The sequence below is a fragment of the Martes martes genome, assembly GCF_963455335.1.
Source record: "Martes martes genome assembly, chromosome: 4".
NCBI classification, from domain to species: Eukaryota; Metazoa; Chordata; class Mammalia; order Carnivora; family Mustelidae; genus Martes; species Martes martes.
Genome location: NC_137891.1, coordinates 182,724,508 through 182,862,470, shown reverse-complemented (window position 1 = coordinate 182,862,470; position 137,963 = coordinate 182,724,508). Strand labels below are relative to the sequence as shown.

Below are 137,963 nucleotides of genomic sequence, written 5' to 3'. Positions count from 1 at the left end.
GGCTCCCCCCCTCACTGCAGCTTACATGGAGGCTTGGGTCAACATAGGGGCTTGTTGCCATTCGTAAATGCTGCGATTTACTGGGACAGGGAAGGGACTGTCCCTGGGAGGCCAGCAGACAGGCTATCCACCACTGTCCCTTCCTAGGGTTTCCTCTGACAAGTCACTTCCTGACATCCTCTCTAAACACCCTCCTCTCTGTGTTGCGGGTGGAGGGTACTGGCTTAGAAGGGGACCCCAGGGGCGCCTGAACGGCTCAGTTGGTTAAGCGTCTGCCTTCAGTTCAGGTCACAATCCTGGAGTCCTGCGATTGAGCCCCGCGTCGGGCTCCCTGCTCAGCGGAGAGCCTGCTTCTCTCTCTGCCTGCTGCTCCCCCTGCTTGTGCTCGCGTGCTCGCTCGCTCGCTCGCTCTCTCACTCTTGCGATATCTCAAATAAACAAACAAAATCTTCAAAAAGAAAAAAAGGATGAGGAGGCCCAGTACGTTCCGGGCCCTCCCCTGTGCCGGCCTCTGGACAGAACACAAGGCCGGGGCCCCGGGCTCTGAAGACACAGGGGCTTTATACCTTACTCCTGAAGAGGGGCTTGGCCCCAGGCCCACAGTACTCGTTGTAGATGAGCTTGAAGAGGAAGAGGTGGAAAAGGGTGATGAGGGAGGCCACGCTGAACCAGAAGAGGAAGGGCAGCCCGGGGTCCTGCTGGGCCATGTGCTCATCGTGGGCCAAGATGGCCTTGAGGTGCAGCGTGTGGCGCAGGTCCTGCAGGTGTGTGAGGTCGGTGGAGATGTACAGCAGCGGCGTGATGGGCTGCGTCACCATGACCGGGAAGATGTGGCCCTGCGGCGCCGAGGTCAGCTCCACGGGCTCCTCCAGGCAGCCCGCCTCGCACGCGTAGACCTTGACGGGCTGGCCACGCGACTCCACGGACACGTGCAGGTACGGCTTGCCCTCGGGGTCCGCGAGCACGGCCAGGTCGATGTGGTCGTTCTTGTAGCGGATGCCGTGCAGGGCGTAGCTATTGTGCAGCACGTCGGGGTCGGCCTGGAACTGCAGGTGGTTCTCCGTGAACTGCAGGCCTCCGAAGCTGAGCACCATGCCCTGCAGGATGCCGGGGGCGCCCACCCTCACCAGCCCCTTGCAGCCGCGCTTCTGCAAGGTCAGCCTCCACAGATCGGAGAGCTGCAGGATCTGCGGGACGGAGGCCAGGCGGCTTGGCCACAGGTTCCCGGCGTGCATGGTGGCGTGGCCGCTGAAGCAGTGGTCTTCGTAGTTGAGCGTCGACTCCATCTGGTCGCGCTCCCGGTGGCTCAGGCCGGGGCTGAGCAGGGGGGCCGGGGAGCAGGAGAGCATGTAGTACAGCGTCAGGTTCACGGTCAGGCCTGACGGGGTGTGGGTGTCCGTGATCTTCTTCATTTCCACACCTGTAATGCCACGAAGGGTGCATGGTTAAGGAGGAATGGTGTGGCCAGGAGGCCAAGGTCATGACATGAAGCGCAGCAAGAGAAGGAAGCTTTGGCCTCGAGGAGGCACCTAGCAGCTCCAGTCTCCCCCAAGGAGGAGACAAAGTCATTCAGTTAGACCCTGTGGGCCTGAAAACTAAAATCCTGTTCAAAGTGGGGCCTCCTGCCAGCGCCCAGAAGAACACAGATGGGGCCAGGACGTGGCCAAAGTCAAGCCCTCTGCCTCCAGAACAGTCATCAGCGCCCTGGCCGTCTCAGCCTGTGACTCGCCAACATCTCATTCTCCAGCCCTGTGGCTTTAAATAACAGCTGAACACCCGAACTCCCAAATCTATATGAATTCTAGACTCAAACAGCTAGCTGCCCTTTGGGTATCTCCACCCGGATGCCTGACAGGCATTTTGAACCCGACGTGGTTCCAGCCCCAAGCCAATCCTCCACCAGACTATCTCCGGACACTTGCTCAAGCCTTCCCCACAAATTTAGGAGTCACTCTCAAATTCTCACGCCCCACGCCCAGTCCATGCAAAGTCCTGCCGGCGTCACCTCCAACAAAAGTTATCAGAAGCCGCCCACTTCTGTCTCCAGAGGGGCCACAGCTCTGGTCCCAGCCACCCTCCTCTTCCACCGGGGCTCCTGCAAAATCTTCACGTGGGGTCTCCATGTCCCACTTTCATTCCCTTACAGTCTGCACAGAGCAGCCAGAGGCAGCTTTAAAAATGCACAGCTGGTGGTGTGTCTGCTTGTTTCCCATCCCACCCGGAATCAAATTCACCATCCTCACCAAGGTCTGCAAGGCCCTTCAGGACCTGGCGATCCCTACCCTCGCCTGTAACCTGCCGGCCGCACTGGCCTCAACCACACCTGCTCCTGCCCGAGGGCCTCTGACGTGCTGGCTCCCTCCGCATCATCACTCGGCTGCTTTCTTGCTATTCAGGTCTGAGCTAAGTGCTAGGAACCTCGGAGAGGTGTCCCCGGCAACCGAAGCTAACCCCACTCTTCACCTCACTGCGTCACCCTTCAATGCCTACTTTTAACTTTACCGAACTTTTTATTCCAAAAAGTTCCCTTCCTTACTCATTCAGAATTTCACTTTTCTAGTATCATCTTCCTTCCATCCAGAATCTGAGCAAGCACCAGGAGAACAGGAACTTTGTTCTATTCACTTCTATACCCCTCATATGGGGAGAACAGTCCCTGGCAAGATCCAATCAATTCTTGCTGAGTGGATTAAACACACGTTGAGCAAGTAAGCAAGGTAAGAATGGAGACAACAAGCACCCTGGAACCCAACATCTCTCTCTCATCTACAATAGGATTTCCTTTACTGCAAAAGTCAACAAGGGAAAGAAGTTTTCAGTTGACTTGCCCATTCCAACCTGCTGGAGAATACGTTCCATTCCCTCCCAGTGGAAAGGTGCAGCCACTCTGGCCAAGGCACACTTCAGCCGAGTGGGAGTCCTGCCTTGGGGGCGCCTGGGGCACGTGACTCTTGATCTCAGGTTGTGAGTTCAAGCCCCACATTAGGCACAGAGTTCACTTAAAAACAAAGAAAAAAGCCCACACCTGTCACCAGCCAGATTGTGGGAAACCGAGGAAAGAATCTGGGGACAGCCAGGCCTCTCTCTGCCTGTTGATTTATCCTTTAAAAACTGACCCCCCACATCCATTCTCCTTATCAGTGCTCATCTACAAGAACAAGGAACAGTAAGAACCTGTCTTTCACACTCATTCTTTCATTAGAATCTCACATTAGACCATCCCACTACTCCCCTTCAGTGCCCCTTCATACACTTTAGCGGAGTATCTCCACGGTGGCCCCTGTACTCCCTGGTGTAAGGTGTGGACTGTGGACCAGGAACTGGCCAGGCCTCACCTGGGCTGAAGAGCTGAGCCCAGAGGTGCTGGTGGTCCTGAAGGAGCTCAGCAGCCGGCATCTCCAAGAGCTCCAGCATTTCCTTTCGGGCCAAATCCTGGAGTACCTTGAGCTCCTTGGATGCTTTGCTTTTGAGCACCTGGGGGCTAATGGGGCCTGAAACATGCACCACCCACAACACTGTCTCGTCCAGCTGTGTCTTCGGAGCCACTTGGAGCCGGTTCACTAGCTTCTTGGCCGCCACCACCACCAGGTGCACCAGCCCCGTGGGAAAAGGCGGGGACCGGCCTGAGTAGAGGAGGAACTGATGATCTCCCACCTTCTCCAGGGTACTGGTGAAGGCTCTGGGGGCCGGGCCGGCAGTGGGCCCCACAGTCTGCAGCGCGGCCACCCGCTCCGTGGGATTGTTGAGCTGGATACGCTGCAGATAGACGTGGGGTCGGCCCCGGTGCGCCAGAAAGTCCTCTTGCAGAAGCACGCAGTCGCGGCCGGATCCTGTGACCAGGCCGGAGGCCGAGGCGGGCCCGGGGGCGGCGGCCGCAGGGCCAGGACCCGAGGTCCCAAGCTGCAGGCAACGCACTCGGCGCAGCAGCCCTTCACGTAGCAGCAGCACGGACTCTCCCGCTTCGGAGAGCGCACTGAGCGGGCGCAGCTGCACGAAGGGCACGAAGTCCGGCGCCACGGCGGGCTCTCGTTCTCCAGGAGTCACCCACAGCCGGTTGGCGGCCACGTCCAGTGCCAGGAAGCCGTTGGCCACCAGGGCCGGCACTCCAGGGCCCAGCGGAACAGCCTCGCCGCGCTCCCGCAGGCCGCGCCAGGAGCGGGTGGCCGCCTCCAGGCAGGCAGAGGGCTCAGCGGCGCCCGACTCGCCGCGGGACCAGGGCAGTAGGTGCAGGCCGCCCGCGGCCCGCCGCGCCCCGGAGCCGGCGAACCACAGAAGCAGCAGCAGGAGGCCGAGCAGGCAGAGTAGGCGGCGGGCCCAGCTGCTCGACAGGAGTCCCGGCAGCCCCTTAAGCCGCTGCTGCAGCCACATCGGGCCGCCAGGCGCGGCGCGGGGGCGGCCGCCGGGCCCGCCGCCCAGCCCACCGGCCCGGCCGCCCGCGCCTCACTCCCCGGCCCGGACCGCGGCGCCCACCCCGGCCCCTGCCGTAGCCGCCGCCGCAGCAGACACCGCTGCTTCCTCCTCCTTCTCTGTTTCCCCCGGCCGTCAAACAACGCCGGCCGTCAAGCGCCGCCGGGTCTTTTGCGACACGCAGGAAAGGAGGGGGCGGAGGGAAGAGGCAGGGGCGGGCCAGAGAGAAGGGGGCGGAGCCACGGCCAGGACACTGCGGGAGCCACCGGGGGTGGACGGTAGTATCCCGAACAGATAAAGCGCAGTCCCAGAGAGGGCTGGGGGGGATTGGAAGCATCCAACTCACTTGCAGAAAAAAAAAGATACTGAGCCAGCCAAACTGAACACGTGTTGGGCCCAGTTTGCTACTGATGGATTCAACAGCCCTAAGAGTGAAAAAAAATAAAAAGGAGACTTTTCTGTAAAAATGACGATCCTCCCTGCAAAAAAATATAGAGAAGAAAGGAGGAAAGGAAGGAAGGAACGGACGAACGAAGCAAGTCTGGAAAGAAAGAAAGAAAGAGGAAAGTAACCATTGTAAACTAGACTTTTTAGGAAATAGTTTGTTGACAACTCTTCCAGACCTGTCTGGCTGCATGTTCAGCATGTAGACACATGAATCCCGCCCAGGACTGTCCATTTCTCTACCACACCAAGTCGTCTTTTTGATGTCACCCTGAGTTTTAATTCATGAAATGACATGAGACATTAAAGTCTCATTATTTGAAAATGCCTTTAAATTGTGAATCATCGGTGCAAAAGAGAAATTTTGTTTTGTTTCTGGGGAAAAAATTCAATACGAGCACAGGGGCGGACAATGGAGCGATTGTTTCCACTTTGGATTCAGGACATTCCAAAACCAGACAGTGCTTTTCAGTTGTTGAAAATTAAACAGTCATTCGAGGTGGCTTCCTGTGGGCTGTGAGCAGACACTGATACGTTTACCGAGCTGGACTGCCAGCGTCCTTTGAGAAGGTACCTGTCCAGGTGATCTTTTTTTTTTTTTTCCAAGGTTATTATCAAAGCATAAACACAATTTTTAATAGTTTATTTTTTTAGTAATCTCTATACCCAATATGGGACATAAACTCACTAGCCTGACATCAAGAGTCACATGCTCTTACCACAGAGCCATCCAGGTACCCCCATAAACTTAATTCCCACCTGGTTCACAAACCCTACAGAATATGTTCATGGAGGTGCAGGGATCCATGACCTACCGTTAGAAAGACAGGCTCCATCCAACGACCCCTTGGGAAGGCAGAAGTCCTTGGGTGGCACAGTGTGGTGAGAACAAGGGACCAGGCTTGATTCTAACTATGAAATGGGGATGATGAGAGAATGTGCCTCTCGTGTTTCTGAGGAATAAATAAGTTCGTGCAGGCTAGGAATGCAAGGTGCATGACACATAGTGAATGTTCAGTAAATGTCAACCTACATAATTATATTTGCTATTACAATCAACTGTGTAATAGACATATACCTTGGCCTACTTACTTGAATGTTCCAGGGGGAGCAATTCCTAGAAACAGATTGCAGGGTTGAAAGGAAGCATCATTATGCGCTCTTCACTCCCTTGCCACCCTCCCTTCCACCCCAGGAGGGAATCACAGCCCAGAGTCAACAACAGAACCACAACAAAGGACGCCTGGGTGGCTCAGTCAGTTAAGCGGCTGCCTTCGGCTCAGGTCATGATCGGAGAGTCCTGGGATGGATTCCTGCATCCGGCTCCCCGCTCCATGGAGAGCCCGCTTCTCCCTCTCCCTCTGCCTCTGCCTGCCCTTCTGCCTACTTGTATTCTCTCTCTGTCAAATAACTAAATAAAATCTTAAAAAAAAAAAGGGGGGGGGTTAAAAAAAAAAAAGAACCACAACAAAGCCAGGGGCCAAGAGTATGGAGGACCCTGGCATCAGGCTTTCTGGGTTTTGAATCTTGGCCTTACCCCTTGCTAGCAGGTCAGCTGACTTCCCTGGGCCTCAGTTTCTCCATCCATAAAGTGGGGATTATAAAACAGAGTAGGATTACTCTCAGAGCTCAGTGACACGGGCATGTGATACATTTAGCATACTGCCTGGCTGAAAATATCCATTCACCATTTTTACCTATTAAGAGCGCTAAGGAGGGGAAGGGTGATGTCTTCCCCTCTCCGGACCCCAGTTACTCTGTTCCTCTCCCTAGAAGCAACCGCCGTTATTTTCCACTCACAGAAATTGTAGCATATAATATACACCTGTATCTCTCTATTTTCACTTAATAGTGAACAGCTTGGAAACCCCATCCTTATTGCTATTAAAGGGGCTAAGTGCCAGTGGGACTGGCTGACGGATGTGAATGGGGAGGAAGAGGCCGAGGGCCGACTGGCAGCGGCTGTGGCAGAGGCCAGCACCCTTCCCTGGCTCAGGCTCAGCAAAGGAAATGAATAAAAGAAGGAAAGTGAGAAAACCACCCCCACCCCTTGGCACCAGACAACTGCCTTCCGGGCCAGCAGTCCTCTCTGCACCTTCCCGGGGAAACCAGAGTCCTGCGCCTTTAACGGTGCACAACACGTGCAGCACGTACCAGCAGTAACATCTGGGCAGCAGCCATGGCTGGTTAAGGAGACAGACTCTCGTTCTGGATGAAATTTGGACCAGGTTCAAGTTCTAGGGATCTGGCAAAGGGAACAGAAAAAAGATACGGAAGGAATTGAGGGCAGGCTTTGCCACGGTGAGTCCTTTCTCCAGGGAAAGCCAGCAGCCTCCTGGATTGATTGCCTCTCCCGAGTTACACCGACTCTGGGCACGACCATGGGAACCCCACGACCCAGGGATTTTTTCTGTCCACAGGACCTGACCATAGAGGTTCTCCTTGGATCCCAGCAAATGGGGAGCTCGAGCGGGTTCTAAAGCTGCCTCCCTTACCGTGTCCCGCATCAACTGTGTGATGTCGAGCAGGTTGGTTCCCCTCTCTGGACCTCAGTTTCCTTATTTCACAGATAGGGGCAACACTGCCCAACTCACAGGGCCGCAGTGAACACAGAATGAGAAAGAGCTTTGAAAATTGAGCCAGCCAACATACAGGCTCATTCTCCGCCCCTCTGCTCATCCCTCCATTTCCTTCTGGAAGGATCTGGAATTTCAGTCTGCACCCTCCTGAATTCAAAAACATCCGGTGGATTCTGGCACCAATCCTGTCCCCAGCTGCAGAAACTCCCCACCCTGGGTCCCAGTTGGGAGACAGAAGACCTAGATTGCTCTCACGCCTCTTCACTTTACTTGCCTTATGACCTTGAGCTTGCTGCTGAGTCCGTCAACCATCCGTACAGAGTAAATCTCTGTACAATGAGATGATCGCCAACGTTCCCAGGGATTCTACCTATCTTCTAAAAATAACATATGTTGGTTTTGTTTGGATTGTACAAATAGGATATATGATTTGCAAAAAAAAGTTGTAAAAACACTGAAAAATATAAGTAGGAAAATCAAACTACCAGGAAATAATATGTGCAATATATAATTATAGATATATATACAATCCGACGATCTGCAAATAATCACTGCAAACATTTGCCTGTCATTTGCTTCTAGCACTGTCTCTATTATATCCACAAGAGGATATTCTTTTTTTTTTTTTTAAGATTTTATTTATTTATTTGACAGACAGAGATCACAAGTAGGCAGAGAGGCAGGCAGGGGGGGGGGGGAAGCAGGCTCCCCGCAGAGCAGAGAGCCCGATGTGGGGCTCGATCCCAGGACCCTGGGATCATGACCTGAGCTGAAGGCAGAGGCTTTAACCCACTGAGCCCCCCAGGCGTCCCAAGAGGATATTCTTTTGAGTGGGGTCATAGTGTATGTCCTCTTTTTGCACTTAGCAAATGGTAGAGGATTTCGCTTGCTGAAACAGTATGATTTCTCGGTTCCCCAGAACCTAGGCATGGCCCACTCTGCTTTGTTCAGTAGCACCCATGACGTGTCCCCTCCCTTCACCCTTTGCCCCACCCAGGGGTTGGGGGATGGGAGCCCCTGCCCATCCAGAGTTGCACCCACCAAACTAATGTCCTGGAAGGAGGATCTCAGATTTGTCCGAGCGCCTTTTCCATGGAAGGGAGGATGCCTTTCTCTTCCCAGAGTTGGATGCCCCTGGCTGACATCTGCTCTGGGAGCCCTTGTTCTAAGAAACCCTTAAAGTGTTTGATGAGCTTTGAAGACTCGCGTTGGTGAAAAGCCACTAACCTACCTTCCGTCCTTCCTTCCTTGCTTTCATTCATTCATTTCACTTAACAGGGCGACCTCAAGAGCAAGATCTTCCTTGGCTCGGAGGTTCTGTTTGCCACCCAGGAACCTAACGGCGGATTAAGTGACTTCCTTTTTTGGTAGATGGTGATGCACTTTTCTGCATTTCCAGCAGCCAGGAGGATCTCGCCAGGGACGTGGATGCCTCTGAACTCCCCGACATTCTCTCCCACGCCACCCCCCATCCCCAACTCCCGCCCACCACTTCCAGCGCTGGAGAAGCCCCGGGAGAAGGGCGGGGCGGAGGACCGGCCGGCGGAAGGACCCGGGAGCCTCCCCAGCCCGGAGCGGCCGGGGTTCGGGCGAGTCTGCGGGAAAACCCTTCCCCCGGGCGAGCGGGTGGCGGCGGCGGCGGCGGGGGGCGGAGGGAGAGGAGGGCGGTGCGACACCGCCCCCGGGGCGGGCCCCGTGCGTGGCAGCCGGACCGCCGACCCCGTCGCGAAAGTTCCAGCCTGCGAGCGCCGCCGGGCCGGCCGGACGTCCCCAGACCCCGGCCATGCGGCTGCTGCTGCTCCTGGCCCCGCTGGCCTCGCTGCTCCTGGCCGAAGCGAAGGGCGACGCCAAGCCGGAGGGTGAGGGCGCGGGCCTGGTCGGGGCCCGGGGGCCGGGGGCCTGGGGGGTGGGGGTGGGGGTGGGGGCTGGTCTGGGGGCTGCCGGTCCGCACGGGAGGCCTGGGCTTCCGAGGGGATCCGGGTTCCGGTCCCTTGGCCACTGACTCGCTGGCCACTTGGACGACTCACTTCCCTGTTGGGGCTGCGGCTCCCGCGTCTTGCGGCCGGGAGGGGAGGGGCGCGGAGAGGGTCAAATGGTTAGAGCTCTCAGTAGTAATGACAGTGGCTACTGTGTATGGGCCAGGCAGCCGTGAAGGGTGATCTCCACCTTCCGTGTGCTCTGCTTTCATCCCCCTTTTCCAGCTGGGCAAACGAAGGCTCCAGAGTCCGTTCACTGGCCCAAGATCACACAACGTGGGGGCCTTGGAACCAGGATTGACACTTGGCGGTGTCTGGTTCCCTGGGAACCACTAGGCATCCCGGCCATGGGGGTGGGGAGTGGCATGGGGGACCCCATGGCAGAGGCCTGTACACTTCTGTCTGGGGCCCCTGTGGTCTGCATTACCCCTGCCGGGTGGGTCTTACTCCCTCCAAGTGGCACAGCAGGAAAAGGCTCAGACAGGTGCAACTGCCTAGGATTGTTGGGTCTTGGAATGGTCGGTTCGGGATCTGCGGGGCCTGGCATCTCATGTTCCCTCCCCATCCCCAAAGCAGATTGGATTTCAGAGTGCGCCCCACCGTTCTGAGTGGGTGCCCCTGTCCACCCCACCCCTCCCCCAGTCACCTCCAGGGTCGCCTGTTGAACCTCTGAGAGGAGCTGGAGGGGGCAGGGTGGTGTTGTGTTAGACCCTCACCAGGGAGGGGGTGGGAACTGCCATTTCTGAGTACGTTCTTTGTGCCAGGTTGTGCCCAAGGCCACGCATCTCCCAGTGGTAAAGCCCGTGGTGACCAGTTTCCATGAAGCTTGGTGTTCTAGCCTGCAAACTGGGGGAAGTGGTACCCGAGTCCTAGTGCTCTAGCAGGGATTGCATGGGATGAGGCCTGCTGGTGAGGGTTCAGCTCTATGCCTGGCCTATACAGCCCTTTTTTTTAATTGGACCCAGCACTGCCTGCTTTCCTGGAGTATCCCAGCAGGGTAGTGAATCAGGTAAAAAAAAAAAATCCAGTGAGGCAGGTGCTGAGCACAGCACTGGGCTGGTGGTGTGTGCAAAAGGCCTGTGGCCTGGGTTTAATCACTGGTCAGGAGACAGGAGCCCTAGAATAGCCTTTGTATCCCGGGCCTCTCTTTGCCTTGCTTCTGCCGATGTGCTCTCCGTCCACCCCCAGACTATTCCAAGAGAGAAAACTCTTGGAGAAAACTCCCCAGCGAAGCCCCCAGAGTTGAGTCGGAGGGACCAAATCAGTGACAGGGCTTCAGGTGCCCTGACCCCAGCAGCAGGTGATGGGAGGGGACAGAGTTCACATAAGGTAGCCGCCGCTGAGAGTACAGGATCCCGTGTGTCGTTGAGATGGTCTAGGTAGAGCACCGGGCAGATACTAAGTAGATAGTAGATTGATGGGCAATCAAGCCACTGTCAAGTTGAGGCCCTTTGCTTCTCCTACTCCATTCAGACCCTTTTGATAAGGAAGGAATCATTAGCCCCATTTTGCAGATAGCAAGGCTGAGGCAGGTTAAATACCTGGTCTCCGGTTGCTGTAGGTGTTTGGCGGTAGAGTCGTTCACTGGGACTCCGACCCGCTGCTCGTGACCCCTGTTGCCTGGAGATGCTGTCTGGAGGAATCTGTTCAACTTCAGCCTGCTGGCTAGGACAGAGTGGGAGGGTAGTTTGTCCTGCAGGCCCACTGACAGGGGTCCGGAGGCGGGGACGCTCCAGCAGCCGCCAGAGAGGTCAGCTCCTCCGTCCCCTGGTTGGGCCGGGATGCCCAGTCAGTACCAGGGGGCTGGGATGGGGCAGCTGCTGAGGAGTGTGGGCTGATGCCTCTTGGGGAGGAGTGGGGCAGGTTCGGGAATGGTGCTGCTGGCGGCTTGTCCACCCCGTACCCGGACACACGTGGATTTGGCACATGGAGAGAAAGACGGAGTTTTCACTTTAGGGAGCTCCCAATTTTAGGGGAGGACTCAGAGCTCCTCTCCTCAGTAGATGCCCAGTCTTATGGGGGAGATACAATCCTTCTCTTCCAGAATGCCCTGCACTTGGGAAAGGGGACATTGACCTATGTGGGGTGGGGGGGGTGTCCCCAGCCGACTGTGGGGGACAGTAAAAGGCTGTCAGCAAAGCAACATCCAAACAAGCAAATTTTCATCGAGTTGGGAGCAGAAGAGAGTCCAGATGCCCCCTAGTCCTTTCTCCCTTTTGTAGAGGCTTCTAGCTGATGACTGTTCCCTGCCTGCCCTGCGGGCCTGGGTTTGGCCATAGAGAGGGAAGGACCAGCTGGAGCCTGGTGGCTGCTGTTCTGAGACTCCAGGAGGTCAATAGGGCGTGGGCAGGCGTTGTGGGTCATACTGTTCCACGCAGAGAATGGAAAAGTCCCAGGAGTCAGGCAGGCCCAGCTGTGTGTGTGTGTGTGTGTGTGTGTGTGTGTGTGTGTGTGTGTGTTGGCAGGGAGTGTCGGAGGAGACCTCAGGGGACGGACACGAGTGGGGCGCCAGAGCCAGGAGAATCACACTTGGCTCCTGGGCACTGGGAATCCCCATCTCCTGACATTCTGCCACACCTGCTTTATGGCTTCCATTCAAGGCTGGGGTGAGCCCGGAGGATGGGGGAGGAGCTTCATTCATTCCCGGAGGATGGGGGAGGAGCTTCATTCATTCCCGTGCCCCGGAGAGCAGACCCAGCTTCCCGATGGTGCCCGGAGAGCCTTCCTCTGCCTTGCGTGGGCTGGTCCCTCTTGGGGAGGAGGGAGCATCCGCTGTAGCAAAGTGACCCAGGCCTGGGTTCTCAGCCTCATCTCTGGACCCCAGAGAGGTGTCTTCCTAAAGCCCACCCCCTCCCCAGGGCCCTAGGCACAGCCTCTCCCCATCATTCTTGCCCTCTGGAAGGAAGACAGCTTTTCTGGGTCTGGGACCCCGAGGGCAGCAGCTGGCCTTCTCTCCAGGAGGGTCCCTATGACAGGAACCTGTGTGGCCCCCATGGGCAGGTCCTGTGCCAAGCGCTTCACGGACATGAGCTCTTTCAGTCCTCAGGAAGGTCTCTGGAGGAAGGTACTGGGGTTGCTAGGATCCCGTTTTACAGATGAGGAGACAGGCTCAGAGAGGCTGCGTTACTCACCCAGCAATCTGTCGGCGACTCTGCCCTGCTCCCTCCTGCTCATCTCTGCTGATCCTGGAGCACAGCCTGTCTGTCCGGGGAAGCAGGCCTGGAGCCCTGGGTGTCAGGCCTCACGCAGACCCGGGCTTCAGCCCCAGGCGGGCCTGCCGGACCAGCCAGAATGCAGGGGGGCCGGGCCTGGTGCTTGGAACCGGACCCTCCTCAGTGTCGCCCCGTGGTGTGCCCTGTGCTGTGGGTGGGTGCCCGCCACGGGATGGGAGCTGAGTGTCCGGCCACGCTGGGGATGCCTGAGCGAGGGCGGCTGGACATGCTGGATTCGGTCTGCAGCATTCCAGAGTGTCGGCCAGGAAAACGGTGAGGCCGGGAACACGGGCCTTTGGAATTCTAGCTCATTCGCTTCTCACTTCAAGCCTCTGTGACCTCTGGCAGGATATTTAGTCTCTCTGTGCCTCAGTTTCCTCACAGGCACAAGGGGAAATAGAAGTGCCGCCTGCCACATGGGATGTTGATGGTTAAGGTGATAGTGAATGCAACACACTTCGTGTAGCGCGTGGTGTCTCCTAAGGGCTCAGCCGATGGCTGTGCTTTCTAGAATCACCTTCCCAACATGCTCCCTAAGGCCAGACAGCGCACACCAGACATCCAGACTCACACTCAGTCCCAGTCACAGGGTGGGGGCGGGAGGCCAAGGAGATGAAGACGTGAGTCTGGCCCAGCAAAGGGAGAAGGGGCAGGTCTGTACTGGTGTCTCATGTGCTGGGCACGCCGATGCCGCACCAGATAAGGGGAGGAGATGATGGAGGAAGGACTTCGGCTTCTTTTTTTGTTTTCAAGATTTTATTTATTTATTTGACAGAGCGAGAGAGATCACCAGTAGGCAGAGAGGCAGGCAGAGAGAGAGGGGGAAGCAGGCTCCCCGCTGAGCAGAGAGCCCGATGCGGGACTCGATCCCAGGACCCTGAGACTGTGACCTGAGCTGAAGGCACAGGTTTAACCCACTGAGCCACCCAGGCACCCCTCTTTTTTAATAATATTTTTTACCATGCTATGTTAGTCAGCACCCAGTACATCATTCATTAGTTTTGATGCAGTGTTCCATGATTCATCGTTTGTGGATAACACCCAGTGCTCCGTGCAATTCCTGCCCTCCTTAATGCCCATCACCGGGCTCACCCCCCGCCCAAAACCCTCAGTTTGTTTTCCAGAGTCCATAGTCTCATAGTTCGTCTTCCGCTCTGATTTCCCCCCCTTCATTTTTCCCTTCCTGCTCCTAATGTCCTCCATGCTATTCCTTATGTTCCACAAATAAGTGAAACCATGTGATAATTGTGTTTCTCTGACTTATTTCACTCATCATAATCTCCTCCAGTCCCATCCGTGTTGATGCAAATGTTGAGTATTCCTCCTTTCTGGTGGCTAAGTAATATTCCATTGTGTATACGGACCACGTCTTTATCCATTCGTCTGTTGAAGGGCATCTCAGCTCTTTCCACAGTTTGGCTATCATGGACATTGCTGCTATGAACATTGGGGTGCATATGGCCCTTCTTTTCACTACATCTGTATCTTTGGAGTAAATACCCAGTAGTGCAATTGCCAGGTCATAGGGTAGCTTTATTTTTAACTTCTTGAGGAACATCCACACTGTTTTCCAAAGAAACAGTCAACAAAACAAAGAGACAACCTATGGAATGGAAGAAGATATTTGCAAATGACACTGCAAAGGGCTGATACCCAAGATCTATAAAGAATTTCTCAAACTCAACCCTCGAAAAACAAATAATCAAGTCAGAAAATGGGCAGAAGACGTGAACAGACACTTCTCCAGAGAAGACATACAAATGGCTAACAGACACGTGAAAAAATGTTCTACATCATTAGCCGTCAGGGAAATTCAAATCAAAACCACACTGGGGTACCGCCTTACACCAGTTAGGGTGGCAAAAATTGACAAGACAAGAAATAGCCGATGTTGGAGAGGATGTGGAGAGAGGGGAACCCTCTTACACTGCTGGTGGGAGGACTAAGGCCTCTTCAGGAGGAGGAGTGAGCTGTGCGGGCAGGACAAGAGAATGGAGCAAAGGCTGCATTCAGTGAGGCAGCTTTCGTGGGGGGTGGGCGGTGCTGAGATGTGATGCCAGGATTTGGGGGAGGGACCGTCCTGGAGTTCTCTTGCTGTGACTTACCCCCAGGCCCAGAGTCAGGACCAGGCGATGGGCTGGATCAGAGGTTTTCGAATGTGGCTGACCTTGGAAATCACCCAGGAGATGTAGGATAAATCTGGATTTCTGGACCCATCTCAGCCCTCTGGTCCTGGGGCCCAGGAGTCTGGAGTTCACAGCACCCCTTGTGATGCTGTGCAGGCAGGCTTGGGACCTCTGAACTGGGTGACCTGGTCGCGTCCTCGGCCAGGGAGGCAGGCACTAGATTTGTGAAGGTTCTGGGGGGACGCATGGCAGCATCCAGGAAAACAGACGAGGCAGACTGAGTTGTTGGGTTGGAGGGGGCTGTCCGGCACGGCCTGGGGCTCTCTCCACCACCACAATGAGGGTTTCTACAGACAGCTGGAGAGACAGAGAGCTGGTCACTGGCCTAGGCCTAGGCAGTGTATGCAGGGGCTAAGGTGGACTCTGGGTCCAGGCTTCTGTGTCCACATCCTGGTGTTGCCACTCCCTGGCTCCCTTGGGCAAGCTACTCACTATTTCTGAGCCTTGGTTTCTAACTGTAGAGGAGGGGGTTAGGACCAGTAAAGGGCTTAGAACCATGCCGAAGGTGTTCGGTAAAGGTTAGCCATCTGGTACCACGATTTGGTAGAGGGAACTCAGCAAAGGAGCCTCAAGACGTCCACCCCATCCCCTCTGCCCTCCCCCTGCAGCCTGACTGCGGGAGCCCCGATCCAGCACCTTACACAGACACACACGCTGGCTTTTTCCATCCATGAAATGTGACACTTTTCCTGTCCCCAGCAGCCCCTGCCAAGGACAGGAGGGCCTCAGAGCTGGCAACTCGCCTCTCCTCACTTAACCATCCAGGCCAGAATTGGGGGAGACTTTCCTCCAGTGGGAGCAGCACCCCGCTCTCCTGGTCCCCGCGGTCAGCTGGTGAGGCCTCCCCCCTGCACACCTGCCTAGTGAATCCTCCCCAGATCCTTGGGCCCACTTCCAGTGGGTTCCTGCCCAAACTGCTGGGCCGCCCCCTGCTCTGGGGCCAGCAGCCTGCCCAGCTCTGCCAGCTCCGCCAGCTCCGCCCAGCAGGACCCCTTTGTTCTTTCAGCCCGGGCTCCTCTTGCTTTCACAGAGCCCGGGTGCACAAGAAGGCCTTACTGCCCGTGTTTGCCTGGCCACCTGCTGGGTCTGTTCACCCCGAAGAGCATTATGTCCTGGACCTCAGGGAAACAGTAATGAGTGCTACAGAGGAGGGGTGGGGGGGGTGGGGTCCTGTCTCTAAGGGCAGGAGAGGTTGGGAGAAATCTGAGAAGGCTTCATAGAGGTGGTGGCCGAAAAGGGGTGTCACTGTCACTGGCCCTGGGGCCTGGAGGAAGATTAGGGAAAGGGTAGAGAGAGGGGGACCTGGGGCAGAAGGGGAAGAGCCAGTAAGGTGAGAGCCCTGGCTGGGAGCGGGCCCTCACAGTGGAGGGAATGAGTATGTTGCTGGGCCCATCGGGGAGGGCCTTGAATGCCAGGGCAAGGTGTTTGCCTCTCCCTGATCAGTCCTTGAAGTAGGTACAGTGGTCTTGGTTACCCGCAGGTGAACAGATGATCCTCCTTCTGAGGACCTGTCCGTACTAGCCTGTCACAGTGCTACACCATTCATCCTCTCTCCTCTTGTCCTGTAGTGTGGTTGGTTGGTTGGTTGGTTTTTTGAGAGAACGAGCACAAGCTGGGGGAGAGGCAGAGGGAGAGGGAGAAGCAGGCTCCCCGCTGAGCAGGGAGCCCAGTGCTGGGCTCGATCCCAGGACCCCGAGATCATGACCTGACCCCAACGCAGACACTTAACGGACTGGGCCGCCCAGCTGCCCCTCGTCATGTAGGGTTTTTCTATCTCACGCCATCACAAGAGGGGGGAGCTCAGTGCAGTAAGGTCATTTGAGAGAGAGGTCACATGGATAGAGTGTTTATTACAGTATATTGTTATTGTTCTGTTTTATGTTGCTAATCTCTTACTGTGCCTGACTTACAATTAAACTGTATCCTAGATAGGTACATTCAGGAAAACACACAGTATATATGGGGTCTGGCACTCTCTGTGGTTTCAGGCATCCACTGGGGGTCTTGGACTGCATCTCCCATGGATAAAGGGGGGACTGCTATACTGTTGGGTTTTGTTTTCTTTCTAAGTAGTCTCTATGCCCTACACAGGGCTTGAGCTCGTAACCCCAATATCAAGAGTCGTGCGCTCTGCTGACCGATCGGGCCAGCCAGATGCTCCTACTGTACTCTTATCGTCCCTGTTTTACAAAGGGGAAAATGGAGCCCTGAAAACTCAAGGACTTGTCTAAGGTCACAGGACTGGTAAGGAGCAAAGCTTGGATTCTGACCAGGCAGGCCAGCTACGGAGCCTTTATTCCTTAGATAACCCAGCTTCAGACTGTGATCTGGAAGGGACTTTCCCAGGGCTCCCGGAGATGCTGTCTGGGGTGTTGTTTCCAGCAGGTTCCATTGCAAAGGTGAAGCCACACTACAGAGCCCAAAAGAGGTCTCTTGTTAAAAAGGTACTATAGCTGGTGTGGTCAGAACTAAGGATTCTGTTTTCTTTCTTTCTTTCTTTCTTTCTTTCTTTCTTTCTTTCTTTCTTTCTTTCTTTTATTTACTTTTTTTAAGAAAAGATTGTATTTATTTGACAGAGATCACGAGTAGGCAGAGAGGCAGGCAGAGAGAGAGGAAGGGAAGCAGGCTCCCCGCTGAGCAGAGAGCCTGATGCAGGGCTCGATCCCAGGACCCTGGGATCATCACCTGAGCCGAAGGCAGAGGCTTTAACCCATTGAGCCACCCCGGCGCCCCTCTTTCTTTCTTTTAAAGATTTTATTTATTTGATGGGGCACCTGGGTGGCTCGGTGGGTTAAGCCTCTGCCTTCGGCTCAGGTCATGATCTCAGGGTCCTGGGATCGAGCCCCGCATCGGTCTCTCTGCTCAGCGGGGAGCCTGCTTCCCCACTCTCTCTGCCTGCCTCTCTGCCTACTTGTGATCTCTGTCTGTCAAATAAATAAATAAAATTTTTTTTTTTTTTTTAGATTTTATTTATTTATTTGTCAGAGAGAGAGAGAGAGAGAGTGAGCACAGGCAGACAGAGTGGCAGAGGGAGAAGCAGGCTCCCCGCGGAGCAAGGAGCCCCATGTGGGACTCGATCCCAGGATGCTGGGACCACGACCCGAGCCGAAGGCAGCCGCTCCAACTGAGCCACCCAGGCGTCCCAATAAATAAAATCTTTAAAAAAAAAAAGATTTTATTTATTTGAGAGAGTGAGAGAATGAGCAGGGGAGTGGCAGACAGGGGGAGAGGGAGAAGCAGACTCCCCACTGAGCAGGGAGCCTGACATGGGGCTGGATCTCAGGACCCTGGGATCATGACCTGAACCAGAGGCAGATGCTTAATTGACTGAGCCACCCAGATGCTCCAAAAGCTAGGGATTTTGAATCACTTCCCACTCAGGGTCCACTCATAGGTTCTCCCGTGGTGGCCGAGTAAAGTTCAGCGCGAAAGACTGTTGGGTTAGACGAACAGTTTGTTCCCTGGGCACAGGCATGGAGAGCGGTGGCCATGCCTGGGCATCTGGCCAGCGCTGACCAGAGAGGTCCTCCTGGTGTCCAGCATTCAGGGTGAATCTTTGCCTCCGCCCCTGCACAAGGCCAGAGCCCCCTAAATCCAGGAATACCCAGCCCCACAGTGTAAGGTGCAGACACCCGCGCTCTGGACACGTCCTGTCATGTCGGTCAGTTCCCAGGGGGATGGAACTCTGGAGGAGAATCGGGAGACCCGGAGTGCTGACCTTCAACATGTCCTTCCTACTTGGGCCTTGGGCCCTTGTCTATAACGGGTGGACACGAGGACACATCCTGCCGGGATTTGCCACATCTGGGGACAAGGACCTGCTCCTGCCTGTCGCCCCTCCTTTTCCAATGCCGTTCACCACTCCCTTCTCTGTCCCTAGACAACCTGTTAGTCCTGACGGTGGCCACGAGGGAGACGGAGGGGTTCCGGCGCTTCAAGCGTTCCGGTCAGTTCTTCAACTACAAGATCCAGGTGAGAGGCTCTCCGGGCAGGGTGGAGGGGGCAGGACAGCCAGGGGGTGGCGGGAGAGTCTAGGAGCTGGGCTTTTGCCCTTCCCAAATGGATGGGGGCCACAGGGAAGGCTTCTGGAAGCTCTTAAGATGAGGACGAGTTAGGGAGAGCAGGAGGGGGAGAACATAGTCAAAGTCTGGGAGGTGCCGGAGGTGGGAGATTGGGGGGAGTGAGACAGTATGTGGCCGAGCTCACTCTAGGAGGGGGTGTGTGTGGCTGGTTTAGAAGGCAGGGCCTTGGAACCAGCATTTCCACCAGGCCCCCCAGGTGATTTTGGGATGGCCCATAGTCTGGAGACGGCACCTGTGTAAACGCTGCTCTAAAGAAACACAGGCCGATGCCCAGTCCCCTTGGTGTCCTCTGTGTGCAGTGCGTGGGGCTTAGCCCTGCAGGAAGATGTTCCTCCATTTAGCGGAGGGTGTCGAGTGCCTCCTTCTGTCAGGCACAGTGGTAGGCACTGAGGATCAGATGGTGGGCGAGGCAGACCATGATACTGCCTATACAGCTTGCAATCTAGTGGCAGTAAGCCAGAAAGAAAATGGATTAGTTCACATGAATGCGGTTGAAGCAGACGGTTGCTTCAGGCATAGTTGGATCTAGGTGCTCAAGCTGCATGGTAAGGGCTTCATCTTTCCATCTCTAGGTCCCGTTGGTCTTCATTAGCAGACATGTTTTCTCTGCATGGTGGCAAGGTGGCCACCAGCCGCAGACCCACATGCCCTGCTTCTCAACCCAAGCAGAAGTAGACAGCTTTTCCTTAGTTTGAACAGAACAGTCCCAGGGAAGCCTCTGAGGCCATGCGTAGGTCCCATGCTGAAACCCATGGTCCTGGGAAGGATGGAACACTCTGATTGGTCAGGTGTGGTCACATGACTCCCCCCAAGGCCAGTCAGCCTCACATACATTGTAGAATGGTTTCCCTATGGGTGAAGGAGGAGATCCTGGACAGACACAGGCAAAGATGGTCACTGTCCCAGTGGGGGTGGAATTTTGGCTGGTGAAATAGTTCTTCGCCAAAAGCCCACGTTAAGGGGCCTTTCTCTACAGGCATTGGGCCTGGGGGAGGACTGGAGTGGGGAGAAGGGGTCGTCGGCTGGCGGAGGGCTGAAGGTTCGGCTGCTGAAGAAAGCTCTGGAGAAGCATGCGGACAAGGAGAACCTGGTCGTTCTCTTCACAGACAGGTAGATGGCGGGGGGCCTCCTGGGCAGGGCCCCTCAGCAGAGAGATGGAATATTCTAGAATGAGGCCCTTGCAGGATAAGGGAGAAGGGGGGGATCGCTCTAGCTAAGGTTACCTGTAGTTTTAGGGGGTCCCTGAGCCCAGAAAAGACCATTTCCATTGGTGGTGAGATGGGCAAGGGGGTCTGCCCCGGGGAGGCGGGAGCCCTGCAGGCCAGGCCGGAGACAACAGGGCAGATGGATATCCCAGGGGTGACATGGGAGGAGGTGCCCTCGTGAGCCCCTGCTCACCTCTATCCTGCTCCTGCCTCCCCCGGCTCCCGTCACAGCTATGACGTGGTGTTTGCCTCGGGGCCTCGAGAGCTGCTGAAGAAGTTCCGGCAGGCCAGGAGTCAGGTGGTCTTCTCAGCAGAGGAGCTCATCTACCCGGACCGCAGGCTGGAGGCCAAGTACCCAGCCGTGTCTGATGGCAAGAGGTTCCTGGGCTCTGGAGGTGAGGATCCTGGGTGCAGAGAGTGTGGCGGGGCTGGGCGGGCTCTGGAGGGGTCCCTCCACTGCCATCAGGGTGGCCCCCCCTGCCATCGGCCTCATCTCGTGGACAGCCACCCTTCTGCACAGGGCAAAACCGCAGTCACCCCTGAATGTCCTCCCTTGGCCCCTCTCCCGCCCCTCAGTCCGGGCGGGGTGGGGGGGCAGTCATGCCCCTCCCACTCTAAAAGACCTCTCGATTGCACCCTCCCGTCCACCCCCACTGCCCCCACCTCCCTTGGCTCCTGGCCATTTGTGGTGGTCTCCCTGCTCCGCCAGCCTCTCCCCTCACCCCTTCCGGGCCATTCTCCATCCAGCAGCACAAATCTACACACGTCAATGGCTTTTTGCTGCATGGGGAATAAAACTGTATTTTAGGCCAGATTCCTCTGTCCAGCCCCAGAAGAGGGTCCGCCCCCCGGCAGCCACGTTTCCCCGTTGGCTGGGAGAGTTAGCACCGTCTAGACGGCCTGGTCCTGGCCAGGGCGGGCAGTGTTCTCCCTCTACCTGTCTGTCCCCTTCTCCCTCCTCTTTTCTATCCTTATCAATCTGCACTGTGGCCAGGATGCTGTGTGGGCTTTTCCCTCTAAGCCGCCCTGCGCTGTGTGACCTTGGCCCAGCCTGTGCCCTTCTCTGGGCCAAGGTTCCCAGATAACTAGAAGAGCGGCTCCTAGCCTCTGCCCCACCAGCTCTGCTCTCCAGGGACTCCTTGTCTGATCCATTCATTCGCCACCTACCTGTGTGGTGCCCAGCACCTGAGCTGGTGCAGGTTAGTGGGCACCTGTGGTCTTTCTCCGTGAGCTCAGTGGGAACTTGTCACCAAGTGGCATTGGTTTGCAGGGTGCTTTCAGCCTGGAGACACTACCTCCGCTCAATCCAGGAGGGCTTCTAAGAGAAGGCGAAGGAGGGGGAGGTGAATGAAAGTGGATGCTGGGAAGAGGCTCCTGACTTGGAGGCCGGAAGCTAAGTGTCTGTCTCTTTGTGTCCCCCACCAACCCGCAGGCTTCATCGGTTATGCCCCCAACCTCAGCAAACTGGTGGCCGAGTGGGAAGGCCAGGACAGTGACAGTGACCAGCTCTTTTACACCAAGATCTTCTTGGACCCAGAGAAGAGGGTAAGGGCCGGTGTGCGGGGCCAGGCTTCTGGGGTTTGAATGCCAGCTTAGACAGTTACCAGCTGTGTGACCTTAGGCAAGTCATCCAACCTCTCTCTGCTATATTTTTTAAATCTGTAAAATGTAGTGATGGTGGTACTTTCCCGTAAGGATGTTGTGTAGATTAAATTAATGTACTTATAGTACTTAGCGAATGACAGTAAAGCAAAAAACAAGCATTTGTTGTCATCCTGGTGGTTGTACTTGGACTAGCTATTTTCCTTAGATGCCTTCCGACTCGGAAAGTCCCTGGTTCTCTGCGAGTAGAGCCACTGGACCAGTAGGTCCTAGGGTGGCCAGCTGCACCAGTGTCACAGGGCAGAGTGGGTGTGGGGAGAGGAAGTGGCAGAAGTAGGAGGCAGGCTCCCCACACTGGGCGTGATGGGGCCCCATCCCCCGCCAGGGCCTGTCCCTGTTGCAGCCTGGTATCCTCTTTCCTGCAGGAGCGGATCAACATCACCCTGGACCACCGCTGCCGTATCTTCCAGAACCTGGATGGAGCCCTGGGTGAGCAGCCCCCATGGGGCGGGGGATCCTGAGAGGGATGTTAAGAAGGAGGTAAGGATTCCAGGCAGGGCCTGAGCCCAACAAGGAGGATGGGCTGGTTCCTCTCTGGCCATTGTGCTGGGACGTCACCTGCCCCATTCTGAGGTCCCCAGAGGCCACCTGGATGTCCTGGGGCAGAGCTGTGGGTCTCTGGGGGTGAAGAAAGGAGGACCAAGAAATCAGTGTGAGAGCCTGTGGGACACCCAGGCAGGGGACAACCGCTCAGCCTGGGAGCAGCTGGGCAATGCACACCGCGGGTATCTGCCCCTTGTCCTGGGGCCCTGGTTCTTACAGGTGAGCGGGCTCCCCTCCTTCCCTGCCCTCCCTCTCCCAGGTGAAGGCTTCCTGGACTGAGCTGACAGGAGGGTGATAGATGACTTGGGAAACAGAGAGGCTGCCTGGTCCTTAAAACCAGAAACCCCTGGGGCTGGCCCCAAATCCATGGCTGGTGACAACAGTCCTTTGCCTGTCTTCCTGGGTGACCTCGGGCAAGTCTGTCTCTCTCTCTCTCACACACACACCCCTTAGGCCTCATTTTCCCGTCTTTAGAAAGGAATAGTTAGACCCAATAGCTAATTGGTGATTTTATGGGGTAAATGGAATCTTGGTTTTTGAGAATCCGGTCAATACTATGACTCCTTTCTCAGGAAGGTGCAGAAACAGCCGCACCCTTTTGTCTGGGGCTTCTGGGAGTGCGTGGACCTACATTAAGAAGCCGGGTCCAGAACATCTTTTGGGGAAGCCAAGAGCTTGCACAGAGGGGCCCCCTCACGTGATCCCCCACACAGAGGGCCTCCCTCCCTGGTATCTTCCAGGCCTCTGATGACAGGCCCCTCTGCATTTATAACTATCAGACAGGCAGCTTCCCCCTGCTGTCTAACGGGGGGTCAGAGCAGAGGGGTTAGGACCCTGCCGGAGGAATCCTCTCCACCAGGACGGGATCTGTCCCCCACCCTGCCCAGGGCTTCCGCTTGGGCTGGCACATTCTCAGGGCTGCTCTGCACACCCCCAGGCCCTGTCCTGGGGGCTTTTCTCTGAGCTGGAGCTGGAGCTGGGATGTCTCAGGTCTTCACTTTGTCCCCTCCCCTACCTCCGGCTCCAAGAAGTCACAGTAAATTCCAGGGGCTGCTGTGGACTCCATGTGCCAGGCAGGGTGCTAAGTGCTTGCCCAACACGGACTCCTCCCACTCTTAACCCCATTTCACAGACAAGAAAACTCGAGGCTCAAAGAGGTGGTGTTGGTGGCCTGGAACATGCCCTGGGCGGGAGCCAGGATTTGAGCTTAGCCTCTGGGCCTGACGCTGGATGTGTCTGTGCTTTCTGACCCCCAGATGAGGTTGTGCTCAAGTTCGAGATGGGCCACGTGAGAGCGAGAAACCTTGCCTACGACACCCTCCCAGTCCTGATTCACGGCAATGGGCCCACCAAGGTAGGGGGAGGCCGCAGCCCTCGGGTAGAGAGGGAGAGAGGGGCCAGAGGCCCGGGTCTGTTTTCACCATGATCCCATGGCTTCTCCTTGAGGTCAGGGCCAACCCCCCCGCCCCGGGGCCCTGTTGCCACCTTACTGCCTGTCCTCATGTCTGAGTTCAGCGTGGTGCCTTGTCTCCTTGCTGTGGTGGTCAGTGATGTTCATCCCTGCTCAACCACAAGACACAGAAGAGGTCACTGTCCCCATCAGGGCCTCAGCTGGGCCACCTGAGTCATCCGTACCCCGTCCTCCCAGGGCAGACTTGTTTCTTCAGGCAATAAACATTTACAGAGTGTCTGTACCAGGACATAAGGCAGAGTCAGTCATGAGCGGGACAGACTGGTTCCTGTGCTCCTGGGGCTCAGAGGGGGCTGGGGTGAGGGCCAGACTTCATGGGCCCCGGGGAGCCAGCCCTGGCTCACAGCAAATTGCTTCAAGTGTGGTCCTTGGCCCCCTCCCCTCCCCCCAGTGTGTCAGAGTCACGTGGCCAGGAGAGAATGGGGTGAGTGTGAAAGCAGATTTCCTGACCCCACCCCAGAGCTGCTCAGTGGGATTCTTTGGCGTTGGGGGCGGGCAGCGATCTGCATTTTACACACTCCTGGCAGATCCAGAGATGAAGGTGTGGCAGCATGCCAAGCCCCACTCTGTCCTCGGAGCTGCTTGGGTGATCTCCAGGGGGACGGAACATTCTCTCCAAAACCTGCCCCAAACAAAGTCACATTCCTGCCCCCTTAGGGGGCTGGGGTGCAGGTACCCCAGGGGCTGAGGGACGTGTGACTCAGTGGGTACAGGTGGGTGGGCCGGGCCCAGACCCCACGTCTCAGACCCCACGTTTCCCCACAGCTGCAGCTGAACTACCTGGGCAACTACATCCCGCGCTTCTGGACCTTCGAGACAGGCTGCGCCGTGTGTGATGAGGGCCTGCGAAGCCTCAAGGGGATTGGGGTATGGCTGCCAGGAGTAAGGGGCTTGGTCTCCTTGGATGGGGAGGATGAGTGATTCTGGAAGAGGCTGTTGTCTTTGGTGGGAGGTAAAAGGATCACCTTCCTGTCTGGGGTTCCATCTTCCTCTCCACCCAGGCACCTCCTCCTGGAAGCCTTCTCAGATTACTTAGGGCTCCAGCTCATACCCCGCCCCCAGCCATGCCAAAGTTCTGCTTCCTTCGCCTGATTCCTCTCCTACAGCACCCCCTCTCAACGTACGGACCTCACTCCTCATTTATAGCTCACTTCAAACCCATGCCAGCCAGGCCCTCTGACAGCAAGGCCATCAGCTGGTCCTGGCTCCAAGTCGAGGCAAACTCTGCCCAGCTGGGACTTTCTCCTCCTGCTTCCTTCTACTTCCCGGCCCAGCCCTGCCTCTGCCTGCCTGCACGTGGCTGCTTGGAGCTGCCTGGCCCAGGTCCCCTTTCCTGCTAAGTCAGCACACCTCTGCTTTGGCCCTGGGTCCCTTGGGCCACCCTAGGGGCTCAGCCGTGGCCCAGTGGCTGGGCATTGCCAGCCCTTCACACTGCCCACCCCCCCCTCCCAATGCAGGATGAAGCTCTGCCCACAGTCCTGGTCGGCGTGTTCATCGAACAGCCCACGCCCTTCCTATCCCTGTTCTTCCAGCGGCTTCTCCGCCTCCACTATCCCCGGAAACAGATGCGGCTTTTCATCCACAACCACGTGAGTAGCAGGTGGCGCGTACAGGCCCACCTCACGGGGTGGCCTTGGACATCTCAGGGACTAGCTGCAGCAGTAGCATCTGGGCCAGATGGAGGCGGCCCGGCTGGGTACAGGTGTGACCTTGGGTACAGTCCTCAGCCTTTCTGTGTTCAGTTTTCTCATCTCTCACATCGGGATAGAAGCACGCTGACCACGTGGATTTGCTGCAGGGGTTCCGCAAGTGGGCACGTGGGCCGCAGGGACCCCTGCCACGGGGGAGGCACACACTAGGCGCTCCTAGCTGTCCACGTTGGCCTGGTTTCTCTCCCTGCCTCATTCAGGTCCTCCTGATAAGATTCGGTGACAGATGGGTTCTCCTGCCCTGCGTACCTTCTGGGGACTCGGGGAGAGCTCTGAGGCCTGCTGCTTTGTGGGGAGCAGACCCGGGCTCAGTATTCCCGGCTCCCTCCCTTTCCTCCTCTTCTTAGCTGGATCGGGTCCCAGCTCTGCTTTTGCTTATCCCAGTTTCCATAACTGGGATGCCAGATACACTCTCCGGTCCTCCCTGTTGTCAAGGCTCCTTGTCTTAAATGTCCTCTCAGCTGCCCCATCTAGTGTCAGCCCTTTCTGAGACCTCGAAGCCCTGACAGTCTGCACCCCGTGCCCAGGGCTCCGTAGCCCCACGCTCGGGTCTGCCTGGGCCACAGACGTTCGTTCAGCTGTGCCCCGTGGAAAGAGGAGGAGGGTGTGGGCCCGGCCCTTGGGAGACTCCCAGCTTCCCTGGAGACATGAAACAGCACAGCCATGAATTCTGACTTTGTGACTTGGCATGGAAGAAGACAGCCGTCACAGGCAGTCTCTGGGCCCTTCTGTGTGCCCTGACTTGTCGGCTCCTGACAGTGACCCTGCGAGGAAGGCACAGTCGCCCTTCCATTTCACAAGGGAGGAAATGAGAGCTGAGTCGGGGGAGGTGGCTGGCCCAAGGTCACACAGCTGACTGAATCAGAGCCGGGCTGCACTCTAAATCCTGGGTTTGGTTCTAAACGTCCTGTTTTTTCTGCTTTCCCAGGCAAGGGGCCCCTGGTATTGACTGTTGTTTGTCCAAGGTGGTCCAAGGATCACCTGGAGCATTTTGCAATGAAGCAGATCCCTGGGCTGTTCTCCAGACCAGAAAAAATGACTCTGGATATGGGGCCTGTGGGATCAGGGGTGCTGTCCTAGTGACAGAGGCTCTTTTCTTTTTTTTTTTTTTTTAAAGATTTTATTTATTTGTTTGACAGAGATCACAAGTAGGCAGAGAGCAGGCAGAGAGAGAGGAGAAAGCAGGCTCCCCAAAGGGCAGAGAGCCCAATGTGGGGCTCGATCCCAGGACCCGGGGATCATGACCTGAGCCGAGGCAGAGGCTTTAACCCACTGAGCCACCCAGGTGCCCCGTGACAGAGGCTCTTAAGAGGCCGGTGGGCCTGGCTTGGTCAGGGGAGGATGGTCAAGGATGGCTGAGGAAGGGCACTCCAGGCAGAAGGCCTGGCATGGGCAAAGGTCTGGAGGTGGGAAAGCCAATGGCCAGCAAGAGTGTGCCGGGAACGAAGGGAAGTGGCCTGCAGTCACAGAGGGTGCTGTGGTCCCGGGGCAGGGGGAAGAACCTGTGTCCCCGTCCTCTCCTTCCCGTCTCCCACCCCTAGGAACCACACCATAAGGCTCAAGTGGAGCGGTTCCTGGCAGAGCATGGTGGCGAGTACCCGTCCGTGAAACTGGTGGGCCCCGAGGTTCGGATGGCCAACGCCGACGCCAGGAACATGGGCGCGTGAGTTGGGGACCAGAGCGTCACAGTTGTCTCTGCTGACAGTAGAGGGGGTGGGGGGGGGGCATGGTGTCAGGAGCAGCAGGGCCAGGAGACAGGTGCTCAGAAGCCTGTGTGTGCTCTCCGGCAAGTTCCTGCCCCTCTCTGGGCCTCAGTGTCCCTGTCTGTCAAATGGGGAAATGGTCTCTGCCCTGCCCACCTGGGGGCTCCTGGGTGGGGCCGAGCAGTGTCCTTTGGGTGCAGGAAGGAAGTCGGAAGAAAGAGGAAGAACCGAAGGGCCAGAAGTAGATAAACAAGCTGACAGAGACCATCTCTGATTTGTCCGCAATCATTCAAATGAGCAGACAAGTCATGTGTTGACCGTTGAACTTTCCCGGAGAGGACTAGGTAGTAAATCCGTGTGCTTCGGCCCTGGGGCTGTAGCCTGCTGGGCGTGACTGCGCGCCAACACAGTTTTTTATGGACCCTGAAATTTCCATTTCATATGGTTTTTACATCACTTTTAGAAATTTTTTCCCTCAACCATTTAAAGCTGCAAAACTCCTTAGCTCACGAGCTGTGCCATACCAGGCAGGGGCTGGATTTGGACTGTGGACTCCAGTCTGCTGAGACCTGGGCCAGACAAATGAAAAGAACATACATTCATAAGGCTTTCGGGCCAGGTCACCAAGCCGCACTTCGGAAGGGCAGGACCAGTGTACCCCCTAGCCCTGGGTAGTGTAGGAATCTGGGGGCCATGCTATTCCCAGTACGAGCGTTTTTAGGGCACCTGATACCAGTTGCTGAGTGAGCTCCGGGTGCTGAGCGAGCTCTCGCCTTGAGAGCCTGGCTGCCCGGGGTCTGGGTCCGAGCCTGCACCGGGGCTGGCCTGACCCATTTGAATACCGGTGGCAGGTTCCCTGTGGTCATGGATGGGGACAGGCCTGGAGAGCCCGGCTGCCGGGCTCTCTGGGACCCTGGCTCCCGAGCCCCAGCCCCACTGACCCCGGGTCCCCAACCCGCAGGGACCTGTGCCGGCAGGACCGGAGCTGCACCTATTACTTCAGTGTGGACGCCGACGTGGCTCTGACTGAGCCGAAAACCTTGCGCCTGCTGATCGAGCAGAACAAGTGAGCAAGAGAGGCTATGGGTGGGCCTTGGCAGTCGGCAGGCAGGCCCTCCGAGCTCCCCGCTCCTGCCCCCGCTCCGGGCCCGCCCCACCGTCCTGCCTTCTCCGCCTTCACCTCGGCCTCCCCTCCTACCCTGGGCCTGCCCCAGCCTGGCACCCTCGTCTTGCTCCAGAATGTTCCCTCCTCCCTGCTACAAACCACACTGCCCCTTCCTCCCTCTGCCCCTGGCTGTCCTGTTGGAGGGGGTGGGGGCCCCAGCTGGGCCAACCCCCCCCCCCGACTCTTGGCCCTGCCCCAGGGGGTGCTTGCAGGTTGATAGGCCCTCCCCCTGTCCTTCCCCACATCCAGTTAGATCTGCCCCGGACTCCCAGAGGGCCGGGGAACCCCGCTGAGGTGTTCCCTTCCTCAGGAACGTCATCGCCCCCTTGATGACCCGCCATGGGAGGCTGTGGTCAAACTTCTGGGGCGCGCTGAGTGCGGACGGCTACTACGCCCGCTCCGAGGACTACGTGGACATTGTGCAGGGCCGGCGTGTGTGAGTACCTGTGGGATGAGAACCCCTTCATCCGTCTGTCCATGACCCCCCGCCATAGTCCTGTCCTTGTTGCCCTCAAATTCCTGCCGGACCCAAAGCAAGAAAGACTGCAGTCAGACACACGGAAGGACTTCCTGACAATTATCCTGGGCCCATGTGCCCGAATCAGCACTGCTGTGCCCTTCCAGCCTGTGACTTTCCCCACGTCCCGGGGCCCTGGCCCCCAGCCTGTGACTAGCCTGCGACCGCCTTCCATCTTCTTCTCTCACCCTTAGTGGCGTCTGGAACGTGCCATACATCTCGAACATCTACCTGATCAAGGGCAGTGCCCTGCGGGCTGAGCTGCGGCAGACAGACCTGTTCCACCACAGGAAGCTGGACCCCGACATGGCCTTCTGTGCCAATATCCGTCAGCAGGTTGGCCTGGACTGGGCGCTCAGAGGAGGCCCTGTTGATGGAGAAGGTGGTCTGTGTCTGCTGCCTTATGCCCTGGAGTTTCTGAGATGCCAGGGCCTGCTGGGGGGCACTTGGAGCAGCAGGCGTGAGGGCTGGTCCTTAGGGTCCATGGGGATCACTTCAGTGGACCCGGTTTCTGCACCTCTCTCTTTTATGTACATTTTCAACAGAGCCAAAAAACCCCTAAACTTCCACCTAAATATACCCAAGTAGTGTGCCTGAGAGACACCCTTGCCCTCCCCCTGTGCCCCACCCAGTATGTTTTTGTGGTTATTTTTTTAAGAAGTGACAGTATAATGATGTTTTCCCCATGCCCCAAACTTCAGGAGCAGACACCATCCTTTGCTTTCACACATTCATCCTTTCATTCCCATTCGGTCCTCCAGGAAGCCCTCCTTGATTGTATCCCATGTCAGGCCTGGGCTGGGTGCTGGGGAGATGAGATGGGGTGACTCGCACTTGCTTCCCTCATCTCCAACTTAACGGGCAGAGGAGGCTCTCCTGGGCCGTGCGTGGGACTGTGGGGGTGGGGGTGTCTCTTCCATCCAGCCTGTTCTCCCCAGGATGTGTTCATGTTCCTGACCAACCGGCACACCTTTGGCCACCTGCTCTCCCTGGACAACTACCAGACCAGCCACCTTCACAACGACCTCTGGGAGGTTTTCAGCAACCCCGAGGTGAGGCCCTAGCTGGACGGGCAGGGAAGGGAGAAGAAGGGACTCCCGTGGGGGTGCTCCTGCTCAGCCTGAGAAGGGCTGTGGACCTAACCCCAGGGACTGGTTGGGCTGTGGGAGGGCTCTTGAGCGGCAGCGCCACCTAGTGGAGGAGGAAGGATCAGGAGTCAGGCCGTCTGTGGACCATCCGTTGAGCCTGTCTGTCTTGGGGGCCTCGGTTCTCTTAGCTCTAAAATGGGTATACTACCCCAGCCTCACTCACTTCTGAGGGTGTTGTGAAGATCAGAGGAGGAAAAAGTGCTGACAACATTCCTAGGCGTTGCGAGCTTGTGGCTGACGTGGGTACACGCACAGACACGCACAGACACGCACACCTGCACACGCATGTAGGTACACGTGCAGACACCAGGTCCTGCAGGCACACATTCACCCACATTGCACGGGGCCTGGGGGGAGGAACCGCCTCTTGCAGCGTCCCCTGGAGTTGGGCAAGGGGTGAGCCCCAGCTGGCCCAGGCCAGGCCTGAGGATCCCAACTGCTCCCCCCCACCCCTTCCCAGGACTGGAAAGAGAAGTACATCCACGAGAACTACACCAAGGCCCTGGCAGGGAAGCTGGTAGAGACGGTAAGGACTGGGCACCTCTGGGAACAAAGGTCCTGGGTTCCCACCCTGCACCTGCCGAGGGGGAGGGAGGGCAGAGGGAGGAAACTAGCTGCCCCAGGCACCTTTCTGGGCCCCGGCAATGCTTGGGCGATGGAGTGGGTCATAGGATGGCCCTTCCTCTGTTGGCCCTTCCCAGCTGGAGTCTGCAGAGGCCTTGGGAACCTTGAGTTTCTCCTCTGGCCCAGGTGAGAAAGAGAAAAAACGTCCCCAAATGTGGTCTCAGCTAGGGACCAGGGGCCAGTAGCGAGAAACTGTGCACGTTCCTCTCCTGGCCCTGCACCAGGAGCTCTGTGACCCCGGCTGAGAGGGAGGGGCGAACACGGATCTCTGCTTCCTTCCCCCTTTAGCAGCTGGCAGACAAGGGTGTGAGGAAGGGTCCGGGCTGCATGAGGGGCCTTGCCCGTGGGGGCAGGGGAAGGTGCAGCGGGGCCCCTCTAGACCCCTGTCACTGAGTCCCCGCCCTCCCCAGCCTTGCCCAGATGTCTACTGGTTCCCCATCTTCACGGAGGCGGCCTGTGACGAGCTGGTGGAGGAGATGGAGCACTACGGCCAGTGGTCCCTGGGAGATAACAAGGTGGGCGTGGCGCCTGGGCTGGGGGTGCCGGGAGGCCGCCCCTCCGCCAACACCTGCCCTCTGGGCTCTTGCCCTGGTGAGCCAGCCAGCCTTTCTGGCTCTTCAGACGGGTGGTTCTGGCACTTAAGAATAGGGGGACGTTGGGGCGCCTGGGTGGCTCAGTGGGTTGAGCCTCTGCCTTCGGCTCAGGTCATGATCCCAGTGTCCTGGGATCGAGCCCCACATTGGGCTTTCTGCTTGGCGGTGAGCCGGCTTCCCCTTCTCTCTCTGCCTGCCTCTCTGCCTGCTTGTGATCTCTGTCTGTCAAATAAATAAATAAGAACCTTAAAAAAAAAAAGAGTAGGGGAACATTGAGAAATGGGATGGAATGTGGGTGCTCAAGCTGCCATGACCGCGAGCCGTGGTGACCTGGAGCCGTCTTAATCTGGAATTGCTAGATTTCCAGTTTCTGGTTCGCTATTAGAATGACGACGTAGCTTCCTTCACCAGCTTGGGTGAGTCATGGGAGAGGACTGAGCAAGAGTGGGATGAGGGAGAATTAAGAACACGAGTGCCATGTTCTCCAGACAGCAGAAGCAAGGGGCATGTCGGGCGAGAGGCTGTGCGTTTCCCAGAGGAGGAATCCGGTACCTGTACTCATCTTGGAATGTTCAGGGAACATTTTTTTTTTTTAAAGATTTTATTTATTTGACAGATCACAAGTTGGGGGGGCACCCTGGGATCATGACCTGAGCCTAAGGCAGAGGCTGTAACCCACTGAGCCACTCAGGCGCCCCCCCCCTTTTTTTAAGGGAGGGGAAGGGATGGCAGAAGGAGAGGGAGAGAGAGACCCTTAAGTAGGCTCCACTCCATGCTTGGCGTGGAGCCTGATGCAGGGTTCTATCCCGTGACCCTGAGATCATGACCTGAACCGAAATCAAGTTGGACATTCAACCGACTGAGCCACCCAGGAGCCCCAAGTTCAGGGAGCACTTTTATTTATTTTTAAGATTTTATTTATTTATTTGACAAAGAGAGAGAACAAGCACCAGCAGGGGGAGTAGCAGGCAGAGGGAGAAGCAAGCTCTGCAGAGCAGGGAGCCTGATCCAGGGCTCGATACCAGGATCCTGGGATCATGACCTGAGCCGAAGGCAAATGCTTAAGGGACTGAGCCACCCAGGCGTCCCTAGGGAGCACTTTTAAAGGCACACGACCCTCTGGGCCTGTGCGTCTCAGAGCCTGGCTAACCTTTGACCCGGCAGCCTGACCACCCTGTGCTTCCTGTTCCCAGCCTAAGCCACATGCTTTGGTGGCTGAGCTAAACTCTAAAAGCCAGTACCTGGGATAGTCCAGGCTTTCTGGGGTCTGGCTGGCCCTCACGCTCCAGGGACCAGGTCAGCGCTGGGACTCCAGGGCCCGAGCTAACCCGGGGCCCTCTGCACTGCTTTCCTCCGTGGCGTCACGAATCCCTACAGAGCCTCACGGCTTCACACAACACCCGGGAACCCTCCACGGGTTTCTGGGGATCGGGAGTCCCCGGGGGGTCTATCCGGGTCCTCCACTCAGGGTCCCACGAGGCTGCCGTCGAGATGTCAGCCAGGACTGGGGTCTCCTCCGAGGCTCGGGGTCCTACTCCGAGCTCCCGGGGCAGAATTCATGGCCCTGCTTCCTCCAGCCGGCAGGACGGTCTCCGTCTTCGAGATCTCCTTTTAAACATCCTCCCTTGTTGATTAACCCACAGTCAGCAGACTAGGGACCTCAGTTCTCTCTGCGGAGCCCCCTCCCTTGGCCCTGTACCCTGACCTTTTCCCATCGCGTTCACAGGTCAGGGGGTGGGGGTCAGACAGCCCTCACACCAGGCGGCCACCTCTGATTTCCGCTAACCACGCTCCCCTCGGTCGTTTCCAGGACAACCGCATCCAGGGCGGCTACGAGAACGTGCCGACCATCGACATCCACATGAACCAGATCAACTTTGAGCGGGAGTGGCACAAGTTCCTGGTGGAGTACATCGCCCCCATGACGGAGAAGCTCTACCCCGGCTACTACACCAGGGTGGGCGCCCCAGGGAGGTGGCCGGGATGGGGGCAGGGCTGGACTGGCTTAGGGGGAGGAGAGAGAGCAGCCCCAGCTTGCGGGAGAGGCCTGAGCATTTGGTCTCCAGGTGGGAGTGTCGTCTCCTCCCATGGTTGGGGTCAGGGGACCTCTGGAAGGGTCCAGGGTAGGGCCAGCCCACCTTGCCTCTGACCTCTGACCTCACCCCTGTGACCCGCTTCTCTGTGATGCCTCTGCTGGCAAGCCAGGGCACCCATTCCTCTCCCAGCTCCGCACCGAGAATCTGTTGACCGCCCCTTTGGCTTTTGCCCTCCTTCCCTCCCTCCCTCACGGCCTTGTGCACATGCTTTCCTCCAGACACCTGCTCCCACTGTCTGGGCCCTGCCCTCAAGGAATTGGCAGCCTGCCTAGTTGCCACGAAGGCTTGCAGGGATTTGATTCACTCCTGCCCTGCTTCCTTCCCCTCCTCTCCTTCTTCCTCGCCTTCCCTTCCTTCTGTCCTTTCCTCCCTCCGCACATTTTTACCGAAAACCTTCCCTGGGGCGGGCTCTGGGGAGCGCTGCGTGAAACAGACCTGCCCCCCGGGAGCCAGCGTCCCCCGAGACCGGATGAGGGGTCCCTTCTGTGCAGCCTGGCCTCTCCGGCTCTCGGTCAGCCCCTCTCCAGCCGGTTCTCTGTCCCTCAATACAGGCCCAGTTCGACCTGGCCTTTGTCGTCCGCTACAAGCCGGACGAGCAGCCCTCACTCATGCCGCACCACGACGCCTCTACCTTCACCATCAACATCGCCCTGAACCGGGTCGGCGTGGATTACGAGGTGGGCAGCTTACAGGGTTGGGGAGGAGGGCTCGGTGGCAGGGCCCGGGGGGCCCGGGGCCGGAGAACCGGAGAGAAAGAGAAGGCCTCCGTGCTATGGGGAAGGAGTAGAGTGGGGACACAGGAGTCGGAGGTCAGCCTGCGCGGACCTGGGGCCCCTCCTGCCCCGCTCTCACCAGCTCCGTGGCCTCAGCCGTGTGTCTTAGGCTCTCAGTTTCCCCGCATCTTAGGTGGGAAAACGTGGGGCGCCCCCCATAGAAATGCTGTGAGGATTCCATGAGCTCATCCAGGGGAGAGCTGACGTGGACACCCAGTGAGCACTCAAGGCCTGAGAGCCATCGGTGATGCGGAGTGTAGGGGCTCCACCGTTCTTGGGAGTGAGAAGGCTCCTTTGGGAGGGCTGGAGTCAGCCCGGGTGTGGGGCTCAGGCCTGCAGCTGGAGGAGAGCTGGGGAAACCAGGAGGATGGGGGGGGTGGAGACAGGACAGTTCTGGGGGCCTTAAGGCCCCACAGGAGGCCTCTGGGTGTGATCAGCTGGGGGGGGCCATTCGTTTCATTCCTTTACTCGTGCCTTAAGCTGCTGTGTCGGAGTGTTTCGGGGACTCAGTCCTGGGCCGGCCGCAGTGAAGGACACCCATACAAACACCTCTCATTTTCTTTTTTTTTTAAAGATTTTTTTTTTTTTATTTGACAAAGAGAAAGATCACAAGTAGGCAGAGAGAGGCAGAGCACCTCTCATTTTCTTAAGTGTTCACCATGTCAACAGGGGTTCTCCTAGGGGACAATTTTGTCCCCCAGCCCCCAGGGACATTGGCAATATCTGAAGACATTCTTGGTTGTCACGATTGCGGCGGTGGTGCTGACAGCGAGTAGAGCCTGGGGCGCCCAGGACCACCCCCCGCTAAGGGAGAATGCCCTCACCCCTGGTGGTGAAGGTTGCACAGCAGTACGCGTGTACTTAGTACTTAGTACCACCGAACTGCGCGCTTCAGAATGTTTATGTTGGTAAAGTTTATGTCATGTGTTTTTTTGGCCCGATTTAAAAAAAAAATTTTTTTTCTGGCCCCAAATGTCCACAGTGCGGCCGTTGAGAACGCCGTCCCTAAGCTTTTACTCATCTCACTGAACTCTCATGACCCTGTGAGGTTAAGGCCCATTTCCCAGAAGGGGAAACTGAGGCTTGGGTGAGGCAGAAAGTTGGTTAAGCAAGCCCATATCCGGCATTTGGCCAGGGCTGCCTGACTCCCAGGCAAGGGGTCTGGCTCCCCCTGTCTTCGCTGAGTGTCTTCCTCAGGCAGCTGTGGCCGAGACTCCACAAGGCGTCCCAGGCAGCTGCATAGGGGGGCCGCGGGGAGAATCCGGCGTGGGGGTGGGGGAAGGGCCCAGCCTCCTCTGACGCCTCCCGTCTTCCAGGGTGGGGGTTGTCGCTTCCTGCGTTACAACTGCTCCATCCGAGCCCCACGGAAGGGCTGGACCCTCATGCACCCCGGGCGACTCACGCACTACCACGAGGGGCTCCCCACCACCAGGGGCACCCGCTATATCGCCGTGTCCTTCGTGGATCCCTAATCGGCCAGGCCAGGCCGCCTCGGACCTCTTCCTCTTTGCCAACAACCACTGCCCAGCAGCACTCTGGGGCCTCAGGGTCCCAGCCTCCGGGCTCTTGACCTCCATTGCTCTTGGAGCCACCGTCGGACAGACTCGGCCACGAGCCAGAGGCAGAGCCCACTCCTCGGCTGGGGCGCTCCTGGGGCTCTGGACCCAGCCCAGGGAGACACTGTTCGTGTTCATTGCTTTGTAGCAACTTGTCCTTTTCCCACCTGGCTTCCTGAAAAAAACCCAGTCCTCTTCCTCGGCTTCTTCCGTGGCCTGGACTTGAGCAGAGCAAGGACTTAGCCAGCTGCCCAGAGAGGCTCTAGGGGCGAGAAGGCAGCCCCAGGACTTCTGCTCCAAGCTTCCGGGCAGACACAGAGATGTGGATCAGATTCAAGCCCCCTCCCTGCCCCCCGGGGACTGCTGAAGCCCCTTCCTCATCAGCTCCTATCGTGGGAGCAGAGCCTCGTTCCCTGGAGACGATGACTCAGAAAATCTCCTGGGAGACGGGAAAGGTGTCGATGCCACAGCTTCGTCCTCGATGTGGGGGTGGCGGGGGGAGTGAGATGCCCACACACAGCAGCACGTCACCCTGTCCTGGACGCCTCCGGAGGGAGGGATGGACAGTAAGAAACAGGAGAGTTTCTATTAAAGGTCATTCACACCACGGAGTGGGAGATGCTTGTGTGGGCGAGTGTGGGCGTGTTAGGGTGAGTGTCTGTAGGGAGATATCTAAGAGCCCCGTGGCTGGCCAGAAAGGCCGTGTCAGCAGACTTGGTGGCTTGTGTTTCCCAAATGTGGTGGTATGTGATCCCTGAGTCGTCTGTGTGTTTCAGGAAGCCTTACCTGCGAGCCAGGCGTGGGCTGCTGGGGCTTCCTCCTTCATCTCTCAAGATCTGCAAGTGTTCCCTCCTCCCCGAAGCCTTTTCTGACCACCTTCCCGCAAAACAGGAAATCTCGGAGAACACAGAGCTCCTGGTGGCCCCCACCATGCCCAGGACAGACTGCCTATAGCGCTGATAACATTTCGGGGTGTTCATTAATCATGAGGGCCAACATCTCCCTTCTCCATCAGGTGGGAAGGAGAGAGAAAAGCAGGCTCCCTGCCAAGCAGAAAGCCCAACACGGGGCTCGATCCCGGGACCCTGGGATCATGACCTGAGCCAAAGGCAGATGCTTAACCCACTGAGCCACCCAGGCGCCCCTGTCATTTCGTTTTTATAGATGAGGAACTGTAGGCTTGGGGAAGCCCAGCAAGGTCACAGAAGTGAGTGGGAGAGGAGAGGGGTTTGACTGTGATGTCGCTGGATGCCTGGTCCCTTCCCCCCAAGGTGCCCTGCAGTCAGCAGTGGGGCCAGAAATCTGAATTGCAACACGGTCTATGGTGACCCGGTGTGGTAAGTGTCTCAGTGGCCGGAAGAACCACAGAGAGCAGCAGGAAGCTTCTGGGTCTTCTGGGACGCTGTGCTTCTCAGCTGAGGGCGGTTTCCTTCCCTGGGAGATATTTGGCAATGTCTGAAGTCATTTTTGGTTGTGACACCCAGGAAAGGGGGGCAGCTGTCACCTATGGGTAGAGGCCAGGATGCCCTTAACCATCCTACAGGGCACAAGACAGCCCCTCCCCCAAGGAATTAACCTGCCCCAAATGTCAGGAGCGCCCGAGACAGAAGCCTGGTGGGCAGATGCTATTTATGCAGGGTCTTGGAAGGGGAGGAGGTTCCCAGGAGCAGAGACTCTCTGGCCCCGGTGGCTGAAACCAACAAGCCACAGATGAGATCAGAGAATGCAGGTCGGCAGGGTGTGGGCGGTGGTGGGGGTCAGCTTGTACAAGCCGGTTTTCCCAGGCTTGGCAGGGCTGGACTTCACCGCTTCAAAAGACATTCCGGGGGTTTTGTGTATGTTCTAAAGATAATTTTAAGTGTTTGGTCTTTTTTACGTGCCCCAGGGTGAATTCATGTAGTGCAAATCTTAATCCCTTTCCCATTCAATCCTGGCTACAGTGTTCTCCCTAGAAGCCACCATGCCTAATCTGTCTCTTGGGCGTCTTTTTTGAGCTGTTATGTGTTTATACGTGTGTGTGTGTGTGTGTGTGTTGTGTTTTTTTTTTTTCAGGGTTGTTTTTAACTGCTACCTTTTTCTTTAATTCCTGTACACTGAGAAAAAGTCAGTGAAAACAGAAGTAGGTCGGTCATGTAGGAAAGGAAGGTCTCATGGAATTGCTTACCAACCCTCCCCACTACCAGCACCAGCCGATTCAGGGGAGTCTTGTCGTCGAGGGCCTCATGGCTTGGAACTGTTTGAGAGAAAGCCCAGGTGCTGGCTGGTGCGCCAGGCCAGAGGGCGGGGGATGGACTCCAAGGCTCCTGCCTCGGGTCAGGCGCTTGACGGGGACCCAGGCCAGAGCCCGCAGGAGGAAATGGACAGGAAATGAACAGGACAGATGTTCAGGAGGGAGAACCTCCAGGCCTCCACCTGACTTGGGCAAGGTTCTGCCCAATAAGGGAAAGGAAATGGAATTCATTTCCTGTCCTCGGAGAATGGACAGTCCCCTCAGGGAGGTCAGGGAGCTGGAAGGAAGAAGGCAGAGGGTCACAGGCCCCAGTGTGCCCTCCATCCCAGAGGCCTGGCCACACCCAGAGGCAGCATCTGGGGACGGCCCCACGGGGCAGACAGGCTCTGGACAGGAGACTGCTAGTTCACTCAGGGCACAACTGTTCCCTTGGACCAGTTTCACTGGGAGCTGATGAGCTGGTCAGTCTGCCCGCATTGATTTGCCTCTTGAAGTATCTGTGGCAAGATTTTACCATTTGCTAAAGCGGTGCCGTCTAGTAGGAACACAACGTGAACCAACTGCAGGGAAAAAACTCTTACTGCTTTCCTTTCCATTGCGCACAATACTCCACTTCTGATCGCCAAATGCAGAAGGTTTTCCCACCAAGCAACGCTCCAGGTCTCAGCAGAGACACCAACAGGATGTCCTACAAATTGAACTCCATACCACATGAACGAACGACCTGGAGATAATGTCGGATGCCACAGGCGAGGGTCTGCATGTGGTGAGCTGTCCCCCGCCCTCCTCCACGTAAACACGTCGCCTGTGCACACTGTGCTAAGCTGCTAACCCACGACAGATGACACATTGGAAATTCCCCCATCGTCTGAGTGTTCCATTAACTTGCTAGAGCGGCTCACGAATTTCGGGAAAATGCTTCACCTATTGGATTACTGTTTATTATAAAAGACTGCAGCTTAGGGACTGAGGCTGGGTGGCTCAGTTGGTTAAGCAGCTGCCTTCAGTTCAGGTCACGATCCCAGCGTCCCGGGATCCAGCCCCCGCATCGTCGAGCTCCCTGCTCAGTGGGGAGCCCGCTTCTCCCTCTGCCAGCCCCTCCCCTCTTGTGCGCGTGCTCTCTCGCTCTCTCTGACAAATAAATAAAATCTTAAAAAAAAAAAGAAAAAGATTGCAATTTGGAAATAGCCAGATAGAAGAGATGTGTAGGGCAGAGTGCATGGGATTGGCACAAGGAGCTTGCACAGTCTCTCTGGACCCTTGATCCTCATGTTTCTACATGTTCACCAAACCAGAAGCTTTGCTGCCCTTGTGCGTGGTTCAGGGATTTTTATGGAGGCTTCATTACATAGGTCTGATTGATTAAACCATTGGCCTTTTATGATCAGATCAATCTCCCATCCCCTCCCCTCCCAGGAGGTTGAGGGAGTGTGTTACCCAAAATGGGCTTTGTCTCTCTGTGGGTAGCAAGCTAAAAGGCACAACCAAGCCGAAGAATAAGAAAAGGAAGGGGTTTCTGAGCACCAAGCAAGGAGAATACTGGGGATATTTCCCAAAGCAGTGTCTCCCCAACAAGTTTAGGGGAGTTTGAAGGTAAGGGTGCATACATATTCATAATGGGGCCGGTGCAATGGGGAATATTGCATGGGACTGGGCTGGCTCGGGTAAGCATTTTTAATATTCTGGTCTGGTATCTGAGTGCTCAGAGGGGTTTAGATCTTGCAGAGAGAACCCATGAAGGTGGATCAGGTCAGTGCTTGGAATCAGCGCAGGGAGTCTTAACTACTATTTGTTGTCCCCAATAGGATTAGGCAATCTCCTGGCCTGCTTATAAAACACCCACCTTGAGATATTTCATTCCTCGTGCCTGAAGGGTCTGGGGCGTAGGTCAGCCTTCCGTAGGGCTTCCTGCTGAGAAAGAGCATCGTGGTCTCCCTAGTTAGAGGACTGAAACTCTCTCTTTTTAAATTTATTAGAGAGGGGCAGAGGAGAGAGAATCTTAAGCAGACTTCTGATGCGAGAGGCTCAATTTCAAGATCCTGAGATCATGACCGGAACAGAAACCAAGAATCCGATGCTTAACCAACTATGCCACCCAGGCGATGCAAGGAGTGAAACTCTCTTGCTGCTGCATTTAGATAAGTTTGGGGATCAGAGAAAGGTTTGGGCTGCAATTTTTCATATCCCCACTGAAGCATGAGACTTAAGTGGACTGTTGCAACGAGCAAGTTAAGTAGGCATGGACCAAATAAATGGGTCGCCAGGAGACAGAGGAAGGTTGGGATGACAGCTGTTAGCGATGAATCAGGGAGCTGTATCTTAACAGCTTCCTAGAAGAGTGAGTGGTTAATAGCCCCAAGTCAGGTCCTGTCCAGATACGGCTGAACTGATCCCGAGCTGACCCTGGCTTCCAGCAAACCCAGTCACTCGCTTCATAGGAATACAGTTTATTCCATGTGATAAAGGGAGGCTCGTAAGTGCATAATTTGTTCAGGGCAGACACAAAGTCCCAAGGTGAATTGTATGCTTTATTGCGTATTCAATTTCAGCCTTGGGGCGAGTTAAGGTTGGAAGAAGCCTGGAAGAGTTCTCCCACGTGTACATGTGAAGTTCTGTTGTTATCTTTCAACCTTCCCCGGGAATGTCTAGGTGCTTGATCCCCCTAAGGGGCCTTTTTCTTTAAAAAAAAATTTTTTTTTTTTTTTTTTTTTTGGTCAGAGAGAGCATAAGCAAGGGGGACCAGTAGACAGAGGGAGAAGCAGACCCCTTGCTGAGCAAGGAGCCTGATGGGGACTTGATCCCAGGACCCTGGGAGCTGAAAGCAGCTATTAAACCAACTGCTTGAGCCACCCAGGTGCTCCAAAGGAGCCTTTTCCTTAAAACCTCTAGATGATTGAGGGTTCCAGGTAGCAGGCAACTTCCATTTTTATTCCTAGAGCAAGGGCCACACCCATGGTTTCTTTAGAACAAACGCAGGTCCATTACCACTCTGCAAAGCTAGGAATCATGTCCCCAGGCAATGCCTTGATGACCTCATCTGCCCCTTTAGTTCCACTGGGAAAAGCCTCCATCCACCCAGTGAAAGTACCCATGAAAACCAGAAGGTATTTAAATCCCGCAGGGGTTTAAGGGTGGCTCAGTCCATTAAGCATCCAACTCCTGCGACTCCTGATTTTGGCTCAAGTCATGATCTCAGCGCTGAGTTCGGCTCTGCGCTCCGTTCCCAGTGGGCTTGGGATTTTCCCTCTCCTTCTGCCCCTCCCTGCCCCTCATGCATGCATGTGCACACGCTCTAACTAAAAAAAAATAAAATCCCCCAGGTGCCAGGGTCGGTGGGCGTAACTCTAGAACCCGTAAGCCAATCCTCCCCAGGCAAAGTTCCTCTACTTTGCCTAACCTTGGCTAGAGGGAGAGTCCGAGTTTATTTTGTACTTCATTTTTAACACAGTACATACATTTCTGCAGTCAAATGCTCTACCCCTGAGCTATACCCCCTCTAGCGCATACGTTTCTGATTAGCCTCTCCCATGAGGTATCTAGTGATCTTTTTGAATGACCCATATAGCAACAGGCACAAAGACTGTGTAGACACAGGCCATTGTGGAAATTTCTCGGAAGTTTACCTGCAGGCGTCTAGCTTCAGCTTTCAGGGCTTCTGGGGAAAGAGCAGGTTTGGTCCAGGTCCATGAATGGGGGAACACTGAAAACCTGAGTTTGGTGAATTATACCCAGATATTCCAACTCGGGAGAATTCGGGATCCAGCCGTTTCCCAGGCCAAACACCAAGCACTCAAAGACAATCAGAACTAGATTCTAGAAACATCCATAAATATGTGTAACTGAAATATTTTCTCTGTCAAATCACCCTAATTTTCACCAAAGATGGCCAAATGAAGACTCATTCATTCGTAAAACCAGTCCAGTTCTTTTTTCAAGATTTATTTTAAAGTAATCTCTAAACCCAACATGGGGCTTGAATTTACAACCCTGAGAACAAAAGTCTCAGGCTTTTCTGACTGAGCCAGCCAGGCGCCCCAACACAAGTCCAGTTTTAACAAACTTGGCCTCATTATTTACAGAAATGCAGCAAGAATAGCGCCAAATAAGTTCTTTTAGATTTGCTCTGCTGGAACTGTTCATAAGGAATTTCAGATTGACCTTCTTTTTTTTTTAAATTTTTTTCATTTATTTGACAGACAGAGATCACAAGTAGGCAGAGGCAGAAAGGCAGGCTCCCTGCTGAGCAGAAAGCCTAGTGTGGGGCTCAATCCCAGGACCCTGGGATCATGACCTGAGCTAAAGGCAGAGGCTTTAACCCACTGAGCCACCCAGGAACCCCATCAGGTTGACCTTTTAACAGTCTCTCGAAGCTAGGAAGCCAAACAAACACTTGCCACCAGATTTATTGGCAATACCTGCAGATTGGGGTCACTTTCTCTCTTTTCAAGTTTCTCCAAATATCCTAAGGTTCTTGAGCCTGCCAGGAAGTAACCTTCCTATCTCACCTGGTAAGGTTTCTGGGAATCCTGTAAGCAAGATGTCAGGCTGATTTTTCCAAGGGGCTTCATTGGTTCCATAAAGTCAACCATAGTTCCTTAAAGCTGTCTGTGTAAAGGTGCCTGCTTAGCTCCGTCACTGGAGCGTGTGACTCTTGATCTCAGGGTTGGGCCTTTGAGCCCCTCATGTGTAGAGATCATGACCTGAGCCAAAGGCCGATGCTTAACGGACTGAGCCACCCAGGCACCCCAATAAAATCTTAAAAAATAAAATAAAATCTTAAAAAATAAAGCTGTCTGGTCATATCTGAGTCTATGCATGTCTCTCTCAAATATGACCTTCCATTCAAAGCCTTGGTAATATAACCAATGTTTCCAATGGTGTCCTTTTACAAAGAGAACAGATTCTTATTGAGCTTATGCAAATAATTATAATTGCCATCAGAGTAAGACTGCTCAATGAGAGTTTCCAAATTCTAGAGGGATCGGGTAGGGAGAAGAAGATAAACGGTTCAATTTGTTTGCAAAGGATATTTTACCAAACTTCTGGAAGTCATGGGTATGTTAAGAGCAAAATGTTTCCTTAAGGGCACCTGGGTGGCTCAGTGGGTTAAGCCTCTGCCTTCAGCTCAGGTCATGATCTCAGGGTCCTGGGATCGAGTCCCGCATCGGGCTCTCTGCTCAGCGGAGAGCCTGCTTCCTCCTCTCTCTCTCTCTGCCTGCCTCTCTTCCTACTTGTGATCTCTCTCTGTCAAATAAATAAATAAAATCTTTAACAACAACAACAAAAAAGTTTCCTTAAATCTGGAAGAGGCAAAAGTTAGAGAACCAGCAGCATTTCAAACAAGAGTCATAACAGCTATAATCATTTTCCTCAATTCATTTAGTCCCACGTTATTCTTGTTTGAATGCAGTTTTTCCATTAGTTCCTAAAATTCTTAGTTTTATGATCTGAAGGGTATCAGAAAGTTGTATTCATCTAAAGTCCCTTTCATGAATCTCCTTGAAAATGAAATACATTTATAAGAGCATCAGAACAATAACTAAGTGACGAAAGACTCAAAAATGGCCATGGGGGGTGGCGCCTGGGTGGCTCAGTTGGTTAAGGTCTGTCTGCAGCTCAGGTCATGATCTCAGGGTCCTGGGATCGAGCCCTGAGTTGGGCTCCCTGCTCACTGGGGAGCCTGCTTCCCCCTCTCCTCCCTGCTCTTGCTCTCTCTCTCAAATAAATAGATAAATAAAATCTTAAAAAAAAAAAAAAAGTCCGGGGCACCTGGGTGGCTCAGTGGGTTAAGCCTCTGCCTTCGGCCCAGGTCATGATCTCAGGGTCCTAGGATCGAGCCCCACATCAGGCTCTCAGCTCAGCGGGGACCCTGCTTCCCCCCACCCCCCTCTGCCTGCCTCTCTGCCTACTTGTGATCTCTGTCTGTCAAATAAATAAATAAATAAAATCTTAAAAAAAAAAAAGAATTTGAATTTGAGGGATGCTTATTAAAAAAACGAACGAAAAGCAACCTCCGAAGTTTTTAAAGCACACACAGAATAGGACTAGAGATCACTACAAAACTTAACACTGAATTATCTATTTAACCAAGAGGGCAGTAAGAGATTCTATGGGTTACATAGTTGTGAGCAAAACTTAGCCCTTTTCTTTCTTTTATTTTTTTATTTTTATTTCAAGTTTTTATTTAAATTCTAGTTAGTTAACATATATGGTAAAATTGGTTTCAGAATTCAGTGACTCATTACTTAGATATAACACCCAGTGCTCATCACAACAAGTGCCTCCTTAATACCCATTACCCAGGGGCGCCTGGGTGGCTCAATTGTTAAGCATCTGCCTTCGCGGTAGGTCATGATCCCCGAGTCCTCGGATCGAGCCCTGCATCGGGCTCCCTGCTCAGCGGGAAGCCTGCTTCTCCCTCTCCCACTACCCCTGCTTGTGTTCCCTCTCTCGCTGTGTCTCTCTCTGTCAAATAAATAAAATCTTTTTGAAAAAGTACCCATCACCCAGTTACCCTATCCCTCCCCTGCCTCCCCTCCATCAACCCTCAGTTTGTTTCCTATAGTTGAGTCTCTTATGGTTTGTGTCCCTCTGTCTCTTTTCACCCCTCATATGTTTATCTGTTTTCTTTCTTAAATTCTACATTTGAGTGAGATCATATGGTATTTGTCTTTCTCTGACTGACTTATTTTGCTTAACATACACTCTAGCTACACCCACATCGTTGCAAATGGCAAGATTTCGTTTTTTTGATAGCTGAGTAATATTCCGTTGTATATATACACCACATCTTCTTTATCCATTCGTCAGTTGATGGACATCTGGGGCCTTTCCATAATTGGCTGTTTGTCGCTATAAACATCGGGGTGCATGTACCCCTTTGAACCAGTATTTTTTGTACCTTTGGGTAAATACCCAGTAGTAGGACTGCTGGGTTGTAGGGTAGTTCTATTTTTACCTTTTTGAGAAACCTTAGCTCTTTTAATATTGAGAAGATTGCGTTTTCTTTTTCTTTTTTTTTTAATTTTTAAGAATTTATTTATATGACAGAGAGAGAGAGACAGCGAGAGAGGGAACAAAAGCAGGGGGAGTGGGAGAGGGAGAAGCACGCTTTCTGCCGAGCAGGGAGCCCAATGCCGGGCTCCACCCCAGGACCCTGGGATCATGACCTGAGCCAAAGGCAGACGCTTAATGACTGAGCCACCCAGGCGCCCCAAGATTCACTTTTCTAAAGTAATCAAAGGCCGGATAAAGACAAAACATAGAAACTGCTTTGTTTTGTTTCTGGGCAGATAAAGGAAAAAACCAACAACTTTGTTTACAATTTCTAATCAAGAGTAAACCAAGGGGCACGTGGGTGGTGTGGATGGTTAAGCACCTGATGACTCTTGGTTTCGACTCAGGTCACGACCTTAGGGTCATGAGATGGAGTCCCACGTTGGGCTCCACACACAGTGTGGAGTCTGCTTGGGATTCTCTGTCCTTCCCCTTTGCCTCTCTCCCTGCTTGTGTTCTTTCTCTCTCTCTCAAATAAATAAATATTAAAAAAAAAAAGAGTAAACCAAGGGGGGCCTGGCTGGCTCAGTTGGTAGAGGATCTGACTCTTGATCTCAGGGTCATGAATTTGAGCCCCATGTTGGGGATAGAGATTACTTAATAAATAGAAGTTTTTAAAAGAAGGGTTGAAAAAAGAGTAAACAACCAGTCTCATTTTAGGACAAAATTACTTTCTTTTCCCTTTAAAAAAAATGTATTCTCATTTCTCATTCTTTTCTTAACAAAACAGGGATCTTTCCATGCACACGGAGTTGTTTCCCTCACTATTTTCAGTAGTCTTAATTATATCCTTAAAGGTTAGAAACCTTGATTTCAAGTGGAAACTAAGGGGCCAGCAATTTTGAGCTGTTACACCAGAATCTTATTTGGAAAAGACTTAGATAGCCAGTGAATTGGACCCAATTTCTTAATTAAGGAAGCAAAATTTCAAAGTTTTAAATTACCAGAGATTTTGGAAGCTCTTTAGAAGTTTACTTACAGGGGAGCCCGGCTGGCTCAGCTGGTGGAGTGAGCGACTCTTGATCTCAGGGTTGTGAGTTCAAGCCTTGCATTGACTTTAGAGTCTACTTAAAAATAAAATCTTAAAAAAACCCACACACATAACAATTTACCTCTAAACCTTTTTACCTATTCAGCCTACTTCTTCCCAACAATTACACATGGAAACTTCATGAGACAGAAGACAAAATCAACTATCATTTTCTTTAAATATATTTTTTAAAGATTTTATTTATTTATTTGACAGAGATCACAAGTGGGGGGGAGGGGCGGGAAGGGGGGTTAGAAGGCTCCCTGCTGAGCAGAGATTTTTTTTTTTCCCCCATATGGGGCTCGGTCCCAGGACCCTGAGACAAAGGCAGAGGCTTAACCCATTCAGCCACCCAGGCGCCCCTCATATTACACAATATCACAGTGAGCCACTTTTATGCATTTTTAGATGTTTTAGTAGCCATATTCTAAACAGTGGAAAAGAAACAGGTGAACTTAATTTTAGTAATAGATTTTAACTCAATGTATCCAAAATATTTTTACCTTAACACATAATCAATGTAAAAATATGGATGAAATCGTTTGCATTTTTTAGGCTTATTTATTTATTTCGGTAATCTATACACCCAATGTGGGCCTCAAACTCATGACCCCTAGGATCAATGGTCCCATGCTCTTCCGCAGACTGAGCCAGGCGCCGCCCCCCCCCCAGCCCCACCTTTTTTCCGTACTAAATCTGCAGCACATCTCAATTGGCAGTGGTCACCTTTCAGGGGCTCCATTGCCACACGCGGCTGGTAGCTGTCTTATTGGCGAGCACTGGCTTCACGCCTTCCCTGCTGTGCTGAGGCCACCAGGCGACCTCTTTGCTGCTGTGTCCTAGTGCCTGGCACATAATGAGGCCCAGTAATCTGCCGTATGTGAGCTGGGGAAGTCTGTCCGCTGAGCCTCCACGAACTGCAGTGAAGGTTCAATAAAATGATGTACGTTAGGTACCCTGCCTGGTCAGTGACTGCGGCTGTTCTTGCTTCCTCAAAGTCAACTGAAGGGCAGCAGGCCCAGGTTTGCTTCCTGTCTTCCTCTTAAGAGCTCTTCTGTAAAATTACAGAGCGCAGGCTGGGATTACAGAGCTGGCAGGGGCCTTGGGGGTCAGGCTCCCGAGCAATAAACGAGAAAGCGGGAACCTCTAATCCACGCCCTTGTTTTCGCGGTCCCCCAGACAGCTCGAGGCCCCGCCCACCCCGCCCTGACGGGCGCCCGGCGGAACTACAGCCCCCATGATGCAGCGGGAGTCTCGAGGCCTAAGTCGTGGGCTTGGGACGCCCTGGCGGTGAACGAGCCTGCTTGAGGCGCCTCTCCGAGCGCTGAGCCGGCAGTCTCACTGACCTTTAAGGAGTGATAGGGTCTAACCGCCTGAGCTCAGAGTCCACCGACTGACCCGGGCCGGGGTGGCGAACGTGCGGCGGCCGGTGACGTGAGCGTCCTTCCCTCCTCCTCCCGCCTCTCTCGGGGTGGCGCCCTCTGGTGACGTTGGGGGCATGATGGCCGCCGCGAGGCCGGGAAGGTGAAGGTGAGAGGGGAGCGCGCCGGAGGGGTGGGGACTAGCCCGGCCCAGCCCTGCGAGTCCTGAGCAGCTCGGCGGGGACCGGTGGGACGCTGGAACCCCTGGGGCTCGGGATCCCGGCAGGCGGGCGTCCCACGCCCCGGCCTCGCTGCGGGGCCCTCCGCGGCCCTGAGAGCAGGGGGCGGGACGCGGGTGTCGGGAGTCGGGGTGGGGTTCCCTGAGGTTCCTCGTCTCCCCCTCCTTCCCCGCCACTTTCCAACCCAGCCCTTTGGCCATTTCGTATCCAGTTTTCTGTATATGCCAGCATTTACTCAGCACGTAAGTGCCCAGGTTCCCCACCCTAGCACCCTGTCCTCTCCCGCTTTGGGCACTTACTGCACTCCCTTGCTGTCACCTGTTTCTTGTTTGACTTCTCACGTGAAGGTAAGCGCCTTGAGGGCAGGTGCTGTTTTACACATCCCTAACTGTAGTGCCTGGCAACACACAGGAGGCGCACAGAAGATGCCGAATAATTAGCTATTTGGATACCTGGAGACAAAACTGCCCATCCTTTGTAATCCTTCATTGCCCTGTTCCTTTCATTTCTCTTTCTCCTCCGAGAAAGGCCTCTTATTATCACCCTTCCCACCTGCAAGGGTGGAGTAAGGCAGTTCCACGAAGTTAAAAACAAGTGTGCTTTGGCGTCACAGGAAGGTGGTATCTCAGTTTCTAGCTCGGCCACTTAACCAGCAGTCTGTACATCTTTTAAGTATTCCAAGCTTCTGTTTGCCCTCATAGAATTGAAGATTAAGTGAGAGATTTTACAGCCTCTAGCACACAAAGCCTTTCAATAAGTTCCGCTTCTCTTCCTCACCCCCACTCTCCCATCTCTAGTCCTGAGTTCCACAATCCTCTAGCCCAGTCTTTGCCCTGATCTGCTACCTCCTATCCTCACACCACTCTGGACATGCCTTTAGCAAGCTCCTGCGTCTCACCAACACGTGGCTGACCACGTGTTTGTCCCCACCTGTGTGTTGTGTTTTTCTCCTGGGCACGTCCCTCACATACCATCCTAGTGTGGGCAATGACTAAGCTTCCCTCAGGGATGAGTTTGTTTGGCTTTAAAGCTGATTAAACATGTTTTGTGCACCTTTTTTTTTTTAAATTTGCTGCTTGTTGACATGTTCCTTTTCCTTTCCGATAAGTTGGAATTGGTGGCCAACACAATCAGTAGCCAACCTCAATCTGAGAGACAGGACAGAGGAGAACTCAGATTCTTTTCGTCTTTTTGCCTCCAGCCATGCCCATGATGCCCAACCTGTGAAGGTCTCTCACCATCCAAAAAGTAAGTGATGGCTGTGACATTTGGCATCCTGGATCTGGGTTGAATGGAAAGGGGTGTGCTCTGCTGGCCATCCAGTGGCACGTGTCTTGGATGGGGTCATCTTTGCACAGAGCTGGAGTTTTCCAATCTGTGTTGAAAAAAAACCCAAAAAACAAAAAACCACAACTGTATGTCCTTTCTACTTCCATGGACGATTTCACTGGTGGCGGAGAGAGCCTGTTTAAAGGTTGATAGTTCAGAAAGTGTCTAGAATCTTTGGGCTCCCTGAAGAATTAGTCTCTCTCTCTCTCCCTTGTTCTCTGCTATGCTGGCTCCTCCCTCCCCCTCTCTGCTCAGCAGAGACTGGCTCCTTATCACAGCTCTTCTGAGAGTCTCCTCTGCTCCCTTTACCCTGTATACTCTTTTGTTTCAATTTCTCAGCTTCTCCTCTGTTCCAGTTGTGCCAGCAGACGATCCGTGGACCTATTTTATTTTCCCTGCTAGGAGTTGCTGTGCATAAAACTGGGTAAGGAGGTGGTGTGGATTCAGGGACTGTGCTTGGGATCCAAACACACCATGCAGTGAATTTTGCTACCGCTGTTCGCACATGCAAGATGCCTAATACTCCTCAACTAATAGCCTAGGTTGAGGCCAAGCCTTTCTTTTCTTTTTTTTTTTTTTTCCAGTTGAGAATTGGATTTGGTTCTGGTCTTAGGTTAATACCTGTTAATGCTGTGCCCCTAGCACTTTCTTGGGGTGGGAGAGGGAGAGTGCCAGGATGAATGAAGCTTTCCCCAAAGTATGTTCCTCAGGATTTTAAAAGCCGTTATGTAGAAGAAGAATTTCTTTAGATACATTAGTGAAATGCTGCATTAAATACAGTTAAGCTAGTGTCTTTATAACAGGACTTCCTTCCCAAAGTCTTTGCTTTGGTCGTGTACTCTGATGGAGGCAGACTGTGGCATATAGTGTTTTATAAACTTTTTCACTATGGAACCCTCTTTACATGGAGCATGGGGTGTACTACCTTTCTGTGGACTGCATTTTGGGAAATGCTTCAGTAAACTATCCAAAACCCTGACTTGAAGAGCACTTCGTAGCTATCACAACAGCTTGAGGCATGCCACGTAATGTCCAGCTGATACTAGAGCTACTCTAACCCAGCTGTACCTGGGGGACTGGCCCCCAAGCTTGCCGTGAGCACTGCAGTGAAGTAGGGACTATCAGGGCTTCCCAGAGGAGGCACAGGAACCCAGCTGCTTCCTACCACCCTGTAAGGGTTGGAAGCCAGCAGGCAAAGCCCGCAAGATAGTGGGGGCCTAGTCTTGGCTCGTGTGCATATATTCTGCAACTTTGGTCCATCGGTGCACATATGTATGTCCAGTTCGCTCTTTGAAGGATCAGATCCTGGAATATGAAAGGTTTGTTCAACTGTCTTGATTCCCTGAGCTCCAAACACTAAGAAACAGATGATTTGCCAAAAGCTGCTCTTTAAGAAAAAAGATGGGTGGGAGGGTAAGAAGGCACCCCCGTTGAGGGACATTCACTAATTCACCCATGTTTCTCAGAGTCGTAGAGGAAGAAAAAAAAAATGGAAATAGGTCACGACCCAATCAGACTGTCTTTCTGGAAGCTCATTGACTAGATGAAGAGACAGTGTGATTAAAAAACCAGAAGTCTGGTAAGGTTGCCATGTCCTGCTTGGAGATGCCAGGGAAGGCTTCACAGAGGGGGTGACACTAGAGTTGGGTCTAGAAGGACAATAGGAATGTGCCGAGTGGGTGAAGCAGCAGCACAAACACGGGAGTTCAGGAGTTCACCGAGCTGGAGAAATCGGACAGTTTGGGTGGTTGGACTTGGACGTAGGATCCGTGAGAAAGGATTGGGGCATGCGGCTGTAGGCCGGGGAATGGTGAGAGCAGGTCAGCTTCTGGACTGGAGCGACTCCGAGCAGATCATATAACTTTGAACCACTAAGCTTTGCGTAATGTGCCTGCCTTTGAATCTTAACATTTACAGAACGCTAACGCTTCTGGTTTCATGTCCTTTGGGCTTGCAGACAATGAACCAGAACTCAAAAGCATATGCTTCTAGACTCCCCCTGATCTCAGGGAACTTTCTGCCTCCAGCAGGTCAACTTCTGGGGCTGGGCGCTGCTAATCCTCAGCCCTGCACAGACCTGTTTGCTGGATTCCCAGTGGCAGTGGTGGGGGAGCCCCGGGTGTGTGGGTGTTGTCTCTGCCCTTCCCCGAAGGCTGAGTGTTCTAGGGGAGAGTCATGCGATCTTGCTGGTGGAGTTTCTGTCACTGCTTTATAACAGATACAACTACCTTAAAGTTTGTACTGAGTCCTCTTGAGTCTTCTCAGTCGGTGTGGCATCACACTTGTCATACACATAAAGAATTCAAGGCTCTGGGACACCTGGGTGGCTCAGTTGGTTAAGCAGCTGCCTTCGGCTCAGGTCATGATCCCATCATCCTGGGATCGAGTCCCGCATCGGGCTCCTTGCTTGGCAGGGAGCCTGCTTCTCCCTCTGCCTATGCTCGCTCACTCTCTCTCCCTCTCTCTCTCTCTCTGACAAATAAATAAATAAAATCTTTAAAAAAAACAAAAAAAAAAAAAACAAAAGCTTTTCAAAAAAAAAAAAAAAAAAAAAAAGAATTCAAGGCTCTGAGGTTAAGTAACCTGCCCAGGTTTATGCGGCCCAGAAAGAGTGTGATTTGAACCCAGGTCTGTCTGTTTCCAGAATCTCATCTACGGATGTGTCACGCCCCATCCTGGACCCCTTCTCTTCTCCTTTTGATGCTTTCCACTTTTTGCACTCATCCTCCATTTCTCCGAGAGTCTTACCTGCTGGGCCACACAAAGCCTGATTTCGGTGCACTCTAATGCTTTGGAGGAGCCAGTAGTGTTTTCTTCCCAATTCCCTTTCTCAGAGTTCTTTTGCCCCAGAAGTCCTTGACACACCAACCTCTGCACTAGGAAAATCTCACAGTTGTGGCGGCTTACTGAGGAGGGAGGTAGAAATGGACATACAGTTACCTGTCTCTCCTGTCTCCCCAGAAGTCAGTAACAGAGTAATTTAATTTTTAAGTTTAGGTAAAACATGTGGGTCGATACTTCCCTGTGTGTCTGTCTGTCTGTCTGCCCGCTCTTGGGGATGATTAGATCCTAAGAGTCAGTTTTCAGGTGTTTTGCACTTTCTCTAGATGTTCCTTCTGCTTCTCAGGGACTTGTATATACTCTTTGGCACCCTTGGGAAGTTTCTCCTCATTTCCCAGAGGCAGTGAGTGCTGAGTGCCAGCTTGGGCGGGCAGAGAGCTGAGGCTGCCGTGATGAGGGCGGATGGGGAGGGAGTGGCCTACAAGAATTTGCTGGGTGTTGGAGCCAGAGAACCAGGCACACGTAGCTGCGCACACTCCCCCTTACCCTTAGAGGGGCCTTTGTCCCTTGACATCCAGGATCCGAGGGCTGTGCTGGGGAAGCAGCTCCGTGCACATTGGGACTCAGGAGTAGGCACAGCCACATCCACGTGCCATCGTCTCTGGTCTGTCTGCCCCTTTGGGCCTTGACCAAAGATCTCTAGGACTATGGAGTTAAGCCTCACAGCCCCTAACAGATTATTGCTACTCGAAAAAATAAAGGCTATCAAAAGGTGTGTATGATCGAGAGCGAGAGAGCTGCAGAAACCAGGCTCCTGAGAAACAGTGCTTATCACAGAGTGGTGGGGTTATGGATTTTTCCTTCAGTTTCCGCATTTTCTGCAGTGTGTACACATTTATAATGAAAAAGACCAATCAGTGTTTCTAAGTAAATAGTAGACGTAAACCTCTGTCACTTGAGCCTCACCTTTGTCCACTCCCGACCATCACCAAAAATCAAAACAAAACAAGCGGTTAGGAATTAGGGCCCTGTGACTTGGACAGCAGGGTTGCTGGCGGGGGGCGGGGGGGCTGTGGTGGGGGTCATGGACCTTGAGCATCACTTTGCTTTCACCACTTTCAATATTCAGTGCTTTTTCTCAAGTGGGTGATGTGTAGGAAAGAAGTGAGATTTCTGTCACACTTTTCTGCCTGAGGCTGAGAGGAGGGCTTCGTGATTCCTGCCTGATTCTCTGAGGTGGGACAGGCAGGGCCTGCCCCCGGGTGAGGATCCCCCAACCCAGATGTGATCACCTGGTGATAGGTGAGGATCCGCCAACCCAAGGCCTTAGCTCAGGGCTCTAGCTCCAGCTGAGTGCCCACACCATGTCACAGGGAAACCGCCCGCGTGTCCTCAGCGGTCGCTTTGTTCTCTTGGGGACACTGGCTCTTATCTTGCCATCCCTGAGCTAGTCCTGGAGGGCCTGGGCTCTTGATGGCCCCCAGAGCTAGCCCTAGACCCCGTACCTTGCCCTGCCATGGCCCTAGCAGAACATCCAAGCTGGGCGTTCCTGGGTTACTCACCTTGTCTTCTCTTGCAGCGCGATGTCCCTGCTTTTCTCTCGGTGCAACTCCATCGTCACAGTCAAGAAGGACAAGAGACACATGGCTGAGGTGAATGCTTCCCCACTCAAGCACTTTGTCACTGCCAAGAAGAAGATCAATGGCATTTTTGAGCAACTGGGGGCCTACATCCAGGAGAGCGCCACCTTCCTCGAAGGTGAGACGGGCAGCCTGCTCGCCGGCCTCACTCCTCTGTCAGCTTCCATGTTTAGGTGGGAGGATTTGGGGGTGGGGAGGTAGAGCCTGGCCACTGGGGAGCTCATGCCCGGACAGGGCTCCAGGGAAATGGGGCCAGGGAAACAAGGGACCTGTCATTTAGGAATTCTGCATATTCTGTGTCACTGACTCATGGAAGGTCGGTGCCTCTTACCGCCATGTAGAAGACAAGCAGGTTGAGGTTTTGAGAATTGCTCAGTACCTTTCAGTGACACAGCAGGGCTCTACCATGTGTCTCTGACTCCTGAGGCCAGGTGTTTTCTTTGGCCCGTTTATACCAGGCCCTGTGTGGGTATTGGCTGTCCCTGGCCAGGGTGTTCTTTCTCTGATATTTATAGTCAATGGGATTATGGATAGGAAATTTGCGTCACTGGCACCTTTTCCACTAGTTACTAATTTGAGCCCAGCCTCTAGTCCCTGCTCAATCAGCAGAGGGGAAAGGGTTCCCAGGGCCCCACTCAGTCGATTGCCAACCCCTCAGGCTTTCTCAGGCTACTGTTCTAGAAGGCACATCTTGGCTCCTGTGTCTGAGATTGTCAGCAAAGACCCAGTAGCTGAGTCTTCCCTGCCCTTGGTTTCCTTGTTTGTGAAAGAGGTGCCCAAGCGAGACCAGGGCTTTTTAAATTCTGGTCTGCAAAACTCTTGATGTTCAGTGGAAATGCCCTAGGGACACAGGTCACCCTCTGCTTTCCACTAGAGAGGGTTGGCTTTGGCTTGGTTGGTTTATGTGACAGGCCACTGCTTAAGGCTCCCTTTATAAAAAGGGAGTATTTCCAGTACTCTGGTCTAAATGTTTGTGTGCCCCCAAATTCCCATGTTGGAATCCTAAGACCCAGTGTGATGGGGTTAGGAGGTGGGGCCTTCGGGAGGTGTTTAGGGCGTGAGGGGGGAGCGCTCGTGAATGAGATTAGTGCCCTTATAAAAGAGACCCCCACAGAGCTCCCTGGCCCCCTTCTGCCACATGAGGATATGGTGAGAAGTCTGTGGCCTGAGAGAGGACCCTCACCCACTAGGCTAGCACCCTGATCTGAGACTTGCAGCTGCAGAACCGGGAGCAGAACATTCCCATTCATATGAGCCACCCAGTCCGTGGTGTTCGGTTAGAGCAGCCTGAGCAAACGAAGACCGAGAATGGCCTCGCTCTGCCCTCCCCGCAGCGTGGTGCTTGGTGCAGGAGAAGGCGTTCTCTGCGTTTTGTTAATTTAAAAACCTGAATTCTAAAGTTCCGAGATTGGCAGTTGAAATTATTCCAGCTCGTTACCCGTTCACTCGGCAGTAGCTCGGGTGCACCTGGCACTGTGGGTGCAGAGATGGGGCGGGCAGGCCGCTCCTCCCAGAGCCCAGGCTGACTGTAGGTGATGCTCTGAGCCACTTCCTTAGGTGGTGCTCTGGATGGGCACGTCCTTAGTGAAGGTGTTTATGTGCTGCCATTAGGAGTGGGTGTTTGGATTCCTTTTGTTGTCCGACTTTGAGGCCTCTTCTGTTGGTGGGCTGGAGGAGAGAGCTGGAGTGCTTCTGAGATGTGTTTGGGACCTGGCTTGGAGGGGGGCGGTATGGCGACTGCCTTGGGACTGGACTCTAAAGATTGGTCAGTCCACTGGCTGTTTCTTTTCTATTTTTCTAAATTTATTTTTTAAATAAAATATCCATTTGAGATAGAGCGAGAGAGAGAGAACATGCACACGAGAAGGGGGGAAGGGTCAGAGGGAGGGGGAGAAGCAGGCTCCCCACTGAGCAGGGAGCTCGAGGCAGGGTTTGATCCGAGGACCCTGGGATCATGGCCTGAGCCGAAGGCAGATGCTTAACTGACTGAGCCTCCCAGGCAAAATCTCTGTATTTTGTTTATCTAATCCTTGGCAACTGTCGTAGGAGGTAGGCACTGCTGTTCATTTTAAGAGTCAAGAGACTGACGCTCTGGAAGGTTCATTTGCCTGAGGTCACAGAGCTGGGAAGAGGGGAGAAGCAGCACTTCCCTTGCACCGGAACCCAGACAGCCTTGCTTCCAAGCCTTGTTCCGAACTGCTAGGTCACAGTGCCACAATAGGATCCTGTAGGCGATGGCAGAGAGCCGTGGCGGTGGACTCTGTCCCCAACAGACTTGTGACCGTGGAGCTGCCTTGACCGTGCGGTGACTCATTTTCAATCTCCCCCTCCAGACACTCACAGGAACGCAGAACTGGACCCCGTTACGACAGAAGAACAGGTTCTGGATGTCAAAGGCTACCTGTCCAAAGTGAGGGGCATCAGCGAGGTGCTGGCCCGGCGGCACATGAAAGTGGCTTTTTTTGGCCGGTGAGTCTGTGAAGCCCTCCCCCCTTCTTCCTGGCCAGGAGGGAGGGGGGCACTCATGCGGTCTCACCGTCTGAGCACCTCAGGTGGGGAGCAGCCTGCGTGCCTCAGAACCCATGGCTCTCCTCCCCATCCTTTTTCAGTTGTTAACTGTGGTAAAATACACAGAACAGAAAGTTCATGGTCGTGATCACTGTTAAGTGTATACAGTCCTGTAGTGTTTAGTGCATTCACATTGTTGCGGGACCATCACCACCATCCATCTCTAGAACGTCTTCGTCTTGCAGAACTGAGCTCTGTCCCCATTAAACACTAACTCCCTGTTCTCCTCCCCAACCCCGGCCTCTGGCAGCCACCATTCTGCTTTCTGTCTGTGAATTTGACTCTTCAGGGACCTCCAGTGAGGGGAATCATACCGTATTTGTCCTTTTGTAACCGACTTCTTCCACTTAGGATCATGTCCTCAAGGTTCATCTCTGTTGTGGCACGTTTTGGGACGTCTTTCCTTCGTAAGGCTAAATAATACTAAATAATACTCCATTGCGTGTATAGGCCACGTCTTGGTTGTCCATTCATCCATAATGGACACTTGGGTTGCTTTTACTTTTTGGCTGTTTGAATCATGCTACATGAACACGGGTGTACAAATGTCTGTTTGAACCTTCCTTCCAGTTCTGGGTGTGGGCACAGAAGTAGAATTCCCAGATCATGTGGTAATTCTACTTGTAACTCTTCGAGGAGCCACCATATTGTTGTCCCTAGCGGCCGCACCATTTTTCATCCCTGCCAGGCGTGCACACGGGTTATAGTCTCTCCATATCCTCTCTCTGCCTGTTTTCTTTCTTTGATAATAGGCATCCCGATGGGTGTAAGGTGGGATCTCACTGGGGTTTGGTTTGCCTTTCCCTATTAATTAGTGATGTTGAGCATTTTTTCTTGTGCTTGTTGGCCATTTGTGTATCTTCTTTGGGGAAATGTCTGTTCAAGTCTTTTGCCCATTTTAGATTGGGATGTTTGTGGGTTTTTTGTTGAGTTGTAGGAGTTCTGTGTATATTCCAGAGATTAATATCTTACTACGTATGTGATTTGTAAATATTTTCTCCCATTCTGTGGGTTGTCTTTTTACTCTGTTGAGTGTGTCCTTTGATACACAGAAGTGTTTCGTTTCGATGTAGTCCCATGTATTTATTTAAGCTTTTGTGCCTCTACCTTTGGTGTCATATCCAAGAATTTGCCAAATCCAATGTCATGAGGCTTTCCTCTGTTTTCTTACAAGGATCTTACAGTTTTAGCCGTCAGGTCTCGTTACTTGGAGGTCTAGTAGATGCTAGAGGTCTGGAGCATTTCCTACACCCTGAGCAGTTCTGCAGTTTTCAGCAGACCCTGGGTATTCCGCAGGTGGAACTCACCTCTGACATGGTCTACCCGGAGGAAGCATCACATTCCGTAGGTTAAGGGCCTGGTCTCACAAGACTGGCTTCATTTCAGGTGCTGTTGGGAAACCTGGGCTTCTGCCCCACTGGTGATAGAACAGACCTTCCCGTGATGACTCCTCAACTTTGATTAATGTGCTAGAGTGACTCAGAAAGCTGGGGACACATGGACTTATGTTTCCTGGTTTGGTATAAAAGTTATAGAACAACAGCCCGATGAAGAGGTACACAGGGTGGGGTCCAGAATGACCACCCTCCAGGGGTGTGGATGCTTCAGCAGCCCTGACGCTCATCAAACCACCTTGTCCAAGATTTTTTAATGGAGTCGAATCACAGCCCCTTTTCCCCTGAAGTGGGTGGGTGGGGCCGAAAGTCCAGCCCTCTCCTCTTTTGGTCTTTCTGGTGCCCCGCCCATTTTGAGACTATCTAGGTATCTCACCCTAGGTCTCCTCATCAGTGTAGACAAGCTGCTCAAGAGGGGCTCCTGTGAATGACGAAAGACACTCCCATCACTTAGGAAATTCCAAGGATTTTAGGAGCTCCGTGCCAAGAACTGCGGATAGAAAACAAATCAAATACATTCCTTATTTTATCACAGTACCTTTATTTTTTTATTTTTTATTTTTATTTTAAATTTATTTATTTGACAGACAGACCACAAGTAGGCAGAGAGGCAGGCAGAGAGAGAAGGGAGGAAGCAGGCTCCCTGTTGAGCAGAGAGCCCGATGTGGGGCTCGATCCCAGGACGCTAGGATCATGACCTGAGCCGAAGGCAGCGGCCTCAACCCACTGAGCCACCCAGGTGCCCCTATCACAGTACCTTTAAAAAGGTTAAAATCTAATAAGGGAAAAGGCACCTGGACAGGTCGGATGCTATACACACAGCGGTCATCTGAGGAGAAGGTGTTCTGCCTTGAGTCCTACCCCTAATGACACACGAGGGAGAGAGGGCAGCAGGAGGGGCAGAGGGAGAGAGAGAGAAGTAGGCACCACACCCTGTACAGAGCCTGACCTGGGGCTTGATCCACATTCTGAGCCGAAACCAAGAGTCCGACCTTAGCTGACAGAGCCCCCCAGGTGCTCCTAGCCAAGAGGATTTTAAAGGGATGGGGGTCGTTCATCAGTACGAAGGTGTAGGGGCCGCTAATATTTCCTGATTCTGGGTAGATACGGTTGTGCCTGTTTATGGCTTTCTGTGCTCAAAGGTTGTGCAAGAGGTCTAATTCCTGTTCTGTGACGTGTCGGGGCTTTCTGTTTGCCTTCTAGAAAGGAATGTAAGGTTTATAGATACACGAGGGTTAGTGAATCAGTCACATGACCTTAGGAACCTCTATTAAAGGTCACCATGCTAATTATGAAGATCAAGGTGGCTTCAGCCTCCGTCTGTGGCCGTCCACTCCTGGGGGCTGTCATTTCTTCATCCTCATCTCAGAGATGTGGCCCTCTCGCCACCAGAATGTAGAAAAGGGCTGTGCTGGACAAGAAGACTCCAGCCATCTCCCCGGTGGTGACAGTTATCCGGGGGACTGAAGGGTGGGCCTTCCCGCGTAAGGCAGAGCATGATGGGAAAAGAGCAGCAAATGGGCCTTTTGTGGAAAACCATGGGCGTGGGGGTCATTCAGCTGAGGTCACTTAGACTGAGGAAGGCCGCCCCGGGGGTGAGTCCCTGGTTTCCAGGGGAAGCAGTGGGGGTTATCCCTCGGAGGGAGACAGGGAGTTCCGTGGTGATGCTGCGGGCCGCGGGTCGGCGGCAGGTGTCTGCAAGGACCGGTTTAGTGTCTGCTTGCGGGTAGGCGTGCTGTGATGGAGCGGGAGCACACCGCGGGCACAGGCCAGAGGCGTCAGTCCATCCATCCTCATAAACACGGAGTGCTCACTCCGCCTGTGTGGGTAGCGGCGCCCCGCAGAGAAGGAGACTTGGGCTTCCGGGCTGGCAGCCTCAGCCGGCACAGGGAGCGTCGCTGAGGCCTGGTGTCCCCTCGCAGGACGAGCAACGGCAAGAGCACGGTGATCAATGCCATGCTCTGGGACAAAGTCCTGCCCTCTGGGATCGGCCACACCACCAACTGCTTCCTGCGGGTCGAGGGCACAGACGGTCACGAGGCTTTCCTCCTCACAGAGGGCTCGGAGGAGAAGCGCAGCGTCAAGGTGAGGGGCTGTGGCGGGGACCACACCGGCCGGAGCGTGCGGGCGCGCGGCCTTCCGCCCTGGGCTTGCCGGCGGCTCCGCGCTCCGACCAGCCAGCGTGTCCCTGGTGAGCGGACCGTCAGCACCTCGAGGGGGCCGGCAGCCCCTGCGGAGGGAGAGGGGAAGCCCCGGTGGATCCGAGCCGTTGAGGAGGTGCCAGAGCTTCGGGAAGGGTTGGGGGGGTCCAGAGGCTCCGGTGCCTGTGGAATGCCAGGCAGGCCCGCCGGCCTCTCCCTGCCGCGAAGTGGGCCTGGGCCTCGTTTCCTGAGCAGCAGCCAGAGAGCCATTCCCGCTCTGGCTCTGTGATTGGGAATCGGCGGCTTGTCTGTGTTTATTTTTCTGAGCGCCGTTGGCGTTCCTCTTTGGGGCCAGGCGCTGCTTTTGGTTCATAAAGAACTCATCAGTGCAGAATAAGCGCAGCTTTAGGACAACATCCAAGAAAGAAGCTAAAAAGTGGAGTGAGGAATGGTGGTTTCTTGCTGGCAGCTCCCAGCTCTTGGCTTTTCCGTGGGAAATGAAAGCAGATGGGGTAGCAGGCAGGCCGCAGCGTCGGGCCGCCGTGCCGGGCGTGCCACGCAGCATGGGCATCCTCCTGCCTGGTGACTCCTCCTCAGTCCTGACCTCTCTTTCTTTCCCTCCTCCCCCGTCAGACTGTGAACCAGCTGGCCCATGCCCTTCACCAGGACGAGCAGCTGCACGCTGGCAGCCTGGTGAGTGTGATGTGGCCCAACTCGAAGTGTCCGCTCCTGAAGGATGACCTCGTGCTGATGGACAGGTGAGAGGGGAAGAGCCTCCCTCCGAGGTCCAAACCGGCCAGTCCCCAGGTTTCTGGTTCTGCCCCATCCAGGCCAGGGTCCCCCGGGGCCTGTCATTGCTCTGCGTAAGTGGACCGCCTTTCACACCGGCCCAGCCCAGTCCTCCTGCCTCCTGGATCTCGCAGGGGTTGGTTACTGTATCTGTTGGTGGCAGTGCCCCGGAGAGGTCCTAGCGATGGTCTGTAAAGGGAGATGGGGGGAACGCCCAAAAGTGAAGGAGGGTCTCAGCCTCGACCCAGCGTTGGTGCACGCATGAGGGGTGGGCGCTGGTCGTCGTGGTGGAGTCCCTGTGGTATTTTTATGTCTCTCGAAGCAATGCTTCAGGGATGGGTTATAACTATCCTGGGAAGTATGTATAGTACTTCAGTGCTTTTGGGAGTCATATGCACATAAAATTTTACCTTAATTGTTACCCCAAAGTGAAATTACAAATCATTTTTTTTATAAAAGTGATACAGGCATGGAACAAAACACACGTTTTCAGTCGAGGAGAGTATGAAATGAAAAGTAGATAATCCCTCCGAATAAAGGCCAGGCCCGATTTCTCTCAGATCTGTAACTTCCTCCTCCTTTGCCTGGCTGCCTTGGGTCTGTGCAAAGCAGGAAGAATAGGGCCCCGGTCTGTGTGCCTGACGATAGTTTGCCCCTGTCACCTCTAGCCCTGGCATCGATGTCACCACAGAGCTGGACAGCTGGATTGACAAGTTTTGCCTGGACGCTGATGTGTTTGTGCTCGTGGCCAACTCAGAGTCTACCCTGATGCAGACGGTAACCCCTGGAGCCCAGCTGGTCGGGAAGCGGGCCGTGCGGCTGACAGGTCCTTGGCCGGCACAGCCCCTCCTCTAACCGAGGTCTCTCCTCCGTCAGGAGAAGCAGTTCTTCCACAAGGTGAGCGAGCGCCTGTCCCGCCCGAACATCTTCATCCTGAACAACCGCTGGGACGCGTCTGCCTCGGAGCCTGAGTACATGGAAGAGGTTAGTGGCTGTTTGTCCGTCAGCGTGGGGGGCGCCACCCTGTGTGTCTACTCAGGCCCTCTTCGTAGGCGCGCGGGCCACAGCAGGCCCATGACGAGAGTCCTGCGGCAGAGATTTCCCACGTGTTCCTCCGAGGGCTCCGACGGCTCGCCCCCAACTCCCCCTGCTCTTCCGAAGGAGGCCGTCCGGGTCCGAAAAGCGTCCCCGCCACCTCAGCTGTGCCCTTGTTGGAGGCTGGTGCTCACTTCAGTTCATAAAGAATTAATCACTGTAGAGCAGGCTCAGCTTTCAGGAGACGTCCAGGAGAGAAGCCTGAGGGAGGCGGGGGGAAGGGTTGATCCACTGACAGTTCACGGTTCTCTGCTTGTCCTACATGACAGGAAAGGCAAGAGAAAGGAGTAGCGGACTGGCAACACGGGAGGGCGAAGCGTGCAGCCGGCGGGCCGGTGCCCAGCAGGGTGACTGGGAAGCCCCTCGCCTGTGAGGCGGCAGTCACCGAGTTGTTGGAAGGAGGAGGTCTGCTCCCACTGAGGAAAGCACCGGGCAGGAAAACCCTAGGAGCTCAGAGCTAGGAGGGGTTTTCCGGTCACTCATCGTATACATGAGGCCCTGGGAGGACTCAGCTTGACAGGATAGAGCCCAGGTTTAGAGTCTTTCCTGGCTTCTGCGTTCCTTTCCTTCTGGGGCACCAAAGTGAAGACGCTGTGCTGGTTCTAACAAGAGGCAGTTTGGAGTATATTTAAGCTTTTTTTTTTTTTTTTAAGAATTTTTTAATTTATTTGACAGAAAGAGACACAGCGAGAGAGGGGACACAAGCAGGAGGAGTGGGAGAGGGAGACGCAGGCTTCCCGCTGAGCAAGGAGCCCGATGCGGGGCTCCATCCCAGGACCCCAGGATCATGACCTGAGCTGAAGGCAGATGCTTAACCAGCCAAGCCACTCAGGCACCCCACTTTTTTATTTTTAATTTTAATTAATTTTTTTTTTTAATTTTGGAGAGATCATGAGTTAGGGGGTAGGGACAGAGGGAGAGGGAGAATCCCAAGCAGACTCCGTGATGAATGCAGAGCCAGATGCAGGGCTTGATCCCACGACTCTGAGATCATAACCTGGGCTGAAATCCAGAGTTGGATGCTTAACTGACTGAGCCCCCCAAGCATCCCACGTGTTTAAGCATTTTTGCTTATATGTACATAAAGTAGCTGTGGCAGCCTGTACCCCAAGAAACCCCCATCGTGTTGGTTTTAGGGAGCTTGGTGCCTAGAGAACGGTGACGGTGGGAGATGAGTTCTAGAGAGAGAGTGTGTGTGTGTGTACCTTTGGGGTACTGAACCACGTGACTGTATTACCTGTTCTTTAAAGGAGAGGCAGTTGGGGGGTGTGGGCTCCATCAGGAGGGGCCCACCGGCACCCCGCCTGGTTACACGCATCTGCTTGGGCTTCAGGTGCGGCGGCAGCACATGGAGCGTTGTACCAGCTTCCTGGTGGATGAGCTGGGCGTGGTGGATCGAGGCCAGGCTGGAGACCGCATCTTCTTTGTGTCTGCCAAGGAGGCGCTCAACGCCAGGATCCAGAAGGCCCAGGGCATGCCTGAAGGAGGTGACGAGGGAACAGGTTTCCTTCTTCCTTTTCCCTGATGTTTGAGACAGTTGGTTTGTGCTAAGTCAGCCGGTAGAAGGTAGTCCTGAGCATGAGGTGGTAAGAAGAGCCATGAGTAAGAAGCTCTTTGCTTCTCTGCTGGTGTTTTATTTTTTATTTTGTTTTTTATTATTATTGTTTTAAATCGTATTTATTTACTAGAGAGGGAGAGGATGAGCAGGGGGAAACAGAGAGGGAGGAACAAGCTGACCCCCAGCTGAGCAGGGAGCCCGATGGGGGGCTTGATCCCAGGACCCTGGGATCATGACCTGAGCCGAAGGCAGACACTTAACCCACTGAGCCACCCAGGCGCCCCTCTGCCAGTGTCGTAAATGCAGTGCCAGGTCGGATTGGCTTTGGGGGATTTCAGAGTTTTCCTCTGCCAGCAGTCACATCCTGACTCATGCGGTGCACTTCTCCTAGGGGGCGCTCTTGCAGAAGGCTTTCAAGTGAGGATGTTTGAGTTTCAGAATTTTGAAAGGAGATTTGAGGTGAGCCCTTTGATTCCAGTATCTCGTTATTCTGTGGCCCCCCAGCACCCACCTGCCATGTCCCTGGCAGTGAATGACAGAGCCTGGCCTGTGGCTGGTGCCCCCCTCACCACCTCTTGTCTGTTCCAGGAGTGCATCTCCCAGTCCGCGGTGAAGACCAAATTTGAGCAGCACACAGTCCGGGCCAAGCAGATTGCAGAGGCCGTTCGTCTCATCATGGATTCCCTGCACATTGCGGCACAGGAGCAGCGGTAAGAACCCAAGACCACGTGCCCGCGGAGGGGGGTACCGGGAGGTGATGACCTCCCCCTCCCCTGTGGGCCTACTGGCAGAGCCAAGTCTCTGGGCTGCCACCAGGCCCAGTTAGACCTGCGTGGAGTCGTCTGCTGAGGATGGCCGTTGGGTGTCTGGTTGTCCTCTGTGGTGTCTATGGTGTGTGTCTGGTGTGGTGTGGTCCCCCGAAACACTGCCTCACAGGCCTGTGTTGGAGGCCTGGGGCTAGCACCACACTGAGCACTGCAGCATTTCTTAGCCCTTGAAGCAGAACATGTGTTTTATTTTTTTAAAAGATTTTATTTTAAGTAATCTCTACACCCAACATGGGGCTTAAACTCATAACCCCAAGAATAAGAGTTGCATGTTCCATCAACTGAACCAGCCAGGCGCCCCCCCCAGGATACTTTTCTTCTTTCTTTCTTTTTTTTTTTTTTAAAGATGTATTTATTTTAGAGAGGAAGATTTGGGGGGTGGGCAGAAGGAGAGAAAGAAGGAACCTCAAGCAGACTTCAGGCAGATTGCTGGGCCCGACTTGAGACCCAGTCTCAGGACCCAGACACCAGGACCTGCACTGATACCTAGAGTCAGACACTCAACCGACTGAGTCACCCAGACGCCCCACCCAGGAGACATTTTTTAAAAAGGACTTTTTTGGCTAGAAATTTACATCTGGGAAAGTTGAGAGAATAATACAAAAACATCTTGTTTCCTTCAGTGTTTGCTTTATGTTATCTTAAAGTTGAATTAAAAAATATCTGGGCACCTGAATGGCTCAGATAGTTAGGCGTCTGTCTGCCTTTGACTGGGGTCGTGGTCCGAGGGTCCTGGGATTGAGTCCCACATTGGGCTCCCTGCTCAGCGGGGAGCCTGCTTCTCCGTCTTCCACGCCCCCTGCTTGTGTTCCCTCTCTCACGGTCTCTCTCCCTGTCAAATAAATAAAATCTTTAAAAACACAAAAAAACAACAAAAAAAAACCCATTAAATACCATTTGATTCTTTAGCCCCTGTCCCGTTGTCATCTGCCAGTTCCTCAGAGGTAATCACAGCCTTGAATTGGATGTGTAGCTGTATCCATTTAAAAGTACTTTCACGCAGATCCGGAAGAGTATGTGATGTTGCTTTGTGTGTACCTTATTATTTATTTATTTATTTAAAAGATTTTATTTATTTGACAGAGATCAGAAGTAGGCAGAGAGGCAGGCAGAGAGAGAGGGGGAAGCAGGCTCCCCGCCAAGCAGAGAGTCCAGTGTGGGGCTCGATCCCAGGACCCTGGGATCATGACCTGAGCCGAAGGCAGAGGCTTTAACCCACTGAGCCACCCAGGTGCCCCGCTTTGTGTGTGCTTTAAAAACGGAGGTGTCGTATCGGGACCGTCCGTGTTAGTGCACCATGTGTTTCTTTCTGCTCAGCACTGGTTTTGCCCCTTACTCTGCCAATAACATAGAGTTGGAGTTTGGGACCATGAACTGCCATAGAGTATTCCCTTGGGAATATACCTCATTTTCCCACGGACGTTTTAAGTTTTTATTTATGTAAGTGACCTCTGTACCTGGTGTGGGGCTCGAATGCCCCGAGATCGAGCGTCGGGTGCCCCACTGACTTGAGTCGGCCAGGAGTCCCTCCTGTGGGTTGATTTTTAGATCCCGTTGTTTTCCTGCTGCAAATCCTGCCATAGCAGACACGAGTTTATGTAGCCCCTTGTGCACATTTGGAAGAGTCTGTAGGGATGAACTCTTGGAGGTGGAACTGTTCATCTTGGGGTGTGTGCCTTTTCAGTTTCATCATTTTCCTTTGTTGCTGTCGGAAACATGCGCTCCTCGTCCCCCCAGCGGCGTGTTGCCAGGCCTCAGCTCCCCCCAAGCCTTGCCAACACTTCAGACTTGCTGATTTTTGTCAGGCTTCTGCCTGCCTAGAGTAGAACCTCTTAATTTCATTGCCCCAATGACTAGTGAGGCTGAGCTGTTTGCCTCTGTGAATGGACGGAACTTGGTCTGAGCCCCCTGAAAATGTGCCTCTGCCCCGGCCCCCCTCTTCCCAGGTGGGAGACCTAAGAGTCTCCCACCTGGCTGGCACCTGGGAAGGCGGAGAGCATGTCTCCAGGCATGCACATGAAACTGTCGGGACACATGCAGGCTTCCCCCGTCCCCTTGCTCCTCTGCTGGCTCAGACGGGGACCCGCTCTTGACACCAGCGTGCGCTCTCTTAGGGTTTACTGCCTGGAAATGCGGGAGGAGCGGCAGGAGCGGCTGAGGTTTATTGACAAGCAGCTGGAGCTCCTGGCGCAGGACTACAAGCTGCGGATTAAGCAGATCACGGAGGAGGTCGAGAGGCAGGTGAGGTTTGGGGAGGAAGCACTCGGGGAGGTCTGGACTCCCAAGTCGCATCTGGAGGGCTGGGAAGGTGAAAGGGCGCACGTCCTTCCCGTGAGGGTTTCTCAGCCTTCCAGAGGAGGCTGTGGCTCTGTCCTGAGCGCACAGTAGCCCCCCCTCAACACACTTGGGGCTCCCTGGTCCGCTCTGTGATCCTGGGCCAGCCCCTGTCCTCTGGGCCTCCCCTGCACATCTCAGATGAGCATTTGCTCGCCCATCTGTAACATCCCTTCTGCCTCAGGAGCCTTCCTGCGGCGAGTGAGCCGAGGAGACTACCGGCTCTCGGGGGCGCTCGTGTGGTCTGCGAGAGTCGATTGGGCTCTCCTGACGCGGCAGGTGCGCACCCTCACCGAGAGCGCGCCTTGTTGTCCCGCAGGTGTCCACTGCGATGGCGGAGGAGATCAGGCGCCTCTCCGTGCTGGTGGACGAGTACCAGATGGATTTCCACCCTTCCCCGGTGGTCCTCAAGGTCTACAAGAACGTGAGTGGTCGAGTGGCACGGGTTCTGCGCTCACCTCTGTCCCTTCTGGCCGCGGGGTGGAACGGCCACGCAGGACGGTGATTCGGCCCCTGCCGATCTGTGTCTGGGCCCCTCAGCTGGGGTCGGGGGGCGGGCAGGACCCCAGCTCTACCCCGTGTTCTGCGCAGGGCGGGCTCACCAGCCTCAGGTTGGTCCCCGGAAGGAGCTCCCAGTACTGGTGCTGCTTCTGCTTCCCTTAACCTCTCCTGTCCGCACAGGAACTGCACCGCCACATCGAGGAGGGACTGGGCCGGAACATGTCCGACCGCTGCTCCGCGGCCGTCAGCAGCTCCCTGCAGGCCACACGGCAGGACATGATAGGTCAGTGCCGCGGGGGGCCCCCATGCTGCCCGCAGGTCCGCCCTGGAGGCCCGTGCACAGAGACAACGGCCTTCCCTTGTCTGTCAGCCGTGCTGATGAGTCCTTTCCGGACCCTCCGATTCTCGGGGTGTCTTGTGCCTTCATCCACACACAGACTCTGGGAGCCGTCCCGGGAGACCCCACGGGACTGTCCCAGACTGAGGGTCTGGCCTGTCCTGAGATGCACACGGGGCATAGATGTCAGCAGGTGTGGCGCCTTGGTGCACGGAACCCTGGGGAGCGCTGGCCTGCCTCTCTGAGGAGGCCCTTACAGCCCCCCGGGCCCGCTCCTGCGTAGCTGTCCGCGTCCCCAGCGGGGCTGGCACGGCTTCCGTCCCGAGGCGGGGCACCGGTGCGGCCCAGGGCCGAGTTGATGGGCTTTCTCCTCGTTTCTGCTCCTGACAGATGGTTTGAAACCCCTCCTGCCTCCGTCTGTGCGGAGTCAGATAGACGTGCTCGTCCCTCGGCAGTGCTTCTCCCTCAGCTACGACCTGAACTGTGACAAGCTGTGCGCAGACTTTCAGGAGGACATCGAGTTCCACTTCTCTCTCGGGTGGACCATGCTGGTGAACAGGTTCCTGGGCCCCAAGAACAGCCGCCGCGCCTTGATGGGCTACAACGACCAGGCAAGCAGCGCCCCACCTCACCCTTCCTGCAGACGTGGGGACCGCTCAGACGGGGCTGTCCCGCGGTAGCAGCCGGGCGCCTCAGCTGCCACACAGCACGCCACGGCCCCTGGTTTTTGCCACACATCAGTCGAGTGTTCCCCTAAGTACCCCATAGTTAGAAAATTTAAAAGGTTAGCTGAATTTTTCTCTAATATATATTAAAATAAGTATATAACTGTTGAATATAGAAGATTTAAATGTGCCCACATGGCACCATTCCACAAGTCAGATTTTAAACCACTCCTGTCCATAGCACTTGAATTACGTGTGTACTATTCCTGGGGCACATCCCACACTTGGCGGGAAGGCCAGGGCTCTCATTTTGTGGGGTTCCCCAATGCTCCCCTTGGAGCCTGAATGCTTCCTGGCTGCATGCAAAGTTTGTTGGTTTTTTGGTTTGGGTTTTTTTTTTTTGCTTTTTGGAAATGGCAGAGCTGCGCTATGTCCCACTTCCCAGCCTCTGGGGCCTGAGGCTCACTGAGGGTTCTGTTGAATGAGAGGCTGGCCACACCCTTTACCCTCTGGTCATCTCTTTTTAGGTGCAGCGCCCCGTCCCTCTGACACCAGCCAACCCCAGCATGCCCCCGCTGCCGCAGGGCTCCCTCACCCAAGAAGAACTCATGGTTTCCATGGTCACCGGCCTGGCCTCCTTGACGTCCAGGACCTCCATGGGCATTCTCGTTGTTGGAGGCGTGGTCAGTGACAAGCCCTGCCCGGGAAGGCTGGGGGTGGGAGGGCGGGGACTGAGGGGCACAGTCCCGGTGGGGGGGGTCCCTGCATCGGCCCCATGTGTCACAGCGGGCACAGTGGTGGTTTCGTGGCCACCAGTGACTGTTCACAGTGGTCTCATGGGGAACTGTGCACAGCCTGAGCCTAAGCCCCAATGCGTATTCGTTGACTTTTTAAAGTCTCCTTGCACTGACGTGAGGTTTAGACGACACCAGTCCCACCTCACAGAAGAGGAACATCTCGTTGGCTTGCCAAAGACAGTTAGGATTGAAACTCTGATCTGGAGGCCATGTTTGTCCCCAATGGGGCCTGTACTACATGATGGGTAGGGAAGAGACCTGAGAAATGGGTAAAAGCTGGATTCTAGATAGGTGGGTGTGGCCAGGAGCTTTTCCTTTGTAGGTGAGGAAACCGAGAGCCAAACCTGCAAAGGTGTCTCCCGGTTTTCTTGCCTTTCCCTTTCTGCCCCGAGGCCTGAGCTCACAGGCTGCCTTCTTAATAACCGGCGTGCTCCCCACGTCCGGACCCAAGACCGTCTGCAGCCACCATTGGTAATACGTTGACTTTTCCTAACATGTGGCGTCGCTCTCGGTCATGGTCTTTCGAGCTGTACAGTGGTGGCAGGTATCACAGTGACAGAGCTGCCAGGAGTTGTTCTAGGCTTGGAGGGCTGGGACGGGACGGATCTGAGGCCCCTTGCCCTCCTGCTCTGTAGGTGGTGCGTTCTGTGCTGCTGTGTTCCTAGAGGATGATCTGGCAGGGGGTCATTAGCTCAGATGCTGATACTTGATGGTCCTATGACCCTTACCTTAAATACCCCGTTTTATCCAAACAACCCTGTGAGTTGGGTGGAGGCCATTATGGCCCTTTGGGGAAGAATGGGCAGAAAGAAACTTGGCCAAGTTTCCGCCCGGCAGGCAGGCAGGCAGCACCGAAGCCTTGGCGCCTGGCTCCACATCCCTTGCTCTCTAACTATAACCACACTGCCTCGAACCAAAGTATTACAGACCAGACCAACAGAAGCCACCCACTGAGGAACAAAATGCAGACTCCTACTTCTCAGTGCCATTGGAATGGAATGTCACTTTAGAGCATGCCTACATTCATCTTGAAGAATTCTGAGTGTCTGTGTCTATGCTTCTGGTCCTAACACCACCTTCCCCACCCCCCTGTCTTCTTTGCACGAGTTATGTTACGTGGTCAACACTAAATTACTCTTGTTTCTGAACTGGGACCCTTGGGCAAGTCCTGGTGGTGACAGCAGAGAAGATGGGCAGTGAGATGGCAGAGGGTCTGCGTCCGCTCATCACTGTGCCTCTGCAGGTGTGGAAGGCGGTGGGCTGGCGGCTCATCGCCCTCTCCTTTGGACTCTATGGCCTCCTGTATGTCTACGAGCGCCTGACATGGACCACCAAGGCCAAGGAGAGGGCTTTCAAGCGCCAGTTTGTAGAGTACGCCAGCGAGAAGCTACAGCTCGTCATCAGCTACACTGGCTCCAACTGCAGCCACCAAGTCCAGCAGTGAGTGGCCCCGTCTGCGCCGGGGGCTGGTGCTGGCTCCTGTGGCTCAGGATTCTCTGTAGCTTCCCTTTGGACCGGGCCTGGATACTACTGGGTCCTAAGCGTCATCTGCCACTGGCCTTCAGCTGTGCAGTGTCAGCTTTGAGGCCAGGGACAGGGAGAGGGGTCTTGCTAGGGACGCCTTGTGTCCTGGGCTGGGTCCACATAGGGCTCTGTTCCCACAAGAAAGGAGGATATGGGAAAGCAAGAGACATTACTTGTAGCATTTATTAAAGGTTGCCTTGAAGGGCTTGGTTTACAGGCAGAGATTTGAAATGCGAAGTCGCAGGCCTGTCTTCCTGGCGTAGCTTTGGGCAGCTGGGGCTGGATGGGAGTACTGGCCTTTGACATAGATGTTGTTTGTATCGGCATTTTTTTTTTCCAAATGGGGAAATAGACTGGAAGAGTCATCCCTTTTCCCTGCCACTGGGTGATTAGCAGCAGAGCTGGTATCTGAATCCTGGCTGGTCGTGCCCAAGGCAGGGTGCTCCTGGCTCTCTCCCTGTGGCGATGCTGTGTGGGTGGCGGCTGTGACAAGGTGTCCGCTGGGGGCAGGGAGCCACACGGGGGTGGCGCAGAGCAGCACTGTCAGTGGCTGACATATGGGCTTTCTGCTTGCCCCACAATCGGTGGGATTTAGCCAGGCATAGCGTTCTGCAAAACAGCCACGTGGCCTGGTTGATCCGGAGTTTCTCTCCCCTAGGGAGCTGTCTGGGACCTTTGCTCATCTGTGCCAGCAAGTCGATGTCACCCGGGAGAACCTGGAGCAGGAAATTGCTGCCATGAACAAGAAGATTGAGGTTCTCGACTCACTTCAGAGCAAAGCAAAACTGCTCAGGTGAGGTCAGCCTGGACAGCCAGAGGTGGTGAGCTCTAGCGTGCAGCCCGGGTGCCGTGGGGGCCTCCGTGCGGCTGTGTCTCAGGTGTGGACACGGACCTCACTTGCGTGGGAGAGGTTAGATGGCACGCCGCAGGAGGGTCAGCGAGACCGAGGGTCACCGGCCTCCGGGCGCCTGCAGTCGGGCCCGGGCTGGCAGTGGGGGAACCGAGACGTGTGCGTCTCCCTAGCAGCCCGTGGCTGGCACTTGAGCGCTCGGCATCTCTCCACGCTTGTACGACCCATTTCCTTTTTCTAAAAGGGAAAATTGGGGCCTCCAGAAGTTACTTGTCTGGGATTCCATGGGAAGTGGTCAGACCAGGAGTCGACGACTCCAGGCACGTGTGCCCCAGCAGGCTGTGGCTCTGCACGTTGATGATCTTTCATTGTCTACTGTGTGCTGGGGCCTCTGGGCTAGACCTGCCACATGCTTTACTCCATTTCTCTCTGAGCCCAGGGACGGGCAGGTCAGCCCCTTTACCGCCGGGAGAGCTGGGTACCCAGCTAGTGACTGGCAGGGCCCGCATTAAGCACACCATCCTTGCGGGGTCCCCGTTGAAAGTCAGAGCTTCCGTCCGTGCTTTGCTGGAGAGGATGACTCGAAGGAGCAGGGGGCCTGGGTTTGGGCCCGGCACTCACGTTTGGGCGGGCCACGGACTTTCTTTGGCCTTACTGTTTCCATCTGTAAAACAGGGCAGGATTTCATGACAGAGCCACAGAGCTGCACCTAAAAGTGCTGTGCAAAGGTCCTCGGCCCGAGATAACATCAGCACACGGGGACCCTGTACTTCCTGCCCCTGCCACTGACGTCAGCGCCAGTCCCCTCAGCAACTAGTGGACTTTCCCTCCCTGACAGTGCAGATGGGCCCTCCCCGCCCACCAGCCTGGCTCAGGCCTTCTCTGGGGACACGTGGGACCTCTCATGGGGGGGCGTGTGTGGTGGAGCGTGTCTCTGCTGCTTGTAAGGGCTGCTTATCCAACAACCCAAGCCCTTGCCGATGGGCAGGAAAACCAAGTTCCGGACAGTTTGGGGACTTGCCTGTGGTCAGGTGAAGCCAGCATAGGGCTGGAGGGTCAGAAAAGCCCGACTTTGGGCTCTGGCACAACAGTGTGACTATAGGAAGTTACGTGACCTCTCTGGGCCTCTTTCCCTTAATCTGTGCAGTGGGGGGTGCCTGGAGGAGTAAACGAGGTTACACGTCAGGCGTCCTTAGAAGAGCGTGCATGGCCTGTCTTGCTGTCCCCCGTGATCAGCTCCGAGGTGGCTACAAAGTAACCATTTCTCCGCAGGAACAAAGCCGGTTGGTTGGACAGCGAACTCAACATGTTCACGCACCAGTACCTGCAGCCCAGCAGATAGTGGGCCGCCGCGAGCCGGAGCCCGTGTGGACAAGGGCGGTGCCGCCAGTGTGTGGGCCTCCCAGCAGGGCCACGCGCAGCTCCCGCCCGTGGCCGCCACTGTGAGAGGGAAAGCACCCCCGTCTCATGCCATTTTGAGCCCCTGATCGCTAGTTCCCCCCCCCCTTTGCCTGCTGTTGCAGGAAGATCTGGCTTGTGCCCCTAAAGGAAACTTTAATGACGACGTGGACAGCGTGACACCAAGGAGTCGAGTCTTTGCTTTGTCAGGAGCCCTGGACTGTGACTCACTTGAGTGCTTGACGAGGTCTTGGGATCTGCCCGCCCCACGGAATGCCTGGTTGAAGCTTTTGGGGGTACCAGGCAGACCCCCTTCTCCAGCCAGCACCAACACCGACCCGAGCACACCCGCCTGCTGCGCACTCCAGCGCCCCTGCGGAGAAAGGCCGCCTTAGGGAGGGTTGGGTTTTCTTCCCAGGTTGCGCTGGAACAAGTTCCAGAAAGGCCGAGTCCGTCCCAGAAGGGCTGTTGCCTGTGTGTGTCAGGTTGGCCCTTCAGCTTTTGTGCCTCGCTCCTCCCGCAGAGCATTTCAGACCTGTCTTGGGGGCGGGGCTTGCCTCGGTTGGTCTTGGAGCTTCCTTGAGCTGGGAGGGGGGAGGTGTTGCAGAAGCGACTGGAGTCACAGTAGCTGAGGGCAGGGGCCGTGCGGGGAGAGCAGGTAGCCGCTTCCCCGATGAGGGAGGGCCTTGGCCTCCCTCCTCTTCATGGCGTCCCTTGTTCTAGTTTTGGTCCTTAGCCCTTGTAGTCTGGTTTTATTGTTGGTCAGAGATGGTTGGGTCCAGAGCGTTCGAGGATGTAGCTGAAGGAAAGAAGGCAGAGGGAGGGGGGTGGGCCCGATCCAGGATGGCTGGAGAATGTGGCCTCCACGGAGAACAGAGCCCTCGCGGGGTCTGAGAGCCCACCCTGTTAGCTCGGTTGCGTCCCTGTTAGGCTCCTTAAGAAAGGCTCCCCCCCCCCCGCCCCCACCTTGGCCCAGGCTGCCCTTGACCTCTGGACCTCTGGACTAAGTCTCCTGTGCCAGTAAGGCTGCTGCTGGCTGAAAGACGGCCAGCAGCCCTCCTCCGGTCTTCCCGTCCTCCCTGCTCCCCACAGCCTCTTGCTGACCCTCACTTGGCCTCGTGTTGACTTTGAGAAATGTTCCCTGTTGAGTTTGGGATTGTTACTGGTTGAAGTGGGGGCAGGTTCCTGTCTCCAAGGTGTTAACTGGGGCAAACAGCCTTCGCAGTTCGGGTCGGAGGACTTCCTAGAAACCAGCAAGCTCTCTCTCCCAGAAAGAGCTGGGGCTCAGGCAGAGAGGTGGGGCTTGTCCTCTTGAAATCCCCCCCGCACCGCCCCACCACCGCCACCACCGAGCTTCCGGGAAATGAGTTGGTGGCCTCTGCTCACCAGTAGATGGCCGCACAGGTGGTATCCTGTCCGGGTGCCCGCTCGTTCAGACCTGTAGTGCAGCTGCTGTGTGGAACGAAGTGGGGGACCTTGCCGGGATCGCCCCCACGGCAGGAGGATGTTCGAGCTTTTTGCCAGGCCTACATGGTGGTCACTTCACAGCGTGTCAGGAGAAATCAGTGTCACACAATTCCAATGAATTTTGTGCTTTTTGGGGAAAAAAATTATTTAATAACTAAACATGAATTTTTTTGAATGTAGCCCCTGGGCAATGAATGAATTTTGAGTTTCTTCTACAGTAAGTGAAATTAAATGTATCCCACTGAGGGAAAGGCTCGGACAGAAGTGTGGCAAAAAGCACTTTAATTTGATGCTGCTAACTTTATTTTCCGGTTTTACGTTCATTTGCTAGAGTGTGAGACGTGCTTGACACAGTGAGTGTTTTCTCTGATGTACTTAAGGTGATCTACTTGCCTGAATTACTCCTGTATCATTGCTGATAATACTGGCACTAAAATAAAACCTAGTTGGAAACACTTTGTGGGGCCTCAGTTTACTGTTCTTAGGCAAACCACGACTGCAGGCTGTATTTTGAAATGACCTTAACTTTGTTCAGGGGAAGTTCCAATTGTGATTTGCCTATGGGTTCCTCTTGCTCTTGGAAGGACTCATACTCTGAGAACAAAAGGCGTAACCGATCTTTAAGAACCAGGAAATCTAGAGTGATGTCTTTACAGATTTCGCTGTAACTCCAAGCCATTGATTTTTCACTTAAAAAGTAATGACTCAGACTGGCCCACCCTAGTTTGCTTTCTGAGAACTTGGCTGTGAGCTTTCTGCTTTTTGAAGGGCCCTTGGCAGTGACTCGTCAGCCTCCTTGGCCCCCGACACCTGTGCCCCGGGCTCTGCCTCCCCCACTCCTCTCACCACGGTCGAGGGCAGCCTCATCCTTCCCAATACCCAGGCCATGAAATTGGGGTGTCATCCTGGACTCCAGGGGCACTTGCTTCCATCTTCAGAATACCACTGGACCCTGACCACTTTCCCCGGCCCATCACAGCCCCTGCTCTGGCCCCGGTCACTGCCACCCTTGCCTTTAGGTGCTTGTTTCAAGGCAGCAAGCAGCCAGAGTGACCTCGCCAGAGATTTGAAGTAGAACTCCTCTGCCCTGGCTCCCGTCCCACCCAGAATGGGCCCAGATCCTGGCGGTGGCCCTTTCAGGTCTGTAGTACCCCTTACTCCGTGGTGCCCTCTGCTTTGGCCACACTGGTTCCTTGCTGTTTGAAAGTGCTAAGCGCATAACCTCCTTAGGACTTGGCCCTGGCTGACCCTCCCGTTCCTCTAGACATCACAGCTAGCTCTCCTACCGCCAAGCCTGCTGAGATGGTACCTCATTGTCTGGGTCTGCCCAGACCACCCTGCGTAAAATCCTTTTTTCCTTCCCTGTTGGACCTCGCCCTGCAGCCTATGTTTCCCTAGTGGCCATCCTCCCCGCGCAATAGGGTTTGTTTGGTATATCCGCCTGCTAGAACACTAGCTCTGCAAAGCCTGAGCTTTTTGTCTGTTTTGCTTATTGGTAATGGCAAGCATTTAGTTCAGTGCCTGGCACAGAATCAGAACTCAGCATTAATCCTTGCTGAGTTAATGAGGTCTGTCCTGATGACACAGTCCACATACTATCAGCCCTCCAGGCTTGGGGGCCAGAATGAAATGGTACTGGAAACGCCCTAAGAGTAGGTATGGGACTAGGGGCTTTCAGATGTTCAAATGTCAGCAGCTGCAGGGCTGATGGGGCCTGGATTGGAGCCCAAGTCTTAATTTCCCAAAGCCCAGTGGCTTTCAGACCTACCTGCCTGCCTGCCTTCCTTCACCTTTCTTTTTTTTTAAAGATTTTTTTTTTTTAAATATTTTACTTATTCATTTGACAGACAGAGATCACAAGCAGGCAGAGAGGCAGGCAGAGAGAGAGGAGGAAGCAGGCTCCCTGCTGAGCAGAGAGCCCGATGTGGGGCTCGATCCCAGGACCCTGAGATCATGACCTGAGCCGAAGGCAGAGGCCCTAACCCACTGAGCCACCCAGGTGCCCTAAAGATTTTTTTTTTTATTTGTTTGACAGAGATCACAGGTAGGCAGAGAGGCAGGCAGAGAGAGAGGAAGGGAAGCAGGCTCCCCGCTGAGCAGAGAGCCCGATGCGGGGCTCGATCCCAGGACCCTGGGATCATGACCCGAGCCGAAGGCAGAGGCTTTAACCCACTGAGCCACCCAGGCGCCCCTCTCTCTCTCTTTCTCGCTCTCTCTCTTTCTGTCTGTGTGTCTTTGTCTTTCTTCTTTACCCACAATTAGAAAGACTTGATGAACCAGCGCGCACGTGTGTATATGTAGGTAAAGCCGAAAATCTAAAATCAGTGCCCTTTTCCTGTGATCCACAGGGATTCTCTCTTCCGCTGCTGTTCGCAACCCACTAAGTTGTTCACCAGCTGCTCCTACCATGTTTGGAAAAAGGTGTTCCACACCCTGTTCCTCACTCAGCACCGCCTAGTTCTCTGTGCCCCGTGGAGACCAGATGCCTGTGGTTGCTCAGCCTACCTCAACCACCCACTGAGAGTTCTGGGGAATCCAAGAGGTGGGATTTTTGGTTTTCCAGTAATAGTGTCCCTGTTTAATCACAAAGTAAAATCACAAAGTGGCCAGAATGAACCCCTCTTCCAAGTCTGGGCCCTCTTCACAGACGTCAGCTGAATTCACCCTGTGCTCCAGGACACGGATTTCTGGCTCTGAGTCACCAGGCTTGAGATTAGAACAGCCGATGTTTAATGAGAGCTGAGCACTTATATGCATGAACCCAAATCTCAGACATTTGGTGATCTGTTTGCCTCTGTGCAGATGCAGGAGTTCATGAATTCATCAAAATATTTGAGTGCCTACTATGTGCTAATGAGCTTGGTGCCTAGCATTAGAGACACAGCAATGAGTAATGTGGATAAAAGCGTCCGTCTTTTTCCGGAGCTGGTATGCTAGTAGTGGGAGCTGGACTACAGGCAAAACCAGTTGAATAGGGCGCCTGGGTGGCTCAGTCGGTTAAGCGTCTGCCTTCGGCTCAGGTCATGATCCCTGGGTTCCGGGATCTGGTCCCACATCGGGCTCCCTGCTCAGTGAGGAGCCTGCTTCTCCCTCTCCCTCTGCCTCTCCCCATGCTTGTGTACTTTCTATCTCTGTCAAATAAATAAAAATCATTAAAAAAAAAAAAAACCCAGTTGAGTAAAAGTCATAGTATATTGGCAGATAAGGACTGTGGGGGGAAATGAAGCAGGGAAAGTTTGGGGAGGGTGTTAACAACAGTGTGGTTGGGGTAGGCCTTCTGAGAAGACAATTGAAGGAAGACAGTGCGAATGAAACCCTGTAGATACCTGGGGCAATGCATTCTAAATGGAGGGACTAGCAGGTGCAAAGGCCCTCAGGTAGGGGCATGCCTGTTATCTTTAAGCAACGTAATGAGACTGGTGTGGCTGGAGCAGAGTGAGGGAGGGGGAGAGGAGTAGGAGACAAAGTGTGAAAGGGAACTGGAGGCAGATCGGCATCTCACAGGCAAGGACTTTGGTTTTACTCTGAGTGAGGTAGGTGCAATTGGAGAGCTTTGAGCAGAGAAGTCCCATAAGCTGACTTCCACCTTTTTTTTTTTTTTAAGATTTTATTTATTTATTTGACAGAAATCGCAAGTAGAGAGGCGGGGGTGGGGGGATGGGGGGAGCAGGCTCCCTGCTGAGCAGAGAGCCCAATGCGGGGCTCAATCCTGGGCTTAATCCCAGGACCCTGAGATCATGACCTGAGCCGAAGGCAGAGCCTTAACCCACTAAGCCACCCAGGCACCCCCCATATTTATGGGGTCCCAGGCTGCTGTGAAGACAACAGAGTAAGGATGGAAGCAGAGGGACCAGTCAGAATGTGACCAGTGTTCCAAGGAGGAGAGGGTGGTGCCTGGGGCCGGGCGACTGTGATGGAGGTGGTGAAAAGCAGTCAGGTTCTGGAGTCCTTTTATTTATTTATTTATTTACTTATTTTAAGATTTTATTTGTTTATTTGACAGAGAGAGAGAGAGAGATAGTGATAGAGGGGACACAAGCAGGGGGAGTGGGAGAGGGAGAAGCAGGCTTCCTGCTGAGCAGGGAGCCCCATGTGGGGCCCAATCCCAGGACTCTGGGATCATGACCAGAGCCGAAGACAGACACTTAACCGACTGAGCCACCCAGGCGCCCTCTGGAGTCCTTTTAAAGATCGCATGGGGGGTCCCTGGGTGACTAGGTTGGTTGAGCATCTGATTCTTGGTTTTGGCTCGGGTTGTGGTCTTGGGGTCATGGAATCAAGTCCTGCTTTGGGAGGAGTCTGCTTGGGGTTCTCTCTCTCTCTCATAAATAGACATATCTTTAAAAAATATATAAAGCTAGAAATGATAGGCTGTGCTGACGGACTGGGTGAGTCATGGTGACTCAGGGTCCTGGGCACATGTTAGGAGGGGGACAGCTTCGGTGGAGCACATTTGGGGGAAATCAGAAGTCCATTTTTTTTTTTTTAAGATGAATTTGTTCGTCAGATCTTTTTTATTTTTTTTAAGATTTTATTTATTTATTTGACAGAGAGAGATCACAAGTAGGCAGAGAGAGAGAGAGAGAGAGGAGGAGGAAGCAGGCTCCCAGCCAAGCAGAGAGCCCGATGCGGGACTCGATCCCAGGACTCTAGGATCATGACCTGAGCGCAAGGCAGAGGCTTAACCCACTGAGCCACCCAGGCACCCCAGAAGTCCATTTTTGGAGTTGTTAAATGTAAAGCCCTTCTTCTGTAGTTGGACACGAGAACTTGGAGCTCAGGTGGAGTCCGGCCTGGAGATACACGTTTGGGAGTCAGCACATGGATGGTGCCTTGGCCAGGGTTCTCTGGAGAGCAGAGCCTCAAGCAGAGGGCTCACGCACCCTCATTTTATTTCTGCAGAACAACCCCGGGGAGGAGCAGGGAGGGAGGGAGGGAGAGAGAAGTCTGAAGGAGGGAGAGCTGGCAGAAGGACGCATTATAGAGTTGGCCGCAGCTGGATGGGCCTGCAGATTAGCAGACGGTGACCTTGAGAAGCCCTGCAGGTGAATCTCGTACCTTTCCTTGGTGGGAACGGAGAGGGGGAAGAATTTATCCACTATTTGTCTCCTCCCACTGATTGAAGATTTGCCCCTTGGGACACTGAGTATTTCTGCATTGCATATAAGAATGCTGGGGCACCAAACTGGGGTCGGTGGTGGGTGGCGGAGGTGAGGGGCGTGGGCATGGGCTGGGGGGCGGGGTGGGGCCGCTCGTGCTCGCCCCACAGCACTCAGCCCCGGCAGAGCTGGAGCAACAGGCAAGTGAGGCCAGGAGGGTCTGAGGCGGAGGAGAGGGTTTATGTAGAAAAGTCTACCCCTCAGATCACTCAGAGCTGCATTTGTCTTCCCTCCTTCTTCCCCGGGAGGGGAGGTCTCAGTCTGACCCGCCAGAGCCCTACGAGGCGGCAGCCTGCACGGTCTCTGCCTTGGGGGACTAGTGACCGAAGCTACAGGCCCTGCTGGTCCAGCTTGTCCATCGTCCAGCCCCATTCTGGATTGCCCTTGTCCTAGCCTATGCCGCAGCTGCACTCGTTCCTGGTGGGGTGATCCAGACTTCATCCCAGGGGACCCGAGAGCCCTTGGCTGTCTGGTCCTGCTTGGGCTGTGATTGCCACGACTGACTCTTGCTGGTACCAGTGGGTGTAGAGACACCGAGGGACAGACACTCGAGGGTGTTCCCAACAGTTCTCTGTCCCACCGCATAGCAGCAGCCCTGGCTCCTCACAGGGATCAGAATCTCACCCCCGCAGCACGGCGACTCTGTCCCCTGCTCCACCAGCAGGACAGGCACAGCCACCGGGGGATGGCCACATCTTCAAGTTTGATGAGACTGTATCGTCTGTCCCTCGGCAGAAGCTTCCTGCCTCCGGGCACAGGAAACATGAACTCCAGAAATGGGTCACTGGAGCGCTGGAGGGAAGGGCCTCTATTTACAACCTCTGCTTCCTGTCCCCGAATATTCTAGCCACAGGGGACGGTGGCCTATCTCAGCTGCTCGGAGAGCAGAGCTGTGAGGTATGGTCCCTGAGCTTGGTCCTTCCAGGCAATGCCACGTGGGTGTTGGGGTTCCTGGAAAGATCAGCGGATCCTTTGGTCAGAAGCACATTGTTCCGCATTTTGCCAAAAACAGGTCCCTTAGTGTGAGCCCATGTGTGTATATCACGTCACTACATCAGGGAATCCAAAGCCCTCAGATGGTGGTCGGGGTGAGCCCCCCACACCACAGGCCGGTCGGGGGGGACCGTATGTGAATTAGCATCAATCTCAGTAAGTGCAAATTGCCCCCTCCAGGGCAGACGGAGGTCGGATGCAATCCACCCGCTACCAGTGGCTGGCTGGTCCCTTGGAGATGGCGCACAGAGGGCTCAGCTTTGGCCTTGCTTTGGCAGACCAGGCATTCGGGACCTCCCAGGGCCTTCAGGAGAGGAGCCCAGGCCGCTTCACGCCTGTCATCATGACTGCTCTGTCTGTCCTTGGGCCCTCTACACCCGCACTAGGGAGGCTGCGGAGGGAGGCTGGCTGGCGTCTACCAGCACGTCTCCCCTGCCCTGGACATCTCTGATGGGTGGATTTGAAACACGAGACACGGATTTCATCTGTTGTGCCTCTCCCATTGGTGCTCACTGGCTTATCTTCCTACCGCCTCCCCAGTTCTCCTGGGACCCCATCTTCTGAACTTTCTCCCCTAAACTCCCGGGCACCAGCCAGATCACCTGCCACCACCCAGGGTGGTGGTGTGTGGCTTTCCCTCGGGCCGTTCATCCCTCTTTATGCATGAGTGACCAAGTGTGCAGCGCACAGCTGTGTCCACTGGGAGGATTGACCTTCATCTTTGTCCTCAGCGCCACTCCTGAGAGGGGCCGGTGGTGACACGGGAGTGGCAGCTGTCCATTCCAGCTGGTGCAAACACACTGTGCCCAACGAGACCAAGTTCTTAATTGTTTCTTTTACTCGCTTCACATCTTTTTTTTCCCCTAAGATTTATTTATTTATTTATTTATTTGACAGAGTGAGAGAGAGAGCGTGAAGCACAAGCAGGGGGAGCAGCAGGCAGAGGGAGAGGAAGAAGCAGGCTTCCTGCTCTGTGGGGGGCCTGATGCAGGGCTCCATCCCAGAGCTCTGGGATCACGACCTGAGCCAAAGGCAAATGTTTAACCAACTGAGCCACCCAGGCGCCCTGCTTCACATCTTTTAACACCTTTATCGAGATTTAATTAATTAATTAATCTGTTTATTTTAAAGTAAGCTCTATGCCCAACATAGGACCTGAACTCACGACCCTGAGATCAAGAGTCGCATGCTCTACCGACCGAGCCAGCCAGGCGTCCCTTATCGAGATATAATTTATATACAATAAACTGAATGTTTAAAGTGTACATTAAGTTTAGACATATGTATGCACTGTGAGGCCATCACCACAACCAAGACAGTGGACATACCCATCACCCCCAAAGCTCCCTCATGCCCCTTTGTCATTCCTCCTTCCACCCCGCTCCTGGCAACCACTGATCTATCACTATACATGTTCACATTTTCTGAAGTTCTATACGGATGGAAGATACAGTGCATATCCTTTCTTTTCCAGGCAACATAATTATCTTGAGAGGCATCCGTATTGTGCGTATCAATAGTTTGTTCATGGCGATTGCCGGATAGTAGCCATTGTATGGATATGCGTGATTTGGTAGACACATGTTGACCTGTGTTTGGATACAGCTGCTGTGAGCATTCACGTGCAAATCTTTGTAGGGACAATTTTCTCCCGCTTGGATAAATGTCTAGGAGTAGAATGTCTCGTGCAGTGGGTATGAACTTAACAACACAGCTTTATTTAAGTGTAATTTACACACCATTGAATTCACTCATTTTAAGTGTACAGTCAAACCATTTTAGCAAGTTTATGATGTTGTGCAGCCGCACCACAACCCAGTTTCAGAGCGTGTGCAGCACCCCAGAATCGTCCCTCCTGCTCCCCCCCTCCTTTCCTTTAGTCCCTTCCTTCCGTCCTCCCTCCCTACTATCCTTTTTTTCCTACCTGTTAATTTTCTGAATTACACTGACTGGTGTTAAAATGTTCTGGTCAAGTCAGTTCATCTGGGACCACCTCGTTTTGGGTTTTCTCCGTAAAATGGGGCTGGCCTGGATTACAGGTGCTTAACCCACACTCCTCTCCCTCTCTCGCCCTTCTTCTCTGCCTCCCTGTGTCTGGCACTGGGCCTCTGGGTACAAAGTAGGCACGACAAATGCTGGAAAGAAAGTATGAAGGAATGGGTCTCCAGCCACCGACCACCCACTCCCGCCCGGCCTCGCGCTAGCCCGGCTCTGTCATTTGGGAGCAGCTTCAGGTCCACGCTCTGAAACTGCCGCCGCCAAATCCGGCGTGGCGGGCGGCCCCGTCCTGACCAATCGGAGCTCGCTCGCTGGGGGCACGCCCCCATTTCTATAATCGACGACCAGTACGCAGTCTTGAAAGTTGACCAATCAGTTGTTGAGTCCCGCTGTTAGTCCCGCCCCAACGTTGAAACCGCCGCTTCTGAACGCGGAGTAACGCTCGCAGGAGCGTCCCGCTCCGCCCGCAATCTGACCAATCAGGGAGGCGGCATCAGGCCCCGCCCCCAGCCGGCGAAGTGAGGGGTGGGCCGGGCGGAACTCCTGGCTGCGAAAGCGGTCGCGGGCGGCGGGCTTCCTGGGTTCCAGGCGGTGAGTGCGGGACTCGGGGGGAGCCCCCCCCATCCCGAGCGCCCCCGCGGAGGGTCCGGAGGCCGCGATGGGAAGGAAGGAGGAGGCTGAGCCCACCGGCAGTTTTGTTGCCCCCGTTTTTCTTTTGAGAAAGAGGCTGTGACCCCGGGTCTTTCGCTCGGGTGAGGGCGAAGCCCACACCGGGGCCGGGGCTCCCGGTGGTGCGGGTCAGGCTGTTTTCCTCCCCCGTCCGCACCCTCCCCGCCCTCCCAGGGTCGTCTCTGCCTGGGGGAGGGGGGAGGGGGCAGTGTCCATCGGAGCCTGGCCTCGCTCGGCCTCGGCCGCTGGTGTGGGGCGGTCCACAGCTGACCGGTGTGGCTGGGGCGGGCGGGGGGCCGGGCCGGCTTTCTGAGAGTGGGGTCCGGCCCGACCGGTGTTAGAACCGACCTGGTGCGCAGTGAGGAAGACCGAGTTTCTGGGTGGAGCCTGGGCCTGGATCCCCGAGGGGATTAGGAAGCCCCCTCCCCAGCCTGCAGAAATTCCTTCTAGAGGCGTCGGTGTGACTTTGAGCCTGGGTCCCTGGGGGCAAAAGGCTGAGAGAGGAGAAGGAGGAGGAGGAGGAGGCGGGGGCATCCCAGGCACCTCTGTGCTTCAAGGGAGAGGCTGGAGTGACCACGGGTCCTGGAGGCAGATTCAGGTTCAAATCCTGGCTTTGTCACTTACTAGCAGTGTCACGTGGGGCAAGTTGGTTAATTCCTCTGAACTTTGGTTTCTTCATTTGTAGAAAGAAGGGGAAGATGGAAGGGTGGGCAGGACAGAGGGACGCTTCCCTTCAGAAGCCTGATCTGTGTCGGGTTCACAAATTATAATACTTACATTTGTAGACGTGCCCTCACTGTTTTCTACAAATTAAACTAATGTCATAGTTAAGGTTGTTAAAGGGGGATCGTTCCCTTTGGGGCGTGTAAGTAAACACACTCTGGCCTGTTTAATAATAGACATTTGTTGAATGCTCACTGTGTACCAGGCACTGTACTAAGGCTTAACATGCATTACCTCGTGTAATCCCTGCGTAATCTCAGGAGGTCTGTTATCATCTCTGTTTGGCATATGAGGAAACTGAGGCACAGAGCGATTAAATAACTTGCTTGAGGCTGCACAGTTAGGAAGTAGGAGAGTGGAGTGGGGATTTGAACCCAGCCTCCTTGGCTGGTGTCGTGCTGTCTTCGCTTTAGGTAGAAGAGCTGGGCTTGGAACCCAGCCCGAGGGTACACTGCAGCCCAGGGGGACGCCACGCCGTACGCCTGGGATGGTGGAGACCAAGGACTCGGTGCAGCTCCGGCAGCTCAACTTGGCGCTCCTGAAGCAGCTGTGGGCCGGGCAGGATGCCGTGCGGCGGTCGGTGGCCAAGGCAGCCTCCAAGGTGAGCAGCTACCTTGAGAACTCACAAGGCAGGTGTGGAAGTGGCTGCTTAACCGGGCAGGTCCCAGGCCTCCTGTGCAATGCACCCAGTTTAGAGAAAACTGCGGCCCAGCCAAGAAGGGACTGGCCTGGGACACTGCAGAGGCCAGAGCGGGGATGAGGATTGAGGATCCAGGCCTTTGCGCCTAGTGCAGGTCACCTGGGTGGGTGGCTGGGCCGCTCCCTGGGTAACCTGTCCTCTCTGGTCCAGTCAGCCCTGGACTCCACCAGCAGCTGTGACTCCCAGACACCATCGTCCCAGGAGACGTCTTTAATGGCCTTCAGAGCCTCCAGCCTACAGGACGCCCACGAGAGTGATCCCCGGGATATGTCCTGGTCTGATGGGACCGGCTCTGGAGTGATCTCTCTGCCGTCTGCCAAGTACGGACACCAGGCATCCCTGGGCTCCCTGAGGCCCTACTCGGCACCCTTGCTGGCCATCTCAAACCCAGGTGACCCAGAGGTTTCAGCAGAGCTGGACAGTCCGGGGCCTCAGGAGTCCCAGGCCCAGAGCTCCACTCTGGATCAGCAAAGCCGGCTGTCCAAGGTAACATGGGAGAACAGCACTTCTTGAACTTCAGTCTCTCCCTGTCTCACAAATGTGCTCATTGCAGGCTCCCTTCAGGGTGGGAGGCTTCCCGGAGATACCTTGAGTCATGTCCGGCTCTGCCGAAGCCCTTAAAAAGTGGTGGTTGTTCGTTTCTCAGCACTTTGGGAAGAAGGTGACGAGCCCATTATACAGATGGGAAGACCAAGGCTCAGAGGCTATGCTTGTTCAGAGTCACACGTAGAGGGGGCTTGGGGGCCAAACTCTTATCTTCCAACTCCCAAGCCCCCAGCTGAGCCCTGGGGCCTGTGTCAGGGTATAAGTTAAGACATGGCCCCTTTCCTTCCCACAAGGTGGGGCCTCCTTCCGGGCTGGGCCTGCCTGCCTAGCCCTTGCCCCTCTTTGTCTCCCTGCTCAGTCAAGAGTGACCTTCAGTGAGGAGGCTGCATTGCCTGACAGGAGCTGGCGCCTCAGGCCGTACTTAGGCTACGACTGGATTGCAGGTAAGCCCACCTCCCTGTGCCTGCCCGAGCCCTGCCGGTGCCGAGTGAAGGAGTCCGAGCTGTTACATTATTTAGTGTGTATTGGTGCCAGGGCCCTGCAAAACTCCGTATGCGTATCATCTCTTTACATCTAACTGCTTATCGCCCACACCCCCACCCCCAGCAGCCTCAGTGGCCGGGCTGGTCTCCCTCTGGCTTTGTCCACCCCCCTAACTATCCATTTTTGATATGGCAGCCAGAATGAATTTCTAAACATGGGAATCAGAGTAATTAGCACTTGGAATAAAATCCAAAATCTGTCTAGACTTACTTACTCTCTAGAGTTACGAGGTAAGACCTGGCTTCAGTTAGCCATGTGACATGACCTCTGACTATCACCCTTTGGCTCTTTGCTCCAGCCTCACAGGCCTCTGTGCTGGTCCATGGCTGCCTCAGGGCCTTTGCACTTGCACTTTGCACTTGCTGTTCCCACTGCCCGAATGCACTTCCCTAGTTGCTTTTCATCATTGAGGGTCCAGCTCAGGGGCTTCTGACCCTGAGAGTGGGGATTCGAACCCACCCCCAACATCCCTGCCTGTAGCATCAGTCATTTGTATGTTCATATCATTCGTTCTCAGGAATCGTCCTGTTTCCTTGTTTCTTAGCTGAGTTCTCCAGTAGAACGTAAGCTTCATTTGAGCAGGGCCACAACCATCGTCTTGCTGTTTCTCCCGAGCCCGGGCTTAGAGGTGTGTGGTGCAGAGTAGGCCCTCACACAGCCCTTGTCGAATGAGTGAGCGAACGGCTGTAAGAGGTGCTGCTCTTTCCCTCCCCATTTCACAAAGGGCGAACTGAGGCACAGAGAGGCTGAGTTACTTCTGGAGGCAGGTACTCCACGGGGTTGCTGGGACCCAGCGGTGGTGGGGACGCAGGCCGTGTCTCCAGGATTTCCCGGCCCGTCAGCTCACTGCCTTGCTTCCCGTTTCTGGAAAGTGGAGACACCTGCCTCCTGCCTGCCCTGTCCCTGTGCTCGCTCTCCTTCCCGAGGGGGAAGAAACGCTCCCATCTCGGGCCTGTCCCTGCATTTGTGTGCTCTGCCCTGTCCCCTCTGGATTCCCGGAGGATTGGCCTCCTCTTTGTCTCTCCCTCCTTGGTCTGTCCCACCAGCACGTGAGCACTGGGAAGGGTGAGGAGCGTAGGTGTTACGGGGCGCCTGCGTCAGGCCTGTTATGTGCGGTGTTTCATGAGCTTCCCTCGGCTTTGCTCCCGTTAACTCCTCTGCTCTTCACGATGATCTGATTAGGCCGGGGCAGCTGTTGTCCCCTGTCGCCGTGGACAGATGAGAAGGCTGAGCCGCCAGCTCTGAGCCACTTCACGAAGTCTTACGACTGCTCAGCAGTAAAGCTGCAACCTGTTATTTTCTGCCCCGATGAAATATTTCTCTCTTTATTTTATTTAAAGATTTTATTTATTTGAGAAAGAAAATACAAGCCGTGGGGAGATGGGCAGAGGGAGAGGGAGAAGCAGACTCCCCACTGAGCAGGGAGCCTGATGCGGGGCTCGATCCGAGGGCCCCAGGATCATGACTGAACCAAAGGCAGACCCCCAACCGACAGCCCCCCCAGGGGCCCCCCTTGCCACCGTTTTTGTAAGGCTCCTGAGGGCAGGGCTTTGTCTAGTTCCCTCCTCTCCCCGTGGCACGTAAAACTGTGTCCCCTAGGAGGGGCTCTGTAATTATTTTTTGTTTTAATATTTTTTGCACGGATGATGGCGCGTGAGGGTAGACACACACGGAGACGGGAGCATCAGTCACAGCGAGTGGCGCGTCCCCTCCAGGTCTCTACGAGACAGAGTAGGGGCAGCGCAGACTGGCGTGCTGTGCCCAGAGCCCCCTGAGTCTCGGCCGGTGGCCACACGGCAGCTCCCGGTGCTTTGCCCGCTCCAGGGTCTCTGGACAACAGTTCACCCATCACCAGCAAGCCCGAGGCCTTCTTCTCGAAGCTACAGGATTTCCGGGAAGCTAACAAGGAGGAGTGTATTAACAGTGACCCTGAGTGAGCAGGGGTGCCGAGGGGTGGGCGGGGCGGCTGGGGGACCCGCATCGCCCAGCCTGCTCACCCCCTCTCCTCCCAGTCCGCAGTTCCTCGGCCCGCGGGAGAGCAGCGGTGTGGAGGAAGACCACGAGTGTGAGTGGAAGCTCTCGGCAGGCACCCCGCAGCCTGGCCCGGTGAGGTCTCCGGTGCCTGGGAGAGCAGCTGGGGTTGTGGGGACTCAGGGAGGGGGGCCTGGGGTCCAGACAGGATGGGACAAGCCTTGGGTGGGGGCTGGGGAGTGGGATGGGGGAAACGGAGGCCAGGCCTTGTGGGGATTAGGGCCGGCCCTGTGTCCCTCCCGGGCCCCCCCATCACCTCTCCCCAGCCGCCTGGTTTCCCTGAGCGCCCCCACTTCCACTGCCCGTGCTCTGGGGGGTGGGGGCGCCAGTTGTGTCACATGAGCACCCGAGTCTCTGCTTTGGGTTCACATCTGCAGTGTGTGGTACCCGTGTGCGTACGTCACAGGCAAGGGCTGGTCACGTGAACACGTGTGTGCATCCCACGTGTGATGGCCCGTTTAGGCACGCACACATGTGTCCATGAACGTGACTGTATGAAGCCACGGTTCCTGTTTGCGCTCTTGTGCAAGATCCAAGTGTGTGTCCTGCTGGGGCACACGTGCGTGTTCGTGTTTTGTATGTCTGTGCCTGTGCACGCCTATGCTTGTGGCCGTGGGGGGTTGTTGGCGGGCCTGTGTGTTAGGGGCAGCGGTGGGGGGCGTGCAGGGATCCGGGGGCCCAGCTGAGAGGGGCTGCTCCTTCTCACGGCCCCGCAGGCGTGTACTGCTACCGCGTCAACCGACGGCTGTTTCTGGTGCCTTCCGATCCTGGCACCCCCTGCCGCCTGTGCCGGACCCCTCGGGACCAGAAGCGTCCTGAGACTCTGGTGGCGCCGGCGCAGGTCAGGTGAGTGGCCCGAGCATGTAGGACACCTCGGGGCAGCCGAAGAGCCGAGCCTGAGGCCTGCCCGGCCTGTGGGAGGGCAAGGTGGGCCCCCTAGCAGCCAGTCCACTGTCCCCCTGCAGGGTGAGCATCCCGCTGTCCATCCTGGACCTCCCGCACCGGTACCACATCCACCGGCGGAAGAGCTTCGATGCCTCTGACACGCTGGCCCTGCCCCGGGTGAGCCGCCGTGCGGGGGGTGGGTGGAGTTGGGCTCGGAGCCCAGGCCCCCAGGGGGATCCTGGGGCCCAGAGAGTGAGGCTGGGCACCAGGAGAGCGAGCACAAGGGTCTCCACAGTTCAGGCTGGGCTCCTCCCGTCACCTCTGACTGTGCTCGCTCCCTGTTCCTTCCCCCTCCCCCCCAACACTTCCAGAAGTGTCTGCCCGCTGCTAGCATCGCGCACACGAACCTCACAGATTGAGCTCTGGGGTGCTGTGTGCGTTGTTGGGAGGATAAGCTCATGGAGCCCTCCCAGCCCCCAAGACTGAGGGTCCTGTTGCCATCCCACTGTACAGATAAGGAGACTGAGGCAGAGGGAGGTGACTGGTGTTGGGTCAGCAGCTGGAAGAGCGGGGATTTGAACCCAAGTCCTTATGTTTCCTAGTGCCTCCCATGGAAGTGGTCTTTGTGTCTCCCGGGTAGGGCGGGGGTCCGTGGGGACCCCACTCTCAGTTGAGGCTGGGGGAGCTGGGATTATGGGAGGAGAAGGGATACTGAGGAAGGTCGGTCTGCTCATTTGTAAAATGGGTACAGTGTACGGTCCTCAGACTGGTGGGATGAGTGGGGCCCCTCAGTGAATCCGTACCTGTCAGGGGCGTGGGGCAGAGTCTGGCACACAGGAAGAGCTCTGTCAGCACCCACGGGCTTCCCTCCCGTCTCAGGCCAGGGGCCCAGGGCCTGGGTCAGTAGTGAAAGGAAGGCCTGGGGTAACCCAGTGGGTGGACACAGGCCCTGCCCTGGGGGAGCCTCAGTCTCTGGGGCACGTCATGACTGTTTGTGGGGACTCAGCCCCCTCCCTGGGGTGCACCTCCTCAGAAGGTAGCCCTGCCACAGTCCGGGCGCCTTAACCCCTCACTCTCCACAGCACTGTCTGCTGGGCTGGGACATTCTTCCTCCGAAGTCCGAGAAGAGCTCAGCCCCCAAGAGCCTGGACCTCTGGTCCTGTGTCTCCTCCAAGGCCCAGCACCAGAAGCTGTCAGCTGCCAGTACTTCCCACCTGGTATGGTCCAGGGCGCCCCAGGAGGGACAGATGCCTTGAAGCAGGCCTTGGGGGGCAGCTGGGGGCAGGGACTGCAGAGCCCAGAAGCATCTTTTGGAAGGGGCCCATCCCCCCAGCCCATGGCACCCTTCTAGGCTGTCCTGCTCCCTGCCAGCTCCCGCACCCCACCCAGGAAGGTGACCCTGACTCTCTGTTCCAGAAGGTGATGAGGTGGGAACCGAGGGGGATCTCTCAACTGGTTCCCTCTGACACCTCCCCATTTACCATCTAGGCCCTGCCAGTCAGGGTCCCGCCATTCACCCCAACCTGGTCAGAACCCCAGCTGCGCGCCCCCTGGCTGAGGCCCTGAGGACTGGCCACTTGGAGGAAGACAGAGCCCCTGCCGTCACCTGTGACCCCTCTCCTTTGCTGGGGCACCCACGACAAGGGAGCCCTGCCTGGCCTCAGCTGGAGGTGGACTTGGGTCCCCCCGCTCCTAGTTGGGCAGGTGAATGGGCCCAGGCCTTTCTCCTTCCTGGGGACAGAGGTGGGGTCTCCAGGGTTGGGAGGCAGGGGGAAGAGGATTCTGTGACATGTTTGTAAATAAAGCTCAGTACTCTGTGTAGCTCCAGATGGCCTTGTGTGCTGGGTCTGTCCTGCTGCTGCCCTCTGCAGCCAGGAGGTGCCCTGGCAGCGGCCTCTTCCCTTTACCTGGGGACAGACATGTGAGACAACCTGCACTGGGCTAGGTGATTCCACGGTCCAGGGCGTGGCTCTTTGTGCAGCTCCCAGCTCCGGGCAGGTGGCTTCCCAGGTGGGGGTCCGGGGCTCAGGGTCTCGGGCTGGTCCCGCTGGATAAGACCAGCTGTGGACAGCTGGCAGTAAATGAGTTCTCCCCTTCTTCCTGGTCCCTAAAGCTGGGGGCCGTGGCCAGAGAGCCTCTGTTGAAGTCCCTGAGCCAGTGGCTCCTCCCCTACCCTCTCTAGCCCAGCCTGGGAGCCACGGGTGATCAGAGCCACCGCAGGCACAGACAGGGAAGCCGAGAGCCAGGCGGTGAGCTGGAGACCAGGTTGGCAGATGGCCCGGATCTCCCCTCCTGGGTTACCAGCCAGTGTCTGTTTTCCTCCTGAGAGGTTGAAAATGATGCAATTCCTGGTTTTGTAGGATAAAAATGGCATAAGTGGGAGCCCGGAGCCCAGAGGAGGCACGTGGTTTTTCTGAGGTTTCTCAGCTCAGAGGGCTGGAACGAGGGTTGTGGTCTCCTGTGGCCTCCGCGGGAGCTGGGACGCCGGGGAAGCGTGGTCTGCCCGCGGCGCGTGGCTCACGTGGTAGTCAGGGCGGGGGAGGTTCTGCTGCAGGAACCGATGGGCCCCCAGCTCCCAGGGCCTTCTGTGGGTTCCAGTTTCTCCGCGTACACGTCCATGCTTACTTTCTGCTTTTCTGCTGCTAGCCATCCAAATGGGTGTGAATTGGTATCTCATTGTGGTTTTGGTTTGTATTTCCCTGATGATGGGTGACGGGGAACATTGTTTCAGGGGCTTATGGGCCATCTGTATGTCTCCTTTGGAGAAACATGCATCCAAGTGCTCTGTTCATTTTTAAATCGGGCTGTTTGGGGTTTTTGTTTGTTTGGGTTTTTTGTTTGTTTGTTTTTTTATGTTGACATGTCATTTTAAGTCATAGGGCTTGTGGGAGTCAGTGGTTTTGTTAGAAATTCTTTGGCCAGAGGGAAAAGGGAATCTGGAAACCTTCAGCCAAACAAAAATTACAAATTTACAGCTGAGATCAGCTTCAAAGTTCAGCTGACCCAGAAAAGCCACAGTTGGACTGAGACAGATGTTTCCCATCAAAGTCCTGACTGCCCTGTTGGGTCCATGAAAACCTCAGGGTAGGTGGTTTCTCTGGAAACACAATTCTTTTGAAAATGTAGGTTTCACTAGTTTACTTCCAGTCACTCCTCTGTACGAGAAACCACACCCATGGTCTCCCGACACTGTGACCCCATTGACAGTCAGACTCGCCCTTACTTTGTCCGCCACCAGGAAAAGTGGGTCTAAGCGCTGCCGCTCAGGCTGTGAGATCGTGCTAATTTCAGAGATGTTAAAATGTGAAAGGATTTGCCTCTTAGAATGAATGAGACACAAAAAGTCTATTTTTTTCATTAAAAAATTGTTTCATTTTATTATTCTTTAAAGATTTTAGTTGCTTATTTGAGAGACAGGGAGGGAGGGCAGAGGCAGAGGGAGAAACAGGCTCCCCGCTGAGGAGGGAGCCAGACAGGGGACTCGATCCCAGGACCCTGAGATCATGACCTGAGCCGAAGGCAGACGCTTAACCCACTGAGACACCCCTGGACAGAGTTTCATGTCTCCCAGGCCCGCTTCACTCAGCCTGCAGCCCCTCCCTTAGGATCGCCCAGATCTCTTCCTGTCCCCCACCTTCACCCCTTCCAGCATGAGCTTCCTTACTCTGTGTCTCTCTCCCCTGCTGGCATGTAATGTTGTGAGAGCAGGAGGGGGTCTTTTTTCCTTAGTTGGATTGTTTTGTTTTGTTTTCTCAAAAGTAGTGGCTCACCTGTATTCAGGGTTTGGTGTTTTCCTCCCGCCTGGTTTCCCACCTGCGTCAAGGCTTTAATTTCCCAGAGCCGAAGGAGCCTGGTGTTTGGGTGCACACACCGATGCGCCGTGCATGTTTCTCCCTGCTCCTACGGATTAATAGCATTTGTTTTCTTTGTTCCCCCTCCAAGTATGTGGCATAAATTCCAAAGGAAAAAAGCAAGATCGCCTGCTTCTTCCCAAACTGATGTGCGTCGGTCACTTAAAACCAAGAAAGAGGGGCTCAGTTGGTGGAGCGCATGACTGTTCATCCGGGGGGTGGTGAGTTCGAGCCCCGCGTTGGGGATAGAGATGATTTAAATAAACCTAGAAACAAAAACAAAATGGGGAGTCTGACCTCTGGTGCTTGTATCACTGCGTAGACACACAGACCCACGTGGGCCGTTCATTCACACACATGCTCACTCGGTCGCCACATTGAGGCCCTACTGTTTGCCAGGCACTGTTTGGGGCTCCGCAGAGTGAGCAGTGAACCAGGCAATAATGACAGCAGGGTCCTGCCCCCCCACACCCCGAGTCCCCATGCAGGAAAAGCCGACACTGTAATGTGTCGGGGTGGTGAGTGCTGACCACTTCCCCCCCACCCCACCCCTTGCCTCCCACCCCCAGAGCAATCTTCCAGGCCTGGTGAGGTTTTTCCTGAGTCTTCAAGCCGCTGGCCAACCTTGGCCTCCAGGTCTTGATCCACGCTGCTCCCTCTGCCCCGCACTCTCTTCCCACTCAAGCCTCGGCTTCCACATCCGGTGCTCAGGGGCCTTCCCTGCTCCCACAGAACGGGGTACGACCCCCTGTGTCTGAGGCCCCCTCTGCTTACCCGCCACAGCCTCCTCGCTCTCAACAGTGAGACGCTTGGGGGCAGGAGCTGGGCCCGGACTCATGCTCAGCTCTAGCCGAGAGCAGCACGAGGCATATGGTAGATGGCGGGCCAGTGACTGAGTGGATGAGCCCCTAGGTCTTGGGGAGGCAGAGGCCACAGGGACCCGAAGAGAGCGTGTCCCGGGACGTTGGCTCTGCCGGGTGAGTGAGAACTGTCACCGGTTTTCAGTGGGTCGTGTTGTCACGCGTCTCTGGCAGACCAGGAGGGTTCTGGCCTCCTGGGAGGAGATGTGGGGAGTGACCCTTCCATCCCGGAAACTTCCCGCACCTGTCAGCAGCTGTGGGCCCCAGTCCCTGGTGGGCAGATGGGGAATGCACGGAGGAATGAACGCTAGCTGGCCTCCCAGGGGACCCTTCCAACTCCCCAAAGAACAGAAGCATCTCCCAGTTGCCATCCCGGAGGGTGACTCCCTGGAGGGGCTGAGCAGCCGCCCTACTCCCACTCCTCTGTCCTCATGGAGGTGGACCGCGTGTGGCCCAGAAGACAACAAAATGCTGGATTTTCCAGAATTAGCTCCCCGTGTGCTGTTTGAACTCAGCATTCTGATGTTCTGGGAATTGACAACATTTTGGTACAATGAAAGTTTCTCCTGGGCACCCCAAGTCAGGGGTCGGGGTTTAGACCCTCCCCGTGCTGTTTGGCGGCTTTCTGACCATGATGTTGGGCATGTCACCTAACTCCAGCTTGGCCTACCCTCTGTCAAGGGTGACAGGGCCAGCGGGAGGTGGGGAGGCTGACCTAACAGGGGCCTAACTGGTAAGACACGACAGTTGTCATCAGCTGTTCAAGCCCCCGCCTCATCCCATCATAAGATCAGCGCCGTCTGGAATGGGGCGCGGTGGCCTGTCTGGAGTGAGGCGCGGGGGCCTCCGAATTCACACTCCTTGCCTCCCTCCCCCCGGGGAGGAGGAGCAATGAAGTACGGAGTAAATGGGGTTAAAGCCTTGCTCCCCCGGGCTGCTCTGGCGCGCCGGCGCAGGGGGCAGAGCAGTCCCGTTGTCGGGCCCTGCCCACAGCGAGGAGGACCGGCGGCGGAGTCGGCCGCAGGACTGCGGGTGACCAGGGCCTTCCCCACGGCCAGCGTCTCAGGCATGTGAGGGTGGCTGGCGAGGCTGCGCAGGAAGTCACGAGGGGAAGCCGGCCTCCGCAGGACGGTGCTGTGGCCGTGCAGTGAGGTTGGGCCTCCCTGACTAGGTGCCCGATGGTGGCTTAGGTGGCCTTCGGGGATATCCCCTGTCGTGGCACTGGGCTCAGCCCTGACCACAGGGTACTCGTTTTCAGGCTCCCTTTGTCTGGCTGGAAGTGGGCCTCTGTCTCCATCCCCAGAAGCCCCCAGCAGTCCTCTCTGGCTTCTGGCAGGGCACCTTCTGGGGGATCTGGTGCTGTCGGCCCCAGCTCCAAGCCAGCCAGGGGACCCATGGGATCTCAGCTGGGTAAGAAGGGGAGGGGAGAGGCTCAGAATTTCCCAGATCTCAGACGTGGTACGCAGGGGATATGGCCTCAGGGCTGTGCGAATCTGAAAACCCCAGCCCAGACCGAGAGTCCTCCTTCCCACTCCCAACAAATTCCGGCAGCCTTCCCAGTCCCCCTAGCCAGAGTCTGCTGGGAGAGGGAGCAGCAGCTCGAGGGGACACCCTCCCGGATTGGTGGGGTCCATGCCGGCCGAGTGGACAGAGCACTGGGCCTGGAGCCATGGGCCTGGGGTTCAGAGCAAGTCCGTGGGCCCCGGAGCCCCAGCTTCCTCATCCGTAGGGTGGGCGTTCTAATGCTGCCTACCCAAGGAGGGCGTTTTGAGGACGGAACGAGATGCTAAGTTTATGAGATGAGTAGTGTGGCAGCCCGTACTTAGAGCTGACTCAGTGTCAGACACTGGGACTGAAAGCAAGGGCCAGTGTGTGTCCTGCAGGGTTGGGGGCCTGTCTCTGGGGAGTCGGCCCCGTCCCCCCAGGCCTCAAACACAGTAAGGAATGAGGGAGGGGAGGGGGAGTGCTGGGTAATTTCTCCAGGAAATGGTTGATAAAAAGGGCCCTGCCTGGCCCCCTGGCCCTACCAGAGCGGGCCCCCACCGGCCTGCGTGCCTGGGAGAGCCGGCCAGGCGGCTGAGAACAACATGGCTGGGCTGACCCAAGCCCTGGAAACCACTCAGGCCCTTCCAGGATATCCCGGGGTCAGAATTTAGAGTGCGGGACTGGGCGACACAGCATAAGAAGAGAGCGGCCGAGGGCGTGAGGTGACCTCCGTGCATCTCCTTCAGCAATAAGCCTCTGTCCTTCGAGAACTGTTGTCCAGACCTTTCCTCCGTCTCCCTGCCTGGACCCACGCCCTCCCTGCCCCTCCCCACCCCCAGCCCTGGAAGCCGCCCCTCCCCGGGCCACCTCGTTGGCCGTCATCTCCGCATGTCTCTTGACCAGGGCTAGGTGGGCTCATCGGATCTTCTCACCTTGCTCGGCTGGGGCTTTCTGGTCAGGGGTCCCTGGGAGCTACTCATCCCTGTCGGCCCAGGCTTGTCAATACCCTTGGAGGACATGGCGGCCACCAGCGTTGGGAAGAGCCAGAATCACCCCTGGGTCTACAGAGTGGGTTTGATGGTGGCCCCAAAGACATTTATCTTTCCAGAACCTCAGAATATGGCCTTGGCAGATGGGATGGAGGTAAGGCTCTCGAGATGAGATCATCCTGGATGAGGGAGGCCTTAACTCCAGGAGCAGGTGTCCTTCTAAGAGACGAGAAGGCACACAGACACATGGAGGGGGGGATGTGACGGCGGAGGGGGAGACTGGAGTGACCCGTCTACAAGCTGAGGACCCCAGGATTGCTGGTGGCTCCCAGGAGCTGGGAGAGGGGCCTGGAACAGTGTCCTTCAGAGCCTCGGGAAGGAACCGACCCTGCCGACACCCTGATTTTGGACTTCGGGCCTCCAGAACCATGAGGGAACCCATCTCAGTTGCTTCAGGTCCCTCCGTCTGTGGTGACCATGGCTGCCCCGGAAGACTAACACGGTTCACGAGAAGCCCGGGGTGAGTGAGGCCGGCCCCGCGCTGGGCGGGCCCACGTGACAGCTGCTCACAGGCGAGCTCCCGTCCGCGGTTCGGTTCTTAGCTTCAGGAATTGATTTTCGTGGGAAAGCAAAAGCCTCAGTGTTATGGGCCGAGCGTGGCTCCCCCCCCCACCCCCCCGCATTCGTATGTTGGGACTGTGACCCCAGCACCTCAGAAGGTAACTGAATCACGAGATAAGGTCTTTGAAAAGGTGATGAAGTTCTTTACCATCCGGCATGACTGGTGTCCTTCTAAAAAGGGGAAATTTGGACTCCGAGAGGCACCCACTCGGAGGCCAGACCGTGGGAGGACACGGCAAGACGGCCACCTCCACGCCAAGGACAGGACCACGGAGGGAGCCACCCACCCCCTCCTCCATCTGGGACTTCCAGCCTCCAGGACTCTGAGACAACACACTTCTGCTGTGTAAGCCACGTGGTGTGTGGCGCTTGGTGAGGGCAGCCCTGGCTGACTGCCCCCCCCCCCAGGGCACACATGCCCTCCCACTGCCCCCACACACTCAGCATCCTCCCATGTGCGTGCCTGCGTGCGCACGCGCGCGCGCGCACACACACACACACACACACACACGTGCTGCAGGAGGCCCTGTCATTGTCACTGTGGCCCCAACACTTAGTCATTTAACAACCCACTGGGTTGCGTTGCTTTCATGGAAGCCAACGCTTGGCTTTTCTTTTGCCGAGAGCTTCTCACTCAATTTCTCTCGGTCTCACTTTTCATTCTGACTGGGAAGGATTTTTTCTCAGTCTCTCTCTCTTGTGGTTTTGACTGAGCCACAGGCTGTAGCTCCGGCCCCACACCTCCAGGCTTAGCTCTTGGCTCTCCGAGGTGTCCAGTGTGTGGGGGGAGGGGGCCTTGCTTGTCGGCCCCTCTCCCACCCCAGCTGCCCAGCCTTTTCGCAAAGTGGAAGGTCGGGGGCGGAGGGGGGTGCAGGGGAAGGACGGTGAGGGTGAGAAATGAGCTCACGACGGGGCCCCCGGCTTGTGGACAGACCTTAAGGTTGTCATGCAACGTCCTCAGCTGGGAGTTCCTGTGAGCAGTTCGAGAAGTGTTGGGGCACCGAGGATCCCAACGTGGTAGCTAGAGCCCCTTCAGGGCCTTGGGGTCACCAGCTGATCACAGAGCCTTCCCCCAGGGGGTGCCGACACCTGTTGGCCCCAGCTGTGCCGCCCCTCCCCCAGCCCCTGGGCTTGGGGTTCTCCACCCCCTTCCTTCAGGCGGGACTCAAGTGCACTCCTGCCGTTGCCAGCAGTGACTCCGGGGCAGGCGCTCCGCGCCCTCCTTAACTCAGAGGTGCTAAGCGTGGAAAGTCTTAGAACGATCCGTGGGAGAAAACAGCCCCTTCCGGCTTTGAGACTCTTCCGACCCCAAATCCTCGGACTCCCCCTTCCTTTCCAGATTATGTGGACCTGGTGGGGAGGGGCCACGGAGAAGGGTTGTTCATCTCTGGAATAGCAGAAAAGTGCTTTCTTTTTTCCCTTCTTGGACAGTTCGCCTCTCAACTCGACCTCATAGCCATAGGTTGGCTGTTGTAATGCTACCCCCCGGGACACGGGGAAGAATGAACGAGCCCACGTGGGTAAGGACAGTTACAGACGGACCTGTGTTCCCCCAAAGCCCGAACTTGAGGTCCTAACCCCCAACGTGACCAAATGTGAGGACAGAGCCTCTAGGGAAGTAAGGTTAAATTGGGTCCTTAGAGCCCCGATCCAGTAGTGGGCCTTAGAGGAAACGGACATGAGGGCGTGCACCCCTCGTGCACAAACGCGGTCGTGCGGGGACCCTGAGAAGGCAGCTGTCTGCAAGCCGAGGAGAGAGGAGAGAGGTCTGCAACCTCCGGAGAAGCCAACCTTGCTGACAAGGGGTCTTGGGTTTCCAGCCTCCAGGACTGGGAGAAGCAGGTGTGTGGTCTGAAGCCCCCCAGTCCGTGGTAGTCTCTTACAACAGCAGCAGCGAGCTAATAGCGGGGCTCCCGTGATGGCTGGCAGGCGCACAGTCCCCGCTCGATGCATGGGAGTTGGCATTGTGGGGAGGTCACTCTTCCTGCTGATGAAGTTCTAGAACCTGGGTGAGGTTCAGTGGGCTGAGGTCCGGAGCCGATGACCAAGAAAGAATTCTTGAGACATCTTTGGTGCAAAATGGTGGTTTATTAAAGCACGGGGACAGGACCCGTGGGCAGGAAGAGCTGCTGCCCCGGGTTGTGAGGGATGGCAGGTTATGTACCCTGCGGTTGGGGGAAGGTGAGAGAAAGGGAGGTTTCAACGGAGCTTTCATATGCTAAAGGAGGCCTCCAAGGCACAGGGATACCAGAGGCTTGATCCAATGTTGTCTTTTGGCAAGCCATTAACATCAAGATGGTTGGGAGATTCCTGGTGGAATGTCATAATCCTGCTATCAAGCATCTTTGTTAGTGAGGTTTAGGTATAGAAGAAACTTAACTTCCTTCTACCCCAGCCTCCTTCAGTTTTGTTTATGGAGGGGAGGGTGACATTAAGGCTTGAGGAACTGAGTCATTTGCCTCTGGAATTTGTGCTATTGATAATGTAACTTCTTTGTTCATAGATCTCTAGGACATTTATAAACCAGGGGAGACTCCTGTCTTGCAGGATTGTGAGTTAACTATTTGTTTTGGCAGTCAGGGGTACCTGAGGAATGCCACACACATCACCGAGGGGAGCGGATGGAGAGGGGGTGCAAGGTGCCAGCTTTTGCTTTGTCCTCAGCCAGGCTCCTGCTCCCTCATCACTGCTGTCCCCGCACATCCAAGGTCAGCTGTTGTCCTGCGCCGTCTGTTTGCACCACCTCCAGCCGTGGGACCGAGCCTGCCACCCTGTGCGTCAGGGAACGAGTTCGTCTACCCTCGGCCTCAACGGAGATCGGCTTCCACTGCTGGGAAATCATAAAAATAATGTTACTGTGGGACAAAAGATGAGTCTTGGGAGATGGCGGGGGTGGGGGATGGTCTCCTAAACTGTGAGGTGACAACTGAATGCTCAGCAAGGGCATCCATTCAGACACGTGGCCCTGGCTGCCCGCCCCGTGGAGAGGACTAAGAAATTTCTAAAAGCCCTTTGGGCTCCTTGTCCTTAGCAGTGGACTCAGTGGAAGGATGCCACCCCGGATTGTACGACATTATTACTCACCCAGGGGGGCTGTCTTCATTAAATCAACAAATACTTACAGGGCCAAGTCCTGGCGGGGGGGGGGGGGGTTGTGGGGGAGGGGAAGCATTGCAGCAATGGGGCAAAGCTCCCTGTGCTCCGGGAAACTTGCCTTCCATGGGGGTCCTTTGGCTCTCTGGGCAACCTCTCCCTCCTGGAACCCTGGAGACTAGGGGCCTGCAGGGAGACTGGGGGCCTTCTCTGTACTGGAGGGTCACACGTTTTCATGTTTAGAATAGATCCCTGTCTTCGTAGTAGCTGGCCAATGAATATTCTAGAGCTTCCTGTGGGTCCGGCTCTACGGAAGACTCATCAGCTCCTTTCATCTTTGCCGGGCCCTCTGAAGTGGGGGAAGCCAGTCGGGGGAGGTTAACCAGCTCCCTCCAGCTGGCTCGGTGGTGGCAGGGACAGCGGCGCGGTTTGAAACCAGCCTTGTTTGGCTTTCCCAAACTCCTTCTTCTTCTTTTTCAACACCACCTGGCTACTTCCAATATTGCATTTTATTTTACTTTTGTTGTTGTTGTTGTAGTTTTTGTTTTAAATTTGCAGCACGGATCACGTGAAAGAGGTTTTCTGTGTGCTCTTTCATTTTGCTGAGTCCGGAGAAGGTGATAGGGATGCAGCTGCCGCAAGGAGAAGCCACCTTGGCCCCTGGGCCCTTGCAGGGCTGAGCTCCCACACAGGGGCCCCGGGGGTGCTGAGTTCTGCCTGACCTGGTCATTTTGAAATCAGGGGCCCCTCCTGGGAAGGATGCAGGCTGAGGAGAGCTGCAAAGCAGGCTCACAAATCAGGGCCTGAGATGACTCAGCGGTGGTTATTTATTACCTATCTACATTTCTCGGTCTGATTGGGCTGCTGGAGAGCCAAGCCTCCTCCTTTCTGGGTGCTGACTAAGCAACCCAGGGTCCTGCCCACCTCTGTCCTCATCTGGAGCTCGCCCTCCTCGCCCTCAGCAACACGTGGGCCCCATGGGGCCACTGGAAGTTCCCCCTAACTGCCCTCGCCGAGGTCTTCCCAGCAGCCCCACTCTCTGTGGGTTCCTGTTCTTTCTCCCCACAGTTCTGAGCCTGTCTGTCACCTCCTCAGGGAAGCCCTCTCTGACCACCACGCCCACCCTGTCACGATCTGCTTAGGTGGCCCGGACAGAGCAAGATGGAGTCCCTCATGCCAAGCAGGGGCCCGTGCCAAGCAATGACGCGGGCAGTGAAGGGGGCCGCAGCTCCGAGATCTCGCTGAGACCCGCACCAGCTGAGGACGCCCCAGAACTGACCAGCGGAAGGAGCCCAGGTCTGCAGGGGCCCGAGGCCGATTAAGCTCCTTTAAAAAGGGGAGGAGGGGGCGCCTGGGTGGCTCAGTGGGTTAAAAAGGGGAGGAGGTTCGTAGCAAACGGTCAGACTTTTCAGACACGACCCCTCTCTGTCTGATCGCTTCAAAAACGGCAGCTATACCCGAGGCTCTGGCTGACGGATCTCCGAACAGAACTGAGACGCTTCTCAGTTGAACATAAGAAGCAGTGAGTGCTGAGCGCTGCCCGGGCCGGACCGAGGTCTCATCTCAACCGGGCGCCCGCAGACTGACTTCATGGCTGGTCCATCACCTTCCTGCGCCCTCTGTCCACCTGTTTGTTGTGTGGCTTGTCTCGTGTTCTGCTCTCGTGCCCTGTAAGAATCCAAGCTAATCAGCAGGTAAAATGTCATTGAGTTTGGAATCCTGGACCTGCTTCCTAATTATGTCACCCCTGCTCTACGATGGAATAGAGCTGGCATCATGGAAAGACACAGCTCGCATGCATGCCTTCGCCGTGTGCTTGGGACGGCTGGCGTGGCCGACAGGATTCCATGTCGTTGACTCATCGTGTGTTGGAAAATTTAGAAGAATCCGAAAAGAATGCTAGAATCTTGCTTGACTTGACCGTAGCAGAACTGAAAGTAGTACAATGGGGAATAAATTGATGTGAATACAGACTTTGCAGGCATCCCACCGAGGATGAAATCCTCAGGGGTGGGCAGGTGAAGCCGAGACAATGGGCTCTGTGCAGGGAGCAGTCAGCAGCGGAGGCCCATCCGGGGTGCACCCCTTGGCATGTCGGGCATGAGGTGGAACTAGCCAAAGTCGAGACCACGGGATGTTGCCTTGGAAAGGCACTTGGAGGGCTAAGAAAAATTAAACCATTCGTGAAAATTGCAAAGATACAAGCCTCTACTGGCCAAATTAATCTATAACTTGGCAGAAAGACGTGAACAAAAATCGCGGAAAAATCTGTACAAATATCCTAGATGTACATAGCAAATAGAACTCTGCCTAGTTAAGAAATTATGTATACCAGCTGCTAGGTTACAAAGAAGGAAGATGTGGCCACTAGCTAAATGCCTGAAAAGGGTGCCCAAGAGGAACAAGAGGCCTGACACCATACTCTGTGTAGAAGACCCGTGTTACCCCATAGAGCTAGAAGTCAGAAAGAAGCTCACAGCCAGGACCCCAGGAGATGTAATCATGGATCTGAAGGCTTCTAAAAATGCAAAGTCCTTAGTGTCCCAGGTGCTAATTTTGGAGGTTCCCATCTTACTGATAAAAACCATCTCGCAGTTACACCAGAACTGGCAGAGGGGCAAAGAGCTAGCTAGCAGAGCGATTAAGAAAGGACAGGTCAATGAATAATTTAAGTTTAAAGGGAAAACATCGGGTTCTCTGCTCAGCAGGGAGCCTGCTTCCTCCTTCTCTTTCTGCCTGCCTCTCTGCCTACTTGTGATCTCTCTGTCAAATAAATAAATAAAATCTTTTAAAAAAATAAAATAAAGGGCAAAACGGGCACCTGGGTGGTTCAGTGGGTTAAAGCCTCTGCCTTTAACTCAGGTCATGATCCCAGGGTCCAGGGATCGAGCCCCACATCAGGCTCTCTGCTCCTTGGAAAAGTCTGCTTCCTCCTCTCTCTCTCTGCCTGCCTCTGTACCTACTTGTGATCTCTGTCTGTCAAATAAAGAAAGAAAGAAAGAAATCTTTTAAAAAAAAATTAAAAAAATAAAGGGCAAAACACCCTTGGGACCCCAGACCCCCCATCCTGAGGACCCAGGAGACTATGATCACCTCTGGTGGGGAGGATGATCAAAGCAGACCTAGAGGCACCTGCATGGGTCAGTCAGTTAAGCGTCTGCCTTTGGCTGAGGTCATGACCCTGGGGTCCTGGGATCAAGCCCATGCTGGGCTCTCTGCTCAGTGGGAAGCCTGAGCACCAGTAACAGTTGAAAGTGATCAGGGACCTCATTTCACAGAGGTCTCAGTTAAAAAGCTCGGTGATCAGTGGGACTTCCACTGGAATGACCATCTAGAGACAACCCTACAGCAGTGGGATGAATAGAGAGATTTAATGGATTATTAAAAACAGAATTACGATGGTAGAAAAACAAGGGAGTTTCCAACAGGCCCTGGATATAGCTTGCCTTCTGCTAAACCAGAGACAGATTACAGAAAGACAGGCCCCAGAAGATGTTAAACACTCCCACCCCAGATAGAGGAAAAAGGCGGGCAACGGTAGGCAGACTTAGACTTCCGTATAAAGGAGCGACTTTAGACCATCTGTTTCAACCCAGTTTCTGTTTCATCACAGAAACTGAAGGACCATTCTGTTTCATCACAGGATACCATCGCTCACAGGCACAGACATTCTTACTGGACCACAGTGGCCAAAGGATGGCTGCAGCTTAAGAGAATCCAGGATCTTTCTCCTACGGATGTACTTTAAGAATAATTGGAGGAAAATTATATACCGGGGAGGCCCCGTATTACAGATCAGAAAACGGCTATATATTCTCATCCCTCCGCTTACCTTGCGCTTGGCATTGTAGGACAAGTCACACACACGCACACATCACCAACTGGGATACAAAAATGCAGTGTCGATCTTGTTTCCTGCCAACAACGCCACTGGGTGAAATGTTCCTTATAATTGCCAACATGGTCCTGATTTAAAAAAAAAAAAATTGTTTATTTATTTGAGAAAGAGAGAGAGACAGTGCAAGTTGGGGGGAGTGGCAGAGGGAGAGGGAGAATCGGGCTTCCCGCTAAGCAGGGAACCCAGTGCGGGGCTTGATTCCAGAACCCGGGGATCGTGACCTGAGCCAAAGGCAGATGATGCTTCACGACTGAGCCACCCCGGCGTCCCCTCCCTCACCACTTGTAAGGCTGAGCTGCATCAGGATGTATTTCAATAGCTCTGTCACAGTCTCGGGTGACCGCATTTGGCTTCCATAATTTGATGAAGACACGGGCTCTCTTGCCATACACAAGAGCCAAGGGAGGATTCCACCGGTTGGCATCTGGGAACAAGTCGGTGGTTTTTGGTAGCTCACCACCCTTTAGGGCATCAACGACAGCCACATTTTTGTCATTCGTCTGATCCATCATTCCCTTGGTCATCTCTACGTTGTCGTCTCCCCTTTCTTGAGGGGCATCGGTATCTGGTTCCATCACACCTTCACTGTCAGTTTCCGGATCACTTTCCTCACTTGATGATTCATTTGTCTTTATGTTTTTCTCCACCTTCTTCCTGTTTTTTCTTCCTTGATATTGTCTTCTGATTTAGTTTTATGAGTAGCAGGTGGCATTTTACTCCCCCTGCTCTCCACCCGCTCCCGCAGGAAGTGATACTCGGATCCCGCATTCAGTGAAGACAGTAATAACGTCTCAAACCAATATGCCACTCACATTCTTTTTTTTTTTTTAAGATTTTATTTATTTATTTGACAGACAGAGATCACAAGTAGGCAGAGAGGCAGGCAGAGAGAGAGGGGGATGAAGGCTCCCCGCTGAGTAGAGAGCCCAATGCAGGGCTCGATCCCGGGACTCTGAGACCATGACCTGAGCTGAAGACAGAGGCTTTAACCCACTGAGCCACCCAGGCCAATGCTTTTAAAGCGAATCCTCATACACTTTCAACTAAGCCTTACAGCGGCACACGCAAAGGGATATTTTTACACAGAATATTTGGGAAACCCATGCCTAAATTATCCATCTGGAACAATGCAGACTTTAAAACGCTGGATTACAGGACGTGGGCATTACTCTGATGGACCGGTAAGTTGCTGTAGAGCAGGAGAGATAAGCTCATATTCAGCCATTGACATCTGCAACAGAATGGAATAGAATTGAAGCTCTTAAATAATACCATAAGTAGGCCATTAACAGGATAGCTGAGGGGAGCCCGGGTGGTTCAGTCCGCTGGGCGTCTGTCTCCAGCTCGGGTCATGATCCATGGATCCTGGGATCGGGCCCCGCATTGGGGTCCCTGCTCGGCTGGGAGCCCGTTTCTCCCTCTGCCTGCGGCTCTGCCTACTTGTGCTCTCCATCTCTCTGTCATAAATAAATAAAATCTTAAAAAAAAAAAAAAGAATAAGATCTATCCTTGGGTTAATAAAGCCTCAATGATACAAAGAAAATCACCAGCATGGTGGGAAACATTGGGAATTGGTTTTCATGCAAATTTAGTGACACAGACTGATCCAGATGGGAATAATATTTCTTCTTATTAATGCAACCATTGGATGCGCGGTGGGCGGGAACACACCGGTCAGCACAGCCTCCTGTCTGTGAGACTATACCCGGAGTCCATCCGCCCATACCAATTTACATAGCCAAAGGAGTCAGCTTTGACGAATGTGGTGGGTTACCCAGGAGTCCAGGCCCACGTATTATCGAGAGAAGATGCTGGAATGCTACACGTTGTGTGAGAACGTTCCACTGGAGCCCCAAGGGACACCTGCTTTTACCAACTCCTCAGGCCAAATATGTTTGAATCTATTTTACCTAACCCTCTGGGAATTGTATACAAACCCATGCCACAGAGCGTGGAAATAACCTTCCAGAAAGAGCAACTCAATTTGTGCTATATACAACCTGAATTTAAGATGTAGGGCACAGAGCTAGGAACAACCACCCACAAATGGCCCAGCTGACAACCACCCCCCCCCCACCATGGATAGGATTAGGTTTGGAAAGCCTACAATCCTGGTAGGATTAGGCATCATTGCTAACCTAATTTCCTCTGGAATTCAGGGAGCAGAGGTCCAGACTATGAAGCAGGAATTATTTGCATGTATATACCACATGATGGGGCGCCTGGGTGGCTCAGTGGGTTAAGCCTCTGCCTTCCACTCGGGTCATGATCTCAGGGTCCTGGGATCAAGCCCTGCATCAGGCTCTCTGCTCAGCAGGGAGCCTTCTTCCCTCTCTGTCTCTGCCTGCTTCTCTGCCCACTTGTGATCTCTCTCTCTGTCAAATAAATAAATAAATAAATAAAATCTTACAAAACAAAACAAAACACATGAACCCCCTGCTTATGCAGTCGTAAGTTTAGGTCCCAAGATCTCCTCAGCATTCAGAAAACTGTATTCCCTGTCTCAGCTGTGCCTGGTTACCATGTCTACCCATGGGATTTCAACCGGAACACCAACCATAAGGGCCAGGCCCTCCCACAAAATTTACTTCTTCTTAGAGATATCTACATAAAATAGTTGCCATAGAATGGATAAGCTCCTCCAGAGAACTTGGAATGATGTTGGAAACATTATTATTGCAACAGGGAAAATGTATTCTTCTGACCGGACGGAATCTCTTTTAGATTAGACGCCTCTAGACCTGGGGTTGTGACAATCCAGGGCAACGTAAACGCTCATGGTTAAGACTATTAGGGGGTCAAAGCTTATTAGCATATGACACGCGTGTTGTGCCACAAGGATGTGGTAACATTGTACTTGTGGCAACACATACACACATCCACTTCCCGCCTGATGGATGTTTATTACCCCAAGAGATGGTATTCCAATGGTCTCATGCCATGTATTATACCTGGCATGAACTAGAAATCAACGCTAATCTTTTCCCTTTAAAAGGAACATCGTTGGGGCGCCTGGGTGGCTTGGTTGGTTGAGCTGAGTAACTGCCTTTGGCTCGGGTCTTGGTCCCGGGGTCCTGGAATCGAGATCCTCGTTGGACTCCCTACTCAGCAGGGAGCCTTCTTCTTCCTCTCTCCTTCTTGCCTGTCCCTCCCCCTGCTTGTGCTCTCTCTGTCTCTGTCTCTCTCTCTCTCTCTGTCAAATAAATAAATAAAATCTTAAAAAAAAAAAAAAGAACATCCTTGAAAATTTATTTTTGGACAGGGACACTTTATTTATTTTTTAAAGTTTATTTATTAGGAATCTCTACACCCAGCACGGCCCTCGAACTCATAACCCTGAGATCAAGAGTCACATGCTCTTCCAAAGGAACCAGCCACGTGCCCCTGGACATGGGACACTTTATTATTTTTCTCTTAAAGATTTTATTATTTATTCATTTATTTATTTGACAGACAGAGATCACAAGTAGGCAGAGAGGCAGGGAGAGACAGGGGGAAGCAGGCTCCCCGCCGAGCAGAGAACCCAATGCAGGGGCCGATCCCAGGACCCTGAGACCATGACCTGAGCTGAAGGCAGAGACTCAACCCATGTCCAGGTGCCCCGGACATGGGACACTTTAACTGGGTAATCTGCGTTAATAGTTTTTCAGAGGTCATGTTCTCTCCTCATGCTAGAATGAATGATATTATAATCACCATAAACAATGAATGAATGAAAATGTTGTATGCTGTTAAAGTAACATTTTTAGGTGAAAACTTAGAAGGACTCAGAGCAGCCCATCAGATCTTACCCAGCGAGCCTACCCACTTTGCAGCGTGCTGCATGGACCATGCATGAGGCCTCAGCACTTGACACCAACCTAGCTGTACTGAACAAAGACATATAAAACTTACATGATGAGCGTTCCTTTCTAGAGTTGTTAGCAAAACCCTTCAAACCCATGATTTGTTCGGGCTCATGGTCTGACTGTAACCCTTTAAAATACTTAAAGACGGGATGGAATCCTATCTCTATACATGTTTGGGAATCCATTAGGGAAGTTCTATTGCTTTCAGTTATTATTTTTGTTATACATCTTATTAAACATGCTGTTAGAATGCTAAACACCCCAAGACTTAAGAAGGAAAAGTCACAAAAGACTATGCTTAGCCATAACCTTTCCATTCTGCTCTAGATGGGCCCAGAGCCGATGTCAAAGATTCCATATGTAATTTTGGACATGCAGCTGCCTATCATTGGAAATACGATTCTTATTTCATTTATTTGAATTACTTTGTTAACTCGTTAACTTACCTTCAATAAATCTAGATTTGGTTTTTCTACTCTCTTTTTGACTTAATTTAATTATTAGATGTGAATTTGAGTTAAAGTTTGTTGACCGATGATTGACTGATTTCTCCAACACGGAGCTTAAACGCACAACCCTGAGATCAGGACCTGAGCTGAGATCAAGAGTCAGACGCTCAGGGGCGCCTGGGTGGCTCAGTGGGTTAAAGCCGCTGCCTTCAGCTCGGGTCATGATCCCAGCGTCCTGGGATCGAGCCCCGCATCGGGCTCTCTGCTCAGGGGGGAGCCTGCTTCCTCCCTTCTCTCTCTGCCTGCCTCTCTGCCTGCTTGTGATCTGTCTGTCAAATAAATAAATAAGAACTTTAAAAAAAAAAAAAAAAGAGTCAGACGCTCAACCCACTGAGCCACCCAGGCGCCCTGGAGTTTTCTGATTTAAATCCTTACTTCATTTTGCTTGATTCAGTTTAAGGTACCTAACTTGTTTGGATTTGATGGAAACTTTACCTTATGACATCAATTAACATTTCATATGGTCTGGGTTTGGTTGATTTTGTTTGACTCTCATTGAAAACGTGATTAAGTCACTGACATCTGCCATCTTCCATGTGGCCAAACTAGGCCTGTTACGCTGCTTCGAGACACATTCGATGCCTGCGTGACTCTTACGGATTTGTGATGAGTAGTCGTGGGCGGCCTATAGGGAACGAGACAGAGTCACTCATGCCAAACAGGGGCCCGTGTCAAACAATGGCGCGGCAGTGAAGGGGGCCGCAGCTCTGAAATCTCACTGAGACCCGCACCAGCGGAGGATGCCCCAGAACTGAGAGCCAGCAGAAGCAGACCAGGTCTGCAGGGGCCCGAGATGACTAAACCCCTTCAAAAGGGGAGGATGTTGGCAGCAAATGGTCAGACTTTTCAGACACGACCCCTCTCTGTCTGATCGCTTCAAAAAGGCAGCTGTACCTGAGGCTCTGCCTGATGGATCTCCAAACAGAAGCCTGGGGTCTGGGGACTGTCCCTGCACTGACTTGCTGCCTGACTTCTCCTTAGGGTCAGTGTCAGTCCCATAGGAGAGCGGGTGGGAAGCGACTCACTCTCTGGATCTTTCTCAGCACGCAAACCAGCAACGAGGTAAGAGGGAGTGACTGGGGACTGTGGATGACAACTGTGGGGTTTTTCTCAGCCCAGAACAGGGTCCCAGTCTCCAAACGCAGCCAAGGCCAGAGTTGGGGCTGGACCTCAGGTTCCCAATCAGGGAACCTCCAGGCCCAATCAGGCTTTCAGACCTCTTGGCTCCAATGTGGAGGGAGAGAATGTCCTGGGTGTGGGGCTGCCCCTTCCTCAGTGTTGTGGAGGGACTCAGGGGAGCAAAAGGCCGGAGGGATTTTCTGAATGAACTCCACACGCTGATGGGCAGCTCCTACCAGGAAAAGGGTCCCTCCTGGCTAGGACTGTGGCCTGGCCTGTCCCCCCACCCCACACTGGCAGGATGTGATGACAGCATGATCATGGCGTCCACACTCGGTTCCAGGTTTTACTTTCTGAGCCTGTTTTTCTCAGCCTCTACACTGCATCCCAGGAGAGATCTCCAGGAGGCAGGGCCATGCAAAAAAATCCAAAAAATTTGCATTAAGCCAAGCCCATTCCCATCAGTGGACAAGACAGGCCATCCCTGCTCCCACGAGCTCCCACCCTAGGGGGAAAGTCAGGCTTCCAGCCAACAGTTTCAGATGAGGGTGTGAGGCTTTCCTTGAAAGGAGCAAACAGGGTGAGGTGACAGACACTGGTGCCAGCAGCTTGGGCGTGGGGAAGGTCTCTTTGAGGCCGTTTCCTCTAAGCCAAGACCTGAAGGATGCGAAGGGCGGCATTTTAAAAATTTATTTTTTTAGGGCTGCTGGGCTGACTCAGTCGGTGGAGTACGTAACCCTTGATCTCAAGGTCTTAAGTTCAAGCCTCACGTTAGATGTAAAGTTTACCTTAATAAAAAATTTTATTTTTTTCATAGCTTTATTGAGGTGTCATTGACATATATACTTTACCTTTGTAAAGGGCACAATTTGGGGGCATCTGGGTGGCTCAGTGGGTTGAGCCTCTGCCTTCGGCTCAGGTCATGGTCCTGGGGTTCTGGGATCAAGCCCCGCATCGGGCTCTCTGCTTGGTGGGGAGCCTGCTTCCTCCTCTCTCTCTCTGCCTGCCTCTCTGCCTACTTGTGATCTCTGTCTGTCAAATAAATAAATAAAATCTTTTAAAAAAATAAAATAAAAATAAAGGGCACAATTTGGTGTTTCTGCATACATGTACACTTATATAAGCACAACCAAGGTAGTGAACATATCCATCACCTCACTAGTTTCCTTGGATGGCCAGTGTTTTGAAAAGTTGGGGAAGAGCATTTCAGACAGAGGAATTGGCATGTGCAAAGGCCCTGTGGCAGGGTCAAGCTTTGTGGCCCCAGGAGCAGAGAGGAGGCCAGTGAGGAATATGGTAGGGGATAAGGTGGTGGTGGTGAGGGCCAGGAGCCCCACCTGGGGGGTCTTTTAGGCCTAGGAGAGAAGCTTGGTTCTGAATCTAAGTGCTTCCTTGACACCCTCTTGAATGGTGAGTGGGAAGCTACTTTATACTTGGCCATCAGATCCTCTGGTCCTGGCCCCACCAAAGCTCTTCTGAGAAATCAGCCATGTGGTTCTTGACACCCGCTAATGACTTAGTAAGTGGTTTCCCCCAGAAATGATTTACATTTTAATTGGGGCCTTCAATACCTCCACCCAAGGGAATGACTAATGGTGGACTTTCAGGTTAAGGGGCAGGCCAACGGACGGAGCTTTAATCAATCACTCCTCGGTCTCCAAATTCTCAGCCTTCAGAAAGTGAAGCTGGCTTCTTGAATGTTTAGGTTGTAAGTCACGATTTGAGCCCCGGGTGCCTCTGACCCCCTCACACCCTCCAGGGTTGGTCCTTGGGAGCCTCCCCCCGGCTGGACTGCCAGAGACCCAGCTCATGTGGGGAGGAAGGGGAGTAGGCAGAAACACTAAGCCAGTCCTCACAGAGCAAATTCCTTTAGAACAGACTCTCCAGGAGCTTGAGAGCAGGTTCCAGGACAGCCAAGAAGTGTGGGCTACCCCTGGGGCTTTAGGACATCACAATCTGGGGGTGCAGCCACCACCCTGGAGAGGGGAGAGGCTTACTCTAGAGTCACAGACTTGGGTTTGAGTCATGGCTTTCAAAACTCAGTAACTGGGGATGCCTGGGTGGCTCAGTTGTTAAGCATCTGCCTTCGGCTCAGGTCATGATCCCGGGGTCCTGGGATCGAGCCCCGCATCGAGCCCCGCATCGGGCTCCCTGCTCAGCGGGGAGCCTGCTTCTCCCTCTCCACTCCCCCTGCTTGTGTTCCCTCTCGCGTTGTGTCTTTCTCTGTGTCAAAAAATAAAAACAAATACAAAACCTCAGTAACTAGGTGTGTTGGGCAGGTTATCTCTCCAAGCATCCGATTTCTCATGGATTTTTAAAAATCATCCCTTTAAAAAAAAAACATCACTTTGCAGGGGTACAGTGCCAGGTACCTTGAAAGCACTTTTGACTCATTAATTCTGCATTTTTTAAAAAACCGGACGTCCATGTCATGCCAGACTCTGAACATGGGGGGGCCAAATCCCTGTCCCAGCTGTGTGTGGGGGGGTTCTTTTTCTCCTAGGAAGCCAGCAGACCCCTGGCCTTGATTTTTCCATCTGCAGGGTGGGGGCAGCGCTCCCTGGAGGGAAGCCTGGCTCATCGGGATAGGAAGGCCCCTGTGAGGAGCGGTCCCCTCTTTCCTGAGCGGCCGCCCCCGGGCTCTCCTGTCCAGGCACCCAGGATCTGGGGCCTCGCTGCGGGGACACGCCCGAGGAGACACACTCTCCTCACCTGAGCCGCTCTCACCATCAGTTGCTTGTTTCTTTCTTCTACCCGAAGCCTCTGATTCCGTGATTAATATTGGACTGGGCTTGGTTTCCTGAGAGTTGAAATGACTCACCCCCATTCACAACGGCCCTACTGAGCAGGAAGGTCTGGGGGAGACAGGGACTCCGTGACGGGGAGCCGAGCCCCACGGGGTCATCCCCGCCACAGGCTGGGCCTTGGCCAAGTCTCTTTCCCTCTCTGGTCTTAGCTTTGTCCCTCTGGAAGGTGGAAGGAAATATTGGAAACTAAAAGGAACTGTGGGAGTCCTTGCCCGGCTCTCAGGCCCAGGACTCACAAGGGTTAAAACCACCTCCTGCAGCTCAGTCAGGAGAGCAGGGCCTCCCCATGGTGTTAGTCACATACACCTTTTATCCTCTGCAGTTGAGATCACTGTTCGTATTTTGCATGAAAAAGATGAGGCTCAGAGGAGGCCCAGATCCACACAGCTAGTAAGTGGCAGAGATAGAAATTGACCCAGGCTGTCTGCTGTCTGGTTCTAGCATCTCTAGCAGAGCTGGACATGTCCTGCAGGAGCCCCCAGGCCCGGGTAAGATCCAGCCCTCCTCTGCTTCACTCTCCCTGGAGCCTCGGACCAACAGGACTTAAAGCAGATGGTCAAATCCCAGCCCATTTCACAGATGAAGGCACTGAGGCCCGGAGGGGGATAATCGTGTAGCTAGATGCAGACCTGGAACCCGGGCTCCCTACTCTCCATCTAGTCTTCCCACCCCTCGAGCTGCCACCTCTCCGGCTGGAGCCAAGACTGAGCCTGGACCTGGGCGCCGAGGCCTGGGGAAGGGCCCCGCAGCAGGGTGACCAGCAGGCTGCTCGCCTGTGCCGAGGTGCAGGGGATGGTTCCTCCCTCTGGCATCCCTGGAGGGCCAGGGGGCACCTCTGACTCCCCGGAGCTCTCCCCTGTGGACCTGTTACGGAGCCCAAAACCCCTGTGTGAGTCACTCCTGGCTGGAACGGTGAATGCCACAGTAAACTCACCCCTGGGCAAGGGGAACACCAGACTATGAGCGTTTCATCTGCGGTCCCCAAAGGAGAGGTCTGGGGCCAGAGCGGGCGCCTGGGTCCCCAGTGGGGCAAAGGGCACATTTCTCTGCTTGCAATTCAGAGATTTCTACGTCCACTGGGCTCATCATAGGTCTTGGGTGGCGCCTGGCAGTTTCCAAATCCACGCCCGGTGGAGAAGGAATCCTGCCGCCCCCGGACCAGGACCACCTCCGGGTACTCATGCACCTGTGCAGTCCCCGCCCACGCCGGGAGAGCCAGCCTCTGTGAGCGGCAGCCTAGTGTGGGAGTGATGAAACATGACTTCTGAGGCTAGATCATAAGACCCTGTGGCTTCCATCTTTTTTCTACGGGATCACCTGCTCTGGAGGAAGCCAGCTTCCCTGTCGGGTGCTTGGGTCACCGTGACTCGGACGTCTCCCGCCCACAGTCGTGGGAGTGGCTGACGCTGGGAGCAGGGCATCCAGTCCCAGCCAAGCCTTCAGAAGCCTGCGAGCCCAGGGGACATCCTGATGGCAACATCGAGAGACTCTAAGCCAGAGTCACCCGGTCGAGTCCCTCCTGAGCTGCTGACCCACAGAAACAGAGCAATGTAATGTTTGTTGTTTTAAGCTGCCAAGTTTTGAGATACACAGCAACAGAGAACTAATAATGCTCGGAGAAAAGAAACGCCTTGTGACATGGCTGGACCAGGACTCCTTTACCAGTGCTCTTTCTCCTGGGAAAGCAAGGGTGACAGGGGCCTGGAGGGAGAGGAGAAGGCAGCTGAGCCCCGAAGGTCAGACAGGACTGGAGCCAAATCCCACTCCAGCTGTGTGACCTCAGGCAAGTTACTTAACTACTCTGAGCCTCAGTTTGTGCATCTGTGAAGTGGGGCCAGCAACACTGATTTGAAATCTTCTCGCCAGGATTAAATGTCTGGCTAAGGGCCTGGGTAGCCTGCTTGGGGGCTGGGCAGTGCTGGAGCTTATCCAGGCAGCTGGGAAACCCCTCATGTTTGCTCCTTCCCAACTTTAAGGAGTGAACTTCCTGCCTCCAGCCCTCAGTGGCCACTACTCACCATCCCCCGAGAAGCCAGAGCTGAGTGACCAGGATCCAGCCTTGAGCTGGGGAGACCTCTGGGGCGTTTGAGTTGGAGGCAGCCCGACTCGTAGATCCCTCCAGAGAAGCCCCCGATGGAGAGTCCCGCTTCCGTCAAGGCTCCCAAGAAACATACTCAGAAAAGAAGCTGGGCTCACCCGAGCGGAAGGGTCCAGGCTTTCCTCTTCCCAGTTCCAGCTTCCTCACCGCCTGCTGCTGCCTATGGCAGAAAGAATCCCTTTATCTGGGGAGGGTATTTGGGGGCTATTTGGGACTAGGGTTCCCAGCCGTCGGGGGAGTCCCTGGATTTCCTGAGCCAAGTTGGAACCTCGTGTCTTACTCAGCATCTCTTTGGTGACAGGCTCCCTGTTTCCTTCGGAGGGCTTCCTGCCATGCCCGCCCTCTGCTCTCTTCCTCTGAGATCAGACGGTGTGGGCAGGTGCCGCGCACCTTCCTGCCTTCTGCAGGCCCGGGGACTGGCTTCCGTAGCTCCCTCTGCCAGGCACGGCCCCTGTGATCCCACAGCAGGGCCGGCCGCTTGCCGCGCCGTGCATGGGGCCCCGGGGACTTCCCCTCCTTTCTTCAAAGCACTTTCACCCTTGTTAGGGGGTTCGCCAGCCGCCTGGAACCCACAGGAGGTGCCCAGTGGGCTCTATCCAGCGCCTGCTTGCTGGAGTCTCACCAGCCACCACTTTCCTGGGCGGCTGCAGTTTCTCCAGGAGAGGCTGGACCTCCCGGGGGGCTCCAACCCGGTCTCTGGCCACCAAGCGTGCCCTTCTCTCTGCTGGCCAGCTGTGGGCCCGCAGCCCTGTGCCAGGCACCGTCTCGGGCTCACGAGGCATCCTGGTCCTCCAGAGGCACACAGTTTCCTGCAACAGAGGGATACACAAACCAGTCATTACAGTCATGACGCAGTAAAGACCAGTTCTAGAATTGAGGTACCAAAAAAAAAAAAAAACGACAGAAACCGCCATTCTGCCTGGGAAGATGGCGGGGGGAGGGGGAGGGGAAGCAATAGGACTGAGCCAGGAGACGCAGGGTCTTGAACACCACGGGCTTTGAGGAGCGCTGGCCCAGTGGATTCGCTGTGCTGGGCCCTGGTCCCTCACCTGCCCAATGGGCTCGAAAAAGGATCCTCCTCGTGGGCTTTCCCGGAGGATTCTAGGAGCCAATGCCTAAAAAATCTTAGCACAAAGTAAGCCCTCAAAGGCAGCTATTGTCGGGGCACCTGGGTGGCTCAGTCGGTTGAGCCTCTGCCTTCAGCTCAGGTCATGATCTCAGGGTCCTGGGATCGAGCCCCACGTCGGGCTCCCTGCTCAGTGGGGAGTCTGCTTCCTCCTCTCTCTCTGCCTGCCTGTCTGCCTACTTGTGCTCTCTCTCTCTGTGTGTCCAATAAATAAAATCTTTTTTTTTAAGAGGCAGTATTGTTATTGCTATTAAGTAAATAATCTGATTGATTTATTGATTTATGTCCGTACGTCTTTAGAAATGATCTGATTTTTCATGGGAGAACACCCCCCCCCCCGACCTCTGCAAGGGTTCTGTGCGGGGAAGGGCGGCTAAAAGGTCCCTGAAGAAGCCCAGGAGGGCAACACGGGGTCGTGGGGGGAGAGACAGGTTCCTAGAGCATCGCTGTTCGGATCGCTGTTCATGGATGTGTCGTATTCCAGTAAACAGATGTACCACAGTCCGCTTCGCCCCTGTTGCTGTCATTCTTGGGGTATTTCCAACATTTATAAATAATGTTTTAGGAAACATTACTGCGTGTATGGTTTCCCTTGTTCTTTTTCCAGTTCAACCATTACCTTCATTCTTTTTTCTTTGTTAGGGCGGAATTACCGAGCCACAAGTTGTAAACAGTGTGTGTGTGTGTGTGTTTTGTAGGGGGCTTTTGCTAAAAATTGCCATATTGCTTTCTGAAAAAGGTTGTAACACTTCCCAGCAGAGTATGAACGCATACTCCCATTTCGCCACCATTTGGGGGGTGGATTTTACCGAGGTTGTTTTTCATAAAGAAGACCAAACACACACAACACGCACACACAAACACAAAAAACCCTGATGATTTAAGAAGTCTAAGAAGGTATGAAGGTTGCATTCATTTGCATCTCTTGCTAGAAAGGTGGAATTTTTAAACCTTGTAATGACATGCATGTGTATTTCCCCTGGGTCGGCCGTGTTGGTGGTGGTGTTTGGTTATGCATAGGGGGTTCACTAGAATTTATTTATTCAGAGGACCGGCTCTTCTATAGCAGAAAGCCCTGAACAGGGAAGCAGGCGCCCTGGGCTGCTCCTGACCCTGCCTCGCTCGTGAACAGTCATGGGTGGTCACCTCCATGATCACTCACGTAATTGTTTAACATAGTCTCAGCTCAAACATGGCAGGGCACGCTCCCCCAGGGCAGAGCACGGAAGGGGGTCTTCCAGAAGGATGCACAGTTACAGCAGTATTTTCTAAGTAGAATCCAGGAGCATGAGGAAAGTCGGATGGGGCAGGAAAGGCAGTTACGGAATGTTCTGGTAGGAGACTGCCCGCAGTTAACGTTCCAAGGGCTATGCGGACGGCTGGTAGGTGGGTTTAAACTGGGCGAGCGGGGCTGCATTAGGGAGGACCAGCGGTGCAGGGAGCCTGGGGCGGGAAGCCTGTTTACGGAAGAAGTGGCTGGTTATCTCTTACTCCCAGTAGGGCTTCTGGTTATCTCTAGTTTATTCTTGGTAACCTTCCATCTTCTGGAGCCTCCTGGCCTGGGCCTGCTCTAGGTAATTTTCCTCTTCAGTAGGACCAAGGAGATAAAGGCGTTTCTGGAAGATGGGGGACATCTTGCAGGGACAGACCGAGGTGTAGAATCCTGAGAGCCACGGGGCCGTTCTGGGCTCAGGGAGAACAACTGGCCATTTTCAATCAGAGCACCTAGAACTGGCTGCCTATTTCTCTGTCTCCAGGTCTGAAAAAAATACAACACAAGCAAATGAGCCCGTGACCTGCAGTCTGGCTGTTGGGTGCTCCGTTTGTACGCTTGGAAGGTAGAAAGAAAGCAGCAGAAAACCCGTGGGAGTGGAGAAGCACTGGGAGGGAAAATTAGTCCCCTGCAAATGAGAACTTAATTTGAATGAGAATTGTATGGTTTATTTCTTTTAGGTGGGAGTTCTAGGCTCTTCCTCTAGGCAGGAAACTCTCAGAGGGCAGGGAAATATTTGTGGATTGACAACAAAATGCTCTATACTCTGTCCAACAGTTCCTTCAATAATCAGTCCAACCGCCTGTCCACCCATCCACGCACCTGCCCAACCATCCACCCACACACCCATCCATCCGCCCACCCATCCATCCCTCCACCCATCTCCACAGTGATCTGTTCCCTCACCTGCCCACACACCTGTCATCCATCTACTAATTCATTTTTTAGCAAATATTTATTCAGGGGTGTTGGCTTTTTCTGCAGCCCCCTGACTTCAGCTGTCCCTTCTAAAAGAATCCCCAGGGCGAGAGAGAAGATCTGGGTTGACCCATATCAGAATCTACTCAGATCTAGCCCTATCTTGGGGTGGGGGTGGGACCATTGTGCCCGGAGCCTCCCAATCTCCCACCTCCAGGGGCAAGGGGTGGTGGGCAGGGTCTTGGGGGGCGGGAGGGGGTGGGGAGCTGCCTTCCCCGGGGCTCTCAGTGCCCCGGGGCCAGGCGGCAAACTCCCTGGAACTGGGAGGACGGCTTCTGGCCAATCAGGACACGTCTTTCAAAGAGCAGGAGGGGAGTGTGGCTTGTCCTGAGTCATCTCTGCACGTGTTTGTCCGCGCTTTCTTTTTTTTTTTTTTTTTAGCGTTCTTGGAAACCGCTCTGGGTGCCAGTGCACCTCTGGATGGTGGGGGAAGGGAAGAGTTAAGGCAGAGCCCAGAAAGAGAGAGCAGCCCACTTTTGAAGTGACTTCACAGCTGCGGCCGGCACCGGCACCGGGGAGGTGCGCTGGGGAAGTCTCCTGGCGCCGGAGGTTCACCCAGGTGTTGCTCCGGCTCTGGCCCGGCACGTGGGCGCAGCGCGCTTCCCAGGCCGCCCGGGTGGGCGCCTCTCCCCAGCCGGCTCAGCCTTCCAGCCGCCGGGATGTGCCCCCTCCGCACCTTGCTGGGGCTGCTACTCCTGGGGGTGCTGGGAGCCTTCCCGCAGGTAAGAGGGCAGCAGGCGCCTGGGAGGCGCCCGTGGTCCAGAGCCCCCTCCTTGCTACCGCTGCCCTGCGCCCCTGGCAGTGTGGGGAGCGTGGGGGGGACAGCGGAAGTCGGGGAGTCTTTGCACCTCATTACCACCCAGCTGGGGTGAGGGGGCACAGGTGACAAGCAGGGGGACAGGAACCTGCAAGGATTCACAGGTGGGAGGTTGGCTGACTGGCAGCTGCTGGGGGCCTCTCTTCCCCCGTCCTGGCAGAATGCCGCAATTATTCATTCAATCAGCAATGATTGAGCGATGGGGGCTGCCTGCTGGAGGTAGGCTCCTCGCGGGTGGGGGTCCTGGGCAGCCCAGGTGGGGCCTCTGTGGCCAGAAGAGGTTGGTGCTGGGGCTCTCCTTGCTACCGGTCCCTGGTCCCTAAAACGGTTGGCGAGGGGAAGTTGAGTGTGGGTGAGACGCGGGAATGAGGGTGCTAGACGGGCCGGATTCGTACTCTTGCCCTTACCCCTGTCTGACCAATGCGTGGGTCCTGGGCCCTGGAGCACGTGGTAGGTGTCCGCCCCTGGAAAAAGGTCAGCGATGGGGCTGACGCCTGCTGGAGGAAAACCCCAGAACCGAATCTGGGGTTCTGCTCTAGGAAAAGGAGCCCTTCTCTAGTGGCCAGCACCGAGCTAGGCATGGGGTGGGAGCAGAGCTCGGATCGACCGGTCAAGGTCTACTCTACCAAGGGCACTGAGCACAGGGTCTGAAAAGGAGAGAGGCCTGTGGCTGGCTGTAATTCCCTGGTGGAATACAGTAAGTGTCGATGAGACACCTTGCGGGGCTGGTACTGAGCGAGCGCAAAAGGCGGGAACAACACTGGTCTGTTGCGGGGAGGGCAGGTCCGTCCTTTTTAGTCCTACAGAGAAGGGCGGCCCTATTGTGGAGGTCAGCCCTGTTCATCCCATCCTCCGGGCAGGGGCGAGGAGGGAAGGGGAATGGGCTCCAGGCAGGAGGAGGAAGAGTATAGGTAGAAAAGGGGGACAAACACCCTTCATAAACGCATGCCCGTGTTTTATTAGTTGTAGAGAGTTAGGGAGGGTTTTCCATATATGATACAGAACGTGCGGTTCTTCATTCGGCTTTTACGTCGGCAGCGTGTCTTAGAAATACTGCCTCGGCGATCCCCTGTTTCTCTTTATTTCTCTTTCCCCCATGTTTATCTTGGAAAATGCTACATAGTGTCCTACCAAATGGGGGTTCCATAGTTTTCTTTATTTATGTCCCTGAGGGCTGGGTGGTAAGTTTCCTACCACCGTTTTGTTTGTTTGTTTGTTTGGAATTGTAACGGACAGGACAGCGTAGCAGGGATGCTTTTGGGAATGTGTGGGAATGTGTACGCTTCTCTCCCCAGGGAAGGAGCTGAGCGAGAAGGCAGAGGTTGCGGGGCAAAAATGCATGCAGGTGTTAAGATGCCACCAAATGGCCTTCCAGAGTGGCTGGACAACCCCCGCCCCCCCCTCCCACCCCAAGCAGTGTCTGAGCCGAAGTGACTTCCCCACATCCTAACCGACTTTTGATCTTATCAGGGTTTTTATTTTTGTCAATGTGACCAGTGAAAAGGGCCATATCCTTGTTGTCTTAATTTGCATCTCTCATGGGCTCAGGCTGGGGCATTTTGCAGCAGGAATCGGGCTGCCTGTGGGGGATGGGGACTGCCTGCCCGGCCTTGGCCTCGCTGGCCTCCGACTCCCCCAAGGCTTCTTCCGTCTCTGGAATTCCAGCGAAGTTTTGGGAATTCGTCATAAGAGGAAAAAAAAAAAAAATCCCAGGTCAGGGGTTGAATTTTAAATTCTTTTTTCTCACTGTCTGCTTGGAGACTCCATCATTTTGTGGTGGACGCCTGAGGCCAGAACGATTCCCTGCTGTGTGTCACCTTCTGAGAAAGAGATTTGGCCTCTGATGCCTCGCACTACAGTCTCCCCAAGAGTGGTTTTGGTGAAGGGACCCGGGGTCCCTCTTAGGGAATCCTCTGAATTTTTGCCCTCGGGCCTCCCGCTCGCCTCCTTCTTTCTCATCCGGTCACCTTAGGGTCGGTGGGTGGGTGGTGGCAGGGGAGGGAGGCCCAGGGTCATTCCGTGACCTCTGCAGACTTCAAATTCCTGTCATCCTCTCCCAGGGTTAAAGCTCCCACAAAGCTCCCTCCCGCACCTGTGCCCTCGCGTCCCAGCTCCCTTTCCCTCAGGCCAGATGTAGGCTCTGAGGCTCCCGCTGGGCACGATTCTGCTGAACGAGGCTTTCCCGGGGTGACTCATAAGCTCTACGTGTCTCTCTCCCCGCAGGGCTTTCCAGAGCTGGGCTAGTGACCCCACAGAGCCGAGTGCTAACAGTGGGTTTCAGGCACCAGCAGGAAGGCACCTCCATGCCGGCTTGTCTGGGAAAGGGGACTTTTCCAGCCGCTCAGGGGCTGTGCCGACGTAGGATTTCACCTTATGCACCAGGCAGAAGGGACCCAGAGCGGGGTGACCCATGTGACGCGGGGGGAGGAGGTGTGGGCTGGTCTCACTCAGGGCCTCCCCTTCCTCAGAGAGCGGCCTGGGCAGCCAGGAGCGCGCAGTGGGGTTTGAGCGGGGTTGGGGGGGACATTAGTCAGCTTGAGATCAGTCAATGCTGGAAGCAGGGCAGCATTTACTGTAAGTTTCTGACTCTGCTCCCACTCATCTCTGACCTAGACTTGTTTCTTGAGTTGATTGTGATTCATTCTTCAGCTCAAATGCACCTTCCTCCAGGCCTCTTTTGCCTCCGGAACATCATCGGAAGGAAAACAGGCCTGAGGGAGATCTGGGTCTGGGTCGCCCCAGAAACTGGGGGTTCATTGGCCCAGACGGTTGGTTTAGCCCAGGCTGGGCCGGGGTGGCCTCACCGGGCTCATGCGCTGACCCTGGGAGGGCCCGTCTGGGGTCACGGCCGCCATTTTCTAGACGAGGAGGCAGAGGACGGTCTTGCCCATTGTGCCAGGACGAGTCAGGGGCTGAGCGGGACCAGAGCTGCGGACCTGAGGGACAGAATGTCAAAAAAGGCAGCTCGGCGAGACCAGTTCTCCAGCTTCTCTCTCTCCTGCCACCTCCCCTAGGGGCTGTTGGGGCAGAGGGAGGGAGGCCTCATTTCCAAAATCTTGGCTGTCTAGGGTTGAAAAATCACTGGCATTCTCATTGGCCTCCCCGGTGGGGAGGGACCTTTTCTATGCGGCCCAATTCAATTACTCACTGACGTCTTGGGTCCTCGGGGATATTCGTCCAAGTTCTCATTCATTCATAAAATCATAAAGGAGCAGCTTCTCTGGGCCTGGCACGTGCTGGAGTGCTGTGGAAAGGTAAGCCATTATTAAGCTCCTCTTGAATGCTAGGTACTGTGGGTGCAGGATGAAGGTGAAGCGGTCCTTGCCCCCGAGGGTGTGGGAAGGGGGACCCAGAGGAGAGAGACTAGCGCTTGTGGGGAGATCTGCCCCCAGCAGTGGGAGCCCACAGAGGGCCTGTGCTCGCCTCCACAATGCGCTGGAGGGAGACAGCTTTTGACATGGGGAGTGGGGGATGGGGAGAGAAGGGGGCCAATGTCCTCGCCAATGGCCCGGTGGACCAGCGTGTCGGCGAGGGGGTGTGGGCCTGGGCTCTTGAAGCTCCCTCGTTGGCTTTCATGCAAGGTCTCTGGGCTTCCAGGAGCCCAGATGCCTGCCAGATGCCGTTCCTGCCCTGGGACAGGCTGAGTTCTCTCTGTCCACACAGTCTCAAGGTGGAATGGGGGGGGGGGCCCTGCCTACCGGGTCCCTGGCTTCCCTCCCTGTGCAGGCTGGGATGACAGAGGTGGTCCCGGAAACAAGCTGGCCCTTCTAGCAGGTGAGCTGACACGGGGACGAATCCAAGACACCTCCAAGAGCGGACAAAAGCTAAAGTACCAGGGCAGGGGTGGGGGAGGGGCTCCCTATCCTTTAAAGCCATTCAGTTTTCCGTGGCAGCCGCCACCGTTGTCCCTCAGTGGCTGCTGCTGCTGGGTGTGCTAGCCCCGGGGCTGGTGGATTTTCTCCCATCCGACGTCTCACGGAGTGTGAGGCCTGACTCTTTGCTGCCGCCCCAGAACTTTCAGGAGGACCGTGATCTGAATGGCTGGCTCAGGCAGCTGGGCGGGGGGTTCTCTCGGGCAGGAGGGGCGTCGGTGAGAAGTGAGGAGTTAGCAGTCACAGAATTTGGACTCAAGGCCAGACCTTGGTAATGTTGACTGACCTGCGTCCATGCTGTCCATCCCCTCTCGTCTCCGTTGCTCTGTAATCTTCAGTGGCTCCCCATTGCCAAAGGTAACATTTCCCAAAGTCACTTCCAGGGAACAGGCGTTCCATGAGGAAAGGGTTCTGTGACCACCGAAGATTGGGAAACGATCTGTCTCTCGGCCCCCAGCTTTTCCTTGGCGGATCAGAGAGGGAGCAAGCACAGGAGAGGCCCTAGAGTTAAAATGTTAACCTCCCAGATGGAACCCAGGGGTTGGTGGGTTGGTCGTATTTCGTTTTTTTGGGGTTTTTCGGCTTGTCACCTGAGGGCAGTGGGCGGAACCGGCCTTTGGTGGCACAACGTGTGGGAAATGACGAGTACGTGCCGCCCGTCTGGCCCCGAGTCCTGGGCCTCTTCTCCTTCTGCTCCCACGGACTCACCCCACAAACCGCCGATTTCCTACACTGCTCTGTTTTTCCCTCTTCGGAACCTTCTTCTCTGCGGGGCCTTCCGCCGGGGAAGCTCTCCCCTTCCTTCCCTCCAGCCAAGATCTTACGTTCCTTCGAGAAAAAGTGGACGTGCCCCTCCTCCGAGAAGGTGTCATGAAACCCCCACACCCGTCCCTGTTCTCTCCCTGTCGCGGGAGGCTCGAGGCGTTTCGCTTGGCGCCGGCGATCCCTGTGTTTGTCCCATCTTGTCTCCGAGGTTCCCTCTCGTCATTTGTTCCGCAGGTTGGTGCGTGTCGTAGTGTCTCCAGCGGGCCTGTCGTGGGAGCTGCGTTCGCGAGCTGGGACCGGCCGGCACTGGCTGTCCTGGGGCCCCCGGCGCCGGGCCCAGCTCTCAGTTCCACCCCAGGCCTTTAGGGAACGCGCAGTGGGAGGAGACGCGGCTTTATTCTTGGCCTTCTGGATTGGGGCCCTGGTTGAATTCCCTCCCAGGCTGTCATTACCACCCATTCAGCGGCTCGGAACAACACAGAGGATTATCTTTCCAATCTGGGGTTCCTAAATCCAAAATGGCCCGGGGCTGGACTGGAGGTGTGGGCAGGCCTGCGGATCTCTGGAGACTCGAGGGGCGAGATGCGTTGCCTCGCCCTTCCCGCTGCTGGAGGCACGGCATCCTGCGGCTCAGGCTCCTTCCTCCGTCTTCATGCCAGCCGGATACCCCTCTCTGACCCTGTCGTCCCCAGCTTTCCCTGATCGGACTCACCTGCCCTTTCAAGGATGCTTCTGACCGCCCTGGGCTCACTTGAATAATCCAGGATCATCTCCCCCTTTCAAACTCGCTCATTAGCAACCTCAGTTCCCCTCTGGAGGGGTGCTCTTCTGCCCACCACAGACGCCTTCTCGTCGTCTTCCATCCCGCAGGGGAGAGTTGCGGGGAGGATGGCCACTGTTCTGGTGATCGCCAGCTCAGAGAAGGTCTCAGCTGCTCCTCGCATTCTGCCAGCGAGTGCCAGACCCCCTCCTTGGGGGCTGTTTCTGGGTCTACTGTCTTTGGGTTTCTCTCCAGACACAGGCCCAGCTGCACGGAGCCATTTGCACACCCCCCCGCCCCCCGCAGCCCCTTGGAAGCCAGGGGTGGGAACGGGGTGGGGGGGAGCTCCCCCGTCTCCTGCTCTTGGGTGTGAGATCAAAGAGGGATGCGGCCTGCGGGCAGAGACCAGGGGTGGACTGTGTGCCTGCGGGTGTGTTTAAGGTTATGGAGGAGCACGACTTCAATTTTAGGTGGTCTCTTGGCCTGGAGCTCTAGTGCTGTACAGGACAGGGCTGTAGTCAGCAGACTACTGGTCCCCTAAAACATCCATGTCCTAAGCCCTGGAATCTGTGAATATGTCCCCTTACCTGGCAAAGGGGACTTCGTGCCTGTGGTTAAGGGTATAGACTGTGAGAGGGGGAGATCAGCCTGGATTATACAGGGGGGCCCGCTGTCCTCCCAGGAATCCTTCGAAGCAGAATCTTTCCTGGCTGTGTCAGGGAGAGACGATATGCAAGGAGAGGGAGATGTGACAGAAGGACTTGCCCCACCAGCGTGGCCTTTGCAGAAGGAGGAGGGGGCCGGTATGCCAAGCAATGCCATCCAGGGACACAGCAGTTTCCAGAAGATGGGTCTTCACTGATAGGCCGTATAGGGATGGGACCTCAGTTTTTATGGCAAGGAAATGGATTCTCCCCTCATAGCCTCTGGCAAGGATGCCGCCTGCCCACACCTTGATTTTGGCCTGCTGACACTTGACCTGGACTTGGGGGTGGGGTGAAAAGGGAGGGGTCTCTGAGGGAGTGGCACGAAAGACCAGTTGGAGGGGTTGCTGGACGAGGAGAATGGGGTGGTCAGGGAGGAGTGTGTGCAAGGATGCTGGAGGGAGGGAGGGAGGGTAGGGGTGGAAGTAGGAATAGGAAGAAGGAAGGAGAGGATGCTGGAGGATGAACAGGCCAGCTGGGTCTCCTGGGCCACTGCCCGCACTGTGGACTTTATTCATAGTTTCATTGGAACCCTTCAGCAGGGTGGAGGGAGGAGACCAGGCCTGTGTCTGAGAAGATCCGTCTGGCATCTGCGCTGTGAGTGGGGCACAGGGCCCGGGGTTGATGGGAGGAGGGCCTCGGATGACTCCCGGCAAGTGCGTGTTGGGGGGTGGTGAGGAAGCGCTGGTGACCTTGAGGGTAGCACTGGGGGTTAAGCAGGCAGGACTAGTGACACAGAACGTGGTGGATCAGAGCCCGCACAAGACGGGTCGGTCCTGATTCCTGCGCTAACACTGTCCAGGTGTGTGATTTTAGGCAAGTTTCTTAACCTTCCGTGCCTCAGTTTCCCCGCCTGCAAAATGGGGTAGATGTAAAATGGTCTAGAGTGGAACCTGAGATTTTGCATCTTTAGCTGCTCCTGGCCCAGGCATCTCACCTTGAACGACAGAGGCAGGGATTCCCTGGGCTAGGGGAAGGGTGCTTCTCCTAGCTCTGCCTGCCTCTGGTCCCTTTGTGCATTTTGCATTTGATCGGACTCCCCCAGCCTCCAGCCCCCCACCTCTAGCCTCTTGGATCCTGCAGGTGCAACCCAGCTCCTGTTCGCTTCTATGCAGCCGAAACCAGGTGGGGCTTTTTGAAAGTGAAATTTACCAGGTTTTGTAGGGAAAACCAAACCCGCCTGAAAACAGGCAGCTTTAGAAATGGAAAGGTTTCAGGCCACTCTCTTTTTATCTTGATGCCACCAAGGTCAGGCCCCAGTCCTCTGGTTGCACAGCTCATTACTCTGTGGACACCTCGCCCTGCCTCAAGCCTGCTGGGGAACCCCACCCAAAAGCCCCCCTTGCAGTCCCTGGGCTTCCCCCTCCCACTCTCTCCTTTCTGATGCCCCTTCTCTTCCAGGCCAAGGCCAGTTCCCCAGGGCCAGCAGGAACTGATGGGCCATCCAGGGTCTGGGCCCGTGGCCAGGGGAGATTGACGGCGCCTTGGTGTCCAGGGGGTCAGCCTTCTTGGGGCTGCCCTAGTGCTGAAGGGGAGGGGCCTGTGTGAATGGGCAGTGGTGCAGGGCAACCTGGGGGCCAACGGGGAGATTGCAGAGGAATAGGGAAGAGCAGGGCCAGAGGTGAGGGCTGCGCCTGGGGCGTGGGACTGGGCCAGCTTCTGGGCATCACAGCGCTGCGTGGGTGAGGCTTAGGACCCCAGACGCCGCCTCTCTCTAGTTTATGGGAAGGTGGGGTTTGTCTCCCTTACAGGAGCAGCAGCTCCTAGAGAGTATTCGGGGAGCAGGTCGGCTCTCTGATGTGCAGGAGGGGCTCAACGCCCTCGTGGAGTGGTCGGAGTGGCCAGGAGTCCCCCGACCCCAACTCAGATCCTGCCTGCCATCTGCCTGCCACCAGGTGCTACGTTGGGCAGGTCCTTCTCCACTCCGAGACCAGTTTCTGGGGTAGCAGGGTCTTGCAGGACTGTTGGGTTCAACAACTGTTGTTGTGACTTCTACAGCACGTGTGCACTGCTCTGGCCCCATTTTCTGGGCGCCTGCAAAACCATGCATGACGTCATAGGCAAAAAAAATTCCCCACTGTCTCTGCCGGAGAAGGCCAGCCACAGCGGTCTGGGGGCATCTGCAGTGGATGCTGGGGGATGGCGCTGAGCTGTGCCTCCACCTGGACCCGGCCTCTATTCCTCTTCCCCCACAAGCCCCACATGAGAACGAGGCCCGCACTCTCCTTCCACTGCATCCTGGCTGAGGGCCCAGCGCCCCTGGGGACCGCGAGAAGACAGCGCCCCCTGGTGGCAGCCTTGGGTTGACAGGGTTTATTGTGAAAATTGTTGCCATCTTTTTTGAGCACCTGTTACTGGCAGGTGTGGTTTTGTACAATTGCTTTATCTTTCTCTCTCCTTTCATGTACACATAGAGAACACAGAATCAAATATAAAGTCCATATTCAAATGTCACCATCTATGTCAATATTCTCTTTTATAGCCCCACTCAGATTCAGAATCCATTCCAGACATCGCATTCAGCCACACTCTCTCATTAGTCTCCCTTTTCTGGAACATTCCATAGCTCTTCTTTCTCTTTCGCACAAAGAGTCCAGGCCAGTTGTTTCGTAGAAAGACCCTCAGTTTGGGTTTATTTGCTGTGTCCTCATGATTTGATTCAGATTATGGACTTCTGGTAGAAAGACCACAGATGTGATATGGTTTCCTTCTCACCACAATAGACTGGGTTTTGTTTGTTTGTTTGTTTTGTTTTTGTTTTTGTTTTATTTTATTTATTTGTTTGACAGACAGAGGTCACAAGTAGGCAAAGAGGCAGCCAGAGAGAGAGAGAGAGAGAGGGAAGCAGGCTCCCTGCTGAGCAGAGAGCCCGATATGGGGCTTGATCCCAGGACCCTGAGACCATGACCTGAGCTGAAGGCAGAGGCTTTAACCACCCAGGCGCCCCGAGACTGTTTTTATTTTAGGTGGGCAGCCTGTGGCCCGGAGAGGGGAAGAGAACTGGGGACACAGTGAAGCTCAAATATCCTCTTGGCACTTAGTTGCTGTGTGACCTCGGGTGGATGACTGAGGCTCTCTGAGCTGCAGCTTCCTCATCTGTATCATGGGGTGATCTGGCCCCAGAGGACTGACAGTGACATAAAGGAGGAGATGTGTGACTGGGGTGGGGGGCATGACAGGCACTACCACGGATTCCCTATTCTTTTCTGCACCTTCCACCATCCCCCACTGACTCAGGGTGTGGTGACAGGAACTGGAGGGTAAGAATTCAGGCTCCTGTCAGCTGCACCTCCCCCCCCCACCCCGCCCCAGATCCTGGAGAGAGAGCAGGGCCTGGACCTACAGCCTCCTCAGAGTCCATAATTATCAATGAGATGAGTGGGCAGCCAGGGGAAAGGGGGAAGGGGAAAACCCAGGTCAGCGACCCGGAATTTTCCCCACACTCAGCAGGCCTGAACTTTTGCACCCCCACCCAGCTCCACCTGTAGGCATCCAAGTTCATTTGGTGAAATGTTGGGGGTCAGGCAGGACTCTGTCCCTAGTGAGGCTCCCAGGAGCTCCCCAGTTTACAGGAGAAGAAGGAGATCCTGCTGGAGGGAGGGGGCTGAGTGTGGGCGGGTGAAGAGAGTGTCCTCGAGTTGTGGCCTCAAGTCCTGGGGCTCTGGATTAAGTGAGAAAGGAGATACACAAGTGCCATGGGACTGGTGGGGTGCAAATGTCAGGTCACGTTGATTTCCCATTTATATGGTAACATTTCAGATGTGCAAAAAGAAAAAAAAAGGCGAATGTAATCAAGACTCTACATATCCATCTTCCAGCCACACTGGCCTTTTCCTGCTCTCTGACATGATGGAAGTATTCGTTCACTAGTGTTCACTGCTCCCTTGGCTGGAGAGAAGAGTAGAGAAGCCCCTCAGACCAGCCAGGCATCTCCCCTATGAGGGGAGGGTTAGGAGATGGCTTCTGTCTTCTCCTCAAACCAAGAAAGCCCATTCATCTCATTCATCCTACAAGTGGCCACCTGGGCTCTGCCAGGCACCACCTGCCCGGGAGGCTGCTGATATAGAGGTGGGACATAGCTCCCTCCTTCCCTCTCCCCTCCCCCTCTCGTCTCCCTTCCTGGAGTCTAGAAACCTGCTTCATGTTCCTCTTTCTTTCTTTCTATGATTTTATTTATTTGAGAGGAAGGGGGAGAGAGAGAGAGAGAGAGAGAGCATGAGCAGGGGGAAGTGGTAGAGGTAGAGGGACTCCCTGCTGAGCCAGGAGCCCTATGCAGGACTCGATCTCAGGACCCCGGGATCGTGACCTGAGCTGAAGGCAGACGCTTAACTGACTGATCCACCCGGGCGCCCCATGCTCCCCTTTCATTCCACCAGAAGGACAAAGTTCCTCCCCCAGGATGTCAGTAGAGATTTTCTTCTCTTAAGCTCCCTCTGACAAAGGGGCTTAACTTTTAAAGAGCCCTGGAAGCCTATGGGGGAACTTGTCAAAATATGTATTCCTGAAAGAAGTGAGCGTTGACCCCTACTTTCCACCATGCACCAAAATGAAACCTGACAAGGAAGGTTAAGGGAGATCATTGAGCAGGTAGTGCGGGAGAGCATCTGAGTGACATGGGGCTCGCGAGTATTTCTCATAAAGGACATTAACCATGAAAGAAAAGATGAATAAATGGTCCCTCATTAAAACTAAGAACTTCCGTTCATCAAAAGGCTCCCTGGGTGCCTGGGTGGCTCAGTTCAGTAAGCCTCTGCCTTCCACTCAGGTCATGATCCCAGGGTCCCTGGATCGAGTCCCATATTGGGCTCCATGCTCAGTGGGGTGTCTGCTTCTCCCTCTCCTTCTGCCCCTCCCCCTTCTCTCTCTTTCTCTCTCTCTCTCACTTGCTCTCTCTTAAATAAATAAATAATCTTAAAAAAATAAACTCATTTTTAAAAAGTCTCCCTTAAGAGTGGCGCCTGGGGGGTGCCTGGGGGGCTCAGTGGGTTAAAGCCTCTGCCTTCGGCTCAGGTCATGATCCCAGAGTTCTGGGATCGAGCCCCGCATCGGGCTCTCTGCTCAGCAGGGAGCCTGCTTTCCCCCTCTCTCTCTGCCTGCCTCTCTGCCTACTTGTGAACTCTGTCAAATAAATAAATAAAATCTTTAAAAAAAAAAAAAGTGGTGCCTGGGGTGGCTCAGTCAGTTGAACATCTGACTCTTGGTTTCAGCTCAGGTCATGATCTCAGGGTCTTAGGATCAAGCCCTGCATCAGGCTCCATGCTCTGTGTGGCGTCTGCTTGGGATTCTCTCCTTCTCCCTCTCCCTCTACCGCTCCCTGGACTGACATGCGCTCTCTCTCTCTTTCTAAAATAAAATAAATAAAATCTTTAAAAAAAAAAAGAAGGGCTCCCTTAAGAGAGTGAAAAGGCAAGCCACAGAAGGGGAGAAGATATTTACCATTCATTTATTTACCAAAGGGTTTGTATCCAGAATATATAAAGAGTTCTCACACATCAATAAAAAAGTCAGACAATCCAATTTAAAAAAAAAAATAAGAAGACCTGAATGAGTATCTTATAAAAGACAATATCCAAAAGGCTAACAATCATGTGAAAAGATACGTAACATCCTTATGCCCCTGAGAAATGTAACATAAAGGATACAATGTAAGGCCTTTGCACACTCAGCACCATGGCTAAAATTTTTAAAACTGACTCTACCAAATGTTGACAAGGATGGGGAGCGATTGGAACACTTACACACTGCAGTGAAGGGTCAGTTTAGAAAACTATGGGGATTCTATCATAGCTGAGCATACCACACTTTATGACCAAGCAATTCCCACCCCACCCCCGGGGTGGAGTCCAATAGAAATGTGTACATTTGTGCACCAAAATATATGTATAGGGCTGTTCCTAGTGGCATTATTCATAATGATCAGGAGTGGAAACAACACTAAGGTCCATCAAGAGTAGACTAGATAAATCAGTTGTGCCTATTCATTCACGTGATGCAGCATTACGCAGCAATGAACTTGAATGAACGGCTGCCATTTGCAACAAAGCGGGTGATTCTCACAATGTAATGTTGAGCTAAAGAAGCCAGTTGCAAGAGAACAGAGATCATTCTACCCACTTGAAACTCAAAAGCTGAACAAGACCTGTCTATGGTGGAGAAGTTGGGTTGGCGGGTGCCTTTTGCATGTAGTTCATGGGAAGGAGCACGAGGGAGGGTGCCGGGTGCCAGCAACGTCCTGGTTCTTGATCTGGGTGCCAGCTGTGAGACATGGTCACACTGGAAAAATTCAGTGGGTATGTCCTTGAGACGTGTGCACTTTTCTGTAGAGCATGTTAGGCCACAACAAACAGATTTACTATATTGCTGGGTCCATGCCAGAGGCCAGGTAGGAGGCAAATGAATTAACTAATCCAGGGGAGAGAGGATGGGGACTGGGACCAGGTGGAGGAGGTGGGGGCGGGGAGGACATTGGTCCAAAGAGGCCAAGAGAGTTTGCTGATGGGTTGGATGTGAGCATGAGAGGAGAGGGCAGAGCCCAGGTTTTGGGCTGAGTTCTGGAAGGCTGGAGTTGCCATCACACTCCCCCCTCCCAGTGGAGCAGGTTGGAGGCAGGTGTGAGATCAGGTGTTCCTGTCCTGATTCTCTTCTAAAACTTGAGGCTCTGTCTCAGGCCTGGTGCTGACAGTGAGTGGAGACCTGGCCTCCTGGGATTTGAGGGGCAGGAGTGATGCGTGTCTGGGACCAGCCTGGTCTCACCAATGTATCCCGCCCTCAGGATGGAGTTCGGAGGAGCACCTGCGAGGAAGGCCCCAACCACTCCTACGACCAGACTACGGGGAGGTGCTGTTACCGCTGCCCCGAGGGTGAGTGGGGGTGCTGGGGAGGGACGGGGGTGGTGGGTTTTTTTCCTCAAGGTATAAAACTCCAGGGTGATTGGTGAGTGGACAAGATGAAGGCCCACGTTGTCATTGTCACGTTGGCTCTAGATTTCTGAAGCTTTTGCTCTCAGTTCCTGGCTGACCCCTTATGAACCCTTACCATACGCACACTGGTCTGAGAGCCTCCGAAGCATTGCACGAGCTCCTCAGTATCCTTTATTAATCCCATTTTGTAGATGAGGCTGTCGAGGGTGCTGTAAGCTTAGGTAGCTGGCCCAAGGTCACAGAGCTGGGAAATGGGGGAGCTGGCGGGGGGGGGGCGGCTAGAGCCCAGGGTTCTGGGACCCTAGAGCCTGGGCTCTCGATACCCCCAGACTGCCCCTCATTTCTGAGTCTGGAAGCCCTTTGCGGTCCTCATCTTTTCCAGCCCAGAACGCGCATTTTTCTCTGGGCCAGCGGAACCCTAAATCTCTCTGGAACCAGGCTCCCTGCTTGGCACCCATTCCTGGGAGATTCCCCCAGCCCCAGCACCATGACTGGCTCTGAGTCGATTATCAGCTCGCCCACGCTCACCGGGCTGGGGCGGCTCTGGCCCCAAGAGGCGAGAGGCCAGAACGGGATGGTGAGGCACTGTCATCCTTGTGGTTGTTACCAAAATTCCCAAGGCACTTTCAGTGGCCTTGGCTGGGTGGGACACGAGCTAGAGCTGGGTGGTCTCTGATCTCGGGTGCAGGCTTGAGCGGGAAAGACGCTAATTCTGGCTGTGGAAGGCGTGAGGACGTGGCTCGTGCTTGGAGGACAGGAGGCCACTGGAAGTTGGGGTGACTTTCGGGATAGGCAGGGGCTCACCTACCCGTCCTCTCAGGCTGCCAGCTTTGCTGTCTGGAGGGTGGCTCCTGGCCGTGGTGCGCAAAGTCACCCAGGGTAAGTGGCCTGAGCCAGACGGGATCCCCAGTTTCTCCCTAGACCTGCAGCCTTTCTGCTCTACCACAAGGGCAGACCAACCCCAAGCTCAGGCCGCCCCCCACCAAGGACCCAGAACAACATTTTGGAAAAGAATCAGATATTTTCTATTTCCAAAAATGTTTCAAAGTTGTCATGGTAGGGGAAAAAAGTAGAACTTTATTGGATTTTCTCACCTTTGTTTTATGGGTTAGTGTGGGTTTTGAAGTACGTATGAGGTGGGCGCCTGTGTTTCCCTTAGTGCCTGGGACTCCTGTGCCTGACTGGCGAGCCCCCCACCAACTCCCCATAAGCCTGCCCATCCCCCCCCAACCCTTCACCCACTCTCTTACCTGCCCACCCCTCCCCCATCCTATGTCCTTCCCCCCCCCCCACCCATTCCTTCTGCCACCCATCCCCTACTCATGCCCCATCTAGCTCAGGCCGCTCTTGCTGCCATAACAAAACACCACACATGGGGAGTGGGGAGGTGTGGGGGGGGGCACGTCCACAATGGACATTTGTTTCCAGACCATTCCGGAGGCTACAAAGTTCAAGATCAAGTTTCCAGCAGGGCTTCTGGTGCAAAGTCTCCTCTTCTTGGCTTGCAGACAGCTCCCTTGTCACGGCTGAAGGAGAGAGAGGAGTGAGTGGGGAAGAAAGAGAGAGAGAGCGAGCAAGAAAAGAGATACATTTTTCTCTTTCTCTTGTAAGGACCACCAATCCTGTCGGATCAGAGCTCCACTCTCGTGACCGCATTTGTCCTTAATTACCTCCTGAAGACCCCGTCTCCAAATAAAGTCACACTGGGGGTTAGGGCTTCAGCATGTGGATTGGAGGGGGGCACAGTTGGGCCACAGCACCATCCCCCTCCCATGCGGCGCCACCCACCCACCCACTCCTCCCTTCCCACTTCCACGTGCTCTTCTGCCCATCCATCCAACAACCGTTTATTGCTTCAACTAATCGTGAGGTCCCTCGTCACCTTTTCCCCCCTTTTCCCCTTGGCCTTTCTTCTGTGCTTTCAAGTCTCTAGGCCTTTGACATGCCTGTCTGCCCTGGGATGCCCTCTCCCACCGCCGCCACCTCCCGTAGTCCCGGTACCCCCTCCTCCAGGAAGCCTTCCCTCACCAGCCCAGTGCTGTGTGGCGGGGGGCACACTGCTTCTCCCCAGGACAACAGCAGTCAGGACAACTGCAGCGCAGGGCTCTGTGACTTTCCATGGGACCCATAATTCCAGCTGCAGGAAGAAAGACAGACACTTTCTTCCCACGCCCTCCAGCTCCCTTCACCCCTGCCTGGCACAGTCCCCACAGGGTGTAGTGGGCGGAGACAGAGTGACATCTGCGTCCCCAGAGCCCTCCACTTTGATGCTGTGACTTGGGAAGAGAGGGCTGCCGTCCCCCCACGTTCTCTCTCTGTGGCCCAGTGACCGGGGGTGGCTGAGTGCCTCTTGCTGGTGTGGTGGGCGGGGCATTTTGCTGGAGTTTTATTGACCCGGTGCTTCCGGCAAGCAAGAGGAAAAGAGAAAAACCCACAAAAACCCCTTCCTCGGTCTCTGGGGGAAATTTCTGACATTTTGCCTGCCCTGTGCAATCAGGCTCAGCTCAGCTGTGTAGCAGTGTTGGCCGGAGGTGGGTTGCTGGAGGAAGGAAACTGGGAGACCTTTGAGACTGAGAAGTTTAAGATTATCTTTTTTTTTTTTTTTTAAGATTTTATTTATTTATTTGACAGAGATCACAAGCAGGCAGAGAGGCAGGCAGAGAGAGAGGAAGGGAAGCAGGCTCCCTGCTGAGCAGAAAGCCCGATGTAGGGCTTGATCCTAGGACCCTGGGATCATGACCTGAGCCGAAGGCAGAGGCTTTAACCCACTGAGCCACCCAGGTGCCCCGAGACTGAGAAGTTTAGATGTCAATGAGTCTCTCCTCTCACCCAGCCTCTGATGCCTTTGTAGCATCCTTGACAGCTGCTCCCCAGTCCTCTGCTTACACACCCTCAGTGACGGGGAGCTCACTCACTGTTTCATAACAAGAACAACAATTATTGTCGATGGAGCATGCTTTGCGCTGGCCACAGTGCCAGCCCTTCACCTGCATTAGCTTACTGAATCCTGATAGGAAACCCAGAGAGGAAACTTGGACTGGTTCAGAGATTTTCCCACGGTCATATGCCAGTAAGTAGCCTGCGGGGGCCTTATTGGAGCCCCTACTGGCTATCTCGGAAAGTCTGAGTGTGGCTAACTCAGAAACCTGAGCTCTTTCCCCTTAGCTGGTGCTGACCCCCAAGACAGAGCATGTCAGTGAGGAGCCCCTGTGGGGGCTACAACCCCCCTCCTGTTCTACCCCTTCCTTCCTGGATCACCTTCTCCTTAGTGCCCAGAGTGAGAGGAGGGGATCCTGCAGATGTGTGAAGCCTGCCTCTTGTGGGCGTGGGGGGACATCGTGAAGCCAGGTCCACGTTATGCAGAGAGCATGGCTTGCTTGGGGCTGTGTGAGTGTACCGCATCTTGTCCCAGGAGCAGAGGGGATTCTCCAAGGGCTGTGAGCAGGAAGGAGGAGGAGAAAGCCTTCTTGGCCTTCCAGCCCTCGGTCAAGCTTGGGAGGCCCACAGTCCCCTTCCCAGTCTGTTCTCCCCCATTCACCAAGAGGGACACATGACCAACATCTTCCAGTTCCAACTCCAAAGCCCAAGAAGAAAGCATCCAATGGTACAGATGTCTACCCCTGCTCTGGTTCCCCCTGGCCCTGGGCCACTGCTTGAGGGAGAGGACAATTCTCCAAGAAGGGCAGCCTGTGGGCTAGGAAGCCCTTCCAAAATGTGTCTGTTGCCCCAGGCTGTTAGAATTTGGGGTGGTGCTGCTGGCAGCCATGGGAACACACTCCCAGGGCACGTGACCTGACTGAGGGGTCTTCCTTGAGGAAAAGGAGTCCTGGGAAAGAGCAGGGGTTGGCCGGGCCAAGGTGGGGAGGGGGCGTGCTCTGGGGAGAGGCACAGAATTGGGAGGGTTCCATTTGGCAGAAGGCCGAGCCCAGGATATGTGGAGGGAGTAGAGGAGGGGCTGGCGGCCAGACCAAGTGCAGAGCAGTTCTCAGTGTGAGAGTTTCTTTGGCCAAAGCAGCTGGGGCCTGGTTGCCTGATGCTGTGCCAGAGGTGGGGGTGGTGCGGGAATGTTAGCACAAACTTTGAGAACATCTGGAGTCAGCAAAGCGCCCCGAGATGGAGGGGGTGTGGCTGGAGACATCATGACAGAGGGACCCATTCTAGTGCAGCCCTGAGCCCTTATTGACCGTTTTTGTTTCTGATTTTGAAAGAGATTTAGTGCAGAAAATCTGTGTGGAAAAAGGGCAAAGAAGACAATAGGAATGAATCAGGGCTCGTAATTCTTTGGCTTCGTCTGCTCCAGCCCCCATGGCCTTTCTGTTCCTGGCATGTTCTGTTCTGTCCCCAGGGCCTTTGCACAGGTGGTTTCTTCTGCCTGGAGCAATCTTCCCACAGCCCTCTGTGCAGCTGCCTCTTTCAGTCCTCGGGGACTCAGGAAGGCCTCCCCGATCCCCCTCTCTGGAGCTCTCCTGCCTCTTCCTCTGCCTTCTCTTCTGGCTCCTGCTTTATTTTCTTCCAAGTTTGTTCACACACTGGAAACTGACTTGCCAATTTCTTTCTGTACTTGCTTGCCTCTCCTCCTCTAGGTTCGAGGATAAGCTCTATGGGAGTAGGGATCTCACATTCTCCACTTTCTAAGTTCAGTGCCTGGCACAGAGGTGATGGTCAATAAATGTGAGTTGAGTGAAAATAGAATCCCACCATGAAGTGAGTCACTTGAGTCCTGGAATAGATTTTCTGGAGCAGGGGGGGTTTCTAGAGTTCACCCCAAACAGCCCTTGGCACTGAGAGGTGATTTTAAAGGGATCCAGAGAGGGGAACTGGATGGGGTCAAAAGATCAGGAAAATTCCACCAGGGGATGGTGTTTCAGCCTGAGCTGGTTGGCTACAGAGGGTTTCCCGGTGGGTAGAAATGGAGATGGATAGGCTCGTCAGCCTGGGCGAAGAACAATTGTATTCATTCCCTAGGGCTGCCATCAACAAAGTACCATGAACTGAGCGATGGACACAACAGAAGCGGGTTATCTCACAGTTCTGCAGGCTAGAAGTCCAAGATCAATGTGCTGGCCCGGCCATGCTCCCTCTGAAGGCTCTGGGGAAGGTTCTCGCCTGTCTCCCAACTTCTGGTAGTTCCTTGGCTGGTGGCAGCATGAGTCCAGTCTTTATCTGGTTGTGTTCCCATGTGCACATGTGTCTTGTATCCAGATTTCCCTCCTTTTTATCATCTTGGATTAGGACCCACCCCAATGACTGCATTTTAACTTAATTACCTCTGTACAGACCCTGTCTTCAAATAAGATCACATTCTGAGATACCAGGAGTTAGGGTTTCAGCGTGTCTCTTTCAGGGGACATAATTCAACCCATTATAACATTCTAGGACATAGGAGGGCTGCCAGAGAAAAGACCAAGGTACCCAGTGGTGGCTGCAGCTTAGAGCACATGAAGGGAGCCACGTACAGTAATGCCAAAGCAGGAATCAGAGCCAGAGGGAGGCCTGAGAATGCGAGGCTGGGTCCATATTGATTAGGTGGTCAGAGCACGTATCGATCAGATCCATGCGCCAGGCCCTGTGAGAGGGGAATCACTGGTGAGCAAAAAGGCAAAGATTCAACCCTGAGGAGCTCACAGTCATGGGAGGAATTCAGATACTAAGACAATGTATCCCACAAATAAGTGTGATTACGCATCTAGATTAAATAGATTACAGCAGATTTAGGCATAGGAGGGCAAGGTACGTGGATCTCTGACGGTTTATAACAGGGGTCTTGACCAAGTTGCTGACAGAGTGATACCCGGACAATGATGTGAAGGCTGAGCAAGGGTTTACCAGGGGAAAGGGGAGAGGCACATTTGTGGCAAAGGGCCAGCTTGTGCAAAGGCCCTAGGGGCAGAAGGGAGCATGACCCCTTTGGGGGACATGGAGATTCCAATGTGGCTTGAGATTAGACAGTAAGGGAGTTGTAGGTGGGCAGAACCTCTTTAACCACCGTAAGGACCTAGGGCTCTATCCTGGGAGCCATGAGATGGCTCTGAAAGTTTTACGCAAGAGGTGATTAGGGTCACATTTACCTCTCTGAAAGACCACTGGGAAGCTACAGAAATTTTCTGCGCTAGAGGATGCCAGCCATCAAGCTAGTATTTCTGAGAGGTTCTTACATATTTTTCTAAGCAGGGGCTTACCTTGAGGTCCAGGGACTCCCAAGTGTCCATGGGTAGATTTCAGGGGGGCCTAGACCTGAATGAGTTCATTCCTTTTCATCAGTCTCTGACTAAAATGCCCTGTATGCTTCCTTCCATTGTGGATTAAGACAACAAAGCACAGTAACGTTCTTGTAGTGTCTGCAGCTTTCCCCGCAGTAGAAGTCAGATATTCTCCTGATATCTTGCAATGGTACCACAGTTGCCACGGATATCACGAAAACATTATTCATGCTCATCGGTTACTTTGAAACAATGATTTTCATTAGCTTTTTATGTAATGAGTTTACAAAGAATCACAGATACCGCCATCACTTAAATTATTATTTTAAGATTTTATTTATTTATTTGACAGACAGAGATCACAAGTAGGCAGAGAGGCAGGCAGAGAGAGAGGAGGAAGCAGGCTCCCCGCTGAGCAGAGAGCCCGATGCGGGGCTCGATCTCAGGACTGGGATCATGAACTGAGCCGAAGGCAGAGGCTTACCCCCCTGAGCCACCCAGGTGCCCCATCGCTTAAATAATTTTAATGCTTTGTTAACGGTGCTCTCACACAGCTAGGTTCCTGGGTCATCCCATGTACTGTACTGTATGCACTTAGAAACACGACTCCCAGCGGGGTCCCCCGCTTCCCCAGAATGACTTGGCGGCACAAGGAATGTTGAGGACCTATGGTTCAGCCTAACTTACTTACGTCCAAACAGCGTGAGGGTAGAGAAAGATCCGGCTCCATAACAGAGAAGACGGTGACGCCATCAATCCAGGTTGGATGCTCTCAGGGGTCCATTTCTGTCCGTCCTGGACTCTGCTCGCGTCTAAATCACCTCCTTCTCAGGCAGGCTGTGGCCACGCTGCACCTGCCACGACCCGGCAGCTGGGGACTTCAACTGCCCTTTGCCCCAGGAATCCAACCACTAAGAGAAGTGGTCTTCACTGGTAGCTTTTGTGAAACTCTTAGAGACGAGGCTCTTTGGCGGACATGGCTCACGTGTCTCTGAAGCAGAGCGGTGAGGAAGATGTACTCTGATTGGCTTGTCTGAGTCATGTGCCCACCCTGAAGGATGAGGTATTCTGATTGGCCTATTTGGGTCATGTGCCCACCCTGAAGGATGAGGTATTCTGATTGGCTTATCTGGCTCACGTGCCCATCCCGGCTCAAGCGGCGGGTGGTAGGCATCCCGGCTAGGACCGTGCCCGGACCGAGAGCTGGGTGGGCAGGCGAAGGCGCTCTACCTTTTTGCCGCACGGAGTCGGTGTCGACGCCACGCATCTCCCGTCGGTGTATAATGGGAGTCGGGGGCTGCTGGCTGATCTGCGTGCATCTCAGTCAGGCTGGCTGAGGCTCCGCAGGGTCTAGGGACTCCGGGCTCCCCAGTTCCTGCAGGGGAGCAGGGCTCCTGCCCGAATGACCGCCGCCCGTGCCCTCCGGAGCTTGCGGTGCGCCAAGCACACCTGCTTGTTTTCACCCTCCCTTTACCCCGCTCGACAACCCGATCGGGGGATCCTGCTCATCTCAGGGTGCCCATCAGCCACTGGAACTGGCCCAAGCCACGCAGTGGGAACC

General features: G+C 54.6%; 4 protein-coding genes across 12 annotated transcripts in view; 3 read left to right on the top strand and 1 right to left on the bottom strand.

The window, feature by feature from the left end:
- Nucleotides 1-4,483, bottom strand: part of KIAA2013 — a 6,187-nt gene extending 1,704 nt beyond the window's left edge. Inside the window, exons 1-2 of the mRNA XM_080800987.1 lie at nt 3,336-4,483; nt 567-1,420 (exon numbers count right to left, since the gene is read on the bottom strand). Coding sequence (XP_080657113.1) covers nt 567-1,420; nt 3,336-4,368 — 1,887 coding nt within the window. The 5' untranslated portion in view covers nt 4,369-4,483. The remainder of the gene's footprint in view (nt 1-566; nt 1,421-3,335) is intronic.
- Nucleotides 4,484-9,123: 4,640 nt separating this feature from the next.
- Nucleotides 9,124-36,262, top strand: PLOD1 (procollagen-lysine,2-oxoglutarate 5-dioxygenase 1). Its single transcript, XM_080800875.1, has 19 exons — nt 9,124-9,289; nt 18,685-18,776; nt 19,863-19,996; nt 20,323-20,486; nt 21,524-21,636; nt 22,119-22,182; nt 23,553-23,650; nt 24,533-24,634; nt 25,225-25,356; nt 27,018-27,139; nt 28,141-28,245; nt 28,655-28,780; nt 29,056-29,197; nt 29,800-29,913; nt 30,470-30,535; nt 31,044-31,148; nt 33,037-33,183; nt 33,874-33,999; nt 35,412-36,262. Exons 1-19 carry the CDS (start codon nt 9,214-9,216, stop codon nt 35,565-35,567), a joined length of 2,184 nt encoding a protein of 727 aa, XP_080657001.1. The 5' UTR covers nt 9,124-9,213; the 3' UTR covers nt 35,568-36,262.
- An 11,149-nt stretch (nt 36,263-47,411) lies between these two features.
- Nucleotides 47,412-74,018, top strand: MFN2 (mitofusin 2). 6 transcript variants are annotated; one of them, XM_080803004.1, is made up of 20 exons: nt 47,412-47,497; nt 48,769-48,815; nt 49,253-49,320; nt 53,257-53,435; nt 55,651-55,786; nt 59,202-59,364; nt 60,054-60,178; nt 60,878-60,986; nt 61,086-61,193; nt 62,638-62,791; nt 63,254-63,321; nt 63,451-63,572; nt 65,804-65,930; nt 66,343-66,447; nt 66,705-66,807; nt 67,252-67,472; nt 68,054-68,209; nt 69,567-69,763; nt 70,506-70,640; nt 71,970-74,018. In XM_080803004.1, the coding sequence occupies exons 4-20, from the start codon at nt 53,261-53,263 to the stop codon at nt 72,037-72,039; spliced, it is 2,274 nt and encodes a 757-aa protein (XP_080659130.1). In that variant the 5' UTR covers nt 47,412-47,497; nt 48,769-48,815; nt 49,253-49,320; nt 53,257-53,260; the 3' UTR covers nt 72,040-74,018. The 6 variants fall into 6 exon arrangements, with proteins under 6 accessions (XP_080659130.1, XP_080659129.1, XP_080659128.1 ...); XM_080803003.1 differs by having other exon boundaries at nt 49,236-49,320; XM_080803001.1 differs by having other exon boundaries at nt 47,451-47,497; nt 48,676-48,815.
- Nucleotides 74,019-82,214: 8,196 nt separating this feature from the next.
- Nucleotides 82,215-91,930, top strand: MIIP (migration and invasion inhibitory protein). Of its 4 annotated transcripts, none has more exons than XM_080802704.1 (10): nt 82,215-82,303; nt 83,518-83,705; nt 83,959-84,290; nt 84,709-84,793; nt 86,718-86,826; nt 86,906-86,958; nt 87,641-87,770; nt 87,890-87,986; nt 88,892-89,026; nt 89,298-89,637. In XM_080802704.1, the coding sequence occupies exons 3-10, from the start codon at nt 84,018-84,020 to the stop codon at nt 89,373-89,375; spliced, it is 960 nt and encodes a 319-aa protein (XP_080658830.1). In that variant the 5' UTR covers nt 82,215-82,303; nt 83,518-83,705; nt 83,959-84,017; the 3' UTR covers nt 89,376-89,637. The 4 variants fall into 4 exon arrangements, with proteins under 4 accessions (XP_080658830.1, XP_080658829.1, XP_080658832.1 ...); XM_080802703.1 differs by lacking the exon at nt 89,298-89,637 and adding an exon at nt 91,752-91,930 and having other exon boundaries at nt 82,246-82,303; nt 83,955-84,290; XM_080802706.1 differs by having other exon boundaries at nt 82,249-82,303; nt 83,955-84,290.
- The last annotated feature ends 46,033 nt before the right edge of the window (nt 91,931-137,963 follow it).

Coding starts and splice junctions, on each gene's coding strand:
- PLOD1 (XM_080800875.1), top strand. CDS start 9,214: ATGCGGCTGCTGCTGCTCCTGGCCCCGCTGGCCTCGCTGCTCCTGGCC. Junction 18,777..19,862: donor TCTTCAACTACAAGATCCAG/GTGAGAGGCTCT, acceptor CTTTCTCTACAG/GCATTGGGCCTGGGGGAGGA. Junction 28,781..29,055: donor ATTGTGCAGGGCCGGCGTGT/GTGAGTACCTGT, acceptor TCTCACCCTTAG/TGGCGTCTGGAACGTGCCAT.
- MIIP (XM_080802706.1), top strand. CDS start 83,592: ATGGTGGAGACCAAGGACTCGGTGCAGCTCCGGCAGCTCAACTTGGCG. Junction 84,291..84,708: donor AGCAAAGCCGGCTGTCCAAG/GTAACATGGGAG, acceptor CTCCCTGCTCAG/TCAAGAGTGACCTTCAGTGA. Junction 84,794..86,717: donor AGGCTACGACTGGATTGCAG/GTAAGCCCACCT, acceptor TGCCCGCTCCAG/GGTCTCTGGACAACAGTTCA.
- MFN2 (XM_080803004.1), top strand. CDS start 53,261: ATGTCCCTGCTTTTCTCTCGGTGCAACTCCATCGTCACAGTCAAGAAG. Junction 53,436..55,650: donor GAGCGCCACCTTCCTCGAAG/GTGAGACGGGCA, acceptor CTCCCCCTCCAG/ACACTCACAGGAACGCAGAA. Junction 60,179..60,877: donor GACCTCGTGCTGATGGACAG/GTGAGAGGGGAA, acceptor TGTCACCTCTAG/CCCTGGCATCGATGTCACCA.